This window comes from Haliotis rubra, unplaced genomic scaffold, assembly GCF_003918875.1.
Source record: "Haliotis rubra isolate DU_JTF1 unplaced genomic scaffold, ASM391887v1 Scf608, whole genome shotgun sequence".
In the NCBI taxonomy this organism is placed as follows: domain Eukaryota; kingdom Metazoa; phylum Mollusca; class Gastropoda; order Lepetellida; family Haliotidae; genus Haliotis; species Haliotis rubra.
Window position 1 is genome coordinate 444,043 of NW_025767311.1, and position 144,179 is coordinate 588,221.

Genomic DNA, 144,179 nt, shown 5'->3' on the forward strand with positions numbered 1-144,179 from the left:
TGTGTGGGAAAGCCGAAGTGAAAGCCATGATCATTGGGTACTGGCGTCAGCAGGGGACGCAACTGTGCTGCGAATTCAGTCGGCCATGGACGACTGGGTCCCCGTATTTCCCTAAGAGCTACAGGTGTTCGAGAGTTGATGGTCAAATGTTAAACGATTATGAGTCAGGACATATTAAAGTGTTCAATTATATTAATTAGTGAGTGAGTAATGGTTTACGCCGCTTTTAGCAATAGTCCGGCAATATCACTGTGGGGACTCCAGAAATGGGCTTCGGCCTGACGTGCGAACTCTTTAACCACCAAGCTTCCCTACAAAATATTAACATACATTAGTAAATGTACACCTATGGTACAGGTACTATGGAGCTAATGGTCTTGGTGCAGTCTCGAAGTGGTAATACTTATGCCACTTGTAAGTTGATCGAGTAAACTAAAGCGTTACTATTACAACAATAAACTGTCATTACCTTGTTAGATGCATTCAAAACAAAAACACGAGGACTAACGCGCTGAATCACGAAAAGTGTATTGGAATGCGGAAGCGGATGCTTCGTAGTTACGTAACTAAAGTAAGACCAGAAATGATTGGAAAATGCTTTTGGCTTCAATATCAATATGATGAATTTGACACGAGATAGAAGCGCATATATGATACATGTACGACTCTACCTAGTTGGATATTAAAGCTCAGATGAAAAAATGCACTTGAGGGGTGACTTCACAGGAGGAAATTTTGACGTTTTAACAACATTCGTAATATTCTAAGTACAAACTGTAGTTTTGAAATACAGACTATATATAGCCTCAACTAGTTAAATTACATAAATGATTGTAAAAGTTTTTTGTTTTTTTTAACATCTATGTGTGAAAAAGATGGAACTCTTGTAGTAGTTTATATTCAAAATAATTACGCAAAAAAGTCTTAATATAAATCGCATAGATAATCTTGTTGATCCATAGGAGTTTCACTTCGTGTATGAGCATTGAACTGGCAACATGCGACTTGATATCTCTGCAGAACAATTAATTTCAAATTTATACCAGTATTTCAGACTGGAGAAACAAAGGGGGAAACCTCTCGTCAGCTATGACAGGGTTTACTATAGAATGTGTAAAGCCCTTAATTTGACATATAGTCAGGTTTACAAACTTGTAAACAAATCAGTTACCTCAGGGGTCGTGTCAAAATCAAAACCAGGTAGGAAACACAAACTGGATAGCTTTCATAAGGGTGTCATACGCCGTGCAGTTTTTAAACTTTATGAACGCAAAATCCCACCGACGTGTGCTAAAATACAAGATGAGATCAAAGATACAATAAATGTCTAGAAAACAACACTTATTGTAGCTATGGTAGAAATGTTGTTCAGGTACACCAAAAGGGGAGATGGCAGAGCTGCATGTTTAGAGAAAAGTACTCAATCCTGTCCATGCGATCAGCTTATCTCAGAACAGTTGAAGAATACCGCAATTTGGGGTTTCAAATCATATACCTTGTAATAAAAATCACTCAACCGATCGGATGTGGCTTCCTTCAGATTGTTCTAAGGCACCAGTGTTACCATCAGGCAGGGATAATCTACAACCTCATATAGTCTCCCTGCATCAGGTAAAGGTAGACGCCTGATCATCTTGCATGCTGGTACCCGTAACAAGGGACTGATTGGGGGTTGTGACTTTGTTTTTGAGGCCAAGAAATCTGATGGTGATTACCATAGCGTAATGAATGGGCAGGTATTTTTGGATTGGTTCGAACTTCAGCTTTACCGCAGCTGGACGAACCAAGCGTTATCATTTTGGATAACGCCAGTTACCATAACCTGCGTGTCCCTGGTACCATCACACCCACCATGAGCAATCTCAAGGCTCAGTTGCATGATTTTCTCACTTCCTGTAACGCTCCTTACAGACAATCAGAAACAAAGCCCCAGCTCATGGAAAAAGTCCGGCAGCACAAAAAGCCAATCCAGTACATCACTGACGAACTAGCTGCAAAACAAGGCCTCGTAGTTCTGCGTACACCAGTACGGCACTGTGAGCTCAATCCCATCGAGCTGATCTGGGGTAACTGTAAGAATTTTATTGCTCGCAATGATACCACATTCAAGCTTTCAGACGTTAAAGAGCTTGTGTATGCTTCTTTGCGGGGATTACCCAGAAGTGTGGCAAAAGACTGAAGACAGTGTTCTCAAAATCGAGGACGAATACCGTCTGCGGGACGGAGTATACGTCAGCCGAGTTGCACCTGTTGTTATTCAGCTAGAGTCCTCGACACTTGATATTTTGAGACGGTCCCTGACATGTTCTGCCCGTGTGTTACATAACGCTGTCACCCTGTCTGCCTGCCAGGTGGGTCACAGTATAGTTTGTTTCTTTAAAGTGTTGCTCCCATGGAATTTTTTTAAAGTTTTTCGAAATTTTACGAGTAATCATTATGATAAGGGAATGATACATCGTGATTACTCATATGCCATATTAGGTCGAGTGATTATGAATGATTATATATGAGTTTTGAATCTGAAATATCAACCATTATCAAATAATTGCCATAAAGCATTTTCCAAGCATTTCTAGCCTTACTTTATAGTCTGTTTGCAGTGAAAACGTACCGATGAATTGCACTTTAAACAAAAAACTAAACCAAATAAAGTGAAATTAAGATTGCGAGTCCTCATAATTTTACCTTGCCAATTGGAAATTTAAGTCTCAGAATTTTATTTAACTTAGGATAAAAGTTGTTTAACAAACGATCATAGATTGAAATCGTTGTTATTGGTTTGTATTACAAGGGGGTGAGCGCAGTAGATGGAACAGTGAAACAAATGCACGTGCGGAACGTGATGAGCGTTAACTTAAACCAACACTACTTGTTCTCGGTGTTTCATATAAAGTGCCTACCCCCTTGTAATGCAAACCAATAATAGCGATTTGAAACTATGATCGTTTGTTAAACAACTTTTATCCTAAGTTGAATAAAATGCTGGGATTTGAATGTTCAATTGGCAAGGTAAAATTATGAGGATTCGCAATCTTAATTTCACTTTATTCGATTTACCTTTTTTGTTTAGAGTGAAATTCATCGGTACGTTTTCACTGCAAACAGACTATAGTTTAATTTGTAAAATAGCTGGATGAAAATTATTACTATTGCGACGTAACACAACGGGACTTTCACTTGAAGAGTTGGTCATATTAGTATTCATTTAATGCCAGCACAATTTCATTCATTAATATGCACGCATTTACTATATTACAAAATCGAAACGATGTTCATGAATTCTTTAAATTCAGTTTACAAAAGTATTAGTATTTACTGTCTATATGTTTTACTTTAATCGCTATTCAGAATAGTACAATGAATCAGTAATATTGATCTAAAGCCAGTCAGGATAACTTTTGTACACCGTTGCTATTTAATTTTTCAATGATATTCAAAACCTGTCCCTGTTAATTACTAAATGAGTACATTTTGCGATGTACATTGGTCTGTTGTAAAACTAAACAATAAATTGATAAAGTGAGTGAGTATGGCTTTAAGCCGCTTTTAGCGATATTCCAGCAATATCACAGCGGAGGATACCAGAAATGGGCTTCCCGCATTATACCCATGTGGGGAATCGAACCCGGGTATTCGGCGTGACGAGCGAACGCTTAACCACTAGGCTACCCTACTGCTCCTAAGATTAAGTGCATTTGATCAAAATGGTGCAACGTCAAGCGCAAAATCTGCTGTAAACTGGTCCCGCTTGATTAATTAGACAGGAGCCCAGTCAACATTTTGCGCGAAATTGTGCATGACACCACCTGATAAGTGACGTTATTGTGACGTCATTATATGAATGACGTAATAATCTATTAGGCCTGTCTTGAGAATAATCGCTGTTTGTATTCACGTAAACAAGAACAATCACCATGTCTTCGACCCCGACTGAAAAGGGAAAACGTGAGTACTGCAAGTAACAAATTGCAATATAAGGAAGGTCTGACGCTTGTAAACGATTAAGTATCCAACTTGCACTAACCTGATGGATGATAATGCCTGTCAGCGAGGATGAGATTTCGAGGCTATCATATGAATGACCGAAAGACCACCTCCATTGACAAGAGGATATATGATCACACGGCTGCCCCCAAAAGTCTAGGGTTTATACCCTGACAGTGTCACACCAAAAACGTTAATTTGGTAATGAGCGTGTTAATTGGTACGAACTCAGAAGGTTATCTTGTATTCTTTACGGCTTGAGGTAGGCAAGCACTAGCTAGGCTACTAAAACCATCATTTTGCCTATTCTTGGCAAGTGCACGCACGCATGCATGTACTGTACACACTCACATACGCACTAACACGTACTAACACACTGTCGCATTAAGAATCTTGAAAGCTTCGTAAACTCGATTAAATCAAAACGAATGTCATGGTATATATTGATGAAAATTGTTTCCCCACGATTACAGGAACGAGCCTTTTGACATGTATATTTTGAGACCCAAGCACTGTGCACAGCTGCCCCCTTTATATAGCTTTTACGATGTCTGTGTTATCTCAAACATTGTTCCGAGAAAATTTGTGATGCTGTGATGTTGGTTGACGACATTAATGCAGTTCAGTAGGGGAACGCACATTATTTTAAATTGACCCTTGGAACAGTAAATATTGAAACATATCACAGAGAATATGAAGATATATAGATGAGCAAATCGGAAATTGCAACGACATTGGCAGCGTTTGCAACTACCTGTTTTTAGTGACAAACATTTTGGCATTAATTTTTATTTGATACATTTATCTTCAAAAGTAAAGTTCAAGAAAGGACAGCAAAGAGTTTGGTCAAATCAACAATGGACATGGTGTACATTTAGTTTTAATACTCAAATAACATTTCAGAGAGAGACGCAAGACTACTGACATCTGTTGAATGATTCGAATGTGATCAGTTTGCCAATCTCATGAAAAGATATCATTGTTTGAAAACAATGATGTGAACTAAATACATGTTCTGTGTCATACATCTCTCACAGCTGCAAAGATCCCACGACCAATGAACGCCTTTATGATTTTTGCAAGAGAGTATCGCCCGAAGGTGAAGAAGGAACACCCGACAGAGGAGAATCATGTCATCAGCATCAGGTGAGTCAACGTCATCAGCATCAGGTGAGCTCTCATTAACAGCATCAGGTGAGTTATGGTTATGAGCATGGATAACCAGTGTTATTACATGCCAGTATCATTTCTACAGGGGAATCAGTTCCCTCAGTTTCAGATAAATAGTCATTTCCATAAGTTTCAAGTTAGTCTGTCTGTGTCCAACTGTTCGATGAATACATGCCACCAGAGGCCAGTGTCCTCCATGTCATGTGAGTCACCACAGGACACCCAGGGAGTCAGTGTCGATCGCTAATGCTACGTAGTGTGGTCAGTGTCTTCAGTATCAGGTGAAAAAATGACACCATTGTGACCACTGACCAACGAATCACTGTCTGGTCGTTTCAAGTCATTTGAGTCTGATACCTTCTAAAACTGTCCCAAAACTCAACCCAAATTCACAATGATAACCACAAACTGGTACAGTTTGCGATTACTAATCAGAATGAATGGTTTTAGCTTCTGAAAAATACATTTACCATGGAGAAAGACCTCCAAATAAGTCTTGTTATATTGACCTCTGCTTGATGTGTGCTTCAGACTGGGAAAGCTGTGGGCAGCTCTGGGGGAGGTGGAGAAGGATCACTACCAGGAACTGTCAAGAGAGGCTGTCAACGAGCACAGGAGGAAATACCCAGGTCAGGTACAGAAAGAGATATTCGATACCGTTTCACATGAAATACCATAGGATGACTATAGGATTTGAATCGATGAAGTAGATTCATTTTTTCAAGTGAGTAGTGCTATATAGCTGGAACTAAAATTGCAGAATTGTGAAGTTTTGGAGTAAATATATATACACGGTTACACACTTCCTATGACCATTTACGCACTCTGATAAACATTTGACTCGACTATCGGGAATATGCAAAGAGTGCGATTGTTATGTTTCAGACTACAGATATGAGCCAAAGCCAAAGATCAAGAAGAAACGTCGTTATGATCAGTATCTGTTAATGGACAGACTGCGGACGGCTGCAGCAGATGCTGCACGGGAACAGAAGGAGGAAGAGGAGGCAGCAAGAAACATCAAAATCTCAGCATCTGCTGCAACACCTTCACCTGCAGCAGCAACCTACACCTCTTCCCGGTCTCCGTGGGGCACACACCCTTCCCTCCCCTCGCATCTCCCGGCGACAGGACTCCCCCAGAACTATTACTATCCACAAGCCCCCAACATCACCCCTGCCCACTCACAGCCAACCAAGCCAGCCTACCTCACTGGTCACTACAACCAGGGGGCTCCTCTGCCCTATCAATACACCGGCCCCTACACCCCTGTGGTGTCCCCAGGGGATCTGGGACAGCCTCTAGACATGACAGTCTGCAGCAACATCAGACCAACATCTGAAGGCACTGGTAAGGTGTACTGTGAGCTGACCACACCGTCCCAGAGAAGAACAGGGGATGTGCCTGCTCACTGCATCTACAACTGGCCATCACAGGCCGCTACGGGCTACCACAGTCATTGGTCAGATGGTTACAGACTGGAGGCAGCTTCTCGAAGCCCCACAGAAGAACCTGGTCGAACAATGTCCTACATGGGGCCTGCTATGTACAGCGAGAGACCAGCTTCCACCAGCCACACTTCAGCTGCTGCCCCGGGAACCTCCTCCAAGCCTGGTGAGTGGACAGATATGAGTTTGTGGTGTATGTGTGTTCGATTAAACTGTCACAGTGAGTCTTTTTGAAATTTTGCTCAGATATAGTAATTAGTATAGTCCGGCATTGCTTTGAGACTGCCTCCTTAAATGCAAATCTGATTATGAAGCAAAAGAAGTACTAAGCTACCGCGGCTTCCAGAGTGAGTTAGACGGCTGACTTTATGTGCTGACAATTAGGTGTCTGACTATGATAGTGTGGGTTCGATTCCCAGATGGGACTCAACCACACTAAAGTACTAGAGGTGAGGTGAGGTGAAATTGGGTTTAACGTCGTGCTTGAGAATATTTCACTCATATGACGACGTGAATCCATGTGTATGTGTATGTGCGGCTGCTTGTACTAGCCCAGACTTAAGCTGGTTTTATAGTGCCAGCTCACTGAGATACCATGCCGCAGTGAAGCATGAATACCCCACTCAGACACATTATACTGACTCCGAGCCGACCAGTCCTTGTACCCATTAATGCCGAGCGCAAGGCAGGGACCAACAAGTACCATATTTTAACGTCTTTTGGTATGACGCGGTTGGGGATCGAACCCGCGACCTTCCGCTCTCCGGGCGGAACTAAAGTACTAGAATCTGTACTTTACTAAGAAAGTGTAATCCAAATATAACAGGTGTTACATCTGACCACTTTCTAAAATGTCATTTGTGTTCATAATATGTAATGGGTCATAAGAGGAATGCAATCTGAAATGACATTTATAGGTTTTAATGATGAACCCTCCCAAAGTCTGAAACCAAATCTCCAAATTCAGTAATATCATAATCAAATTTATAAAATAATATCACAAGCAGTGACCTTGAAAATGAACCTCATATGAGCGCCTGTCATATATTCATTAATTTCACTTACTGTATCAATTGCAATATGATGGATTTGGATGTCTTCATGCTCACTTACAATATCCGTCCACTAATCATTATTTCAGATACCAGTAAGCCAGATCTGGTGTGGATACCTTGTGAGCCTGAGTTTGCCCGCAAAATGGGATGGCCTGTTGATCCCAGCATGCAACATGGCACTCAAAGTCCCAGCAGTCAGTCCCAGAGATCGCACATACCCATGTGATGCCAGTGCTGGCTTTCATCTGCCCCCATACCCTCACTTGTAACGATTCCGACAAAGACATCGCTATACATTTAGTTATGAAAAGTCTGTTCGAAAAGAATTGTAAATTGTTTATCTTCCTTGAAAGGTGTTCTCAGGTCTTTGTTATTAATTTTTAACTATAATTATGTGCAACAACTAATTTCAATTAAAATCTTCTCTTTTTTCAAATGTGTATGTATACATGTTGAAGTTGAAAGCACGTAAGGACATGTTATATATTTATAATAACTGACCTGAAAAGTGGCTCACCATGTTGCCCTGCTAAGAAGGAAATACTCACTGCTTCATGAGTCGTATTCAGAACCTAATTACTTCACTTCTCAAAGATAATTGAAGCAGGGGTGGAAATAACTTTAAAATTGCTAGTGTACTCCGGTACAGTGGCACATGTAAAATCACTTGCCCTGATAATTTTTCCACTATACCGGCCGTTTTCTTGTTGATTTAAAAAAAAAAAACATAATTAATATTGGAAAGTCAACTGGACACCAGTACAGTGTGATATACAAATTTTCTTGCCCGACAAAAAAACACTGGACTCGGGCGTCGGGCAATGGGTTATTTCCACCCCTGACTGAAGTGAAGCTGTTATTCAGTTTGTTGCTTGAGTCTAGTGACAGTCCCATACAGATACCCTGAAAACACTGTATGACTGTTGGGACACCAGGAGTTTGTTGGTTGAGACTAGTGACAGTCGCATACAGATACCCTGAAAACATTATATGACTGTTGTGACACCAGGAGTTTGTTGCTTGAGACTAGTGACAGTCCCATACAGATACCCTGAAAACATTATATGACTGTTGTGACACCAGGAGTTTGTTGCTTGAGACTAGTGACAGTCCCATACAGATACCCTGAAAACATTGTATGACTGTTGTGACACCAGGAGTTTGTTGGTTGAGTCTAGTGACAGTCCCATACAGATACCCTGAAAACATTGTATGACTGTTGGGACACCAGGAGTTTATTGGTTGAGTCTAGTGACAGTCCCATACAGATACCCTGAAAACATTGTATGACTGTTGTGACACCAGGAGTTTGTTGCTTGAGACTAGTGACAGTCCCATACAGATACCCTGAAAACATTATATGACTGTTGTGACACCAGGAGTTTGTTGCTTGAGACTAGTGACAGTCCCATATAGATACCCTGAAAACATTATATGACTGTTGTGACACCAGGAGTTTGTTGGTACATCATCATGTCCTGACAGGCGATACACTTAGCCCATACAAAGACAAAACAAACAGTAACATTCTGATTTGTTTATTATACAATGAACATGAAAACATTAACAGGAACCACACAAGTGGACAACGTACTGCTGATGTGTCTCAATGATGTTACCAAAATGAAAATATCCTAATTACAATCAATGTGTCATTGTTTCCATCAAATCCGGTATTTGTAACATTTGGGGATGAGAATTTTCTTATTTTTGTTATGTCAAAGATCTCTTTTGACATACATGCCTGTTTTTCAATATATCTTTTCAAGAAAAAAAGAAATATCTGATACTTTCATAACCCCACCACTGAACCAAGATAAACTGGAACTGCTGTTTTCATTGCCAAGTATTGCAATTCATAGTGCAGGGAAATATCTCTTCACATTTCATGATGCAGCTAGAGATCTACTGGTGACTGAACAGCAGGGCAGGACACAACCTGTACGTGGACTAGACTCCCTGGTCACAGATAACCATTTACACAGCATCTCATTCTGAGATCTGAAGACTGTCTTCCATGACGTCAAGCATATCTTCAGTGATTGGAGACGTTGTTTGGCTTGTTGGTCTACTTGTATATACACAACGATAAAATCAAGAGTCAAAGTCCTTGCATGCTCCATAAAACTGAAACTGAGCAGGGTGACACCCACTGGTCACTGTTGGACGTGGTCAAGTTCCAGTCAGTCAGTAAGCCAAGATGTCCACTTATCAAAGTCAATTCACGCCTCTCAATGACCCCTCAGTGTTAGTCACCTCCCTGGCAGAAAAAATCAAAACAAGACTTTCAGTCTGACAACTTTGAAGAAGCTTCTCTTAAGAAAATCATTTTACATAACATTACCTGAATACTTTATTCTTAAAGATATAAGTCTGAATAAGCAATTCACACAAAAATAAAAGAACAGTAGTAATTTCTCAGGACAGGATTGTGGAGATATAATATATCCGGTCAATCAAGGTATTTTCACATTGCATCTTAGGACAATGGGTAAATGAAATAGATCAGTCTGTTGGCATTTAAACACATTTAATGACATATATTACCTACCTCCTTCCCTTTCCGTAGCTTCACCTCCAGCCTGGAACATCAACATCAGTATAGTAGAATATTTCACAGCCATTCAACAATTACAATCTCGTCTTTATTGTTTTAACTAAATGCCTATATGTTCACAATCCAATGCTACGTACCGCCATACATAAACATACATAATTAGGCCCATTTGCATACAGTAATAACTGAGATAACCAGATGTAATTCAACTCATTAAAATTTAGCACCAGGCAAGAACAACTAGTCAACCTTCGTTGACTAGAGATTCCCTACAAGGAAAGGGAGGTAACTCTGCGTAATCTGTCTGACTGCAGTTTTGGTACAGGTTATACTACACTAAATGAGAATCGCTTGCTCACTGAGCGAGATGCGTATGTAAACAAATGAAGAGATAAAGACGTGTGACAGCTGTGATTGGATGAAATAGTGTAAGATGTTTATGTTTTTTAAAAGCATATCCAACCAGTAATTAAAACTGACCACAATTTTAAGTATTCAGTGCTGTGATTTCCATCACCATGACTTATGCTTATTGTGTGTACAGATATTTTCCAGTAGGTGACATTTGGTGCGGATCTGGGGTTGATGTGTTCCGCTTCCTGTGCTCGCAAAACGAGCCGGACAAGTTGGCCAGATAGTGTGTTTTTATGGTAGTTTAAAGGCCAGAGTGTACCCATGTGCACATGGAATGGCTGTTGATAGCCTGGATTATTTTAAAAAAAATATAAGGCTACTATAGAAGTCTATGGGAAAACATTTGGTGTTGTGTAACCTGTAGGGTTCGAGCACTTTTCAGTAATTCATACTTTACATGATTTCCTGTGTTTATTTCACCATGGAAACATGTTAGCATTAATGTAGAGGCAAATTTAAAGGTACTGGGAGTAAAGATAGGGCTGTTTTGAGTGGAATAGATTGTTTTAGTGTCCAGAATATGAACGTTGCTTCGTTTTGTGGTCGAACAGTGGGAAAAGACCCTCACGGTGAGTCTTACCATCAAGTAGTGGTTCCCTGGCTTCTAAATTTGTTGGAACTGATGAATTTGACAACAAATTAGGTTAAAATCACCACTGCCACAACAATGTGAGTGTCTAAGATCATCTCCTGAGGGTCAATTTGAAGTCAAATGATAAGAATATCATGAAATTTGTTCACTGCTGACAGCAGAACATGTCACAAACCCTTGTTTTAAATGCAAACAGTGTAGCATATGATCAATTCTTTCTGCCTGTCCCCATTTGAATATGCAACGACCTAATTTTCTTTTCCTTTTTTAAAAATATACCCCTTTTTTCACTCATAGGACTTTCAAAATGAATTTCTGTTTTATTAACAACTGTCTCATTGCTGTTATAGATTTTATGATTTGACATTTAATGTAATCTCAACACTATTTTCAGCTTGTAGAATGCCTGTTGGTGAATGGGGAGGTGTATCTTCACAAATACAGCAGAAAGAAGCCTACACATCCAATGTGGTATTTCGACATGCGGCCGAGAAGTCTGTTGTTGGCAGTGTCTAATCAAGCATACTCCCTTTGCTTCGATATGCTTCACCGCCTTGTAGAAGTTGCAGTACTTGGACATGTAGGTACCTATAGTACATTTAAGTGTCCCAGTCCAGTTAAGGCACCAAAATGTCTCACTACCAAATTCCATCACTCGGTCATCCTCATACATCAGAAATTTCTGACAGTGTCCCCTTAATGCCTCAGTGTGTAGTATTTCAGCTTCCCAGACATGAAATAAGGGCTGTACATCAATCCCAGAAGCTGCTTAGATGTAAATAATAACAACTGACCCTTGTGGAATGTAATATTATGGGTCTGAATTCACATTTTATTGACATGAGAGTGTTCGATATCTTAAAATTATCTCCCCTGTTTACCCAAATACATTGTGTCTTTCTCTAACCCAGTAACCCATAAATTACTGCAGAGAAGCTCTGTTTTTAGCTGATATTGTCAAATACTGTTAATTGTAATTAAACATATTCAGTTTAGGGCAGGGTAACCAATAAATTTCCAAAGTTATGTGGATTTTTCACTTTGTTCCCTCTAAACTGGCTTATACATGAAATTGGCAAGTGTAACAGCCTCAAAACAATACACAGTCAATAGTTTTGAATTTCTGGAAGTATTTCAAAGTCTTAGCTTGATGAATCAATAGATTCAAATGTAAGTTCTTATCATGCTGTGGTCTAAAAGTGATTTCATCTGTTGAAAGGGTCATTTGCCTTGATCGACTAACAGGCGACAGGGTACTGTGGTCAGTGTTTCAGACTGCTAGGCATAATCCAACCCTCACTTATTACATTCTGGCAAAGTTCATCATCCAGCCTTACATATGTCAGGATGTTAAAGCTGCTTAATGTTAAACCTGTCCAATTTCTGGCCTGAATTCAATGATTTTTGTGGTTCAAAATATAGTTTGGATTGATATGATCAAAGGCAGTCCCAGTCATGCATGGAATTAACCCATGGCCCCCCTTTTTTGTGAAATAAGAGTAAACTCCCATGGTATATGTATGATTTAAAAACTTTCTCTATTAATGCAGAAGTGCATTTTGTATAGCTTTGGTGAAATAGACATGATATAACTCTTACAGCTCTGTCAGTGCAGCAAATCCATATATTCTTGTGCCATATAGATATGTTGGACAGGAAAAAGTATTGAAGCTTCATGCAGTTTTATATTTTTTCTGAGAAGTTGCATGTATACACAGTACATAAGTCACAGATTTGCCTAGGGCAAATGTTTCTAAATTTTCCTACAGGTTATACTACACTAAATGAGAATGCGCTTGCTCACTGAGCGAGATGCGTATGTAAACAAATGAAGAGATAAAGGCGTGTGACAGCTGTGATTGGATGAAATAGTGTAAGATGTTTATGTTTTTTAAAAGCATATCCAACCAGTAATTAAAACTGACCACAATTTTAAGTATTCAGTGCTGTGATTTCCATCACCATGACTTATGCTTATTGTGTGTACAGATATTTTCCAGTAGGTGACATTTGGTGCGGATCTGGGGTTGATGTGTTCCGCTTCCTGTGCTCGCAAAACGAGCCGGACAAGTTGGCCAGATAGTGTGTTTTTATGGTAGTTTAAAGGCCAGAGTGTACCCATGTGCACATGGAATGGCTGTTGATAGCCTGGATTATTTTAAAAAAAATATAAGGCTACTATAGAAGTCTATGGGAAAACATTTGGTGTTGTGTAACCTGTACTTACGTCATAGACAGATTACAATTGAAAATTAAAACAACAATGTCTTTATTGTTTTAACTAAATGCCTATATAGTGAGTAAGAGAAATGATAAAGCAATCTGCCATATTAACATGTCAAACATTTGTTAAACTCTCAAAAAAAACCCCAAAAACACACAATAGTACACCAGTATCTTTAAAATCTTAAAGAAAATATTAGGCTTACTCATGGTAACAAGAAAATGCTGAAATTCTGTAATTATGGTAGAAACACTGATATCAACCACTGAGTACCGACTCTGAAAAGTCTTTTGGTGTTCTGCTGTGTACATAATGTCCATAGAAAACAGACTCTGTTTTCCATCTCCCGACCTTCATGACAATTTTAGGATCCTGACAATTCTGAATCGCCAGTGTTGCTCCAGTTGGACGGAACGATTTTGCAGAAAACCCCTTGGAAGAGAGTCCGGCATCTTTTATGGATTGTTCTAGAATTGCTTGCACGCCTCTGTGGGGTGCATACAGAGACAAGAAAACACTACTAGTGTCCGTTCGGAGAGAGTCTGTCCGCTCTATGTAATCCTTCAAGGTCTTTACAGGGTCCAACTTGCTGCAATCTGCAGGCTGAACCAAAACCTCAAAACCAGTACGTGAAGTGCCATTTTTTATGCCAAAGAAGTTTATAGTCAGAGAACCATCTGCATGAAAAGACAATTGATTTGTGGTAAACTCGTTGCTCTTAGTCAAGCGGGTCTGGGCATCATAATGTACCGATTTTAGTGATATCTGATGGAAGCAACATAGCCACCAGAGCTAATAGAGTCACTGCCTTTGGCGGAGGAGCTGTTTTATTGACAATATTTTGTTATCTGGCCATCTCTGAAACAAATCATTCAATGCAGATACTGGCATCACCGTGGAGGCGCTGCATAGGAACCTCTGTACCAGACTTCACCAGAGCCTGTACTAATCTAGATACATCAGGAGTGTGCACAATGTTCTGAAGATTCATAGTTTCATACAGACAAGATATAGCGCGCGCATGCACTTTTCAGCTGAGATCTAGGTTTAGGCGATGAATCCGCAACCTTACACAGAAAGGTTGCTAACACAGAAATGTACTAGTAGGTGGAAAGACACACTTCTCTTCAACACAAAATCTCTAAACTTGTTAACAAAGGAATTGTACAAATGTAGAGTACTTGGCCAGAGCATGTGATATCTGATCAGCAGCTCGAAGTCGATCCACTCAGAGAGCAATTAACCGTTCCTCCATAGATCCTTCAAGCGAACAGTCTCCATTTTGGATTTGCCAGTGGTTCGGTTTTGCTAATAGTGGTAGGCAACAACGTCGTTGGCGAGGAAGCTTTAGAGGTGAGCAGACTGATAGTTTGAAGAAGGCGAAACCACGTCTGGGCTGGCCACCATGGTGCTATCACTGTGGCAAAGGACTTTGTGGACACAACTTTTGCAGAATGTCTGGTATCAATCTGAGCGGGCGTTGACAAAATTGTTGTGTATATGCCAATCGTTCTGAGCCAGCCCGTCGACTCCTTGAGTGTCATGCGGATCGCATGTTCGACTGTTGTATACTTGCAGCTGTGTGGTTTGATACGACGCCAAATCTGTCTACCGTGTGTGGTCCCACATGTAATCCAGCATATTGAAGACTGCGTGGGTGTAACCTCCACTGTACCGGTCGAATCGCGGGATAGCATGTCCGCCTCTACATTCTCCACGGGTAGATGGCTGAGCCACTAGCATAATGTCTCTGTCTAAGCAGAGCTCCATATTCTTGTTGCCAGCTCTGTTAACTCCTTGATGGGACCTCCCATGTGATTGAGGTAAGCCACTGTTGTCACATTGTCCGATAGCAATTGAATTTTTTCGCCTGTCAGGTGAATCGAAAATGACTTTAGAGCCATTAACACAGCAAGCATTTTCGAAAGTTTATTGACTGAAATGGAAGTGTCCACTGTCCATACACCCTGGCTGAAAGGCCTTTGAAAACTGCTCCCCAGCCGATGTTCGAGGCATCCGTTTCGAGCTGTCCGTCGAAGGTCCTCACAAGCATAGTGGTACCGTTCCAAGAATCGAAGGCTTATCCACCATTTCAGATCTGAAAGGCTATCATCAGTCAAACTAATGTTGATACCCCATGTGTGTTTGCTCGCAAGAAGCCTATACACTGACCTAAGCTTAAGTTTTCCTGGAAATATTGCTCTACAGACAGAGATACACTGGCCTGCAAGGGCTAAATGTCTAGCTCTAATGTAAAGGGACAGGTATCGGCTCTCCATTATGTCCTTCTTCAACTTTCTCACCTTGTGATTCGGGACCTTTAGAACAGGCACACCTTTAGGTCCGACCAGAATCCACCAAGAATCAAGAAATTCCTTTTAGTACTAGGGAGTGAGAGAAGATTTGTCATAATTTATTACCCATCGAGACTCTAACACAAATTACCTTGTTAGCATGGTCTGAAATAAGCTCCTTCTTAGCTGCAATGATAATATCGTCCATGTACACCAGGGTCTTATTCCTAATCCGCGAAGATGTCGAGCAACTGGTCTGAGAGTCTTACAAAGAAGTAAGGGCTTACTGATAACCCAAAGGAGCACATTCCACTGATAATACCATCCATGCCAATAAAACCCTAAGTATTTTCTATCATCACTGTGAATTGGTACATGGTGAAATCCATCCTTTAGATCCAGTGTAACCAAATAGTCATTTGGCTCAATAATAATGTGACAACATAGAGACATCTTCATATCTAAATTTTGGTACTGAACAAAAAGAGTTCACATATCGCAGATCGACAATTAAAGCGCGACTTGTGATTGCGTTTAGGAACAACACCTAGAGGATGCACACAATATGGTTTATCAGACACTCTTTGTATAGCTCCAGAAATTGTCAGTCTTGAAATCTCTTCATTAACAAAGTTAATCTGAGAACTTGTCAGCGATGATTGTCTTGAACACTTACAGAAGGAGAGCAATGGAAAGGTAAGTTAACACCATTCTGAATCAGGATAATATAAACTCTGGACATCAATACTTTGCCATTTCTGGTAACACCTAAGTAGAGCCATTACTGTTCCTGATCCACTTTCGAGGATTGTTATTGTGAAAAGTGGTCCGTCCGGTGACCGTAGGAGAATCTACCCCTGAACCGTGGTAACCTCGGACATACGCCCTCGGTTGAACCAGCTGTTCCGTGGTGGCCTGAATGCAGCGCAATGGTGGTGTAAAGCGCATTTAGGGTATTCAAGGATTCTTCATTAAATGAACATGTATTTCTCTGCAGTGTCCTGTATATCCTTGCAGTATTGCAGTCAAACTGGCCTTGAACTATCAGAGATGACTGTTCCTCCTGCAGATAGCGTATCTGTCGAGTTGAACTTGATATAGTTTAATCAATCGTCCTGTGTAATGTTTCTTGCATCAGCCACTTGAAACAAAAAGTTTCAATGTTGTTTCACTATAGCTTTAGCACACCTTGCTACAACTGCCGCATGTTGTTGATCCTCACGTTTAATACCCTGCTTAGAATCAGGCACTTTCAAGTCTGCAGGGAGTTTTACATTGGTTACAGTGTCGCATTATCGTTTGATACTCTCCCTGAACATCCAAAGCTGCGCCATTATAAAAGCGGCACCCTGGGCACTATCGTGCTGAAACCCCTTGGGATTGAAATTATTACTTGATATATCATCAGTTTGGCTAGCACTGTTGCTATGTCTATCTACGCATCACGCGGTAGGGTCAAAGTTCACTGAACCATGCGGTCCGACTGACTATCAACGCCCTCAAAGATATTAGACAAGCATCTAAGAGAACAAATATCATGGTCTAAACGATCTAACCTATGTCTTGTTTCACTATTCTGCACTTTCACCTCCTTCAAAGCTTCAAGTATATCATTAAACTTGCAATTTTCTTCATCAGCCTTTTCGGCCATGTCGGCGGACGTAGCACCAGACAAGAACAACTAGTCAACCTTCGTTGACTAGAGATTCCCTACAAGGAAAGGGAGGTAACTCTGCGTAATCTGTCTGACTACAGGCTGACTGACTACTTCATGTTATCTACCTGCCTAAAATTATACAATGAGGATTCATGGTCAGATTAGGTCTTGATCTGGGTCACAATATTCTCAACGTAGTTGCAGATGATTACAATGTATGACCTTAGTGTAATCATGTTATCATTGTTAAAGCTAACTTTCATTTGGAAGTGCAGTGCTTTCAGAGCTGTTTCAGGACTGTTTCTGAAACACTTGGACTCTTGTGTGAGTAGTTACTGTATACAGCACTTGTGTGTGCTATCCCTGTTACACACAGCACTGATACATACTACACCTGTGTTACCTGATACAGTTCTGATGCATGCTGCACCTGTTACCTGATACAGTTCTGATGCATGCTGCACCTGTGTTACCTGATACAGTTCTGATACATGCTACACCTGTGTTACCTGATGCAGTTCTGATGCATGCTACACCTGTGTTACCTGATACAGTTCTGGTGCAGGCTACACCTGTGTTACCTGATACAGTTCTGGTGCATGCTACACCTGTGTTACCTGATACAGTTCTGATGCATGCTGCACCTGTGTTACCTGATACAGTTCTGGTGCATGCTACACCTGTGTTACCTGATACAGTTCTGGTGCATGCTACACCTGTGTTACCTGATACAGTTCTGATGCATGCTACACCTGTGTTACCTGATACAGTTCTGATGCATGCTACACCTGTGTTACCTGATGCAGTTCTGATGCATGCTGCACCTGTGTTACCTGATACAGTTCTGATGCATGCTACACCTGTGTTACCTGATGCAGTTCTGATGCATGATACACCTGTGTTACCTGATACAGTTCTGATACATACTACACCTGTGTTACCTGATACAGTTCTGATGCATGCTACACCTGTGTTACCTGATGCAGTCCTGATACATGTTACACCTGTGTTACCTGATAGTGATACAGTTCTGATGCAGGCTACACCTGTGTTACCTGATACAATTCTGATGCATGTTACACCTGTGTTACCTGATACAGTTCTGATGCAGGCTACACCTGTGTTACCTGATACAGTTCTGATGCATGCTACACCTGTGTTACCTGATACAGTTATGATGCATGCTACACCTGTGTTACCTGATACAATTCTGATGCATGTTACACCTGTGTTACCTGATACAGTTCTGATGCAGGCTACACCTGTGTTACCTGCAGGCTACACCTGTGTTACCTGATGGGCAATTCAGATGCATGTTACACCTGTGTTACCTGATACAGTTCTGATGCAGGCTACACCTGTGTTACCTGATACAGTTCTGATGCATGCTACTTCTGATGCATGTTACACCTGTGTTACCTGATACAGTTCTGATGCAGGCTACACCTGTGTTACCTGATACAATTCTGATGCATGTTACACCTGTGTTACCTGATACAGTTCTGATGCATGGTACACCTGTGTTACCTGATACAGTTCTGATGCATGCTACACCTGTGTTACCTGATACAATTCTGATGCATGTTACACCTGTGTTACCTGATACAGTTCTGATGCAGGCTATGCTACAGTTCTCATGCATGCTACACCTGTGTTACATCACAGCACTGATCCATGTTACACCTGTGTTACCTCATACAGGACTAATGCATGATACAACTGTGCTACATCATACAGTACTGATACATGTTACACCTGTGTTACCTCATACAGGACTAATGCATGATACATCTGTGTAACATTATAAAGTATTGATGCATACTACATCTGTGTTACACCATACAATACTGATGCCGCTACACCCTAGTTACATCATACAATACTGAAATATGCTACACCTGTGTTACATCATACAGTACTGATGCCCGCTACACCTGAGTTATATCATACAATACTGAAATATGCTACACCTGTGTTACATCATACAGTACTGAAATATGCTACATCTGTGTTACATCATACAGTATTGTAAACCAAAAGTCACTGTGTTCTTTAATCTGATTGGTTGAAAAATGTGATCAAATGGTATTCAATTCCCGGAAATTCGCTGCGTATTAATACATGCAAACATCGCTCACACCATTGTATTGTTACGTCGTCAGCTGTGATGATGTCATTAAAATCATATTGTGTCGTAAAGTCTGAATGACGTCACAAATGAGCAGTTCCAGATGCTACCATGGGAAACAACCGAAACGGCGGGCTGATGACATTTTACTGCTGTACCGTACTCGATGTCAATGAGTGCAGACACAAAAACGTGTGTGGACCTTTAGGTTTACTTTGTGTTTACAATGTCGATAAACATCATGTGTTGGCCAATTTCCGGGTGTTATCGAGTATTTGAAGCACGGGAATATTTCATTTGAAACCTCCGGCTGACGCCGTCGGTTCCAAATAAATTCCCATGCTTCAAATACTCAATAACACCCGGAAATTGGCCAACACAAGATGTTTATCTCCTAACTGATGCCCGCTACACCTGAGTACTGATGCCCGCTACACCTGAGTTACATCATACAATACTGAAATATGCTACATCTGTGTTACATCATACAGTACTGATGCCCGCTACACCTGAGTTACATCATACAATACTGAAATATGCTACACCTGTGTTACATCATACAGTACTGAAATATGCTACATCTGTGTTACATCATACTCATACAGTACTGATGCCCGCTACACCTGAGTTACATCATACAATACTGAAATATGCTACATCTGTGTTAGATCATACAGTACTGATGCCCGCTACACCTGAGTTACATCATACAATACTGAAATATGCTACACGTGTTACATCATACAATACTGATGCCCGCTACACCTGAGTTACATCATACAATACTGAAATATGCTACATCCGTGTTACATCATACAGTACTGATGCCCGCTACACCTGAGTTACATCATACAATACTGAAATATGCTACATCTGTGTTACATCATACAGTACTGATGCCCGCTACACCTGAGTTACATCATACAATACTGAAATATGCTACATCTGTGTTACATCATACAGTACTGATGCCCGCTACACCCTAGTTACATCATACAATACTGAAATATGCTACACCTGTGTTACATCATACAGTACTGATGCCCGCTACACCTGAGTTACATCATACAATACTGAAATATGCTACATCTGTGTTACATCATACAGTACTGATGCCCGCTACACCTGAGTTACATCATGCAGTACTGATGCCCGCTAGACCTGAGTTACATCACGCAGTACTGATGCCCGCTAGACCTGAGTTACATCATGCAGTACTGAAATATGCTACATCTGTGTTACAACATGCATCACAGATACACCTGTTTCAACTCACCTGTGCCTGGCCTTGTTCTTGCTTTTCTTGTGTCTGACAGCGTTGGCCTTCAGCACCTTGCCGGAGTGGTTGGTCTGGGGAGGGATGTGGTTGCCATTACTGCTGGCATTACTGGACTGGCTGTTGCCATTGGCCGACGCAGAGGCCAAAGTGGAGTTAGGTGTGTTGGCGCTATTCTGATTGTTCTGGGAGTCAGGGCTGGGCGGTTCTCCTGAAATGTCACATCAGTTTCATTAAATGGCACTAGTCCCGTTGGAAAGATATTCAATACACGACTTAGTTCACCTGATAAGTTATTTAAACAAGATTACACACCTGAGGTAGTTTAGATAGGCACTAGCTCATATTTAAACTTAGTACCAAGTTAACCAAGAGTTAAAAAAACAACAACCCAAAACCATCAAACTTCATCATAATGCTAACAAGTTAATTATGACTCATGCAACCATTGACAGAACATGTTTGATATAAATTACAACACCAATTATACCTAATATATCAATTATAACTTTTATCAGTGTGTTCAGTATTAATTAAACTATTTTATGACAACAGCAGACTCTTTGCTTACGTTTCTCCTGCTGGTCAGCCACACCACTCACAGCCTGTAAAATGAAAGCTTGTCAGGTTAGAATATATTTACCTTAGACCTAGATGCAGCAGAATTACAAGTATTTTCCACTCAACAGCTAAAAGTGTTATCTGTAGCCCTGTATACAACGATTCCACTGCACATACACATCAACATGATCAACTCAGTAGCTTCCTGAGTTACAGGGGCACCTGGTCATCCGAGCTGCTGCAAGTCGACATGCAGAGTTGTGTCCCTTGGACACAACAGTAACTACTGGCAAACAAGGATAAGTTGTGCACCGACCTGACAATTGACCCATATTAGCATGTATGAGTGCTGCCCACTGGCACTTGCCATTGTCAGCGAAGGGGCCCCTGGTTGTCCGCGATCAAGTGTAGTGCGACTTGCTACACCGACGTGAGAGTCTTATGAGCAAGGCATGTGCAGCTACGCTCGCGGAATCAAGTTCATCGTCATGCAATGCATGTGCACTAGCCTCCTTCTGCTCAACCTTTCACAAACCAAATGGGTTTGCTCATTGCTGTGCACCGCCTACTTCTCGAAAACGCATTTTCTGCGCCGGTCCAACTTATCCTTGTTTGCCAGTATGACACTGGGTCCGAATTCCCCTTTGCCCTGATTTTGTTATAGAATTGTCAGCACCATACCCATACTCACAGGCTTCACTAAAGTGGTGAATGTCAAGACCTGTATCACTTTGGGCTTTCCTTCAACAATAAGCTGACATGACGACCGTCTCTGTGGTGTAGTGGTTAGAGCGTCCGCCCGGAGAGCGGAAGGTCGCAGGTTCGATCCCCGACCGCGTCATACCAAAAGACGTTAAAATAAGGTACTTGTTGGTCCCTGTCTGGCGCTTCGGCATTAATGGGTCCAACAAGGACTGGTCGGCTCGGAGTCAGTATAATGTTGTCTGAGTGGGGTATTCATGCTTCACTGCGGCATGGTATCTCAGTGGGCTAGCACTATAAAACCAGCTTAAGTCTGGGCTAGTACAAGCAGCAGCACATACACATACACACGCATGCACATCGTCATATGAGTGAAATATTCTCAAGCACGACGTTAAACCCAATTTCACCTCACCCCCATAAGCTGACATGATATAAGTGGAATATTCTTAAAAGCAGCTGTAAACCCAAATGCTGCCTGTCACACATGTCCTGCCCAAGGTCAATCTTACATGGAGTTCATCTGTCACATGATCGCAATGGTTAATTCCACTGTAGATACTATCAAAACAATCTTCAACATTCTATCTGTATTAAACACAAGGACTCACAGCTGCAGAAGTTACAGACGACTTAGAAAACAACCGATCTGCCTCCTTAAACTTGCGATTCCTCTTGTCTGCTTTGCTGTTAGTGTTGCGACTGAAACAAAATCATCAATTTCACTATTTCACAGCAGAAAACCAAGATCAAATGTTTTCTGAGGAGCCATAGTGTAGATGATATATTACTTGTAAAGAAACCAATACCTTAACAGTCAACAAACTTCACAAAGACCCTAAATTCAAAATGAAACAAGTGTTTGCCACTAACATGGCAATGTCCCCCGCTGCTAGTGAAGAATGAAATATAACATATTTTTTTATCTTTCGGTCACATAGAAGATTACCTTTTGTGTTATGTAGTTTTTAGTCATGCTCACTTCTCAGAGTTTTCTCCAGCTCTGAAGATATTTCAGGAATATAGTAGATTTGAATGTGTAGATGCAGATGCACTATCAGCATCCGTGTGTATTAGGGTTGGGATGGGTCCAAATGTTCTACCTGGGCACCGCACCCAGTATTACCCTACACTACCCTGATACCCTTTATGTTAAGTTCAGATGAGAAAAAACTGAAGGCAGCATATTTCCCAAAGCGACATCAGAGGTACAGATAACTTTTTGGACCATTGGGTTATGTACTCGCTTTATTCATCTCTATTGGGTATCCTAATTTTCCTTTGAGTAACCAAACATATTGTACTCACCTCACTGAAACTCATTTGGGTATTTTGCCATATTCCAATAATTTTAAAAATATATTAAAGCTTAAATGTTAGTGTTTGTTATTTAAATTTGATCTGTAATATGAGAAACGATAAGAAAGACTGCAAGTTGCCAAGTTTATGTCCTGAAATTGAACCCCATATATACTGCAGTTATTTATCTATCCACCTGTACACTTTTGTGTGTACGCGTGTAGGATCACTTTTATTGAGTATTTAAACAAATTCAAGCGTACCTGTACGCAATAGACTTAATAGGAATTGAGTTTTCACATAAATATTTGCGTAATTTACGCAGATACGCAGCTTATCTGTACCTCTGGACATTGAGGTCAAGCATCAAAGAACACACTTGACATCAGGTGTAACAGTTCATGGGATATCACATTAACAAGATTTTAAAAAGTGTCATGTGACTTTGAAGATATGGTCAAGGTCTACCTAAATCGACTGTTCTCTGTGTAATTCCCCAATGTAGGCTGTCACCAAATTTGAAGACATTGGGTACAACAGTGCATGAGATATCGCGTTAACAAGAATCAGGACAGGCGGACAGATGCTGTTGAATACATAGTCCCCAGTTCCACGTTGCGTTGCATTGCATTGGGTAAAAATAATGATAATAGCAACAACAACAGTATCATATTGCCAAAGCCTCAAAGCGATTGGTGATTTACCATTTTTAACAGTCCGCAGCAAAAAACATTAAGACACAAAAACACAAAAATGATACTCCCTCATGGAGTTGGAGAGGTATCTATGAGAAACAAGATTACATGAAATATTAAGACAGTATTCCTACTTGGTGTTGGAGAGGTATCTGTCCCAGCCGCGGATGATGTTGCCATACAACTGTGTGTCCTCCAGGTAACTTCCTTCAAATGCGTAGATCTGACGCTCTAGATTCGCCAGGGTATCCTGCAAACATTCAATATTCAGCATCAGTACAACATACAACAATCAGCAACAGAACATACAACAACAGCAACAGAACAACATACCACAACAGCAACAGCAACAGCAACAGCAACAGCACAACATTCAGCCAATGACATAACAGACATTCAAATCTTGACTATCAACCATAGCCTCAACCAACAGTGAAAAGTTGAGCAAATACTAGCAGTGTATGAAAAAAGCACGTCCGACCGGCCGAGATGGGCTAGATTTCTGACGGACGGTCTATATGGTGGTCTGGTAGAAATTTTAGATAACACGTTCCATACATCTGAGTAAATGCAACATATCTTGAAATCTATTCTTCAAATTGAGCGTTACATTTACACTTGACAATTACTGTTTGAACACTGAACTATCGTATCGCAAGCTCAAAGCACTGACTAACTAAGAATTGAGTTATTTTCTTTGGATTGTCTGGTCTGGTTAAATCCATTTTGGGCTGGTAACATTTTGAAGTTACCAGCCCTGATGTCTGGCTGGGTTTTTGGCTTATTTCATACACTGATAATAGCTTAAAGGTCACATGCAACCAAAAAATCAAACATAATTAAAACACAATTATCACTTCTTCATGACATATAATATGCATTGCTGCATATGAAAAAACAAATAAACAAAATTATAAGCGTATAGTCGCAAATCAAAAGCGCAATATTTTGTACTTGGGTTTTCCTCCCTCGAAACGAAGCAGCCGGGATACCGAACCCAGTCAGAGCGGGTGGGTGTGCACTCAAGTGTAACGGCTAGTTCATTTGCAGATGCCGCCTTCACGGCTCATTGTGTGTGTATATATAGAGATGTTGGGGTTTGTAAATACATACTCATTTTGTGTATAACATTTTGCAATCAACAGACATCATAACATGTCATGTGTTCAAGTATCACACCTGCCTGTCTGTGTAATTACATAATGTGACAGAGACCGAACTCGGGCCATAAATCAATGCATTTTGTTTATGGTGTATAGCCTGATTGGTGTTAAGTTCAAATTGCATGTGGTCAGTGATCGCGGTTGTGTATTGAATATTGTCATTAGCAGACAGGCAGGCAGACACACAGGTGTCAATAAAACAAGACATTGAGTTTTGTCTGTGACAACGACATATCTATATCACAGTTAGAAATTGTGTCAGCTAAATAATGACATTGCTTTTAAGTGTCGAACTGAGAAAGTGACTCGGTAAGAAGAGCGTGTGGTGAAATAGACAAATGAAATTATATAAACAGTTAATTTACTGTCATAACATATAAAAGCTTCGGCCTGTGAGATATCAACAAAACATTGGGAAAATAGCTCACACCAAAGCCTTCACCCGGTATTCACCAGACAGCCAGCTTCCAAGTTCGCGCGAACCTATTTCACTCTTGCGCATGCTATGAGCGCCAGCCCAGCTGTTGAAACCCGTTTTCCCCCGAAATTTTCGGGGGAAAATTAGTGAATCGTTTGAACTCCGATTTCGGGCGGTTTTTTTTATCGCGTTATTTTTCAACTTTATAACATGAATTTGCATTTTTGATGATTTGTTTCGGTACGTCCATACCGGAAGGTATCAGAATCTGCAAAGTTGTGTTTTACGTTGCATGTGACTTTGAAACTATAAACTATCCATGGTAACCATCCCATGTATTTTTGGCTCAGATTCAATAATTCTGGACTCTTGGAAACTTTGTGTTAGGCCATGCATCAGTAAAACTCTTGTATTGCAATATATTGATAAGCATGTTTGAATAAATGTCAACACTTGCATCACTTGACACTTTTCTCTCTGCTGATAAACTGTAATATGACAAGTTGTGTTCAATGAAGCTGTTAGGACGATCATACAAAATGTACTATATTAGTGCTAAAGACTGGGAAGAACAATATGTTGATCCAATTTTCAAAATACATAAGTAAATCTCAGTATGGTCATCAACACTATTTGAGCAGAGCTCCAGATAAGATTTAGCTCATGTGGGTACTGTACCCACTGTATTTTTTTTGGAGTGGGTATTATGAATGTTGAGTGGGCATTTCATTTTCCGTTACCTACTGATTGCAAATATGTGGGTATTTCAGTGATTTTACTCACCTAAATATATGTCATTGAGTAAGTTTACTAAGCAGGTATGTACTGCCTTGTCACACCTAATCAGAACCATTTTAAATATAATGGAAATGATTTCATAAAAAATAACTCATCCTCACTCATCCTGTACTGACAGTACAACTTGATACCAATCGATGTCTTTTTCATTACGCAAGTGATTTTTATAGATATATTCCGTACCCATATGTTTTAAACTTTGTGCCTATCTAACATTTTAAATGCGTAATTGGTACGCAACAATTATTTTTCAATGCGTTATTGGAAATTTTCTGTATGTATTTTACCCAAATACGCAGCTTATCTGGGCCTCTGATTTGAGTTCAGTTTCTCTCAAGCTGAAAATTTGGAAAACCTTTTCAGTTGCAGTAAATATAAAACATATTTTAATTAATCCTAGCTTGGACCCCATACAAGTATCACTTAGTTGTGTATTAAAACACACAACTTATTTATCATTGCTTATACCTGTGGCATTATGTGTGCTGTTCATGGTTTGAATGTAACTTAAATAATCTCCATCTGTTTCAGATGGAAACATGAATTTGAAACCACAGGAAATGATATAGTGGGTTATTTTTCATACAAGGAAAACGCAAGCTTGGGTTGATGAAGAAGGAAATATCATAATTGTTGAATCATAATTAGAAAGGTATTTCCAATAATCAGACAATTTAGGGTAAATACATAAAATGAATGAAACACCACAAAGAAATCACAAAAATGGTACCTTTACAACCTAAACATTTAACTTCGGAAATCAGTTACATAGTATGATAAGTAAATTGTCTGATTTATGTTACTGAAGTATTCAGCATAAATTTGAATGACTAATATACTCAACACATTGTTTTGTACACATTAGACTTAGATTAAATATAAGAGTCTTTTACCGTGAAAAACATTTCATTTCCCAACTCCACTACGAAAGTTATTGTCAATAAGTGAGCAATTATGACAACAGGAAAATGAGAAACTGATGCATACTTTTAACATGATGATATGAGTGTGCTCTGTCAATTACTCCTAGCATTGGAATTTAATGTTTACATGAACATTTGTCTAAAATTGTAACTTATTCCACATTATTCCCAGCGATCATAGCTGCCTTTTCATATCTTAGATCTTAATATTATCAGTCAATCAGCATCATGAACAGAATAACAACCTGCACTGTTATTAAGTTTCAATTGTTGTGCCAAAATTAACACACTTGACAATGTTGGTTAAACATACACAGATAACTGTAAATAACTGGCTATTCATGTTAAGTAGGGAAAGTTACTGTTTTCTTCAAATGGGATGCCTGACACTCTATTCATTTGTATGTGACAGGTGCATGATCAATCTTTGTCAATCAACTTAAGTTCAAATATAACATATATAGTATATATTTAGGATTACACTTTCTGAGTTACATTTTGATTCTATTACTTTTGGGGGTCCCATCCAGGGATCGATCCCACAGTCAGATATGTCAAGGGTTATCACCAAATCACCAGATCTGAACTCTAAAATGTCCTAAAATATGTCATTTAGTGAAAAAGTGTAATCCCAAATATATCAAGTTACATTTGATTTCTTTCTAAATGGCTTCATGCATTCAAGTATGGCTGAACAAGTTAGAGAAACACATTTGACCAAGTTTACTAATCTTTCTAGTTTCTTTGTCAGCCATCCACATATATGAATGACAATGTTCAAACTGACAAGATTCTGATGTTGATAATCATAAGAGATATATATGACTCAATGAAACTTAGGGAGTCGGTGTCCATACATGCGGCAAGAAGCGGGTTAACTTGTTCTGATGTCAGAATATATTTAATCATTTCGACAGGAACGTCCAAAAATATATGATATTGTTCATGTCCCATGATTATAACAGGTTGTTTCAAGTCGTTAATTACTAGTAGTTGAAATGCATATGGTTGATCTTAAGTCTATTGAAAGCCACTGTGCGACCAAATTATAACCGTTTTTCGTCAGGTTGTGAAGTGATGTTTTCTCTGTCAAAATCTGTCAATATAGTGTCAGAGGGATTTTGTTGACGACACATCTCCATCGGTAAATACTGATCAGTGAAGTCTGTACCGTGCACGTAAATAGAAACATTGCCCTAGACCACAACCCTTAAGTTCCTCACAGCAATTTCTGCTCGACGCCGCACTAACTCGACTAATTCCGCACGGGTATCTATTGGGTGAGTATTCTTCATGGCGGCCATTTTTAGACTAGTTTGACAAGAGAGCGCTCCCTACAGGGATAATATGGCTTCCTTGCTGATACCCAATGCGAACGACACGCGCTGAAGGGAGCTTGGTTCAAGCGCGCACTCGTCATCATTCGTTGCATGCCGGGGCGAGCCATTCGTCAGCACTCGCCCCTTTCCGTAACCTGGGTATTCGGCTTGTCCCGAGTTGGTCACGAAAGCGGCGGAAATGGGGATGAACCCATTCGTCAGCACTCGCCCCTTTCCGTAACCTGGGTATTCGGCTTGTCCCGAGTTGGTCACGAAAGCGGCGGAAATGGGGATGAACCCATTCGTCACCACTCGCCCCTTTCCGTAACCTGCAAGAAGAGGCTTGTCCCGGAATAACACGAGTTGGTCACAAATGGGGATGAACAGAATATACGCATGTTTGCAAGTTATATTTAGACATCTGGTTTTTCAAGCGAGTTGAACTGAAACTGTGAATCGAGGATCGATATTTCGCTCAGATTACAAATGGGAAAACTGTTGGGACTTTCAGTAGAAGCCTCGTTTAATCTCGACGGATATTATTGTTTATGGTGTGCAACAGAATCTAACAGAAAATGTTGGATTTTAAGATACACCTGTCCCACTTTTCTCCTAAACACCGCAATAAATATAAATAAATAGAAAACAACCCCCAAATCAAAGCAAATGTTCGACAGAAAATAAATTGCACGTCAGTACGTGGCATTTTATTGGTTAACGACACAAAATGTGGAATATACATTTGACTCTAACCTTGATGACATTTTAGGACATTATATTATGTTTTGTTAGTCTTTGTTTCTTCGAGCCAATAATATTACACTTCAGGAAAATATGTGACGTTACCCAGCGGGCACACAACGTTGAATCAACGTTGTATTTTGGTTGTTTGGTTGATCAACCTTTCATAAACGTTGATTCAACGTTTTTCATGCGACCAAAGAAAGTTGGTCGAGATTCGTTTAGTTGTCAACGTTGTTTCAACGTAAGGAACCAACAAAATGTCAACTAATTGTTTCCTTGGCAAATTTGATACATAATTCATATTGGTAATAGGTATCCAACTTAGCAACTATCATTTCGGAACATTAATTTCATAAAAGATCAAGATCGAGCTAGTGACACCAGAGACCATATAATAGTCTTATATATTGTTTGATTGTGCATCGATCAACGGACGGAAATATTACGTAAATCGCAATTGAAAATGAAAACATCAATGATTTTAGGTATAATGTCATCAGTTATCCGAATTGCATTACATTTGATATTTTCCCACAAAACTGTCAAAATTGTATAATTCCCGACAATTTGCTTTCAAACACATGCCAGATCGCCTGGTTTGGCCATCTCTGGACATGCGCACAATTATCGCGCGCGCAAAGGCAGCTGAACGTGTCAGTTTACTTTGGCGAAGTTCAACGCAATATCGTTCTATTTTCAACATCTTCACGGCATGCTGGTGTTTATTTGGTAAGTATGTCCTTCATGTATAATGAAAACGTAGGAATGTTGTTTAAATCTAGCAGGCAGAATGGCGAAAGGAAATCTTTCACAGATCATGCAACGGAAATTCATATCAAAATGTCTTGTGCAAGTCTTTGTTAAGGATGAAATTGCATATAATTTATTTGAACTTTTATTTATTTACAAAATGTGTAACTTCACTATTGATTCTTTGATGGGACAATTAACAAAACTGCACTCACAGACTTTCATTCTTACACTTGTTTGGAAGGGATGTGATGATTCATGTCTCTTAAAGGTTAAAATGTTACATACAAAAGAAGTAATTTAGTAAGGAACATTTAATTATGAAATAAGATATAATTTTAATGGAATTTGCAGAAATCTCATCTTCGAAGACTGGGTGGCATCAATTTTGTGGATCACATAAAAGGAGCAATGTTAATTAGGTAACAAGTTTTTAACATTTCACTTGTTTCCAGTATATCCACCACAAAGGTTGATCATGTAAGAGAATAATTTGACAATGATTTCTCCCTGAGATGTTTAGTTTAATGAGCACTCCCTTGCTTGGCGCCATATTGTTTTTCGCCGTAAAGAGCTGGTGCCGTTCCACTAACCGATCTTATCTAAGATCAATCTTAGCAAGTTACGCCAATTTTACGATCGCCTTAGCTAAAAGTTACACCCGTTCCACTAACCGATCTTAGGCCGATCGTAGCCGGTCCCGATCTTACGATCCGATCCAAGCTTAGATCGAGACTCTTTCGTGCGAGAGATAGAGGAATGCGAGGCGCGCGTTATCTCCGTTTGCATAGTCTAGCAAATGATAGAAAGTAGTTTACGAACCAACTGAGTGAGTGAGTGAGTTTAGATTTACGCCGCACTCAGCAATAGTCCAGCTATATGGCGGCGGTCTGTAAAATAATCTAGCTAAGATGCATAGCGTTCACTAACATGAGCGTTCATGTTAGTGAACGCTATGTATCTTGCTATAAATAATCGAGTCTGGACCAAACAATCCAGTGATCAACAGCATGCGCATCGATCTGCGCAGTTGGGAACCGATGACATGTAATCAACCAAGTCAGCAAGCCTGACCACCCGATCCGTTAGTGGCCTCTTACGACAGGCATGGGTTATTGAAGTTCAATATTCTAACACGGTCCTTCATGGGTATTTTTCCAACCAAGTGTAAACGTGGAGAAAAAACCGAGAGCAAAATATTTGGGTACTGAGCACCTTGGTTTCAGGTGCAAGTGCGTGAGAACGCTGGGTATCAAGCATAATATAATAATAATAATTGGATATTTATAGTGCGCCTATTCCACATCAGTGGGCATGCTCAAAGCGCTGTGTACAGATCTATAATTTACACGAGAATATTTACAGCCGAGATTATAAGTAATGTACTGAGAACAGGTTTTTTAGTCTGTCAATTGTGTCAGAGCTTTTAATATGTGCCTGAACCTTGTCAATCAGAATAAACAAGGCGTGACGAGGCTATAACGTATGTAGAATCTGTCAGTGGTCTTGAATAACACGCGGCCTGCCTTCCGAATTCCCCACCAAATATGCGCAGTGAAATCAAGCATATTTGTATCTTTTTGCTTCAGAACATTGTTCACTTCACGGCTGTCCCTATTCTTAACCATGACGTTGCAGTATTGTTGTACAAATGTGTCACACCGACTCGCTCGGTTGTGTTCCCATGACGACAGTGGTCAGACTGGCCTGACATTTGTAAGGCTTGTTCAGCGCAGTGTTTGTTTACATCACAGAAATATACAAATTCATTTCATGGGGGACTTTAGGGGACGCTCACGGTGAAATGCTCGCTCTTATTTTTCACATAGAATAGGAAAGCCACCATTTTGGTTTCTCTACGATTGATTTTACCTATCCTAAGTTGGTCATGAGCAACTTAGACTTTGAATCTTAACTTTACGATTGACTTAGGTAAGATTGGTTAGTGGAACGGTATGCCGATCGTAACGTCACACTAAGATTGGGATTTTAGGGGTTTACGATTGGCATAGGGCTAAGATCGGTTAGTGGAACGGCACCCTGGATGCGAGAAAGCACGCGAGAGGACAGAAGTCATAAATTTATAGAGATATATAGATGTTTATTGCTGGGAGACCACTCTTCAGGTATTTGGTCAGCTGTAGAATTTGAATATGATGTTTCTTTATTATTGTCAAAGTGTAGGTTTTTCATTATTTTGCATTTAAATGTGTGTGCAGTGAAACATACTGAGATTTGGAAGAGTCCATTATTTAGAGTACAGGTATTGTTAGATATCAGCATTTTATGTACATGTTCCCATGTCAAGATCATCAATCGAGTATATTAGAGAGAAGGTGTATATTTGTAGTGTTTTAAATCAGAGTTATTTTCAGTGTATGACCTACATTTCAATATGTTTTGGCCACCTGTCACCCCTTTGGCCAATTAGAGTAGGACTTCCATTTCTTGGAATATTGAGAGTCAGCGATACACTGTTTCCAAGAATTTGCGTGTGCCAGCGATGTTTGTTTACGAGTACATTTAAGTCTTTTTGAGTGTAAATTGGAGTTGTAAGAGATGTTATTCAGTGTCTTATTATTCAGGGTATGATAGATTATTTCTGGCAGTGTAGAGTTTAATCTCATTATTTTATTGTTCATGATTCAGAGAAGCATAGTTATGACATCGTAGATATTATAGGCACACATAATTCATTATATGAGAGATTTTCTAAGCGTTCCTATAAGAGATTAAGTGTAAACATTTCTGAATTATGAAGAAGTTATTTATCTGAGTTTTATGAGTGTACAAATGGCAAAGAGAGAAAGAGTAGATAATAGGGAATATATTGTATACTTATGAGAGCTCATTATTGTTTTCAGAACTCCATGATCCATACTTCCTTGTGTTTGGGAATAAATGGTGTTGGAAGACCTTCCACAATAGACTTGTTCTTTGACCTGTGAACCACCACCCATTTTGTTTTCTTATCATTTAATGTAAAATGGCTTTTGTTACAATTTATGACTCCTGTTAGCACAATTGCTACATCAGTACAACTCCTATTTAATTTGAAATAATCGTTTCCGAGAATCTCTAAAGAAAACTAAATCTGACAGAATAACAACAATCTTCAATTGTTTTGCAGGACACTGTCAAACAATTTGATGTCAAGAATGAATGTTGATGGGCAAAACGGCAAGTTTTCTTTTAGGAATACAAGGTTGTATTCAATCATCTCTGGTAATTTAATTTCCAAATGCAGCATTTTCATCATGACCATAGCAAATAATATATGACAGTAAAGCATCGTCTAATTCATCATAATTCTTAGTCTAATTGAATAATCAACTTGCAGTTGAGGATTTTCTTTGAAAATGTTTAAGAAAACGTCCATTCCTTTTGTTGAAAATATAAATTGTTTACGTTTTTCGTCACATTTTGTATTGATGCTGTTCATATGTTCACATGGCAAGTTACAGCAGTGAAATGAACCTTTCAAGTGATTGATTAAACAAATACTTGAATCATTTAAGACAATATATCTTCCATATAAAGTTATTCATGTATTTAAATATAAAATTTCAGAATGTGTCCTATCTCATGGGAATGAGATGGGAATGCATCCGAAGCAAATTTCAAGAAAGAGTTAGGAACGTTTCTGAAGTATCCAGCTGTATGTCAGTTTAATGCTATATGCAGATGATATTGTGTTATTATCACAACAGAGATCACCTACAGACTATGTCATGTGTGATGTTTTACATTATGCTTTAAACCATGTTTCTCTGTGTGCGTTTGTGTTCATAAAGATTTCATAAAAAGTGACTTGTTTTATGTGCTGTCTTCAGGTATAGTTCCTGTTCATCTTGGATCCCTTTCATGGTGAAAGTAATTGCATTGAGTTTATTCAGGGGTCTGTCTAATAGCTGAAATTCAGACAAAATGTCTTCTCGGGACAATTTCCACCTTTTCAAGATAACAATACAGCAGTAAGTAGTTTGTCTTAATTTGGAATACTCTTTTCTTCTTACTGGAATTATACGTCCAACTGACATAAAACTTAAATGAACATTATATTGAATGTGGAATTTTAACCAAGTATTTTATCAGGTTAATATTTTTACTGCAATTTTATGTTTGAACACTGTTTATTGCAGGTAGCTTTTTTGGGTATTTTAGCAGGATGCATGAGTTTGGTGCTACTTTAGTGTAGTTTAAAGATGAAGTGCGAGTCTATTTAGAGGAAAGCGTAATACCTCCAGACACAACCACGGAACAACCCATTTTCAACGTTAATAATATGTCAGACTTCAACATTGATTCCACGTCGGATATCTACGTCTAAAAAACTTTCATATACAACCTATTTTCAATCTAATTTCAACGTTGAGGACCAACCTATTCTCAACGTTGAAACAACGTTGATGTGCCTGCTGGGTAATTGTTATTTCAGTTTCTTCATCAACATAGAATTAATGCCATGTTTCCACGAACAAGTTTCGACTTCCAGCAAAATGTGACTTTTAAAACAAATTACTCTAGTCTGTTTGCAGTGAAAACGTACCAATGAATTTCACTATCAACAAAAAAGTAAATCGATTAAAGCGAAATTAAGATTGCGATTCCTCATAATTTTACCTTGCCAATTGAACATTCAAATCTCAGAATTTTATTCAACTTAGGATAACAGTTTTTTAACAAACGATCATAGTTTCAAATCGCTATTATTGGTTTGTATTACAGGGGGGTAAGCACATTAGATGAAACACCGAGAACAAGAAAGGCTGGTCTAAGTTAACGCTCATCACGTACGGCACGTGTATTTGTTTCACTGTTCCATCTACTGAGCTTACCCCCTTGTAGGTTCAAATCTCTTTATTCCTTTACTGAAGAGGCCACAGGCCTATAGTACAAAATATAAAAACAATAATGGCATACAATCACAATGTCTGCAAACGTTATTTTCTTTGTTCAAAAGCATGGTGGATATACATACCAAGTTTACGAATATAAGTTGTATTATTAGAGTTCATTATCAAATTAAATTTAAACATGGTAGGATGTGAATAGTAATATTGTGGTAGATATTTTGTCCTTAAATCAGCATAGTAAGGACATACCAGCAAAAAGTGGAATTCATCTTCAATTACATTTAGTGCACAAAATTTGCACAATCTGTTTTCTGTTGGAATATTATAATATCTGCCCTTCTCGATCATAAGATCATGTGAAGAGCATCTAAATCTGGATAATGAAACGTGGAATTTTCTAAGATTAATATCGTGTAGGTATTGCTCTGTATGGAAAAAGATTTAAAAGTACTGTAAAAAAGTGGATTTGGGCGACTGTATTAAAGATGAGTTCCAGGTCTGAATGTACATATATTTTAATCTTTGCGATAAAGCATTATAAAATGACTTTGGGCAGGTAATCTTTTGTAATACAAACCAATAATAGCGATTTGAATCTATGATCGTTTGTTAAACAACTTTTATCCAGAGTTGAATAAAATTCTGAGATTTAAATGTTCATTTGGCAAGGTAAAACTATGAGGATTCGCAATCTTAATTTCACTTAATTTGATTTACTTTTTTGTTTAAAGTGAAATTCATCGGTACGTTTTCACTGCAAACAGACTATACATGAAGCATGTTTCCGAATTTTCTGTTTCGTTTAAGGATACATAACCACATAATGGCACAAAGTTCTTTGAGCTGATGTGTCAGGATTAAATCACTCCCTTAAACTTGCACACCAGTATAATTCTGTCCTAGGCTAGAATCACTTCACCTTTTCCCAGAACTGATCACTCAAGAGTTAATTCAAATAGGTTAAAGTAACATTTCTAGAAATAATATATTAGAAGTATGAAGCATTTAGATTGTACGTATGACCAATATATAGGTTTGGAGTAGTAATTGATTTGGGTCGGACAGAACTTTTCGCCAAGTTTATGCAGTAAGTATTAGGAGTGCGCCTATCGTGGGCAGCGTTTTTATCTCACTAAGGGGACGGGTTATGATCATCAAATCATCCTGCAAATTGTTACGACTTATATAATGAAAGAAAATACACGAAACTTATCATGTTGAATGTCATGTCAAGTGAAAATATGTGCATTATTATACTTTATTCAAATCATTATTATATCCTCTTTTTTAAAATTCTTATATCTGTCTTGCGACATCGACTAGAGGCTAGCTTAAACCTCTTTTTCTGGGTTTGGTGTGATCTGTGTATAGAAGTATAGAAGACACTCCTAGATCGCCGCAGTCATTTCGCCACTCATGGTTGCTGCTATATTTCCGCAAAGAAAGAAACACAGAGTCTAAGGGTTTGCCCGGATCATGGCTAAGTATAGCATATCAAATCATTCATATTTAAAACACGCGTTTCAGTTCACAAGGGATTGACTGAGGAATGGGTGTGGGACGTGGGTGGTTGGGGATCAGACAGGGTCAAGTATGCTAATCGTTGCGTTGCTTGATTCCAAAAGGAGCCGTCTGTGTGGGGGGTTTCATATTATAATGGGTGTAAATCCGGAATTGACGTAACGCTAACTATAAATATGATTGACGCACAGTGTTTACGCAGTGGATTACTAAATTAATTTGTGAACGTGAAACGTGAAAAACGTGCTTAACTAAATGGTAAATAAACAACGTTCTTGCCACTCCGACCACCAAACAAAATATGATACTTTTGCCACTCCGACCACCAAACTAAATATGATACTTTTCTAAACTACATGAACTAAATAAGCTATCTGATAAGATACACAACTATAATTCTAAATTGTTAGTATCTATACTATGCCCGAATATGGCAAACTATTTGTATAATCTAACGACCAGAGTCTCACTGATCAAAATTGTCGACCATACACATTCGTCACCACTTGCCCCTTTCCGTAACCTGCAAGAAGACTCGTCCCCCCTCGATGCTTGTTATGTGCGAAAATACGACAAACCAATCAGAACGCGCGTAAATGACTGCGGTGCTTTGGTAAAAATAATCCTGAGTACTTAAATCGTTTATGGCATTATGTCATTGTTTAAAAAATCATGAAAAATGTATATCGTCATATTGAACGTACAAAGAACGTAGCTAACAGGATTTTGCTGCCTATTATGGTGTTTTTGATAAGAATCATGCGATTGACGGCGAGAGATTCAAAAACTAGTACACGCACGTGCGTTTGTTGACATAACAGCTCTCATGGGTCTAACTGAGAGTGTTTCTGACGATCTTGCGGGCTTGATATGGAGATTGTACGTGCGCTTCCAACAATTTTAGGAAATGCAACTATATATCGCTACGAGTTTCAAAACAATAATATTATATCTGTATGTAACTAATCAACTTTAATCTTTAACATTGGGCATATATTTCAATTCTCTGGGAATATTTTAGTCTGACCTTCTTGTGGTCATTCATATATTTTTCAGCGAATTCAATTAAAAGTCCACTTGTGGTATGACAGCAAGGTTACACGTATGTTCAGTTTGAGAAATATTATACAAGTCATTTTTTTAGTTTCTGCTTTGGGATTTAATGTAGCGGGTTTTTTTTACAAATTTTATTTGTATATTCAATAAAACAAATCCCATTTGTGATTATTAAACCCTTTTCAGAAATATAATTGGAAATATAAGGTGAATATCTGGTAATAATTACGTCAGAATATGTCTTTAACAAATATGGGTTTTTCTTTCTTTTAGTTGTACCAAGGAGGTTTAATTCTGTAGAATAAATAGCAAAAACAAAACCAGCAATACAATGTATGAGTTATCGTTCCTGTTTGAAGTAGTTCTGATGTTCCTACGCCAATATGAAATCCTTCCAGAGGGGCACGAGTCGCTATTCGGCTTGTTCATGGTTCTTGTAAAGATGTGTTTTGGCTATGTTTTTTCACCTATCAGATATCAAAACCAAAGAAACTAACTTTCTCTCCAGAACGTATCCCCCTTTGCTGACAAGACCCTGGTCTTTCACAGAGACATCTATTTACATCTAATTACACTAAATGTTGGGTAGACCTGTACTGAACTTGAAATGTACACGATGTTTGTCCTATTCTGGATTCCACTCCAGTGGGCAATTGAAGCTTAGTAACAGGTCTAGTCAACACCGATTTCCCCACTTGGACATCCACTACTCTGACATATCCATCTTTGCTTGGATATATCTTGGTGATTCTACCTAGCGGCCAGCTTCCTCGTGGAGATTCAGGACTAACAACAATGACAACGTCATTTATTTTTAAGTCCTTACGTGTAGCTTGCCATTTCTTGCGGACATTGAGAGTGGGTAACCACTCCTTCATCCACCTTTTCCATATATGCCTCAGCAACTCCTGCACACGCCCCCAACGTTTACGAGGATTGAAGTCTTGTAGGTCTTCCTCAGGTGCAAAGGGGCCACCACACTGATCATGTAGAAAATAGTTTTGTGTGAGAGGCACAACATCACTGGGATGTGCGCTCTGAAATGTCAGAGGTCGAGAGTTTAACAAAGCCTCTGCCCCTACAAAGGCGGTCATCAGTTCCTCGTCTGATATATCACCAGAACTAAGAACAGCATAGATTGCTCTTTTGGCTGATTTAATCCAAAGATTCGAAAGTTCCACCAAAATGGGGAGCATGTGGTGGATTAAACGTCCACACGACTTTTCTGCTCGCTAAAGAAGCTTTTAGATCGTCTCCATCAAGTTCCGAAATTAGCTGTCTAAGTTCCTTGACGGCTCCCACAAAGTTAGTGCCGTTATGTACGTATGTATGTATGTATGTATGTATGTATGTATGTATGTATGTATGTATGTATGTATGTATGTATGTATGTATGTATGTATGTATGTATGTATGTATGTATGTATGTATGTATGTATGTATGTATGCACATTATAATTGGCGTTAATGTTTCATACTCTAAAACTTGATCTCAACTACATAAGAGTTCCGAGGTACCGTCTTCATCATCATTTACAGAACATCCTTGAAATCAAACATACCACCATGTATGTCCTGCGCCATATCTCTTATACCCCTACTGGACTGTGGGGGTAGCCTTGTGGTTAAAGCGTTCGCTCGTCACGCCGAAGACCAGGGTTCGATTCCCCACAAGGGTACAATGTGTGAAGCCCATTTCTGGTGTCTCCCGGAATATTAATAAAAGCGGCATAAAACACACTCACTCACTATTTCTCCTAAATAAAGAATCTTTTCAGTAAGGATACTTGCTTGTGCTTCCGTAGTACATGTCTAATGGTTATATGCTGCCGCTGTTGCACTACATGTCTCTTGCCAAGTTGCTGCAGATAGGGATCGTTTTCCGGATGTTTTGTAGGAAAAATAAAAATCCGACCGTGACGAACACACAAACCTGTAGTGAAATATACGCTGAAAGCTAACACCCAGAATCAGGATGTGGTGATGAGAGGCTGGGTATGTCAATAGCTGCCAAGGGGGCCCCTGCTGGAAAGGTGCGGTGAGAGGATATAACTTGGTATTCGAACCACAACCAAAGCATCCTGACGCACCTAAGGGGCGAAACTGGACACTCCCCATGACCTACGTTGGAGTTTCTCCAGCAAGCAAAGATCCAGTTAACATATTGGTATAAATTATGAGACGTGTCAAGGTTCTGTTAGGTAAACGTTGCATGAAAAACACAACACCAAGCATGTGTCCAATGATTTTACTTGCAGAATAAATACGAAAATTAATATGTAACATTCTACATAATACACGACATAAACATGGCGAGTCTTGCAATCACACTATGTCAACTTACTCAAAGAACTAAAGAGTGAATGCACCTTGACCATGCATAAACACAGGTGAAAACACTAACTTACACGAGGACATGCATATACGCGCCACTGACTGCATTAGGAAATATATAACGGAACTAAAACGTTATCAGTAAGAGTAACGGCCTGTGAATCGGTCTCGCAGACGTCTGAATCGGCGTCGGAAGTTGTCCCAGGCCCTGCGCATGCGCTCCATAATACGTTCCCGCCTTGTGCGCTGGCATGTGTCTTTAGCGGTGATGGTCGGCGGCAGCTGATCCACGACGGAAACGCAAACCGAGTCGCCGATTTCGCTGACGTTGACCGCTAGTCCGTCTTCCTGCGGAGGAATAAGATATAAACTTAGAGGTGAGTAGAGGTCACATAAACTTAGTGACATTCAAGGTCACCTTTGAACTCCAACTACCAAAGCATGCCATGCCATCTTTGAAAGGAGAACGTTCGTAGTATCCAATATATGTTTAGTTTTTCTTTTCGTTTTTCTTTATCCTTTTTGGTTTACCGCTTGTCCCCAAACAGTCGCGCAACTTTCCAATGTACACCAACCCTTAGGCCTCCGGGTCTTTACTAGACTTTTATCCTGGGATATGTTTTCATGAATATTGTCCGTCGGGTGCACATTTACACTTTGTATATCTGTAGCCTATGATTAAAGATTTGGTGCCAAGGAGAGAGAGATAAGTGATCGTAACCTCAGCTTCAGGTTTATTATTTGCTCGATTATAGAGGACCTAGGGCAAGGCCAATTTGCAGACCTACAGAGTATGTATCAAGTTACCCCACAGACTGACGATTAGTCTCTGAATATATAATTTTGATAGTAACAAATAAACCCATTCAAATTGAAAAGGAGCCCCAGTCAAATAAGAAATTGATGGAATCTAGACTTGTTCATTTATAGGGTTTTAGCATTGCGGGTAGGGCTGGGCAGTAGGAAAATAATGTGATTCAGGTACTGTGAGAGAGACTATAATTACCCCACAGTACCCAATATTACTGAGTGCGGCACCAACAACAAGCAACGAACACCACAGTTCCCTTCTTTGTTTGTGTGCTAATGTACATCAATCTGCCATAAACGATTACCCTATGTACACAGTGTTTAAATGCATGCAGAATAGTCCCTATGCGGGGGATAAACGGAGGCCATAATGTCCACCGCAAACCCCACCGCCAACACCTCACCTGGCCGCTGAGTTTGTTAAGTATCACCATGATGCGCCGTCGGGTGTAATGGTCTTTGGCCACTCTGCGCATGATCTCTGCTCCCAGTACGCTTCCGGTGACGTCACCGCACTCACTGGTGAGGAATACCTTGAGCTTCTGTCTCAGACGGCGCACCTTGGGTAGTTGGGGCTGAAGGGGCGTCCCCCTCTCTAGATGGTGGAACGTGTGGTTCCACTTGTATGGTGGTTGGTCGACGCAAAGAGCATTCTCCAAAGACATATCAGAATCGGATAAGATAATTCGGCCGAGATCATAAGACAAATGTTCATCATTTTCCCGGGGCTCGAAGATTCCTTCAGGGTACGCTCTTGCCGGGAGCCCCTCTTCCCCAACCGCTGCTTCTGCTTGAACAAGGTCTTCTGCAGCCTCAACATCGGCTTGGCCGTCTCGCAACTGTACGCCATCATCGACCCCACCAGCAATATCAGCCACTACACCTTCAACAACAGCTCTTACATCCTCATATGCCCGCTGATCGTCACGTGATGGTGATGCCGACAGAGGGCGAGGTTGGACATCTTCCGGGAACTCTTCAAGGTCAACCACCTCGATGTCTGAAAGACGACCAGCCTGACTGTCCCTTTCACTTTCTGAACTCGAATCGTCATCACAGCTCTCGCTCTCATCACTGTGTGAAAGCAATTCATGCTCATCAGCCTCAAAATTGGGAGGAAAATCCGGTAGGTCTTGGGGAGGATCGGCGAGAAAAAAGATGTTGGGCCACAACTTCGATGTCCGGGAGATAGTCAGGTGCATATGCAATAGGTCCGAGATCGTTTGGATAGTTGGCGTTGTCGTTCAGATTTCCTTCATTATAGTTTGTCCCAGGCAGATGAACCAAGGGAATGGCGTCATCAGAATCTGCAGCTGCTTGAGGCGCGCGGAGCCCCAAAGTCGCCATCTGTTGAGATTCCTCAGTGTCGCCATTATGCATTATGTGGTACAGCTGGATGTCGCGGTGGCGGCGGTGGTTGTTCCGAGGCGGGGGTACACTGTTGAGCTGCATTTGTAAACAGAGAGTTCCATGTGACGTTTTATGGTATGTGGTCAAAAACTGAGAACAGACATGGAGTAACTCATTTGACACGAAATCGTATCGGGGAAAACTGGCCTTTCTTAAATAAATCTCAGCTCAAATGCAAACTAAAATACATAAAGAAAAAAATGTCCTCATCCGAGTTAGTTAGTGACAAACTGGAAAATTCGTATTTTCACATCAACTTGATTGAGAGACAACCTAACGGTGTTCTGTTATAGTAAAATAATGTTGATGTTTGCGATAAGATCACTTCCAAAGACGCCGGTTCCCCAAACATGTTCCACGATGGAATTAAGTCCGTACTTTGTGTACCCGTTTGTGATCTTGCAGCAGCGTAAGGCCAGGCTCACTCACTCACTTTTCACGATCAATCTTCTACAGGAAAGGGTCACAGGCGCCGCAATTCGCCTTTCGGAGTTGCGTCCCTTAGTTCTGCAGGGACCTCGGTTGCTTTACGCCGCACTCAGCAATATTCCAGCTATATGGCGGCGGTCTGTCAATATTCGAGTTTGGACCAGACAATCCAGTGATCAACAGCATGACCATCAATTTACGCGATTGGGATGCGATGACACGTGTCAACCAAGTCAGTGAGCTTGACCACCCGATCCCGTTAATCGCCTCTTACGACAAGCATGGGTTGCTGAAGACCAATTCTAACCCGGATCTTCACAGGTGCCCGAAATGATGTAATTGAATTACTGTTGAAGTGGCTATAATAAGATTCACCCACAATCTCTTAACATGACGATTATAATACAAAAGGGTCCAGGTACCTGTCCCAAGCTTCCAGATTCGTTCCGGAGACTTCCGAATCGACCATCCAGCCGCATCACCATACGCCGAGGGAAAGCAAATACTGCCAGGGGCCCGAACTGGAAGTCGCCATGTTGACTGTAACCACTGTCCAGGGGGCGATTTGCGATATCCTTCTTGTTGGTGAGGTTGCTCTTCCTGTGTTTGAGGATGCTGAGAGATTTTAGGATAGCCAGGGCCGGTTCCAAACACTGCAGCCAGATCGATGCAGGCAGCCCGTCAATAACCGGTTCATCTGTGAGCTCTTCACACGCCAACTTAATGAATCCTTGGTCGCCAAACATTTTGTCTCGATGTGACTCTGAGTAAGAACTGTACACAATCCTCTTATTGAAATGTCCCAGTTCAGAATTCTCGAACCCAAGACAGACATTGAGCACAGGGATTGATGCTCCCTTCGGAGCCACAGCTGCCGCACCCGCTAGCCATAGTGCCTGCTCCCAGTCGTCAAAGGGCGTGGGACATCTCTTGCTGAGACATCGTAGTTCGTGGAGCTCAATGAGAAGCTGGTGTTCCGGGTCAAGGAAGAGTCTCTCTTCGCTCTGCGAGTGCCGGACACAGAACGCACTCATCAGACGCCCCACCCACTTCCGGTGCCGACGATGATGTCGGGGCATTGTGGGAAGCTCTTCCGGTTTTCCGGAATGTGAGAGGCACCTCCTCTCAACTGAACTTTATTTGTCAGTCTGTAAGTGAAATATAATAGTGAAATATGCAAACGAAGACCTTAAAGGAACAGAAGACACATTATTGTAGCACCTACATTAATGACAACCATTTTGAGTGCAAATACTGGTGCAATAAAGAAACTTGTAACTTCTAACGGCCATTATATTCATACAATGTTTATGCAATGTGCTTAGTGGTTCCCACTAGCAAAATTGAGCGTGTGTGTGTGTGAGATGATTTTTATGGAGAAGCCTGTACAATGAGAATAAAGCCCCCCGACGTTTATGTACAAAGTAAGTGACCACTCACCCCTGCATGTCATGTACAAAATCACTGACAACACCCCTCGTACACCCAACCCAACACACACACCAGCCATAACTTGTGAATGGTACCTTAGCCTTTGACCCGTGAGAAGAGAAGTGCTACCATCCAATATCGATCATCTAGTAGACGTTCCTGAATGTTTTCCTCAGTTTTTATATTTTTTAACCAAGAACCCTTTCATTTTTTAAATATATAGTCGGGAATGGTAGCCGCCAGTTTGAAACTAGTGCCGTATAGCTCGAGAAAGTTGCTTGACTTATGTCAACTTGTTAGTCGTATTATTGGGCGGTCAGAACTTTGCTATGAGCTAGCGACAAAAATAGGTGTAATTTCTGAGACTGAAACGGCAAGCCTCGCACTTATGCAGTGCAGTTTATCTCAACTTTACCGTTATACAGGTAAAACAGTGGACCAGATGTTGAAAATATGGCTAAACTGGAACTGCTACCGCAACTGTTTTTAGACACTAATGGCGTACTATATGTATCCATCACGTACAAAATTCAATAAAACCATTAATGGCAAAGGATTTAACCTAACAAGAAGCACTTCCATACATCTGAAAAGAAACCGGTAAAATAGGTTTAGTGAGATAGTATAAAAAAATTCTCATTGTTTTCTTCATTATGACGCTTAGACATCATGTATCGTAAAAGGTTTTTCTCTTTATAAGGGGTGTAGGGTATAGTATGGTAGTTAGGATTCCTTACACAGGTACCGTTTGTAAAGCCCATATCTGTTGGTTAATGCTCAAATCAACGTAATCTCATACTCGCTCGCACATCTTTATAATTACCCTGTCTGTTATGGTAGTATCTACCATCGTTTCCATGTGTTAGTAATGCCTATGTTAGACAAGGTCTGTACGTGAATAAAACAAAACAACCTCTACTGTGGTTTCTTCAACACTTTCACTTATCAACTTAAAAACTACTGTAAAATCAGTGTCAAATTTAGAAATGTCCCCGCGTCTCTTCCAAAAATGAATAAATGTTCACACCATTGTGTAACTGCCACCATGGCGATTTTGTTAAAAGTAATCGATACAGTGATAAGAAAACATTTTCGATGACTCAGACTCACTCATGTCTGATTTTTTTTCTTAATTCCAAAAGTCTGATTAAACACACAAAGCATACTTTGACCTTCGGGGCTGCTCGCGTGTCTTCACTTCTTAGGGGCGCATGAAAAGTGAATTCGAGTAAAGAATACTTGTTTTCCCCTCCCCGCTCACGTATAATACCCGTATCTCTGTCTACGATGTCTTACCTGTGGCTAAATGATTATCTACATCCTCCGAATGTCAACGCTGGTGGCCCCTCGGTAACCTTTCAAGAAAGGTTGAAGTGACGTCATCAATCAGGTGACGTCATAGAGAAACGCGCTGCTTTGACCAATGATGTTTGTGTTGGAAACTATGTTTTGACGGGTGACTTTACAAAATGGTGAAGTGTGAAACCTAATTAGTTAATATGGGGCATTAACCATGGAAATAGTTAACTGAAAACAAATAAGAGAACTCAAAACAAAGCAAAGCAAAAAAGATCAAATCAGGAAAACGCTTCTCCATCCATGACAACTCTTGTTTTTAGCCTCCTGTGACGTCATCTCATTGTTCTGCAAGCGAGATAGTCTCATGGAGACAATTTCATACAATCAGATGTCTGTTATCATTTCCTTTGAATAAAGGGATTAAGAAAATGAAGGTTTCATGCTGATAATATTGCATGCTGGTTGTTGTCTAGCCCTGGTAGTTTGTATCACGTTCTGTATTTTTATTATCACTACACAGGATATGTGGATAGAGATATCAGCTAAGATACGATAATCCTTTAAGTGAATTTATACTGGGGAAGTACACGGCATGTCATAACAATTTACAAATAATATCCAGTCCTGTCGATCTTCGCGATCGGGTGGTCATGCCACCTATATATTTTGAGACATTTAATACGATACGTTTCTATGGTTATCAGGTATCAAACTCTTTTACATATCTCAACATAAACTTTATGAAAGAAAGACACTTATAAAAAAATTTTAAGCTTTTAATCAATAGATGAGGCATAGTCAACACACATGAAAAAGCACAAAATATCTTTGAGATGACCCATCGTGCCTGTAGGCAGCACATGCATTTCATGGGTGGAGTCTACTAATGCCTACAGTGAATAATGCCTACAGTGTTAAATAAACAACTTTACGCACCAGTGCTGCTGATTGCACCTGCCTTCAACCTTTCAATAAAGTGGCATGGTCCTATTTCAAAGTGCACTAATGCCTACAGTATATAGAAAACAGTAACTTTCTATGTTGAGAGACATTTTATTTGGTCATTCATATACATATGTACATTCATATACATATCTTTCACATTGTTGTCATATTTTTCTTAATTTTCTTAAACTTTATTCATATCTTTCACATAGTAGTTTGTTTTGAGATAAATAAATTTACATAAATAAACATAATCATTTATTTGGATTAAAATGTAATTAAAACTTAATTTGATTCATGATTATATATACATATATACATCTTTCACACAGTCAACTCCCCAGTCATTGTGGTAACCAAAAGTAATTTACATGTATACACACAGTTTCACACATTCATCAACATAGTCATTTGGTTTTCAAGCTAGCTTGATCAAATATCCTGCAGCAGTCAGGAATTCCAGGGGTGTCTATTCCAGGGCTATTATTCCCTGTAGGCATTATTCACTGTAGGCATTAGTAGACCTAACCATTTCATGCCAGGTGAGTCGACGGTCCGTCGTCATACCTGGCTGAGCGACCTAATTGCCATCTATAGTCTGATCTATTGTTTTCAGCAGCTATTCGTATTTTTTCTAAGTTTTGCCCGATTTTACGAATAAACATGCTTTTCTGGATATCCTATGACGCATCCCACTGAATGTCAAGTTAGGCCGAAGTGGGTTATTTCGACATATGCTATTTGCAGCTGTGTAAATTTTAGGGATACAGAGTAAGAGCCAAAAAACAGTTTTTTTCTATTTCCGACAGTACTGTAGTACTGGATCCCGTAGGCTTCTTTCAGGGATGACAAATATTTCCAAGAGTTATAAAATTATTACTGTCCGTGTGTGTGACAAAATATTTTGTTTTAATTATCACAAACTGAGAAATGCAAAATTATTTGAAAGATTCAAAGATCCATTTTGCCGCCTATTTACGTTTTTGATAGGGATTGCTGAGCACCCACTTCTATACAAGGGACAAACACCTCAAATCTTGCCAGGTTAGTGTAGAACATGGACCATATACATATACCATATAATTGGCTAAGCAGTAAGCTGCTGAAGCCAGTGAGTACACAAAGGATAGTGAATGGAAGCCAGAGATGTATTTACAATGAGATGTTTATACAATAGGTGCGATGTTTATACAATAGATTGGGCTTGGTGGAGGAGTGGATCATAAGCTGATGGAATGAAGTATCCTTGGTCACGGTTGATGGTGGGCTTATGGCGTTTGATGTGAATGGCTTTGGTGAGCTTGCGTTTAGTGAAGTCTGTTTAGTTGTTGGCGAGAATGGTGATGTCGGACCACTTTATTTGATGATTGGGGTTAGCTTTGATGTGGTCAGAGATAGCTGATTTGGTGTCGGAATTAGCAACAGAGGTGTGATGTTCTTTGACTAGGGTGTTGATGGGTCGGGATGTTTCACCTATGTAGCATCTCATCTCATTGTAACTACATCTCTGGCTTCCATTCACTATCCTTTGTGTACTCACTGGCTTCAGCAGCTTACTGCTTAGCCAATTATGTTGTTTCATTGTTATATACAGTATATATATGCAGCTCCTACACTTCATGTATCACTCTTGCTTGACAACGGTACAAGAATCTGTATCGACACGTCGCACTCATGAAATAAAGAAGTTGTTATCCATAAAACTTGTTCTATATTAAAATTATGAGGTTTTGCAATCTTAATATCACTTTATTTGATTTACTTTTTTGTTTAAAGTGAAGTTCATCAGTATGTTTTCACCGCAAACAGACTATAGGCCAAGAGCTACGCCAGTGAAAAGATACTAATCACATGCTACGTCCCTTGAGAATACAACACTACCCATGAACACTGATGATGTTTAATAATGCCTGTATTACGTCCCTTGAGAATACAACACTACCCATGAACACTGATGAAGATGTTTAATGATACCTGTATTACGTCCCTTGAGAATATAACACTACCCATGAACACTGATGATGATGTTTAATGATGCCTGTATTACTACGTCCTTGAGAATACAACACTACCCATGAACACTGATGAAGATGTTTAATGATGCCTGTATTAGCGTCCCTTGAGAATACAACACTACCCATGAACACTGATGATGTTTAATGATGCCTGTATTACACCCCTTGAGAATACAACACTACCCATGAACACTGATGAAGATGTTTAATGATGCCTGTATATACGTCCCTTGAGAATACAACACTACCCATGAACACTGATGAAGATGTTTAATGATGCCTGTATAACGTCCCTTGAGAATACAACACTACCCATGAACACTGATGATGATGTTTAATGATGCCTGTATTATCGTCCCTTGAGAATACAACACTACCCATGAACACTGATGAAGATGTTTAATGATGCCTGTATTACGTCCCTTGAGAATACAACACTACCCATGAACACTGATGATGATGTTTAATGACGCCTGTATTACGTCCCTTGAGAATACAACACTACCCATGAACACTGATGATGTTTAATGATGCCTATATATAGCTACGTCCCTTGAGAATACAACACTACCCATGAACACTGATGAAGATGTTTAATGATGCCTGTATATAGCTACGTCCCTTGAGAATACAACACTACCCATGAACACTGATGATGATGTTTAATGATGCCTGTATTACGTCCTTGAGAATACAACACTACCCATGAACACTGATGATGTTTAATGACGCCTGTATTACGTCCCTTGAGAATACAACACTACCCATGAACACTGATGAAGATGTTTAATGATGCCTGTATTACGTCCCTTGAGAATACAACACTACCCATGAACACTGATGAAGATGTTTAATGATGCCTGTATATACGCCCTTGAGAATACAACACTACCCATGAACACTGATGATGATGTTTAATGATGCCTATATATTTCGTCCCTTGAGAATACAACACTACCCATGAACACTGATGATGATGTTTAATGACGCCTGTATTACGTCCCTTGAGAATACAACACTACCCACGAACACTGATGATGTTTAATGACACCTATATATAGCTACGTCCCTTGAGAATACAACACTACCCATGAACAGTGATGATGTTTAATGACGCCTGTATTACGTCCCTTGAGAATACAACACTACCCACGAACACTGATGATGTTTAATGATGCCTGTATTATACGTCCCTTGAGAATACAACACTACCCATGAACAGTGATGATGTTTAATGATGCCTATATTACGTCCCCTTGAGAATATAACACTACCCATGAACACTGATGAAGATGTTTAATGTGCCTATGTATAGCTACGTCCCTTGAGAATACAACACTACCCATGAACACTGATGAAGATGTTTAATGATGCCTATATATACAATGTACAAGGGAAAGGTGTTCAATGTCACTATGTATTCTGTTTCCGAGCCAAGAGGTCTGTGATGTATGGGTTGTCCTTAGCTTCCAACTCCGCCTTCAGCTTCCCCACCTCCTTCAGGATCTCTGCATCACTTATGGTTGACACAGGAATGGCCTTGACCTTGCTGATGAAGTCCTGTATGAGTTGTTCTCCATCCTGCAACCAGAATCACAGAAATCATTGGTGGCTTCCATTAACTGAATATTATCTGCACTGTTGTACATAGCTTGACTTACAGCCTTACAACCATTCACAAAATACATCTGGTCGTTCTGTAACCTCCTTGCCTCCTTATGTTAATATGTTCTGTATCAAACTGACCTGTTTGGCACACTTGCGTTTCTTGACAGCTGGTTCTGAGTCCCCATCTAGGTCCGTGCCGGTGAGGCTGATAGACTGGTAGTCTTCAAGCTCGCTCGCCTTCGTCTTGGCAAACTGTTCAAACAGGACGTTATTGTGAGATCAAGGTCACGTGTCAAGGATAAATGTCTAAGCCTATCCACAGGATCTTGTTTTGCAATAGTTTCAAGAGATACTGATTTTGTTCTTATTATAACATGATGGTCCACGATTCTTGACAGTCGTGTAATCAAGATCATGTAAAAATTTAACAGGGGTTGCAATACATGTGACTTTGTCGCACTTCACCATTGTCTTCCGATAGTGCTTTGTATCACTGCAAAAATCTGTTGCTAGTTATAAAGTGTTGCTCGTTGACTACTTTTCACTAGTAGGGGCACCACAGGATATAGTTCATGGATATCTAGTTAGTTCTCTACAGCTAACATGGGTTGCAGCGAAAGAAAACATAGTTCACCAGATGTCAACATCATCAACTTCTATAAAATGTTCAATGAATTATCTACAGGGCACTATAGAAATTCTTTAAAAAGCATCTAGGAGAACTGACTAAGAAATGGGTGTGTAAAACTTCTGAGTGTTGAGTGGGATGATGCTGATCTGACAGTCCCAGCATTGTTTACGACTTCCCAGTGTCAACAGTTTCCCTGCTGGGAGTATGTTACCTCTATCACATGCTTGGGGAAGTGTGCCAACTCCGCCACGTGGATCCCGAAACTCTGGTCACACACACCTGCAGGATGAACATGTTAGATGCAGTTTACCAAAACTACGTCAACCTCATTTCATAACTTACTCTTTTAGTTTTAATATTGTGCAACACTGTTTTTCCTAACAAAATTGAAAAAAAATAAAATATGTAATTTTTAAAGTAAAATTGATATTTTATACTTATCCTGAGTCATGATCTTTTGCTTATCTCCCTTTCCCTTTGCGAATGGTAGTGAAACACTTGAATCCTTTGTAGTTCCGGAAGCGGATGTAAAAATACACTCACCCAAGAGTTACCTCCCTTTTCCTGCGCAAACAGTCATGTGACCAGCCTTACTTATCACGCCTATTATAGATTTACGGTTGTTATCGAATTATGTAATAGAAACTGTATCAACTATATTGTTACCATGGTAATGGTTGGTTTCGAATATATTTTCCATGCAGCACCCTCCATCATACACAATGTTGATATCCTAAAGCTACCCATTTCAGGCCCCCACAACAGTGTCTTGGATTAACACTGTTTTACTCACCAGACTTGACTCTGTACAGCAGTGTTAGGGTGTCATTAGTGGTGAGGGCAGTCACATGACGGTTGGTTACAGTTGGGACGACATCAGCCAGTGCAGTCAACTCATGGAAGTGAGTCGCAAATAAACAGAATGCCTTGATCTTTGTTGCAATGTTCCTGTAACCATGGAGACAAAATTACATGTGAAGTAGCACACACCACATAACACAAAAACACTTTCCAAAGTGGGTTTAACTGTAGGGTTTCTTGAAAGAAGGTGAAGTTTAAACAGTTTCAGCTTGATGTAGGAGAAAAGTCTGAAGTGTTTGAGGTCTACGATATTTACCACCCACCTGTGTGAAATTGATGGGAAAAGATACAAAATCCTAGAAACACAATACCCATTCCAAGGTTCAAACCACAATTAAATCTTAAAGCACAAAATGTCTCTTTGAGCTGTTGAAATCACATGCAAATGGACGACCCAATGGCGTTTTCAAACTTTTTTTTTTTTTTTTTTTTATTCATTCAAAATCAGTAGATACATGTATACAAAGCACATGATGCAACAACACTTGTACACCGTAGGAGAGAAATTCATATGGGTTGGCATTACACATATTGGGATCTTCATTAGGCTGGGAATGTGTGCAGTAGAGATGACCATTTTCTGTCAAATTGTAATATGTTTTGATTCTTACTGGCAATAAACTTTTCTGTCTTGAAGATATCACTCAATATTTTTACAAATGTATCCAGTGATAATTTATTTTTTTTAATACTTGATATATGGATATATTTTTTACTGGCAAGAAGTATGTGATTCATAAGGTCGTTATTATATCCATAATTAAGACTGTATATTTTGTCAGGGTAAAATTTTCTGATGATTTATCTTCAATATATTCTTTTCACTTTCAGCCAGAACGCTTTCCACACATTCACATTCCCAATAAACATGTATCAAATTTTCTGACATTAAATTACAAAATGAGCAAAGTTCATCATCTACTAATTTCATTCTCAATAATTCTTTCTTTGTGTAGACAATATTGTGGATAAATTTAAACTGGAAGTCAATCAATTTGGTATCTTTTGTACATCTTCTATATTTTCTAAAATATCTTGCCATGGAATTGCAATATCAAAGATATTTTGCCATTTCACATGTTGATGGTAGGTTTTCAGTAGTTATAAGTTTGTCATAGAAATATCTGGATCTCTTTGGTGCTGAAAGTAAATCTATCAGTGATGTGTTAAGATAATGATTATGAACAATCAATAAATTCTTTCTTATAGTTTCTTTCCATTTTTTGGGGTATATTTGAAAGAACCTGGTAATAGTCAAGAATTGTGCCTTTAATTTTGTAAGTTTTCTTAAGTTCACTAAATGGCAAAATACCTTGATCATTACACAAGTCTCTTATAGAGTGAATACCTTTGAGATGCCAATGTCTTATAATGAAATTACTATTTTGGAATTGGTGATTGAACCAAAGGGGTTGAGATAAGATTTGATCAATATCTGTAAAATCAGTTTGATGTGTTTTATAGAATATTCCCCATGCAGCCAATACATCTTTCCAATAGGGATTCATAATACTGACATAGTTTTCAATATTGGCTCCAAGCAGAAATATATCTTTAAATGGAAAGATACTAGGGCTAGAACTGCTATTATTTTGAAGATATTTATGTAAAACTGACAGTTTTAAAGAGTTTATGAATACCTGTACATTAACCATTCTGAGTCCCCCTCTTCATATTTTCTAATAAGTGTCGCTTGGCTTTATCTTATCCCGCTTATCATTCCAGATGAATTTATAAAATATATTGTTTAATTTGTCAATGAATTCCTTTGGAGGATTTGGGAGTGAGGTGAATATATGCACCAATGATGAAAGTGCTAAAGTTTTAATAACAGTTATTTTCCTATTAATGTCAACTTTCTTTCCTCAATTCCCTAGAGTTCTATTAATAATTTCTAGTCTTTTTCTTGTATTAATTACCCAAAGGTTATTTAAATTAGGATTAAGTCTTATTCCTAGAATATCAAAGTCCCCATTATGCCAATCAAGCTTAAGATCCTGGCATAAAATCATGCTACTACCTGCCATTGAGCCTATCCACACTGCTTTCGTTTTATCTATATTTATTCTTAAACCAGACATTTTGTAGAAATTATTGAGAGTGTCAGTTGCTGCCCTTAAACTTTCTTGGCCCATCGAGAAATAATTCAGTATCATCTGCATACTGTCCAATTTTATGTTCAGTGTTATTCAATGTAATTCCTTTTATTGCAGCGTTGTTACGGATCATTATTCCTAAAATTTCAGCCACTAAGATGAATATATAGGAGGAGACTGGGTCCCCTTTGTCTACAGCCCTTTCATTGTCAAAAAATTGTGATAAATGACCATTCTGTATAACACATGATGTAGCATTATTGATTAATATTTTTGATCCATTTTTCCATATTGGGTCCAAAGCCAAACTTTCCAATTGTTAAAATTATAAATTCTTTAGAGACAGTGTCAAAAGCTTTTTCAAAGTCAATAAGCAACAAGAGTCCCTTTTTATCTTGTACTTTTTGCTTCAAACATAATGTAGGTATAATAATCTAATGTTCTCGCTAATACACCTTCCAGGTATAAAACCTGTCTGAGTTTCATGAATAAGAGTATTCAATGTTGTTTTAATTCTATTGGCTATACATGTGCTGAGTATTTTATACAAAAGAATTCAGTAGGAAATTGGAAGCCAGTTTTTTAACAACTGTCTATTTTTGTTAGCTTTTGGGATACATGTGATGAGCCTCTGTTTATTGTTGGACTTAACATATTTTGCCTGAATGCTTCTGATATATATCTACAAACCCAAATATGAAGATCTTTCCAGAAAAATTTAAAAAATTCTATTGGGAAACCATCTACTCCTGGGCTTTTGTTATTTTTCATTGATTTAACGGCTCGTGTTATTTCATCTATAGTAATATCACCCTCAAGATTTTCAGCCTGTACAGTGTGCAGTTTGGGTGTAATAATATCATCAAATATATTGATATAATTATCTGTTATTTTACCACCTGATGAGTATAGATTTTCATAAAATTGCCTTTGTTCATTTAATATAGCCTTACCATCTGATATTACTTCCCCTTTGTCATTGAGAACACTATTCATAAGCTTACTGGTATAATTTCTATTTTCGAGATGACAGAAATAGTTGGTTGGTTTTCTCCTTCCTCGCACCACTGAACTCTATTTCTTATCTGTATACCTCTTATTTCATCTTCTTTTAATTTTTCAAACTCTAATTTACATTTGGATAGTTCAGAAAGTTTAGTTTCACATATGGTTTGGAAATTTTCTCTGATTTCTTCTTCCATTGCCAAAATTTTTCCTTCTAAATTTTTGCTTTTTTCAGCTTTTTTTTTTTTAAGTAGGAAGAGAATGATATTGTTTTCCCCTCACTTTCATTACAAATGTTTCTAAGAACAAAGTGTCGCTTATATTAAGTTGTAGTTTAGAATCTTCAATATCACCTAGTTCATCCTCAGTGCAGTTACAGTATTCTAATTTTGTTTCAAAAGCATATCCTTGACTGTGTTTACATATTCTTGGTTATAAAGTAATGATGTATTTAGTTTCCAGTATCCTCCACCTCGTTCCTTATTAAGTTGATTAGAAAAGACATGGTAATTGCTGAATGATCAGATTTATATCCTGGAAGTATTGAACAGTCAGTTGTCATGTTTGCTAAATCTTGAGAAACTAAAAAGAAATCAAGTCTGGACTGTTGTTTAGGGTTTTTTCCACCATGTGTATTTCTTTACATCATAATTTCTCTCCTCCAAATGTCTGTCAAATCATACTTTTCTATATTATCTAGCACTACTTTTCTTGCTTTTGGATTATTGATATTTTTATAATTTTCTAAGTCTATTGAAGGATTAAGAACTAAGTTCCAGTCTCCAGATATTATGAGAGATTCATTTTCAAATTCATCAATTTTATGAAATAATGCATTATAAAAATCAGGTTGATCTTGATTAGGACCATATATATTAGTCAATGTGATTCTTATTCCTTCTATAGTTACATCTGCTATTATATAGTTTCCACTGTTGTCAGTCATGAATTTGTGGATACTTACTTCCAAATTATTGCTAAATAAAATAGCGACCCCTCTTGCATTTGATTTATATGGTGCTATAATGCTTTGAAGACCCCATTCATTTCTCATAGTAGTTTCATCTTCCTCCAAAAAAAAGATAAACATTCATATCAGTAGGCATTTGAGTTATAATACCAGTACACACATTATGAAGCAATATGGGTGATAAGATAAGAATAGCTTCAGCCAATTGTAGAGGCCTGGCAGAAAAGAGAAAACGTAAAGAAATATTGAACCTTTGGCGTAAAAGAAAATTTTCAATTATATGCCTGCAAGATATTCATATTTCCAAAGCGTTTTCAAACTTTCTTGCTTGATGCCACTGCCAGAATGTCTCGGTTTGTGTCAGTTTTATGATAATGAGGTAAGTTATTTTTTAACTGTTCATTGGGAACAATATGACAGAGGTTTCCACTGAACCTCGGAAGAGAAGGGGAGAGTCAGGATAAGGAAACATATTCATGCATATGTGATTCAAATATACAGCCGAAAAGGAAAAATATATTTAACCTAGAGCTAACCAAGGTTGCTTCTTGCAATGGCTCTATAACATGTTTTGGCCCTTATGACAGGTTCGAATTAAAGTCCCTTCAACTTCAAGACTGTGTGAACCATTGGGTAGACGAAGAGAAAACACCTGGTGTGGATATAACACGTTGTGATTTATTTAAACAATATGCAACATCTTGATGATACAAACAGTGTCTAACATATTCCTTTTGACAACCTCAGTATGTCTAACATATCTGCCCAACCTCACAGTGTCTAACATATAGGCCCTACCTCACAGTGTCTAACATATAGGCCCTACCTCACAGTGTCTAACATAACTATATAGGCCCTACCTCACAGTGTCTAACATATCTAACATATAGGCCCTACCTCACAGTGTCTAACATATAGGCCCTACCTCACAGTGTCTAACATATAGGCCCTGCCCTAACATATAGGCCCTACCTCACAGTGTCTAACATATAGGCCCTACCTCACAGTGTGTCTAACATATAGGCCCTACCTCACAGTGTCTAACATATAGGCCCTACCTCACAGTGTCTAACATATAGGCCCTACCTCACAGTGTCTAACATATAGGCCCTACCTCACAGTGTCTAACATATAGGCCCTACCTCACAGTGACTAACATATAGGCCCTACCTCACAGTGTCTAACATATAGGCCCTACCTCACAGTGTCTAACATATAGGCCCTACCTCACAGTGTCTAACATATAGGCCCTACCTCACAGTGTCTAACATATAGGCCCTACCTCACAGTGTCTAACATATAGGCCCTGCCCCTACCTCACATAGGCCCACCTCCACAGTGTCTAACATATAGGCCCTACCTCACAGTGTCTAACATATAGGCCCTACCTCACAGTGTCTAACATATAGGCCCTACCTCACAGTGTCTAACATATAGGCCCTACCTCACAGTGTCTAACATATAGGCCCTACCTCACAGTGTCTAACATATAGGCCCTACCTCACAGTGTCTAACATATAGGCCCTACCTCACAGTGTCTAACATATAGGCCCTACCTCACAGTGTCTAACATATAGGCCCTACCTCACAGTGTCTAACATAGGCCCTACCTCACAGTGTCTAACATATAGGCCCTACCTCACAGTGTCTAACATATAGGCCCTACCTCACAGTGTCTAACATATAGGCCCCCACCTCACAGTGTCTAACATATAGGCCCTACCTCACAGTGTCTAACATATAGGCCCTACCTCACAGTGTCTAACATATAGCACACAGTGTCTAACATATAGGCCCTACCTCACAGTGACTAACATATAGGCCCTACCTCACAGTGTCTAACATATAGGCCCTACCTCACAGTGTCTAACATATGGGCCCTACCTCACAGTGTCTAACATATAGGCCCTACCTCACAGTGACTAACATATAGGCCCTACCTCACAGTGTCTAACATATAGGCCCTACCTCACAGTGTCTAACATATAGGCCCTACCTCACGGTGTGACTAACATATAGGCCCTACCTCACAGTGTCTAACATATAGGCCCTACCTCACAGTGTCTAACATATAGGCCCTACCTCACAGTGTCTAACATATAGGCCCTACCTCACAGTGTCTCTAACATATAGGCCCCATATACCTCACAGTGTCTAACATATAGGCCCTACCTCACAGTGTCTAACATATAGGCCCTACCTCACAGTGTCTAACATATAGGCCCTACCTCACAGTGTCTAACATATAGGCCCTACCTCACAGTGACTAACATATGGGCCCTACCTCACAGTGTCTAACATATAGGCCCTACCTCACAGTGTCTAACATATAGGCCCACCTCACAGTGTCTAACATATAGGCCCTACCTCACAGTGTCTAACATATAGGCCCTACCTCACAGTGTCTAACATATAGGCCCTACCTCACAGTGTCTAACATATAGGCCCTACCTCACAGTGTCTAACATATAGGCCCTACCTCACAGTGTCTAACATATAGGCCCTACCTCACAGTGTCTAACATATAGGCCCTGCCTCACAGTGTCTAACATATAGGCCCTACCTCACGTGTGTCTAACATATAGGCCCTACCTCACAGTGTCTAACATATAGGCCCTACCTCACAGTGTCTAACATATAGGCCCTACCTCACGGTGTCTAACATATAGGCCCTGCCTCCACGGTGTCTAACATATAGGCCCTCACCTCACAGTGTTCTAACATATAGGCCCTACCTCACAGTGTCTAACATATAGGCCCTACCTCACAGTGTCTAACATATGGGCCCTACCTCACAGTGACTAACATATAGGCCCTACCTCACAGTGTCTAACATATAGGCCCTACCTCACAGTGTCTAACATATGGGCCCTACCTCACAGTGTTTCTTATATAGGCCCTACCTCACAGTGACTAACATATAGGCCCTACCTCACAGTGACTAACATATAGGCCCTACCTCACAGTGTCTAACATATAGGCCCTACCTCACAGTGTCTAACATATAGGCCCTACCTCACGGTGTCTAACATATAGGCCCTACCTCACAGTGTGACTAACATATAGGCCCACCTCACAGTGTCTAACATATAGGCCCTACCTCACAGTGTCTAACATATAGGCCCTACCTCACAGTGTCTAACATATGGGCCCTACCTCACAGTGTCTAACATATAGGCCCTACCTCACAGTGTCTAACATATAGGCCCTACCTCACAGTGACTAACATATAGGCCCTACCTCACAGTGACTAACATATAGGCCCTGCCTCACGGTGACTTACATATAGGCCCTACCTCACGGTGACTAACATATAGGCCCTACCTCACAGTGACTAACATATAGGCCCTACCTCACAGTGTCTAACATATAGGCCCTACCTCACAGTGTCTAACATATAGGCCCTACCTCACAGTGTCTAACATATGGGCCCTACCCTCACAGTGTCTAACATATAGGCCCTACCTCACTCCTCACAGTGTCTAACATATAGGCCCTACCTCACAGTGTCTAACATATAGGCCCTACCTCACAGTGTCTAACATATAGGCCCTACCTCACAGTGTCTAACATATAGGCCCTACCTCACAGTGTCTAACATATAGGCCCTACCTCACAGTGTCTAACATATAGGCCCTACCTCACAGTGTCTAACATATAAGGCCCTACCTCACAGTGTCTAACATATAGGCCCTACCTCACAGTGTCTAACATATAGGCCCTACCTCACAGTGTCTAACATATAGGCCCTACCTCACAGTGTCTAACATATAGGCCCTGCCTCACAGTGTCTAACATATAGGCCCTACCTCACAGTGTCTAACATATAGGCCCTACCTCACAGTGTCTAACATATAGGCCCTACCTCACAGTGTCTAACATATAGGCCCTACCTCACAGTGTCTAACATATAGGCCCTACCTCACAGTGTCTAACATATAGGCCCTACCTCACAGTGTCTAACACAAAGGTCCTTTACTTACTCTGAGATTGCCCATGCCAGACCGAAGCCATCATATGTCGACGTACCACGTCCCAGTTCATCGATGATTATTAGTGAGTTCTCAGATGCTGACTGCAACATAATCAGTATCAGGCTAATCCGACTGGCAGAGATCATTCTGACATCCCTATTCTGGTTTCATGCATTCAATTCACATCAATGTACAAGATGTTCCATGATCTAGTAATATGAATATACACAATATGTAATTTTTAAAGTAAAATTGATATTTTATACTTATCCTGACTCATGATCTTTTGCTTATCTCCCTTTTCCTTGCGAATGGTAGTGGAACACTTGAATCCCTTGTAGTTCCCGAAGCGGACGTAAAAATACACTCACCCACAAGTTACCTCCCTTATGTCCCACGCGCAAACAGTCATGTGACCAGCCTTACTTGTCACTCTCTCCTGAATTTTCTGCTCATGCACCTGGATCTACTGTGAAATCCGAAGTGTTTCCAGCGGGGACGTTGGGAGGGCTTCTCCTCATGAGTCAGGATAAGTATAAAATATCAATTTTACTTTAAAAATTACATATTTTTCCTTATCCTGACTCATGATCTTTTGCTTATAGAATCCGACGGATTGGTGGTGGGTCAAGCCACTTCCTGGATTCATCAGCTGTCCATAGATACGTCCTGTATTCCCCCCATGGGAACTGCTTAACGACATTTCCTAGATCCTATTCTTCCACCTTCTGTTATAACTCGGGGGGACCACCATCTTGTCTTACTTCCCTCTCAGACAAGTGAATCTTCTAGATTCATGTGGCTTAAGATATACTAGTATCTTCTTTTTACTAGTTATCTATAACAACCCATAGATTATGATAAGATCTTTATCATAAATGAGTTGCGACCCCTTTACGTACAGGTAAGATCTTTACCCGTACAAAGTCTTAATCACTCATGCTACCCTAGTCTAGACTGTGCACATGGACTTTCAAACTAGAACTTTTTCCATAGTAAAAGTTATCAACCAGTCAACGTGATAAAGGGTGTGATTTCAACTCAGAGCCTTTGAGGAACCGTTAGTTGTTGTGCTTCAACAAGAGGCTCAAACTGGTGAATGCCAGAGACGTCTTCGGTGGCAATGTCTCAGAGGTAGTGGTTGGCAAACACCGTATCCGACTTCCAGAAGCAGCCCTCCATAATTGTTGATATAGAGCAATTTCCATGCAGAGCTAGTGTTGACGCCAGTGCTCTGACTTCGTGTGGGTTGGAAGCTCTTGGAGGTTCTAATCCTGCTGCTTTGTAGGCTCTTAGTATAACGGTTCTCATCCAAAATGATATTGTCATTCTTGAGACTTCCACTGATGTCTCTGTCGACAAGGGGATGAATAGGCGCTTGAATTTCCTTCTCCTTGTTTTAGTCTTTTGAAGATATATCTTCAAGGCTCTGACAGGACACAAGGATAAGTCCTGGGTGTCCTCTGATCCTAGGATCTTAGACAGCGCTGGTACATGGAACTCTCTATCTGCTTGACCAGGTAGTTGATTCTTTGCAATAAAGTCCCATCTAAGTCCTAGATGTACTGCAGCACGGTGCCCAGTGTCAAATCTAGTTCGTCCAAAGTCCAGTGCATGTATCTCAGACATTCAAGCTGCCATGGCTAGGGCAAGCAGGAACAGAGTTTTCTGTGTGAGTAGCTCGAAGGTAGTCTGTTCTAGAGGTTCGTAGTCATCACTCATGAGATGTTGCAGAATTACATTCAGATCCCAGGCTGGTGTTCTGAATTTATTTTGCTTGTCCTCCAGTTTAAAGATCTCAGCAGAGCTAGTAATTCTGGTACTTTCGTCAGTTTGATGCCTGACTTCATAGTGACGACTGTACTGATGGTCTGCCAGATATGTGGATAATGTCGAACCTTTCAGATGTCTTGTATATCTAAGTTTACATAGATATTCCGCCACTTGAGGATGAGAAGCTATCATAGCTGTGAAGCCCTTCCGCCTTGCATATTGCTCAAATTTCTGCCATTTGTCGTCATACAAATTGCGAGTGAGTGAGTGAGTTAAAATTTAACGTCACATCGGCAATATTTCAGCCATATTGTGACGAGAACATTTGACATTGAAATAGAATACATATAGATATTATAAAAACCTGCCGACGAAGGACAGTAAAAATACTAGATAATCACAGATATGAATTTAAAACTAGCGAACAAAGCTAAAATATTCCAATTAAAGAAGACAGTATAATGTAAAAATGGGCTATAGATCGCCAACAACTGGAGGTAGATCACCATACTAAGGCCCATGGGGACTTACATTACCTTTGCTACCTGCATGGACCCTAGCTGGATTTACACCATCCCTTAAGCCATTGGCGTTTATACCAATAATTAGCCATACATTAAAATGACAAAAATACTACGATTAAAACACCTGGTATACTTAAATGTACTTAAAATGTTTTGGGACTTACATACCCTCTCAGGAGGACAATAATTTTACAATACTTCAACCCCCTTTGAGGGTACAGCCACTAACAATTCAAGTTACTAATCAAATCTACCAATAATTAAAATACAGACATGTACAGAACATATTTATCAAAATTCATTAATTAAATCAATTTCTTTTAAAAAAGCAAGAATTAAATGAACATGAACAGTACTAAAAAGATCCTTAACAGTTTTAACATTAAAATATTTATCCCTTATGATGGAGAATTCAACACAGTCAAGCAGGACATGCTTGACCGTGGTTCTCTCATCACAGGGATACAAAGCGGAGGATCCTCACCTTTCAATAGATGCAGCATGAGTGTATCTAGTGTATTATCCGACATCGTCGCATGATTACCTCCTCAAATCTGGACTGACAACCCAAGTAAGTGTAACCGATACAGGGTTTTATTTCATGTAATTTATTGATAATTTCTTGGGTGTCCCACTTCTTCTGCATCAGATCACGGATGTAGGTTCTAATGCAAGCTTTGTAATCAGAGTATGGAATAAGAAGTGGTGTCACAGATTTGTTGAGTGCTGCCTTAGCAGCAAGATCGGCCATTGCATTCCCAGAAATGCCAACGTGGCTGGGTAACCAACAGAAGACGATGTCGCATTGGCCAGTGGCAAGATCATTATATAATTCGATTATTTCAATTAAAAGTGGATGTTTGCAAGAGATTTTTAATAGCCTGAAGGCAAGAAAGAGAGTCAGAAAATATTATATATTGTTTATGTTTGGGATGTCTTTGAATATATTTAAGAGCTGTTAAGATGGCGTTTGCTTCTGCTGTAAAAATGGAGCTGTTATCTGGTATTCTAGAAGATATTGTTCTGGATCCAATGACAGTGGCACATCACAAATTGCGAGTAGATCTGAATAACGCTAGGGTTACTGCTTTCGCTGCTCTGGCGGAGTATCCTCTTTTCTTCAGACAGGTTTTGATACGGTCCACAAGTGTAGCTGGAACAGTGTTGGGTTCCTGTGGACTTGCTTGGTGTGCAGATGTCTGAGTAGGTTCGGCCATTCTGGTAGTTTGAGGGTTGGACTTCCGAGATCTTCTATTAGGTCTCGGAACCAGACTCTCGCTGGCAAATAGGGCGCGACCAAAGTCAGTTGTAGCGCTTGTGTCTGTTTGATCTTCAACAGTACTTTCGGTAGTAAGATCGGAGGTGGAAATGCGTAGGCGTTTAGTCCTTCCCATGATATGCTCAGTGCATCTGTTGCCCAGGCTTGGGGGTCTGGTACTGGTGAAACAAACGTCTGTAGTTGTTTGTTGAACCTCATGGCGAACAGGTCTATGCATGGGGATCCTATTTCCCTTATAATGAGCTGGAACGCTTCACGATGGAGCATCCATTTCGTGGGTGACGGATGAAGTGGTCGGGAAAGAGCGTCTGCTAGTACCTGCTTGGCTCCCGGTATGTGACACGCCTTTATCCAGATGTTTGCCTTCTCTGTGATGTTGAACAACTGGAATGTGAGCTGCAATAGCAGTGTATGAAATAAGGCCTGTCTGACCGCCCAAGACGGGCTAGATTTCTGATGGACAGTCTAGATTTACACCTAGCCAGCCTGATGATCTGGTAAAAATTTAGATGCTCCATACATATGAGTAAATTCAGCATATCTTGCTTGGTGACTGGTCTGGTTAAATCCAATTTTGGCTGGTAACATTTTCAAGTTACCAGCCCTCATCGTCTAGCTGGGTTTTTGGCTTATTTCATACACTGGCAATAGGCTTGGCGATCTTGTTGATCCTTGCCGATTATGGAGAATGCCACTGTAGAGTTGTCCATGTGGATCATCAGCATTCTGTTGCTCAGCGAACTTGACCATAGTTGTACGGCGTTGATCACAGCTTTCATTTCTAGCAGATTGATGTGAAGATGCTGTTCTGCATTTGACCACTTCCCTGATGGAACTTGGTTGTTGAGATGTGCACCCCGTAACAGACGACTGCCCCTGCAATGTACTCAACATAGCACCAGAATCATGTATTTCTGCAGTAGCAAACAACCTACGGTTACCGGCTTGATCTCCAGGTTTATCAACCGTGACTTGTGATGACTTCCTCACCTGATCCACGGTACGTCTATAGATGTACAATAAATGTTGATTAAATTCAAAATCTGATAAATTAATACAGTATCTGTAACGCAAGCTGGAAGAACATGGATTAATGCATGACGGGCATTGGAGGTGAGGATCAGTCACTGATAGCCGGTACCTGTAACACTGCAAGATTCATCAAATGTAAACAAACTACATTATGATGAATAAAAGTCACAACATATGAATAATTTATAAAAAGTTTGACACACGATGAAAACTAAACATAACCAAAAAACTATACACAGTTTAAAGTGGATAAAGGATCTAAATATTTAAGGATATGATTCGCTTGGGCAAGAAGGGAGAGAGTGACAAGTAAGGCCGGTCACATGACTGTTTGCGCACGGAAAATAAGGGAGGTAACTCGTGGGTGAGTGTATTTTTGCGTCCGCTTCGGGAACTACAAGGGATTCAAGTGTTCCACTACCATTTGCAAGGAAAAGGGAGATAAGCAAAAGATCATGAGTCAGGATAAGGAAAAAATACTTCTAATTATCATCTAAACAAGCATTGGTAACTTGGGATCTCTTAGTCGATACTTCCCATCATGCTACTGGCCACCATTCCATCTAGACAATCCAGGCATATTATCTCACCCTCAGTATGGAGGCAGTTTCCAGCATCTCTGCCATGAAGGTGGACACACCCTTTAGCTGACTGTCCCCCGCCCCCACACGGGCCAGGATACTGTCCACCACTGAAATCTCTGCCTCCTCACATGGGACGAAGCAGCCCAACTGGGCCATCAACACAATGACACCTATCTGAAACATAAAGGCAAATCATTCACACCAGTTTAGACTAAGTGCTGCCTTCAAACTAAAATCTACAAGTATGGATCTTAATATCTTTTTCTGGGACACAAAGAATATATAGTACACTATTCAAACGCATTCAAAGGATCCCCAATTTCTTCACATGACTACACTTAATGTCATGCCATCATGAAAGTTACAGTTCTCTTAATGTCTTTTGAATGGAATACATTTTATTCATATAATTCATCTGAAATGAAAGCCGCCATATAGCTGGGATATTGGAGTAAAAGTAAACTCTAACTACAACTGAAATGAAAAACATTTTAGACCTTGTCCAAAGGCATTATTGAAAAAGAATTCAAACGAACACAGGCTCTTTCATTTCATTTCTTTTTCTAGTAGCAAATATGGTGGTCATTTGATAAACAGTAAACAGTATGATCAGGGGTGGAAATAACCCATTGGCCGACGTCCGAGTCCAGTGTTTTTTTCTGTTGGGCAAGCAAATTCGTATATCACACTGTACCGGCGTCCAGTTGACTTTCCAATGTTAATTATGCTGTTTATTTAAAAAATTCCACAAGAAAACGGCCGGTATAGTGGAAAAAATTTCAGGGCAAGTGATTTCACAAGTGCCACTGTACCGGAATACACAAGCAATTGTAAAGTTATTTCCACCCCTGATGATATCTGTATGATCTCACCGATCTGATATACGTGGACTTGCCCCCCATATTCGGACCTGTGATGATGTGAAACATTTCCTTGTCTGCAAAACAACAGATCTGTTATTCAAACCATAAACCATTGACATGCCGTCATGCTATTGTTGTTGTAGTTGATTCTGGGCAAGAAATTTACTTAGGATTCTGAATGTGCATTTTGTGCAAGTAAAACAGACGTCACTATTTTGCAAAACCATACATCAAACGGAACATGGTTACATCTGAGAAATCACACTAGTTTGTTGATTCCAGAACTGGCTGAAATGAATAAAATCCAGATTCAATGGCAGAATAGGTATTTCACAGAAGAACAAAAGAATCTCTTGGTTATGGAACTAGAATCAACTTCAGGATTTGTTGATTCTGGAATTTTAGATTATTCTAATGAGGTCTCCATTACATAAGAAAATCTGAAGAAACCAACAAGGTGTTACAGCCTACAGCGACAGAGGAAAAAAGCTTCAAGGAAACCCAATCCATTTGTCACAAGCACATACACATAACGTCATTGTGATCCCCAACTGAAAAACTAACAGGAACTGAAGGCAAGGCCCTATCTGGGCAGTGAAGCTGGATCCATTATCATACGAGAAAGGAATTTTTGTGTCCTTTCTGTTTCTACTGAACATGTCAGTAATTCCTCCTCAAACTGGGAATTTTGTGATCTTGGTTGGTTGGTTGGTTGGTTGGTTATTTAATGCCAAACTCAGCAATGTTCCAGCTATATGGTGGTGGTCTGTAAATAATTTCAGTTGCATCAGATTCTTATGTGGGAAGAAGTCTGAAGTAATGCAGGTAGCAGATATTTTCCAACTTCGTGCAACACACAAGCATGGGTGTGGTCCAGACAAACCTAAGAGTCTGGTGAATCTGAGATTTGAACCCACATCCTGGTATTACTTAGTGATGATGCTGTAAGAGCTGACAGTGGGTACACATTGGTTACCTCTAACGAAGGAGACATCATTGGGGATATACGACACATCATCCTGCATCTCTAGACACGGGTGTCGTGCCTCCATCAGCCGCAGTGCAGCTCCACCTGGTGGACAAAACATACATGTAAACCATTCTTGTATTGCAAGTCTACTGGACAAGCAATGTCATGTGACATCTTACATTTATAAAATCTGTACACACGAGAAAACAACAGTGTGACTATATTTGCTTATTAAGAGATGTTCACAAGGACAGCAACTGTTATACTCCTGATCATAAGTTGATGAAGTGAACAGAAACGAGAGTCATCAGGATATGACATATACCCCAGATAGCATTCGGACGTTGGCCCAACGTTGGCAATGTTGGCAAAACCATTGCCAATGTTGGGCCAACGTCTGAATGCTATCTTGGACCCTCCTGTCTGGTTAAAGTCCGACACGGAGATAAGCTTCTTGTACCTTTCTTTTCAGCTCATTGCCGTTGTGTACTTTCAATTCCATGAAGAAAATAAAGCCCATCAGTATTTTCAAAAATCCCAAATTATCAAAAGGCACCAGTTTACCACTTGAATGGTTTAAGTTTCATCTAGCAATACTCCACAGTTTGGGAGCCCTGCTCCGGAAACTGAAAATGTACAAATGGACTGACACGATGATCACTATACTGTTCTTCAAATCTGGAATAAAAACTCGTTAGAGTGCTATAGCTGGCAACCAGTCAGTTTCAATTGATTGTGTAAACCTGGAATGACAACTTTTCCCCTTTGAAATCTACCGATACAAAATAACAACACTATCCATACACAGATGAAGCACTTAGCTCAAGGCTGTCCTACCTTTCGCATGAATAGTTGGTCTGACGTAAGGGATAGGGGCACTGCAGGCGACGTGTGCAAAGCTGACGAGGACGTCCAGCTGTGCGATGTTGTCGTTGATCAGCAGCATGGGATCTAACGTAGCCAGCTGAAGGGTAAAGGATACAGGCTGTTAACATGCGATATGTTATCTTCAGGGAGACGAGAGAGATTCAGTTCCTTAAACTTTGCCACACATGAAAATCTGCAAATGCAAAATGAGTTTCTCACACCATTAAAATTCTACTTCTGTACAACTGGGGATACACACTCCGCATATACTAACAACGCACTGCTTTGACCCAACTGCTGTACCTGCGATGTTAATGATCTCTGTGACAACGCTCTTCTGTTGTTCCGTGTATTCCTCCTTTGCTTGCAGGTATTCCTCATTCAATTGACGTACTGCGGTGTTGTGAAAGCGAACACCATTCTTGTTGGTGTCGATAGTGCGGTAGTTCTTGTTGTTACGCAGCGACTTCTCATCTTTCCTTGTCACTCGGAAGAAGTAGCCCAGCTGAGAGTTGCTCTCCAGTTTCAGAGTCTTGTTAGCTTCCAGACCCAGATCTCTGGCCACCTGCAACATGGCCACCAGTTTTATGAGTGAGAGGATTGGCTGGTTTAACAAAACCTTAAACAGTATGGCATAACAAGATGTCAGCTTGATGTTGGAGGATATCACCAAGTGATACAGATGGTGGTAGTGAAAACAAATAGTATAAGTACAGAGCTGACAAACCAAGAATCCAAATCAAGACACAAGCATAGGATTGTCACATCCAAGGGATGCAACTCTGGCCACTACACCTATAGTGCTTTGGCTCAAAAGCGGACCCGATGAATTGCAATCTAACTAAAAAACTAATAAACATATAATACTCAATGAAACGCTGATCATAATCAAAATATTAGACCAACTCTGTGATTTGTTTGCAGAATTTATGTCCTAAAATTAAAAAAGTTGTTTAACAAACTATCATTAAAATATTGACACAGTTCAATATTTGTTACGAGGGAGGAGTGTAGAAAAGGGAAAGCCAGGTGTTAGAGAAGAACGTGCACAAGTGCCAACAAAGTTATTGATTCATTAACCTGCGCTGTGCCGTCTCCATTCTTTCTCGCACACCCAGCTGTCCCTTTCTCTGCACTCCTCCCTTGTAACAAATAGTGAACTGTGTCGATATTTTAATGATAGTTTGTTAAACAACTTTTTTATTTTTAGGACATAAATTGTGCAAACACCTCTCAGAGTTGGTCTGACGTTTTCATTATGATCAGTGTTTCATTGAGTATTTTACGCTTATAAGTTTTCAAGTTAGATTGCAATTCATCGGTCCGCTTTTGAGCCAAACGGACTATAGGATAACTGGTCCATCAATGTACTTTAACTTCATCTCCTTTGACTCACTACATGGCTGATGTCAGGATGGTTTGATGTTGTTTTATCTGACATCCTTTCGGCAACAAGAGCAGGCTTCACTTATACCAATGTGGGCAAACGCTATATGACCAGGGATCATTTGCAACCATGCAAGTCATCACTGAGATAACTGAACTCCCATACATCATGATGGGTTTACTTCAGTTGTAGCCCTCAGATCATTTTAAAGTACAGTACAGTATTTTATTCCACTCAACAAACTTTGAACTAATTTTCCATGGTGCATAGCAGCAATGGGAGTGACAACCATTTGATGAGTATAATGGACAAGAAATGAATAGAGAGTGACTTCTCAAAAACGACACTTAATATTAATACAGATATATGACAGTGTTCATCCAAGTCAGGAACAGTGTTCATCCAAGTCAGGAACAGTGGTCAGTGATTGAGAACATCAAGACAAAACTCAATGACAGTGTGTGTACATTATGATTTGTTTAAAAGTTTAATCTGATTAGAACCTGTAAAATCTTTTGGACTATTAACTTTTAAAGAAGTAAAAAAATTTCAATTCAAAATTTTAAACTGACGCATTGAGCTTGGCAAAATCAACACCAGATAAATAATTATCAATATCTATCAGATTTAGTTGTTTTTTCGAAGGAACTGGGTTACCAAGTAGGTTCAGTTGTCAAAGTAGCATATGACATCTACTTCATTGTGATAGCTCATTCCACGGTTTGTTATATATGGGAGATAACTCTTACCCTATTCATCTGTCCCTTGATCTGACCCTCCAAGTCATCAATCTTCTCGGGGAGAGCTGCAAGAGGGGAGGGAGACATGAGGTGGGGTAGACATGTGACTGACACAGACTTGGAAATTGTAACTATAAATTGTATATTTATATACTTTTCCTATCTCACGGTATGCACCTCTCTCTTCGTCTTCGACCCATATGTGGAAACGTGCTGTAGGCTAAGTTGAATTAAAACCTCTTGGCCTCTGTACCACCTGGCCCTGCCCCCACTTCGATAGCATGACCTGTCAATCTATAAGAGTGCAGTGCGCTCAGATGATCATGTGATGTCCCCTAGCTGTCATTCTCCTCTTTGAGCTTCCAGTAATCTGTGATGTGGGGCAGGTCGGATGGGTATCCATCGCATGAGATAGGATAAGTATATAAATATACAATTTATAGTTAAAATTGCCAAAGTTTTAAACTTATCCTATCTCACGGTATGCATTATCCCACAGTTGGCTGGTGGGCCTGCAGATGACCCTGTGTCAACTGTACAGCCGTGGGGTCGCATAACACAAGGAGGCCAGGAGAAAGCACCAACTCCTGATACGCTAACTCGAACTTGTGATGGGTTGCTTCTGATAACCCCTTAGCTTACACAGCACAAAAATTCTAGGGAGTGGGCGGTCCCGAATTAATGTGGTTTTCAGCCGAAACTTTTGACAAGCGAAAGGTCGCAGTTAGGCAAGTAGACCTCGCCTCCTGCGATTTATCAAGTGACCCCAGTGAATTAAAGTCGAGGACCTTAATCTGGCCAGTCCCTGCTTCGAAACTACCCCCCACAGACACATGCTGGAAGGCGGTGAAAGAGGGAACAGCCCAGTTGCTCAGCTTGTTTAAAGTTCAGTACCAATCCCCCTAACTTACCAAAGGTGAAAAAGCAAGTAATCGAAAATCAACACTTCACTGACATAACTGCTCAGAGTAGAGGTCAGTAAGCGGAGTGTCGACCACCTCTGCATGTAGCACAAGACTGGCCTCTCAGTCTATGGAGTCATGGGTATGACAGTGCAATCATGCCCTATAATACTGTCGGAAATAGAAAAAAACTGTTTTTAGGCTGTTACTCTGTATCCCTAAAATTCACACAATTGCAAATATCATATGTCGAAAAAACCCACTTCGGCCTAACTGGGAGTTCAGTGGGATGCATAATACGATATCCAGAAAAGCATGTTTACTCGTAAAATCGGGCAAAACTTAGAAAAAATACGAATAGCTGCTGAAAACCATAGATCAGACTATAGATGGCAATTAGGTCGCTCAGCCAGGTATGACAACGGACCGTCGACTCACCTGGCATGAAATGCACGTGCTGCCTACAGGCACAAGGGGTCATCTCAAAGATATTTTGTGCTTTTTCATGTGTGTTGACTATGTCTCATCTACTGATTAACATCTTACTTGGCTTTCTTTCATAAAGTTTATGTTGAGGTATGTTGAGAGTATGATACCCGAAAACCATAGAAACGCATCGTAGTATATAGGTGGCATGACCACCCGAAGATCGACAGGACTGGATATTACTTGTAAATTGTTATGACGTGCTGTGTACCTCCCCAGTATAATTGCCCTAAAGGATTATCTTATCTTAGCTGATATCTCCTCGACCCCTCCTATCTGTTTCTTTTTATAGTGACAGTGAGACTGCATGGTAGCTAGATCCTTAATAGTTTCGGCATAAAAGTTATTATTTTTTTACGTCAGCTATCGTTTATAATGAATCTACGTCTAATTTCAAATTGGGCATTTAAAAAGTGTCCTTTGTAATACAATATCATCGCACACTAATTTGCATAAAGCCATGGTCTGTTCCAAATAAGTCTTTTTGGACTTAAAAAGTACCGCATTGCTCATTTTTGCACTAATTTCCCCTCAGTAAAGTCCTTTTTCTCCGTTTCCTAATTCTCTACCACTGAGACAGTAGTTAGGCCGAACTTAGTTTAACAGATATTTCACACTTTCACATATCAACTACATAAATTGTAGAGATAAATGAGAAAATACAGTTTTTTTCTATTTCCGACAGTACTATAGTTCCCTAGGTGAGGTGGTTTATGCCCAGATATAATCCATACCAATAAAAAACATAGGATCTATATCTTTCATTGATGTAGAGAATGCAAGACCGACATGAAGGTAGGAACTGCATCTTATCTGCATTTGCGAGCGTCTGCGTCTGCTGCGCCAGAACCAATGGACCCAGTTGGTGAAGACCTCCACGTCAGTGACAGACAGTCCCGGAGGTAGGGTGAGACGAAGACCGTGTCCAATCTCCAAAAACAACCCTCCATGATGCTGTGAAGGGAACAGTTCTATGTAGCGCCATCGTAGAGGTCAAAGCTCTTGTCTCATGAGGGTTGGCCGTAGTAGGAGGAGGAAGGTCAGCGTAGGCGTAGGCATGAAGGATGGTAGATCACATCCAGAAGGTCAGTGTGGTACGAGAGACCTCTGTAGATGAGGCAGATGACAGAGAAACATAGTCTCTTGCATAACCTACGATGGTCCTTGGAGGCAGATAAATAGACCCGTAAAGTCCGGACAGGACATAGGGAGAGATCCTCGGTGTCGTCAGGGCCAAGAATAGTAGACAGTGGCGGAAAGGTGAATAGTCTGTCCGGCTGTCCAGGCAACTGGTTTCAGCGACGAGATCCCACCTCAAACCAGGGAGGACTTTGGCATGTCTGGTCCTCTCGAAGTGCAACCGGGTGACATCCAGTGCGAGATGCTGGCAGCAGTCGCAAGAGCCAGGAGGGAAAAAAGTCTTAAACGTGACATACTTGAAATCTTCTCTGCCAGAGGTTCGTACTCCTCTGATGTGAGATGGTTAAGAACCACGGAAAGGTCACAGGCTGGTGGCCAGAAGTTCCGGGATTGATCAGCAACTTGTAAGATCAGAGGAGAGACTGGAGCTCAGGGACAGTTGACACCTTTGCACCCGTAGCCCGGTGCAATAACTGTGTTAAGCACGGCCAGGTATGTAGCCACTGGTGGAAACGCATACGCGTTCAAGTCGTCCCAGGGGATGGCTAGAGCGTCATGTTCACAGACCAAAGGATCCGGGATCGTGGACACGAACATTGGAAGCTGGTGATGGAAGCGGGTAGCAAACAGATCCACTGTCGGGTTCAATATTGGAAGGCACAAAGTCTGGAACACCTGCGGATGCAGTTTCCACTCCATCGGGTATGGTTGAACCGGACGGGACAGAGAATCTGCAATGACGTACTTCACCCCTGGGATGTGATTGGCCTGGACCGTGATGTTGAGAGAGTCCACTAAGTGGAAAAACTGTTGTGTCCACTGAAGAAGCTGAGGAGATCCCGTGGATCCCATTCTATGATGTGCCACACAACTGCAGCATAGTCCGATCGAATCAAAAGCTTGGTTGATTGTAACAGGTGTTGCCAATGAGTGATCACAAGACAAGAGCTCCAAAACGTTGATGTGACATGCAAGGTCTGCAGGAGACCACAGCCCTGCCACCTGCTGATCAAGAAAGTGAGCTCCCCACCCGTGTAGAGAGGTCTCTACGTATAGGTGATGTACTGGAGCAAACAGCCTTAAAGAGGTTGCGAAAGCGCTAGGAGTACCACAGAAACTCCAGCGCAGACATTCAGTTCGTCGAGCCACCACTGGACAAAGCGGTTCTGTTAGAAGCATAAATTCCTTATGCTATCAGGCCTCGAGATACGGGCATAGAAATCGCTGTATCGGCCGAAGTAGGAGATGGCCTCTGTATGTTGGGGCTTGAGCTGATGTCAGAAGGCCTAGCAACTATTGCCACTGAAGAAGGAATCTTTCCTGAGATACATTCGATTAGTCAAGCCAGCATGACAGTACTGAAGAAGTGCTGAATATAGTAGGTTTGTGGCATGGAGATTGTCAGTCAATCTACAGGAACGTTCACATTGTACATGTAGTGATACAGGTCGTATAATCAGTGATCGCAGGAACGTATGGTTCGCCAAATGAAGAGTTGGTCCGCCAATAGAGTGAAAAAGTTAGTAAGAGGCATGGGATCGTCAATCTACCAGAACATTCGTAGGAGGACATTTCGGTGGAGGTAAAAGGACCAGTGACCCCAGGAATTGTAAGGGAAATGAAGGTAGTAAAATCGATGCCTGTGGACAGTCCAGACATAGCTGCAGTGACCTCAGAACTGGGGGCTTAAGCTAAGAACCGAGTAACCCTAGCCAAGTGAAAGCGAGCTCGGCGATTCTGTCTGACACCTTTGGTAAACTGTTTCTCTCGGATGACTGATAAAACTCGACATAATCACTCTTACCGGGAACGGCACCGTTCATCATCACTGGCAATTAAAGGCTGGGATAGGCATCCGCTTCGTGGGACCAAGACAAGTCTGTCAGAGTACTTCATAGTCACTGTATCATCAAAAGTCTCCGGTAAACATACAGTAGTCCGCCATTGCAAATGCTACCCACAATGCAATAATGACCAAAAAACCGGACAACACGGTCGTCGATTAACCAGGCGAGTCCCAACCCATAAAATCCGGGTAAAGTGACGCTAGCTACATGACCAAACATCACTGCTGGTACCACACAAAGAAACTGTGCATTACTAGACCAGCTTGATATATTTAGGAATATTGTACGACGCTTCACTGAGTCTTGTTACTACAGACTACTCGTAGCAGCTTTGTGGTGTATCGCTGGGTGTAATCGTGGTCTGTTTCATCAACCTCAGCACTCTTCCTTTTACATCATCTTGTAGAGCAAGGGCTCTTTTAACGAAGCAACCTTTACTAAGGTTAACCATAACTCCCATTCTTTAACACTGCACTACGGTTACCTTAGTCACTTACGATCACCCTGAAGGCCCTGATATCTACGTCGAAGGGTAGGTTCATTGAATCGAATCATTCATCAAAGGTGAATATCGGAGGGTAGATGACAAAGGAATCTTAAAAATCCGGGATCATCAATCACTGCCGTAATGTAGAGGCCTACGCTACTGACATAACTACTACTTCTGTACAACCAGCCAAAACGATGCATTAACTGGAAGCGTCGTACTGGATGGAAACGATGATACAGAAGAGAGCGGCTCACTGGATGGAAACGATGATACAGAAGAAAGCGGCACACTGGATGGAAACGATGATACAGAAGGGAGCAGCGCACTGGAGTAAACCGGCACACTGGATGGAAACGATGATACAGAAGAGAGCGGCACACTGGATGGAAAAGATGATACAGAAGAGAGCAGCACACTGGATGGAAACGATGATACAGAAGAGAGCGGCTCACTGGATGGAAACGATGATACAGAAGAGAGCAGCACACTGGATGGAAACGATGATACAGAAGGATGCACACTGGATGGAAACGATGATACAGAAGAGAGCAGCACACTGGATGGAAGCGATGATACAGAAGAGGCGGCACAAGAGAGCTGCTCACTGGAGTAAAACAGAAGGCTGCGCACTGGATGGAAACGATGATACAGAAGAGAGCGGCTCACTGGATGGAAACAATGATACAGAAGAGAGCGGCACACTGGATGGAAACGATGATACAGAAGAGAGCAGCGCACTGGATGGAAACGATGATACAGAAGAGAGCGGCTCACTGGATGGAAACGATGATACAGAAGAGAGCGGCACACTGGATGGAAACGATGATACAGAAGAGAGCGGCTCACTGGATGGAAACAATGATACAGAAGAGAGCGGCACACTGGATGGAAACGATGATACAGAAGAGAGCAGCGCACTGGCGTAAACCGGCGCTCTGGATGGAAACGATGAACCAAACAGAAGCGTACTGCAGCAGATCCGCTCTGGAGGCGTCGAATTGTGTAAGAGCTTCGCCCTGGAGTACACACTTTCGACCCAGACATAATCGGGCGCACTAGAGCATAACACCGAATGGAAGCGGTGCACTAGACGGAAATGCCGAACTAACAGGGATTGTTGAACTTGATATCATCACTGGACTTGGAGGGATCGCCGTAGACAAACTCACACTACAATAAATCATTGTAGGTAAGTTAAATGCCAATCCAGAAAATTAGAGACACATTGCCAGTAGGCTGACAATGCCTATAAGGTGTTTGAGAAAAGTCACTAGAACTGTCAATCGAGACTGTGACGGCGAAGTATGAAATTACAATGCCCGAGTTGGAGTCATCCTGTCCCAATACTGGACTTGAAGTCTGGGGTCGGAGAAAAACAAAGCGTATTTCTGGCTGAGGTAGGAATCCGATGCTGCATCGAAATCTTCGTCTGGTGATGGTGATAAACGGCGAGCTGTTTAGTATGGACGATCTCACCGAATGTTGAGATGAGGATGGACCCTCGGAAAGGTTCCGGCGATCCCTGTCTGCCACTTGTCTTGTGCCCCTTCCACGATAACAGAGAATGCTTCATTGATATATTTAGGAATATTGTACGACGCTTCACTGAGTCTTGTTACTACAGACTACTCGTAGCAGCTTTGTGGTGTATCGCTGGGTGTAATCGTGGTCTGTTTCATCAACCTCAGCACTCTTCCTTTTACATCATCTTGTAGAGCAAGGGCTCTTTTAACGAAGCAACCTTTACTAAGGTTAACCATAACTCCCATTCTTTAACACTGCACTACGGTTACCTTAGTCACTTACGATCACCCTGAAGGTCCTGATATCTACGTCGAAGGGTAGGTTCATTGAATCGAATCATTCATCAAAGGTGAATATCGGAGGGTAGATGACAAAGGAATCTTAAAAATCCGGGATCATCAATCACTGCCGTAATGTAGAGGCCTACGCTACTGACATAACTACTACTTCTGTACAACCAGCCAAAACGATGCATTAACTGGAAGCGTCGTACTGGATGGAAACGATGATACAGAAGAGAGCGGCTCACTGGATGGAAACGATGATACAGAAGAAAGCGGCACACTGGATGGAAACGATGATACAGAAGGGAGCAGCGCACTGGCGTAAACCGGCGCTCTGGATGGAAACGATGATACAGAAGAGAGCGGCACACTGGATGGAAACGATGATACAGAAGAGAGCGGCACACTGGATGGAAAAGATGATACAGAATAGAGCAGCACACTGGATGGAAACGATGATACAGAAGAGAGCGGCACACTGGATGGAAACGATGATACAGAAGAGAGCAGCACACTGGATGGAAACGATGATACAGAAGATGGAAAACGATGCTCACTGGAGTAAAGAGAGCGCTCTGGATGGAAACGATGATACAGAAGAGAGCGGCTCACTGGATGGAAACAATGATACAGAAGAGAGCGGCACACTGGATGGAAAGCGATGATACAGAAGAGAGCAGCGCACTGGATGGAAACGATGATACAGAAGCGGCTCACTGGATGGAAACGATGATACAGAAGAGAGCGGCACACTGGATGGAAACGATGATACAGAAGAGAGCGGCTCACTGGATGGAAACAATGATACAGAAGAGAGCGGCACACTGGATGGAAACGATGATACAGAAGAGAGCGGCTCACTGGATGGAAACGATGATACAGAAGAGAGCGGCACACTGGATGGAAACGATGATACAGAAGAGAGCGGCACACTGGATGGAAAAGATGATACAGAAGAGAGCAGCACACTGGATGGAAACGATGATACAGAAGAGAGCGGCACACTGGATGGAAACGATGATACAGAAGAGAGCAGCACACTGGATGGAAACGATGATACAGAAGAGAGCGGCACACTGGATGGAAACGATGATACAGAAGAGAGCAGCGCACTGGATGGAAACGATGATACAGAAGAGAGCGGCTCACTGGAGTAAACCGGCGCTCTGGATGGAAACGATGATACAGAAGAGAGCGGCTCACTGGATGGAAACAATGATACAGAAGAGAGCGGCACACTGGATGGAAACGATGATACAGAAGAGAGCAGCGCACTGGATGGAAACGATGATACAGAAGAGAGCGGCTCACTGGATGGAAACGATGATACAGAAGAGAGCGGCACACTGGATGGAAACGATGATACAGAAGAGAGCGGCTCACTGGATGGAAACAATGATACAGAAGAGAGCGGCACACTGGATGGAAACGATGATACAGAAGAGAGCAGCGCACTGGCGTAAACCGGCGCTCTGGATGGAAACGATGAACCAAACAGAAGCGTACTGCAGTAGATCCGCTCTGGAGCGTCGAATTGTGTAAGAGCTACGCCCTGGAGTACACTCGACCCAGACATAATCGGCGCACTAGAGCATAACACCGAATGGAAGCGGTGCACTAGACGGAAATGCCGAACTAACAGGGATTGTTGAACTTGATATCATCACTGGACTTGGAGGGATCGCCGTAGACAAACTCACACTACAATAAATCATTGTAGGTAAGTTAAATGCCAATCCAGAAAATTAGAGACACATTGCCAGTAGGCGCTGACAATGCCTATAAGGTGTTTGAGAAAAGTCACTAGAACTGTCAATCGAGACTGTGACGGCGAAGTATGAAATTACAATGCCCGAGTTGGAGTCATCCTGTCCCAATACTGGACTTGAAGTCTGGGGTCGGAAAAACAAACGTATTTCTCGCTGAGGTAGGAATCCGATGCTGCATCGAGAAATCTTCGTCTGGTGATGGTGATAAACGGCGAGCTGTTTAGTATGGACGATCTCACTTCGAATGTTGAGATGAGGATGGACCCTCGGAAAGGTTCCGACGATCCCTGTCTGCCACTTGTCTTGTGCCCCTTCCACGATAACAGAGAATGCTTCATTGATATATTTAGGAATATTGTACGACGCTTCACTGAGTCTTGTTACTACAGACTACTCGTAGCAGCTTTGTGGTGTATCGCTGGGTGTAATCGTGGTCTGTTTCATCAACCTCAGCACTCTTCCTTTTACATCATCTTGTAGAGCAAGGGCTCTTTTAACGAAGCAACCTTTACTAAGGTTAACCATAACTCCCATTCTTTAACACTGCACTACGGTTACCTTAGTCACTTACGATCACCCTGAAGGTCCTGATATCTACGTCGAAGGGTAGGTTCATTGAATCGAATCATTCATCAAAGGTGAATATCGGAGGGTAGATGACAAAGGAATCTTAAAAATCCGGGATCATCAATCACTGCCGTAATGTAGAGGCCTACGCTACTGACATAACTACTACTTCTGTACAACCAGCCAAAACGATGCATTAACTGGAAGCGTCGTACTGGATGGAAACGATGATACAGAAGAGAGCGGCTCACTGGATGGAAACAATGATACAGAAGAGAGCGGCACACTGGATGGAAACGATGATACAGAAGAGAGCAGCGCACTGGCGTAAACCGGCGCTCTGGATGGAAACGATGAACCAAACAGAAGCGTACTGCAGTAGATCCGCTCTGGAGCGTCGAATTGTGTAAGAGCTACGCCCTGGAGTACACTCGACCCAGACATAATCGGCGCACTAGAGCATAACACCGAATGGAAGCGGTGCACTAGACGGAAATGCCGAACTAACAGGGATTGTTGAACTTGATATCATCACTGGACTTGGAGGGATCGCCGTAGACAAACTCACACTACAATAAATCATTGTAGGTAAGTTAAATGCCAATCCAGAAAATTAGAGACACATTGCCAGTAGGCGCTGACAATGCCTATAAGGTGTTTGAGAAAAGTCACTAGAACTGTCAATCGAGACTGTGACGGCGAAGTATGAAATTACAATGCCCGAGTTGGAGTCATCCTGTCCCAATACTGGACTTGAAGTCTGGGGTCGGAAAAACAAACGTATTTCTCGCTGAGGTAGGAATCCGATGCTGCATCGAGAAATCTTCGTCTGGTGATGGTGATAAACGGCGAGCTGTTTAGTATGGACGATCTCACTTCGAATGTTGAGATGAGGATGGACCCTCGGAAAGGTTCCGACGATCCCTGTCTGCCACTTGTCTTGTGCCCCTTCCACGATAACAGAGAATGCTTCATCGTCCAAATTGGCACAATAAGAGCAACGGTGAAGCCCATCATACCATCTGATACAATCAACGCACAGTGTGTGAGGATAAGCGGCAGGAAAAAATACTTCTGTAATTGTCACAATGTTATCTCTTCCGGGAAGATCAGTTACTTCCTCATGATAAACAGTAGAGACGAGTGGCAAACAGAGCATAACACACGTCCACACCAGTGGGCAACAAGAAAGAGAATGACAGCTAGGGGACGTCACATGATCATCTGAGCGCACTGCACACTTATAGAGATGATTAACAGGTCATGCTATCGGAGTGGGGGCAGGGGTCAGGTGGTACAGAGGCCAGGAAGTTTTGATTCAACTTAGCCTACAGCACATTTCCACATATGGGTCGAAGACGAAGAGAGAGGTGCATACGGTGAGATAGGATAAGTTTAAAATTTATACAAACCTGTAGAGGTAATGAATTCTTTGAAGAAAGTCCTCCTTGGGGTACATATAAGCATTAAAATGTCCATTTTAAAAGCCTACGACAGTAAAATATTTTACCAAACAAAAAACTTGTTAAGTCTGGTGAGACCACCCCTACAGGGCCCCGCAGAGGGCCCCCTACAGCCAAGAGCAGGTAACTCTGGCTGTGTACCTCATACCTCACTTTTCATGCTGAACGTGTCAGACAGAATGAGGGGAGGTGGGTGGCCGTACCCCAAGGAGGACTTTCTTCAAAGAATTCATAACCTCTACAGGTTTGTATAATTCTTTTTCAGAAGAAGTCCTCCTTGGGGTACATATAAGCATAAGACAGACTCCCAGCGATGTTGAGTCGGGCCGTATTCTGTCTGCCTAACATACCCCTAGTTCAGTCGAAGGCACAGCCCGAGAAGCGACAGAGAGAAAGTACACTCACCTAGTCACCTGACCGCCAATGTCAATCAGGAGGCGTGGCAAGGCGGGGAAAAGAGCCTAGCCGATAGGCTATTGGTGGAATTTGTAAAGGCGGACATAAGTCCCACCCCGACCATCAAAATGGGAGGGAATGTATGGACGAGTCCAATATATATCCCTCAGAAACCCAAACCAGAGGGCGTGGTGCAGGGATGAAAACAGTGACTATAGCGGTGATAACGCTATATGCGGTAAAACCACCACCAATGTGATACCACCACCGATAAAAATTGAGGAATTTTATAACACCTACACCATGAGAAAAGCAAACGTGATTTCTAAGGCTCATTCGGCTAGAGAATCACAACACTGCCCACTGGTGAGAACTGTCTGGCCAAACCGAACGCGGCCCCGTGAGTGTTTGTCCAGCTGATAATGGCGGATGAACGCGTTCGATTCGGCTCCAGATAGCCGCTGAGCAGATCTCCTCAATGGGCAGTGCCGCGGCGTATGCCTTCGATGTCGCCACTGCCCTAATCGAATGAGCCTTTAACCCCTGAGGGATAGTTAACCCTTTGTAAGAGTAACTCAAACAAATGGCAGAGACAAGCCACCTAGATATGGTCTGCTTGTTCGCCGGAAGACCAGCCTTACCACCGCCATAACAACAGAACAGCTGCTTATCTTTCCTGATAGCAGCCGTTCGTTTGATATAAGCCTTGAGAGTCTTACGGACATCTAAGATGTGAGACTGCGCCCGAAGAGGTACCGGACGATGGAGGCTGAGTGAAAGCTGGCAGTTCAATAGGCTGTTACATGAAAGAAAGCCTCGCGACCTTAGGACGGTAAGAGTCTGGCAACCCGAATACTGACTCTGTCTTTGTGAAAGACAGTCAGAACAGGATCGCTGACATCGCATGGATATCGCCTACCGCCTACCAGGCGTTACCGCCACAAGAAAGGCAGCCTTCCAACTTAACAGCTGGAGTGAAAGAGCGATAGATCGTGAAAGAGAGGACCGGACATCCAATCAAGAACGATTGACAAGTCCCACGGAGGACTAATCCGCCGGACAGTCGGACGGATTCTGTCCACGCCTGCTAAAAAGCGCTGCACTAGAGGGTGCTGCCCCAAGAGAGCACCGTCGGCAGGGATATGGAAGGCAGAGATTGCCGTGGAGTAGCCCCGGATTGTAGACGCAGCTAAGCCGGCTTCTAACCGAGACTGTAAGAACTCCAGTACTTCAATTACAGTTGAATAAAAGGGATCAAGAATCCCTCTGCCGACACACCAGCGCGTATAACAGGCCCATCTATCCTCAAACTGAACGTTTGTCGAATCCCTCCGCGAAGCCAGAATTGTGTCTGCAACTGGTGCAGGAATTCCGCTCGCGTGGAGGCGATTCCGGACAGAGGCCAGGCCACCCACTGAATCCTGGGATTCGGGTACGGCGCTCTGTTCTGGGATAGTAAGTCCGGTCGAAAGGGTAATAGTACAGGAGGCAGAGCCAGAAACCCGAGTAGTACCGGAAACCAGCTTTGAGCCGGCCAAAGGGGTGCAAGGAGCACAAGAAGTCGAGCTGGTTGGGTGGCAAGCTGTGAGAGGACTTTGGGAATCAGGGGTAGTGGCGGGAACGCCCACAGAACCCTGTCCGTCCAATTGAGCTGGAAAGCGTCCTGGGCGATGGCTCTCGGATCCGGTATCCGAGAGCAAAACACCGGAATCCGGTTCGTCCCCCCAGAGGCAAACAGATCCACCTGGAACGATCCGAACAACTGGGAGATAGCCCCGAATATCTCCCGATGGAGCATCCACTCGTGCGGGGCCAGGATACGTCGAGAGAGTGCATCTGCTCGAACGTTGTCCGCCCCAGGGAGATAAACAGGCATTACCCGTATGTCGAACCGGTCGCACCAGAGCAGAAACTGCCACACCTCCTGCAGAAGAGACGGGGAGACCGTACCGCCCTGCTTCAGGATATAGGTCATCGCCGTCTGGTTGTCCATCTCGAGACGGACCACACGCCTTGAACCTGCTCGAAGTCGATTCGAACACCAACCTGACTGCTCTCAATTCTAGCACATTGATGTGCAGTTGCGCCTAAAGCTCTGTGACCACAGGCCTGAGACCGACAGGAGCCCAGCACACCCCCCCACCCTGTGAGTGAAGCGTCTGTCTGAATTGAGAGATTTGGCGATGGGATGTCCAAAGGGAGCCCCCTGGATAAATTCCCTGCCAGCGTCCACCACCGTAAATGAGGAATTAGCCACCCTGGAGTGTGGAGAATCAACTCGTAACCCCGGGTGTGGACCCACATTCGAGCTAGAGCCTGCTGAATGGGTCGCATCCTCAACCGCGCTCGCCAAACGATGTCCACCGCTGCCGCCATGTTGCCTAGCAACTGGAGCCAAGTCCAAGCTGAGGCCCTGGGGGACTCGAGAAATTGTAACACAACTCTCTGGACTTTGGTGACGCGGTCCGGAGACAGGGAGACTATCCCTCGCGCTGTCTCGAATCTCGCTCCCAAGAACACCAGATCCTGGGTGGAACCAGTTCTGACTTCTTGAGGTTGATAATCCAGCCCAACTTGGTGAGTATACTCATCACAGAAAGTGTAAGCTTCGACTCAGAGTGAGTGGCAAGCGCCTGCGAAGGCCAATCGTCTAGTAATGGGTGACAGCACCTGCCCTGTGACCTGGCTACCTGGCGCTGGAATTAGCATGAGTTTGGTGAACACCAGTGGCACTGTGGAGATGCGAGGGGAGTACCCGAAACTGATAGCACCTCCCGTCGAAGGAAAACCTTAGGTATTTCCTGAACTCGGGGTGCATAGGGACATGGAAGTACGCGTCTTTGAGGTCGATTGACGTGAGCCAATCTCCCTTCTCCACAGACGAAATCACCGAACGCAGTGTTTCCATCTTGAAGGACGGTACCTCTAACATGTCGTTCAGACCTTTGAGGTTTAGAATAGGTCTGAACCCTCCGTCCTTTTTGGTGACAAGGAAATAAGTTGAGTAATAACCCACCATTTCTTGTCCCACAGGAACCACCTCTATGGCTGCCTTGTCCCGGAGAAGGGGGGTGGGTCTCGCTTCCACTGTGGCATGTGGCCTTCCCTGAGCGTGGACAGGACCCAGGGATTGGAAGTGACTTTTTCCCATTCCGATAGGAAGAGGGAAAGTCGACCACCCACAGGGATATGTGGCATGAGACATTGAATACCGGACTTTGGCAGTACTCTGACTGCTTGGTCTGGTACCAACAAGGGCTCCGGAGGAACTATAGCTGGGAAGCCGGGGCTGACTTCCCCTTCCTCTGAAAAGGCTGGTGGGGCGCCGTGGCCTTGCCCTTGCCCCTGCCTCTGCCCTTACCCCTCCGCGACTGCAAGGGCTGAGCCCATTTAACAGATTCCTTTGCCGCAGCAGAAGGATATGCGGAGGTGAGAACCGGGGGCCGCGAGCGAGACATGTGAGGCTGTTCCAGCAAGGGCTTAGAGTCCTTGAAGGTTGAGACAGCCTCCGGGGCCTCCCGGACTACTGTAGCTGCCCCGGGGAACAGGGTAGAACCCATCCGGAATGGCAGCGCCAGCAGAGCCTGTTGCGTGGCAGGCGAATACCTCGACGACGGATACAGGCGACGGAGGCCCATCACCGCCGACATCATTTGGCAAGCCGACGACCTGATAGAATCGCGCGCCAGATGTGACTGTACCTCCGTTAATTGCTTAGCCAAGGTGGAGGGAGAAGAATCTTCCTCCACCCCACCCACATTCAGTAGTTGCCTCTGCAACACCGAGATGTAGGCGGAATGGATCGTAACCTTGAGGCACTGAACCGCATTGCAGTATTGCTCTTCAAAGGAACGATAGGCGGATTTAAGCGCCGTGGCGTTAGTCGTGAACGGCGGAAGCCGACGACCTTGCTTGGCTGAAGCCATAGAATTACCCGACGAACCCCCCAGGGCGACGGATGCATAAACACAATCGTCAACCACTGGGGGATTATAAAGGCAAGCCTCCCCATGAGGTACCGACGGTCCAGTTCTGGCAAATCGAACCTTGACCTGGTACCACAGAGGAGGGGGTTGATAACCTCAGACAAAACTGAGGGTAATATACGCAGCCTTGTGTCCCCCACCTTGGTGGGAGCAAAAGCCTCCCCTGGGAGGTGAAACTCCTGAGGGTCGGGTGCGCCAGTACTGACCACTACCTGGGGCAGGACAGAGGCAAGACGCTCCCGTACCTGCCTCAGGGACGCACTGAGTGAAACCAAAGGCGTACCCAACTCCCCCCGACCCTCATCCTCCTCCATAGCCTCCTCGAATCGATCCTCAATGAGTGAGGTCTCTGTAACCAGAGAGAGCTCTGAGGGATCATCCGAGGGGTCTACAGAGAGGGACAAAGGCTCGAGCAGAACCGAGTTGCCCGGCACACCCGACCCAAGACTCGAAACTGAGTCTTGGAGGCGTGACGAGGAAGAGCCCGTGCTGGGATACCCCAATGGCAAACAAAATGATCCCGCCGAATGGCCCGGCAAAGCCGGCGCAAGCGCGGGGACCAAATGCGATGTAGCGGAAACTACAGGGACTGAGCCTGCAAAACCGGCCCGAACTACTGACCCAGTCCCAAAGCCAAGGCTTGGGCTGGTGGTAGTTACTACAGCGGAGGGGTGGCCAGCAACCGAGACGAGACCCCCGACAGAAACCCCACACCAGAGCCTAAGCTAAGGTTGGGAGTACTGCCCGCTATAGATCCGGAACACCCCCCCGTACCTGGCCGGACGCCAATCTCCTGACGGAGACCAGCCATCGCGTCAGACACGAGAGAGTGGACCGAATCCATTTGCCTCTGCAATAAATCAGATATTAATTCCAATGTTAACGGGTTAGAAACCGGGACATGCGGGGGGGAAGGTGTCTGTGATGTGGAGGGGATGGAAGGTGAAGGAGCCGAAGGCCCCGCACCCTTCGCCCGTTTAGGAGCAGTATCCCCCAAAAGAGAGGAAGCAGAAGCCTTCTTTTTCTTTGTTTTTTTATCTTTGTCTTTAGGAGGCTCCTGACCCCAAATGTCCTCCCCGCCTGAAGTAAGGACGTGTAGAACATGAAATCTGCACGTCTGGACTTGATGGTGCGTGGGGAGAAAGCCTGACACATAGAACAGCCTTGTTCGTCATGGGCTTCCTCCGCCAAACAACGTAAGCAAACCAGGTGACGATCCTGAGGCGACAAACTGCCGCTACAGGTAACACACCCCTTGGGCTGCAAAAAACAGAACCACGCTATGACTAATAGCAAGGACTGTTCGATATAATATAATATGCACACAACAAAACAGAACAAAATACAACGCACGGGCGATATTTTAACTGCTACAGCAAAGCTATTAAATACTAGCACAAAGCCACAATAGCGAAGCGTAATTGTGTACATAGGTGACAAAGAGCAACATATGTGAGCGACAACGTGACAAACAAGCAGCCACAAAATCACTCAAGCAAAACTTACCTAAAGCCGCTGAAAAAGGAGGAATTTAGGCAAGTATAATCTACATAATGAAATATCAGTACTCTTACGACCGACTACAAGGCTTTTTGAAGCCAGCAGAAGGAAGCAAAAGGGACCCCGCGGTCCGCCATCTTGCCTGCCACATGCCTGGAGATAGCGAACTGCGCCCGGTAAGGTTACAACAAATCATGAATGAAAAAGGTCATACAAAGATTCCAGCTAGCGCCCGTGCGAAAAGAAGGAACCATACATACAGGATTTGACTCTTTCTCACTCATCTTAAGCGTAGAACTTCGCGAAGACGTGTCTTCTGGACCATGCACGACCTACACGGTCAACGACAGCATGAAAAGTGAGGTACGAGGTACACAGCCAGAGTTACCTGCTCTTGGCTGTAGGGGGCCCTCTGCCGGGCCCAGTAGGGGTGGTCTCACCAGACTTAACGTGTTTTTTGTTTGGTAAAATATTTTATTGAAATATTGTTACAACTGTCGTAGGCTTTTAAAATGGACATTTTAATGCTTATATGTACCCCAAGGAGGACTTCTTCTGAAAAAAGAACTGGTCTATATAGCACAAGTGAGTGAATGAGGGGCGGTGGTGTAGTCTAGTGGTTAAAGCATTCGTTCGTCAAGACCCGGGTTTGATTCCCCACATGGGCACGTGAAGAACCCATTTCTGGTGTCCCCTGCTGTGATATTGCTGGAATATTGCTAAAAGTGGCTTAAAACTAAACTCTCCCTCACTCTGATGTAAGAGAGTGACTGACCTGTGAGGTTCTCGTCGAAGTCAGGTTTGATGAGATACTCATGATGCTCTACTTGCTGCAGGTCCAGTGTTGTCTCCACCATCTCCTGGAACTTGGAGAAGTCCATCAGCAGCTCCTGATACATAAAAAAGGGGAGATAACCACAAGGATAAACATGAAAAATAGAAAGAAGGGTCAACACTGGAAAAACAATGTTGACAAACAACAAATATGAATACACAATGTCATTTAGAAAGTCGTCAAATGCAACATATGTTAGATTTGGGATTACACATTGTCAGTGGAAGCAGCAGTAGCTGAGTGGGTTATATTGCTGACTTTGTATGCTAGCGATTGCGGACACTGTAATTATGGGTTCGAATCCAGTATGAGATTCAACCTAACAAAAGAACTAGAATTGGTACATTACTGACAAAGCGTAATCCCAAACATAAACAGCAGATAAACTAATTGAAAAACTACTGTAGAAAAACAGGTGATCAACACAAGGTATTAACATATGATTCTGACCTTGAGTGGGTTAGTGAAGAGTTCCATGAGGAGTGGCTGATGAGTGCCGGAGTGGCGCTCCAACGTCTCCAGCAACTGCGGCATCTTGTCAATCGCCTGGTACACTCGGTAGCAGTCCTACAGCAACACAGAATGTTTGACTTGTGATAAGTTGAACATTCACGGAATACAGTCATCATATCAGTGTGTAAACTGAAGGTTTGTTTTTTATCAACATCAGAGTTATTTTATCAAAGTGTTCAACTTGAGTCTCAACTAGAATTCCACTTTCCAACATTATTATGTCTGTGTTTGATCCAATACAAAAAGATAAACAAATAATTGCAGTGAATTAACATGGTATGACCTTCAACCTGACCACGAAGAATGTCAACTCAGTGGACCTAACACCAGCCACACATGATTTATGTACCAGTGAAGTGTGACATGTTGTAGCACGAGAAGAACTGTAGGCATGTGATGTTGTCTACCTGTAGTGTTGCCTTCTGGCGTTGGAACTTCTTGGCCAAACGCTGAAAGTCTGGCATGCGACGGAGCTGATCTTCCTGCAGCGTCTGCCGCAGCTCCGCATCCTCAACTACAGCCTCCACGACATTGAGACGTTCCTCTGTAAGTTGACAACATCAGGGTCCAGATTAAATATATACACCCAGTCCCACGGATTTCACTGTACTGTCACTTTAGTCATTCTCAAATGTGATTGGCTATGAAACATGATGTCATGCAGATGCCATGAACATGATAAAAACATACTGAGTTATTTTCATTTTACAGACATTTGATATTGCTGACATTTTGTCAATTTTCTTACTTAAAACTATTTGATAACCTCCCCTTCACTTCAGTATAAATCCAAGCCCAGTTTATCTGGACAATACTGTTGCCTCTGAATTGCCCATTTCAACTTTTTTTCGAATCATATATAATCAGCAATAATGTTCAGATGTCAACATTTGTCAGCAGGAATGCAGATTTTCCAGATTAACGTGATCTGCACAAACAGGGAGTAACTCTATTACCTATTCTGTTGACGTCCATGAGGGGCTGCTTGACCCACTGACCCAAGAGACGCTGACCCTGGGCTGTCCGGCACTTATTGAGCAGACCCAGTACACTCTGGTTCTTGTTGCCTCCTGCAAGGTCAAGGTCATCACATGAGAAAAACAGCCTGCATGTAAATACTCCCACAGTATTAGAGTAATGATGGCAGTCTCAACCAAAGACCTTTTGGACGTCTGCTCATGTGGCTGTGAGTCTCACCTTCACTGGGACTGGGCATCAGGTTGAGGGCCCTGACGGCTGCAGAGTCCAGTCTCATGTACTGACCCAACTCAAAACTACCCACAGTGTACTGGCCAAAGTTGCCCTCGTCAGACAGAAGCTGAAACAAAATGATAGAGGGAAATATATAACAAGTTTAGTGGACATGAGACATGTCAACATAATTTTCTGATGTCCACAATTAGAATCTCCTCTCTAACCGTCACTGTATCTCCAAATTCAAATCTGTACATGGCTCTAACTCACAAATGTGACTGGACTATTTCATTTCAAATTAATAAAATACAGAATTCATAGAACTGTGCTGTGAACTGTGTTTAAACAAACCCTGTGTGGAGTAAGGTGATTTAACTGACCTCGAGGTACCGTATGACGGCAGAAAGAGCTGCAGTACCGTGTGTCTTGTCAAGCTCATCTGCATAGCAAATACAAACAGTTTCAGAATCCTAACATCAACAATTGTTTTCAAGCATTCCATACAAAACAGTTCATAAATTTATTCATATTAAACAGGATTATGGAATTTGTATTGTAACATTTCCTTACTGATGATAAGATCAGAGATAATAAAAGGAATTGTTAGAGGGGTGGAAATAACCCATTGCCCGACGCCCGAGTCCAGTGTTTTTTTCTGTCGGGCAAGCAAATTTGTATATCTACTCTAAGCTAAATAATTGTATCTGCCTAAATGTCACTTACTGAGAGTTGAGCTGTTTGGCTGTTCTCCCTTCTTCACCTTCAGGAGTCGGTTCAGGTCTTGTACAATGTCCTTGCTTGAGAAGTCAGCTGGAGCCAAAGTTCAAGGTCAACAGTCATGTATCCACTTGTCACAACTCATCAAACCACACAACTAAATGATTGGCCAATCACCTTCCAATAGGCTACTTCGTCATCATGATGTCAGAGTGGTATGACTTTGATGATGACCCTTGAAGTGTGGGTTTTTCAGCTAATCAGCTGTCTACTTTCCAAATTGATTTGGCTATATCTTTAAACATTTTGATTTGGAAAATTCATATGTACAAATAATAACCCACACAGAACCCAAGCATTCCTTTGATGATACTCCCACTGGGTGTATATGGCTAGGTACTCCAACAGGCTGTATGGACTATCCACACCAATATAATTGTTACATAGAGGAACATTATCCTCCTTATTTGGCTGTCCAGAACAACATCACACTTTAACAAGTGGTGCATTCACATTATCGTTTTCAGTGTTTTTTAATTACTTTAAATCCTTCTGTCCAGCAATGGAGTCCCTTTATGATTTTCTTTCTGAAATTGTTGTTTTCATACAGACAACAGAGAAGCTACCGTATATGACCGTCTATAAGCTGAATTTTGAGGACCAAAAAAAGCAGTCTGTAGAAGGGGGTCGTCTTATCCATGGGTTACGCTTTCGTCAAACTTTTTCCAGGGGTAAGAAAACAACATCGTATCACTTCGCGTGAACAAACAACAGAAGACGACCTTGTCAGTAGAGACGTCAAATTTGCAATTAAACATCACTAGACAAGATTATTTACCTTTTGAGTTATAAGTTGTTTTTGCTGGGCATTGTATTATTTGCAGGGATAAAGATTACCGTATGTATTTGTCTCTCATACACAAAGCCGAAATAGCAATCAGCTGCGCACACGCTTCGCTAACAAGTTCAAACATGCACAAAAAATATAACGGGACCAATTCTGACACAGTCATCAGTAAAATATAATACAGAATACCATTATTTAACCCAAAGAAATATATCCTAGCATTGTGTAATTTTAGTTACAGTTTTGCTCTATAAATTAATTAAGATTACCGTGTGTATTTGAGCCGAAATAGCAATCAGCTGTGCACACGCTTCCGCCAACAAGTTCAAACATGCACAATAATATAATCGGGATGAATTCTGGCGCGAGTCGCCAGTAAAATATAATACAGAATACCATTATTTAACCCAAAGAAATATATCCTAGCATCGTGTAATTTTATTTACAGTTTTTATGTAAAATATATATAATCAACACTAAGGTTATACGGACCCTCATGAACATGGTAAGCACATGGAATGGGGTAAAATACGGAAGCCATTTAAATTCACACATTTTTACCGATGTTACTGTAAACTAGCAGTCAATGGAAAACGAGGCGATAATCAGTTCGTGATTGTTGAATGGGGTAAAATAAGGAAGCCAGTTTGTTGCTACAATAAATATGATATTTAGAGAAGCAAAATATATTATGCATTTTCTGTCAACTACACTTCGTTTCGATCCGTGAGTAGACACAATATATATGACAGTGAATTCTTTGAATAATGTGGACCAAAGTTATAATTATTGGTAACTGCCAGTTGTCTGTGGTCTGTGTTTGTCGCGATTAGGACCCCATCGCAGGGGATCGACTTATGCACGAAACATACCATTTTGACACTGATTTTAAGGGTCAAGTTTGGGGGTCGTCTTATCCATGGGGTCGTCTTATAGACGGTCATATACGGTAGTTGTTTTGCTCACTTATACAAATGTTTTGACCCTGATTGGATTCTCCCACGTGAGTGTACTGAGATCCTGAATGGTATCATAACAGAGTAAATGGTGTAATTTGAATGGGATTGGGACCCCAAATGGGATCTCATCAAAACATACAGCCTGGTCTAGCCCCATCCTACTAAGATATCTATACCCCCTCACTAGCATCTCTCCTGCACCACACTCACCTCTCTTTCTCTCTGTGAGAAGTAACCCACTTCTCTCAAGCACCTGTCTCAGTCGACCTCCCTCTCCAGTTGTCTCCCCTGCCATCACCACACACTCCTTGGGGCCCAGTTGAACAATCAGTGCCTACATTACAATAAAAGCCGTTCAGTTGGCACGGTTCCACGGAGCCAGTAATATACTGTAAACGTATTATATATAGCGCAGGTTTTATTTTTGTGCAAAATATTGTACCGCGAAAATTTATACACAGCGAATAAACCTTTCATTCATTCACTCTACCCAGGCTCGCCTCTGAGTTGTTACCATAACACATCAAGTTTGAAGACAGAAATCTACGGGAATCTTAAAATGATGACTAATAGTAGCATAAAGAATCATACTTAACTGTCGCTGTAATGGATTTCCCAAATCATGTCCCGAAAATAAATAATGAGCCAAATCCTATTGCCGAATTAGCGAAAACAGCAATGTGTGTTGTGGCCGCCATTGAAATTGGTCACATGTTCTATTTTGACCAATCGCAGTGATAGATGGTTTGACACAAAACGGATTACCTTGAAACGACTCGGAAAGAAATAATACAGCAGTATTTTATTTATTCATTAAGATTTTATTTATATTTATTCCGGCATATCACGAAATGAAATCACAAAAAGCTTCATATACGGTAGAATTTCATTGCCTTGATTGTCAATTAACTCTGGTTGTTTTCATTGCTATTAGCGGCGGCCTAAGAGACAGCTGGCAGTTCTGGCAATTACTGATTGCGCGAATAATTAACCGCGGGATGTAGTCTAAAGTGTCAATTCCGCAAAATTTACACTAAGCGAAAAAAAGTATGTTTACAGTATGTGACTGTTGAAGAGTCATTATATCTTAAGTACTCATGGGAGTCTTTGACTTTTACATTAATCATTAAGAAAGTCAAATGTTAAATATGCAAACATAAACAGAAAACATAAACACACGTACAAGCTGACAGGGCAATATTTTGAATTTTCAAGGATTTTATTCACTTTCATGTTGTTTTCAAAAGGATTCTGGTTTTATAAAGAACCATCATTTGCAATGTATTACACAAATTCATTGTCAGAACATACACTGTCGTAAACACGTTATCACGATATCATGTGAACAACTACAGTACTGGTAAAGTAATGTCTCCTGAATATTAAGAAAGGAGCTCATTCTAAACACATCCACATACTTAACTTATTTCGTATTCATTAAATGAGGTTTTAGATGTGTAAGACTTCATTGGGTGACAAACAAACTCCTAGGCTGTTCTAGGGGTGGGTATTGCAGAGAATTTTCATATTGCGATATATTGCGATGCGGAAGCATATATTGCGATATGTATTGCAATATATTGCAAGGATTTTTTTTTTAACAAAAACTACTTATAATCGAGTTAATGCTTGATTATAAAGCAAAAACACAACAAAATCACTATGATTGATTAACCTTTTATAAAAACTTTTAATCATGACAAAATAAAAATGTACGTAACATTTGGCACTAATGAAACAGGGAAAAGAACAATTAAAAAAACGGAAATATCCGAAGATTTCCGACTGTTACGAAGTTTTCCGAATGCATGTCAAAATACCGGTTTTCGATCAGCGTATCGCAATACGTATTGTTTTCATGTCTGAACCGGTAAATACCGGTAAACCGGTTAATACCGGTAAACCGGTTATATTGCGCAGCCCTACTCTGTTCCATAAAATGATCTCAGTGCTAAGATATTACTCCCATAATCTAACACAGTTTTATAACAAGTGTTTGCCACTGATGTGGCAATGTCCCCCGCCGCTAAAGAATGGAATATCTATATTTACTACTTTATATTTTTGGGTCACATACAAGATGCCTGAAATGACTGGTGTCTGCATAATCACCCAATGTAGGCTGTCAACATACTTGAAAACATTGGGTGCAATATTTTATGAGATATCGCCTTTAAAAAGCGGTCAAAGTATCGTGGTGACTTTGACGATAAGGTCAAGGTCACCCAAATAAACTGGTGTCTGTGTAATACCCCAATGTAGGCTGTCACCAAATTTCAAGACATTGGGTGCAACAGTTCATGAGAAATCGCGTTAACAAGAGTTAAAAGTGTGAAAAGTGTTGTGGTGACCTTGAAAATAACTCTGACTGACTGACTGAGTTTAGTTTTACGCCGCTTTTAGCAATATTCCAGCAATATCACGGCAGGGGACACCAGAAATGGGCTTAACACATTATGCCCATGTGGGGAATCGAACCCGGGTCTTCGGCGTGACGAGCCAACACTTTAACCACTAGGCTACCCCACCCCTTGAAAATAAGGTCAAGGTCAAGGTCACCTAAATAAACTGGTGTCTGCGTAATCCCCCAATCTAGGCTGTCACCAAATTTGAAGACACTTGGTACAACAGTGCATGAGATATCACGTTAACAAGAGTTTGAAAAGTGGTCAAAAAGTGTCGTGGTGACCTTGAAAATAAGGTCAAGGTCACCCAATTCGACTGGTGTCTGCATAATCCCCCAATGTAGCCTGTCACCAAATTTGAAGACATTGGGTGCAATAGTTCATGAGATATCGCGTTAACAAGAATCGGGATGTACGTACGTACGTACGGACGGACGCCGCTGAATACATAGTCCCCCGTTCCGCGTTGCGGCGGGGGACAACAATAGCAGTGTTTAGACTTCTTTGTTGAACATGCCTCTGGTGCATACCAACTGAATTACTCACCTCAAGATTTGAAAACTGGTCATTGTCAGAAAACTCACTGACTGTGAACTTCCTCTGAGTGACATCTGTGAAGCCAACGCCCACAACCTGTGAAGTGGTAACAGTTTGACCTGTTCAATCATCATCTCAAACAGATGTAGGATAAATTTTAACATTATTCTAGCCTAAACTATGGTGGGGGTCGTCATCAAAGCAAATTTCAAACCACTGCCAAGCAACAAAAGTAATTAACATTTAACAGCAAGTTATAACACAGCCGACCATATTTACCCAACAAATGAAACTGCCCATCTCAATCCTATATATCTAACAGAAATACCAAGCTTCATCTGTGTCAGAAGGACTACAGGGGCCTGTTACATATGGGTTACTGACTGTTGTCTGAGGTTACACCAAGTGAATATTAGTGCGGAAGATGCAGAATTCTGATGACAGGTACCAACTGTGATTGTTCTGTCAGTAACAATTGTTCTACTGGATTATGAGAATGATTTTGAATTACTTACGAATAGAAAATTTCACGCCTGCATTAATGCTACTGTGCAGAACACTTCATGTTAAGAAACATAAGACTGGGGAATAAAATATATATCATCTGAGATGTCTGAACTTGATCTGATAATATTCAATGCAAAAGTTCATCCTAGTATCAACGTCATTTCCAAAGAAAAAATGTCCTTATTGTTGTGGGATGATGATGAACGGATGGACAGACGCAGCATCAACCTGTATTCCCCGACCAGGTGGGGGCAGCAGGAAACATTCCATTGGCTAACTCAGTATTGGTTTGTTTGTTGTTTAACGCCACACTCAGCAATATTCCAGCTATATGGCATTGGTCTGTAAATAATCGAGTATGGACCAGACAATCCAGTGATCAACAGCATGAGCATCAATCTATGCAACTGAGATACAATGACACGTGTCAACCAAGTCAGCGAGCCTGACCACCCGGTCCTGTTAGTCGCCTCTTACGACAAACATTGGGTTGCTGAAGACCAATTCTAACTCGGATCTTCACGGCTCTATCTCAGAACTGAGTAGGGTCATCTCACCCGCTGCCCATTGTCTGTACCCAGCTTCACGCCCACGGCACCAGAGGAAGCTGACATTTCATTGTTGCCAAACAAGATGTCCTCAAACTGTGTCAGGTTACCTGGAGACGCCTGCAACATAAACACTCAGTCAGTTTCACTGGATATTCATGGACTACAGATGTCAAACTGGGCTGAAAATATGCCTCCAGTGAATTTAGAACTGTCTTTGTTATGTATTCTGGTTGATCCACAGGTTCAATTCCATAACATAATTCCATTAAACAATTCCACATTGATAACAAACAGACTTCTTTACTTCAGGGTTTAATCCAGAAGTGAAACTGCAAGTGACGTCACGATCACATACATGACGTCATACATAAACTGGCGTGTAGCTGCACACAGGCAAACCCCATTATTGAACAGGATATAACACTTCCCTCTCTTATGAAATAGCGATAGCTATGAATTCAAACTTGCAATATCAAACATCATTACAGCAAAAATTGCTTGGTCTGGCTGTACAGAGAAAAATTTAACTGTTAAATGCCTTGCCCTAGCAATTTACAGATTCAGTCTCTCAGGTGGTTTTAAAATCCTCGTAGAGCGGCGCAATGTGTTTGGAACACTGGACACCACCCCATCAGGCACAGGAAGACTGCAGTTCCCTGAAGTAGAATTAGAGTCCTGAATATGAGGTTGTACATCACTGTGACCGGGCTGACTGGAGCTTGATACCGGGCAGTCACCTTTATCGGTCATGGGGACATCAGCGTTTGGTTGAGTGTTCAGTTCACAAACTGGTTTAACTTCATCAGCCCTTCTCTGATCTGGTCAATATGTCATCTGATGATTTGATGACTCGGTTCGATGATATGTCTAAAACCATCCTCCGAATGCACTGTGCCGAACACCCATCTTTCTCCATTGTCAGAATAGTTCCTGGTCCATACCTTCTGACCTATGTTTAATGTTCTTGTTGTGTCACTTGCTTTGTTCCCATGTGAATCTGTTACTTTCTTTTGCAGATCTGGTTTCAGCAAGTCAAGCCGAGTCCTGAGTTCCCTACCAAGGAACAACTTTGCTGGTGTTTCCCCTGTAGTGCAGTGTGGAGAAGATCTGTACATCAAAAGAAATTGTTCACACTTTTTCTCAACTGTGTGTGAATCCGCATTTGCTGCATTCATAGCTCTCTTGAAAGGTTGAACAACTCTCTCTGCTTTTTCGTTTGTAGACGGATGGTATGGAGCTGAAAATATGTGTTTCACCCCATTTTCTTTCAGAAATTGCTCGAAAACTGCACCTGTAAACTGTGGTCCATTATCTGTAACACTTGTTGAAGGTAGTCCATAGCATGAAAGCCCTTCCGCGGGGCTTTAACTGTATGTTCTCCAGTTGTCAAGTTCATTTTCACGACTTCCGGCCACTTTGAATATTCGTCAACGACTATCAGGAACATGTGATTTAAGTAAGGTCCAGCAAAATTCAGATGAAATGCTTTTCCAAGGAGCCGACGGCCAAATCCAGGGGTGTGTAGATGCATCTTTAGACATGTTCTGTACTTGTTGACAAGAGTTGCATGTACGTACTATATTTTCAATGGCGCGGTCAATTCTGGGCCACCAGACATAACTTCTAGCAATTGACTTCATCTTGACGATGCCCATGTGCCCAGAATGAAGTTCATGTAGAATTGTAACGCACAGCCTAGATGGAATGACCATTCTTATTCACCATAGGATGCACCCTTGGTGAATCGTGAGTTCCTGTCGCCCTTTAAGCAAAAGGCTGCAAACTCTCAGTTGTCACATGTTCACTGTCGCAACCATTCATAATGGCATCGTACATTACTGATAGTGTTGGGTCTTTTCTTGTTGCTTCTCGAATATTGGCTCAAGTTACTGGTAAAGTTTCAAAATGACTTGCATGAAATAAATCAGTGATATCTACTGTCTCCTGGTTACCTTTGTAACATTCTTCAATGGAAGTCTTGAAAGTCCATCTGCATTTGAATGTTCTCTTGATGCTTTGTATTCAATCTTGTATGTGTAAGCACTAAGGATCAGTGCCCATCTCTGTAACCTCGCAGCTGCAAGTGTGGGGACTGGTCTGTCAGCAGCAATAGAGCTGTGAGCGGCTTGAGGTCCGTGACAAGAGTAAACTGTTGGCCATATAGGTACTGATGAAATCGTTTCACTCCAAATAAGATTCCTTAAGCCTCTTTGTCAATCTGTGAATATTTGTGTTCAGTCATGTTGAGTGTTCTTGATGCAAATCAAATGGGTCTTTCAGTGCCGTCCGGTATAACATGTGAAATGACCGCTCCCAAACCGTAGGAAGATGCGTCACATGCTAGTCTCGGTGGTAGGTGTGTGTTGTAGTGTGTTAGCACGTCGGCGCCAATGAGCAGCTGCTTGCATTTCTCGAAAGCGGACTCGCACTGTTCAGTCCAAACCCATTTCATTCCTTTTCACCAATGTGTTCAATGGATGCACAACTGTTGAGAGATTTGGAAGGAATTTGCATAGTATTGAATCAGTTCCAAGAAAGAGCGTAGTTCGGCAACATCCTCAGGTCGCGAGCGTTTCTTTCTGATAACTTGTACTTTGTCATCCCATGTATGCAATCCCATCCTCGTCGCCCACTGTTATGTATTCTGGTTCATCAACAGGTTCGATTCCATAACATGATTCACCGCCCCCGTGGTGTAGTGGTTAGAGCGTCCGCCCGGAGAGCGGAAGGTCGCGGGTTCGATCCCCGACCGCGTCATACCAAAAGACGTTAAAATATGGTACTTGTTGGTCCCTGCCTGGCGCTCGGCTTTAATGGGTACAACAAGGACTGGTCGGCTCGGAGTCAGTATAATGTGTCTGAGTGAGGTATCCATGCTTCACTGCGGCATGGTATCTCAGTGGGCTAGCACTATAAAACCAGCTTCAGTCTGGGCTAGTACAAGCAGCCGCACCTACACATACACACGCATGCACGTCGTCATATGAGCGAAATATTCTCAAGCACGACGTTAAACCCAATTTCACCTCACCTCATAACATGATTCGATTAAACGATTCCACATTGATAACAGACTTCTTTACTTCAACGTTTGATCCAGAAGTGAAACTGCAAGTGACGTCACATACAAAACGTCATACATAAACAATTATTGAACAGGATATAACAGTCTTTTTCATAAATTTTATGTCAGCCCAAAGTTTTCAAGTCATGGGATATTTCTGGCATGTTAAATCTACAGTATTACATCCAACTTCACAGTTTTTGTCTTCATAAAACACTTTCCTCACAAACAACCACATATTCACAATTTTCTAGAGCAAGCTTATACAGATTTCTTTCTGATGGGAGAATGAACATGTATGTGTAACAGCCTCTGACTGCAATCTTTCAATTGTACTGCATACAATTTTTGACATGTATCTTATACCATAATTCAGTCACCTGGAAGCCACCTCCATTTTTAACCTGGGACCCCAATAACAAAAATGACTGCCAAGTACACCTCCACTAGACAATGAGTCTCACCTCAAAGGCCAGGGACCAGTCGTTGTTCTAGGGGGCTCCCTTATTGCAGTACATCTCCACTAGACAATGAGTCTCACCTTAAAGGCCAGGGACCAGTCATTGTTTTTGGAGGCTCCCTTGTTGCAGTACATCTCCAAAAGACAAAGAATCTCACCTTAAAAGCCAGGGACCAGTCATTGTTCTTGGAGGCTCCCTTATTGCAGTACACCTCCAGAAGACAAAGAATCTCACCTTAATGGCCAGGGACCAGTCATTGTTCTTGGGGGCTCCCTTATTGCAGTACACCTCCAGAAGACAAAGAATCTCACCTTAAAGGCCAGGGACCAGTCATTGTTCTTGGAGGCTCCCTTATTGCAGTACACCTCCACAAGACAAAGAATCTCACCTTAAAGGCCAGGGACCAGTCATTGTTCTTGGAGGCTCCCTTATTGCAGTACACCTCCACAAGACAAAGAATCTCACCTTAATGGCCAGGGACCAGTCATTGTTCTTGGAGGCTCCCTTGTTGCAGTACACCTCCAGATGACAAAGAATCTCACCTTAAAGACCAGGGACCAGTCATTGTTCTTGGAGGCTCCCTTATTGCAGTACACTTCCACTCTGTATTGCCGGACCAACAGCAGGTCACGAACCAATGACTCAAAGTTCATCTTGCTCAGGACCACAGACTCCACCTTGTTTGATCCTGAAAACATGTTAAGGGTGATTATGTCATTCCAATCTCTACATGGACAGCGATCACGGCAGAATATAGTTGAAACATCAAACAAAGACTAACCTCAGTTATTAAGTCGGATAGTGTGGGAGGATAAATATTAAATACGGAAGCTCCAAATTTAGGATGGTTCTGTTCTTTTTCATCAGTTGCTTTTTCACCAGCAGTGAGTGTATCATACTTTGTTTCTTCTAGTGTGTCCTGAAAAGGTGTCAGTTTTTACTGTTGGTATAATGACCTCACTGACCTGAACCCAGGTGCTTAACGACCCCGGTGGTCTTGTACACATCCTTGGCAACGAACACTGCATCCTGGCCATGAACGGTGTAATATTCCTGCAATATACAGAAGTTGGAAAGTCAGGCTTGTCTGATAGCATTTGGCTAGACAATGACTGTGGTATCTGTATCAGTGTGTTTCTACCTGTAACAGATTCTGATATGACTTGTTGCTGTGAAGATATGACAAGTGACAGAAATCATAATGGGCATAAATCATGCATTTCAAATAAGTATGTTGAAAGTCATCAACACCTGGATGTGATGCAGAGCCAAGATAAGATGATAAATAGACAAAACATTTACATCTTTGAAGGATAGAAATTAAATCCACAATTATTGGTATCTTAATGTATTAAAATAGATATGATTGAAATTGATATTAGCAATACAGAAAGATATTCCAATATGGCCTTGGACACTACAGGGCTTTATCTTGGGAGACCGAACTGAGTGGCTATTGGTAGTCACTTTGGGGAAAGAGACTTAATTTTGTTCACAAGTTAAAGTTGCCTAATAGTTCTGATTTTTTTATTACTGAGGCTATTATTGAGGCTACTACGATAAAATCGTAGAGGTTGGCATCTCTGGACGGTCCTGTCTCTACAATTTCTCAACAAAAAACATTGTACTTACTGTCCTGTCAAATACACGCAATGTGGTACTGGATTTCTGGAAATGGAATAAGGTTTCTTTTGAAACAAGACATGAACACGAAGAATACTCTATGAGATAAGTTTGAATTATGTAAATCATTATAATCCAATCACTGCCAAAAGTATTGAACTTTGCCATGATGCTGAAGCTCACCTGGGTATGTAGTCAGCAGTTTAATACATACAGTATATCAGAAAACATTGCTGTTGGTTAATCTCAAAGTATTTCAGCAAAAATACCAAAGATAAAGGTACAAACAAATATGTAACAAAGATCACTACTAAGTCATCTATATATACCACCTACTGTCTGATTAAGTGTGAACTAGTGACAGTGAGGTTTTACACCGCTTTTACCAATATTCCTGCAATATCACAGTAGGGGACACCAGAAATGGGCTTCACACATTGTACCCATGTTGGGAATCAAACCCAGGTTTGATAAGAAGTTTTCAAAAAAATTTCCCCCATGTATTTCCTTGTCTCCCATTATATATGATATAGATGCTAAAAGTCAAATAAGCATAAAGCAAGTTACACATTGTCACACTCCCATCTTCCTTTCCTCACATATTTTCTACACACATAGAATTCTAAAGATTAGATATTTATACCATAGTACATTGTTTCCTAAAGGGTATTCATCTGAACAACACTCACGTCTGACACATTGCCCTGTGGCAAGTGGGTAACATGACATGTGACCTACCTCTGGCAGTTTTCTGAAGAAAGACAGGAATCCCTGCTCTTGGGCTGTGTCTGGAACAAGAGAATGCATGGTTCAGAGAATCATATATTTCAGAATACTTCTGATTTTAAGAAATGCATGCTTGTGATTTTACCACAAAAGTTTCAAGCCCAATATCCTGTACAAATATGTGTGTAGTGCAACATGTCGCCATGGTGACACAACCAAAATGTTTGGAATTACAGCGTTGTAGTGTTCTATGGGTTCTTCACTGCATGACTTGTTGTTCCCAGGAAGAGAGAAGACACAACTAAGTGTTTACGATAAGCCTTTTACTTCCCGAGTGGTATGCCACGCACATGCGCACTACATCACATTACATCACATGATGTATAATATTACTTCGCTACATTCCTCCCATGTTTAATCATTCACACGTTGGTTCTGATCATTCTCTCAACAACTGTAAAATGTTAATATGAAAATATATTATAACATTTGTAGAGCTTACCAATAAATGATGTATTAATATATATATTTGTTTACTCTTACTAGATACCTGATACAGTGAACATACTTTCATTCAATTCACCAGTGACAAGATATTTACGAAATAATGCAATATCAAATAACACCAAACATTCAATTCACCAATGACAAGATATTTACGAAATAATGCAATATTAAAAACATTTGATTCACCAATGACAAGATATTTACGAAATATGTTATATCAAATAACACCAGCCCAATATCACAGAATTGATTTTCTGATATATTATATACATATATTACAGAAAGTTTAAGAATAAACTTGTTCTTAAATCTTTCAGTCATTCAGTTATATTCGATGACAGTTCAAAGTTCATTTCAAGACATAGTCCTGAAATCCTTCAGGTTGTTTTCTGATTCTCTGTGAACGTCGTGGTTCTCTAACCTGAAGGTCGTTCGATATTGGTACGTCTGGACCAACATCTGAATGTTCTGTCTCACCAAGTCCAGTGTCAACAGGTTTAGGTTGCTCTGGAGCAGGTAGTGTCACATGTATATTTGGAGCTCGAGGCACCAGTTCCTGGATGGTTTCTTCTAATATCTCTGAATAACCTTCCATACATGGGACGGGTCTAAGATATTTCACATTTCTGACAGTGATCACTCCAGTATTGCAATTAACAATCTGGAAACAGTCTCTCTGTTTCTTATGCAAGATAATATGTCTCACATTGTTGAATGTCAGTTCTAACTTTCCACGCACAATGTTTGCTGCGTACACAATCAGCGTTTTGATGTTTACACTCGCTCGCAAGCCTGAGGCGAGTAAAAAGTTAGTCGGGCGAATGGAAACAAACTTGCACTAGTCCAGAAGACTACTAGTTTTTTTCAATGATTATTCATCAAATACTCAATTGAGATCATCCATTTTCAACTCTCACCACCAGACTAGTGAATCCGACATTGCAGAACTCCAAGATAACATCTAGGTACATCCTGTCACTTTATTGAAAACATGTTAGTGGTCCCTCTCTATACCTCCCGTTTTAGGTTGGAAAGACCGTGCAAAACTGACAATTTAAGATATCCATTTAAACACCCTCTGTCCATTACAACTAGCCCCGATAGAACATATATCAGATAAATTATTGCCTCGCACCAAATGCCTCATTACTTCATTACTTGATCTTTTTACGATCTGGGTTATTTTCGTAGAAATGGCTGTTTATTTGGCTGCAAACCAATCATAATTTCGATGTACAGTGTGTTGAAACCGACCATGTCCAGTGAACAAATATAAATCTACTCATGCAGTACTTGTGTCAAGTAAGAAAGAGATCTATCTACCTATGATTTACTCAAAAGTCTATAAGCTTAACTATTCGATGGCTACCAATCAGTGGAAACCAGGATTTACACATTTAGACATGCTTAGCAATAAAAATATTCGATTGACATTGTCACATAAACTAATATTTCACCTACCTAACTGTAACTCCTGTTTCGGTAGCAAAGCCATGTTGACATGCGCGGGAAATCTCGCGCGAAATGGTGTCAATTAAAATCCGGGAAACTATAAGTTACTGCCTCACAAATACATTACGTTTTACATAACTCTAGCCTTGTGATAGGCTGAAGACCGAAGATAAAAGTATGTCATGCAAAAGATCATTTTGACACAAAGTTTTAATACATGTTACATTTTAAACCCCGTATGAAGAATGGTATTGGTTTGGTCCGGTAATGTGTTACAAAATTACCTCCCTTTCGTCATTTGGACATTCTGATTGTATTTTCTTTATCTCGAAACACATTGTCACGTGACATTTCGGACAGCATTCAGACAACATGGCGGATGAAAAAGAAATGGATATGTTGAACAAATTAGAAAAACTGAAAGAATTAAGGTTTGTTATGAGGAATGTATGACCGTTAACTTATGCATTGTGCCTGGTCACAGCACGCTATCTCAGATGTCTTTATAAGTTAATATAGTTATTTTTCTTGTTGAATCGCTAATAATGGCAAAGGACAGTAGAGAAACAAACGACTCGGATTCGTGTCTATCTACAAATCAATTCTAATTTCCTACAGCAGAACAAAGAATATTACACAACTACATATGATCGCATTAACCGGTTGCAGCACCAACAGGTTAAGCAGATAACTGGGATTGAGCAAAGCGCGTTTTGGGATCAAATACTCCTTGTGTTGAAACCTTGACCATGTTGACGAGCTGTCTACCTTTCCAATCGCTAGCAGGGTTAGTTGCGAGTCAGTCTAAGTGTAACTGTTTCGGGAAAGATGTCCCCCCGTAAACCCCGTTATTTTTATCGGGAGTACTGCACTTTACCGGGCGCACTTTTTCAGATTAATTAGCGCTGCTGGGGTTCCCCAACCCTAACCCCTAACCCTAAGGATCGGAAAGGGTGCCTAGCCCTAAACCTAAGGATCGTAAAGGGTGCCATACCCTAACCCTAAGGATCGTAAAGGGAGCAGCGAGGGCTGCGCCCGGTAAAGTGCATTATATGCCTAGGAATAGATGGGTTTTAAATTTTTTTTATAGAATGCTAACCCTAAAGCTAAACCTTACACCTAAACCCTAACCCCTAGAAATAATCATAATAAATAGGATACATTTCAAGCAGGGGTTATGGGCGGAACTCTTACCATGCCTCGTGTGCCATCCACCATTAGTATCTGAGATACGAACTTATATCCTTTCAGATGGATATCACAGCTATGGAATGCTTCACTAGAACCACATACCCAGAATTACTTTCAACACTCTGCTAGAAACACCAAAACAACTCCAATAAATACTTAAACAATAACCCCCATCTTGGGGATTTAGTGCATTTTACTGGGTGCAGTTATTCAGATTTCAATAAACACCAGATGGACTAGTATGATGTGGGAATGAAATAGCACTAAGCAAATAAATTAATACAATTAATATAGGACCATCATGGCCACGGGTACAGTCACAAATGTAAAGAAGTTGTTGACAAATTGATCAGCACCATGTTTACTTGTTAACCTGATTGGATTTCCTCAAATTTATTTGGGGACGATGGGGTAGCCCAGTGGTTAAAGCGTTTGCTCATCACGCCAAAGATTCAGGTTCGATTCCCCACATGGGTACAATGTGTGAAGTCCATTCCTGATGCCACCTGCCATAATATTGCTGGAATATTGCTAAAAGCAGCGTAAAGCTAAACTAACTCACTCACTCAAATTTATTTCGGCTATTTTGTTGAATTAGATTGCTAACACATACCCTACATCACAACTAAGCCTCAACATGCTAAAGATCATAAAAGAGTGCCCAATACTTCAGGCCTACCAAAGAAAACTTTCCCACTGGGCAGAAAAACGCAGAAAAGTCCACATTAATCATGGAAATAGCAACATAAATATACATTACCTCCCTACTGAAACAGTAAAAATGGCAACGAAAGACTATGAAACTACAACATTTTTACATCAGCGAACTTTGACCTATAAACATTCTGTACGTCCTTTGCATAAACATCTCTTTGAACTCTGTTCATCTCATCTAAACACATCACTTAATCTCTGTACATCTCAATCTGTAATACTATCTCACTGGCTTCTTGTACATACTATATATTTTGCTTGTATCATATTCTGTCATTCAACTGATGAACGGGCAAGAAGTAGCCCAGAAACGTCGTGTTGTAAATATTAAAGAAGTGGTAAATCCATACCATACGTTGTTGTGTTACCTCCCAACTTCTAAAGGCCCTTCAAGCATCTGTTCAATTAACAGTTCGTTAACAGTTATGGTACAATTAACTACTAATTAGGAATCAATCAATAGGAAGTACTACTCACCTGAGCTCTTACTTGGACTGAGATAAGTTTGCCTGCCTCTGCTGTGTGTGTGGGTATTTGCCTGGCACTCTGTCTCCTGTGGACTTGGTCTTGGCAACAGTTGCCTTACGTAAGTCAAAGTAGTCTTCATGAGTCATCTCTGTGCCACAAACCCTGTGTGTCCATGACTGACATTGATCACACTCTAAGGCATGCTGGTTCCTTCTTACACTATGATTGTCACAGCCAGCAATGTAGCCATGATTAGTTCTATAAGCTGTACCCGTTTAACTGCAGTGTTGGACGCCCAAACTTGCCTCCTTTAATCATTTACACAGCTTTAGTGTTATTCTGTGGACTCTATCAATGGAACATACTAGACTGAACAGAACATTGCTTGACTTGGGCTCCAGACCAGTGTCTAAGATCAGTCTGTGAGAGATTTACTGGTTGTTAATACAACCCCTGGTTGTTTATTAGAGTTATGAATGTAAAACACAAAATGTGCTGCGTTTATTGACACTGCAATTCTGTTAGCAATACAGCCACAGCAATGTAGAAAGTTAGTATTTTATTAGATGAACTGTTATTTATTTTAATGATAATACAGCACTGACATTGCCAAGTGCAGATGAGTTCAGATTATGGCAAAAATTCTGCAACAACAGAAATTGATCCTGGTTATCAGGAATGTGTTTCGTTAACATGATAGGTGTTCTTGTTGCTGATAATATTTTTCTCTGGAAATATGCCTAAATGAACAAAATTATGTTTCTTATTGTCTTTAGCTAACATGTTCAAATATTTTCTTGTTTTTATGTTTCATGACATGATAAGTCATGATGACAAATGAACTTGGCAACTTGAAATTCTTAAGTATAAAATTTTTAAACTTATTCTATCTCACGGTATGCACCTCTCTTCTTCTTCTACGACCATGTGTGGAAACATGCTGTAGGCTAAGTTGAATCAAAACTTCCCGGCTCTGACCACCTGACCTCTTCCCTCACTCCGATAACAGACCTGTCAATCATCTCAAGCTTGCCGATCGCTCAGATGATTACCGTGACGTTCTGTGCCTATCATTCTCTTTCTTGTCACTACACCGTGTGTAAGTGTGTTGTTCTCTCAGTAAGACATTATTTGATTGTTAATATGTGAAATAAATCGAATCGAAGTTCTTCTAAGAAGCGCAAACTTTGTTGTGGTCAGTGCAACAGAAACTTCTCCCAGCTGATCCACGCTTTGTGTGTGGATTGTATAGGCTTTTGTAGTTGGTCACATCGGTGTTTTGTTTGTTCACACTTGAATGATGATGTTTTTTTTCTGAATATCGACGGGTTGCATCTAGACGTAGATCGGACAGAGATTGGCGTACAACTGCTGAAGGTCCTTACTTCTAAGTGTGCTAAATCAGAACGCCGTTTGATGAGAGTAGTTTGTCGATCTAATCACCGTCCTCGGACGAAGATTATTTTTTTTTAGAGGTGGCCTCAGACTCCTACTTGAGCGAGTATCTCCGTCGTCTCGTTCGTCTTCAATGTCTAGTCCCGTGTCCAGACAAGTTTTACTCCTCCGTGAGTGGTAGTGCTAACAACCTCTGTAGCACAGTCTCGGCCTTCTACCTTGGCAGGTGGTTGTTTCCAGTGCATCGCTTTGGTTGAGTGCTCCACCCGCCTCTGCTATGGTGGGTGCGCTTGGTGAAATCGTTCACTCTCATGTGGCGAGTGCAGTCAGTTTGGCGCTTTCAACCACAGGGATCAGTTCAGCGCTTCAACCTATGCGCCGCTTGCTTTTAATGCAGCGCTTTGTTCCAGTGTGGCGCTCTCATATCTTTCTGAGGTGACATCAGGCGTGACGGTAGTATCCAGTGCGGCGCTTTCAACACCTTTCCCGTACCTTGCACACCTGTCTCTGAACCACCGCCTAGTTCCAGTACGCCGCTTGCTGTCCAGTCATCACTTTGTACCAATGCGTCACTCTCACAAGGGAAGAAGAAACCAGTGCATCATTTCACTTCAGGTCACAGCTCTCGTTCGGTCCAACTCATTAGCCCTGTGCGGCGCATTCGATTGGATCAACGCTTCAGACCAGTGTTCTGTTTTCGATTGAAACAACGATTCAACTTAGTGAACTGTTTTTTGATTGGAACACCTTTCAGTCCAGTACACCATTACTGTTTGGTACGACGTTTGATACGAATGCACCGGTCCCGATTGACTCAGCGCTCTAAAACCAGATCACTTGACCAAACCGGATCACAGTACCGAACCAGATCACCTAATCGATCCTGATCGCCGCACCATACTAGATCGCCACTCCAACAATATTCGCCAATCCAACAGTGTTTGCTGAACTGTCAGCTTTCACCGAATCATCTGGTTACCTCTATGCGCATACTGTCATCATGGCTTGTTTACTAGTTCGCACACTCCGGTACCTACAGCGACTTTGTCTACTGCAGTTCTACTTCAACATTTTTTTCCAACTTCGGCGTTGATACCTCATTTCTACAGTTTTACCGGTGCTCAGGACTTTGGGGTTACGCTTCCTGCTTCTAAGGTGTTTATAAACAGACAGAGCGTTCACTCCAATGCACCGCTTTCATTCAGTTCGGCGCTGCAGAGCGCACCTTGGGTTTTGATTAGCTCAACTCTACACACCAATGATTTCAGTCCAGTGCGCCGCTTTTTCCCAATGCGCCGCTTTCATTCACTTCCTGGTTATCTACTAGTGCGCCGATCGTATTCAGAGTGCCGCTTTGCTCCAGTATGCCGCTCTCTTATGTATCAACGCTTCCATCCAGTGCGACACTTTCTTATGTATCAACGCTTCCATCCAGAGTGCCGCTTTACTCCAGTGCGCCGCTCTCTTCTGTATCATCGTGTCCATCCAGTGCGCCGCGCTCTTCTGTATCAACGCTTTCATCCAGTACGGCGCTTCCAGTTAGTGCATCGTTTCGGCGGGTTGTACAGAGGTAGTAGTTATGTCAGCAGCGCAGGCCTCTACATTATGGCGGTGATTGCTGGTCCCAGATTTTTAAGATTCCTCCGTCATCTACCATCCGATCTTCACCTTTGATGAATGATTCGATTCACTGAATCTACCCTTCGACATAGATATAAGCTTTACAACAACCTGGTTTGACATTTTTGTCCAGAAACTTGACTATGATGTGAAACGAAGGGTGCTGAGGTTGACGAAACAGACCACGATTACACCCAGCGATACACCACAAAGCTGCTACGAGTAGTCTGTATACAGTAACAAGAAGCGCCGTACAATATTCCTAAATATCAAGCTGGTCTGTTTATGCACAGTTTCTGCGTGTGGTACCAGCAGTGATGTTTGGTCAAGAAGCTAGCGTCACTTTACCCAGATTCTATGGCTTGGGTCTCGCCTGGTTGATTGACAATCCCAGTTGACTAGTTGAATGTCTCCTATCTCTGGAGAGATTTCTTCTTCAGTGGCAGTAGTTACTAGGCCTTTTGATATCAGCTCAAGCCTCAACGTACAGAGGCCTTCTCCTACTTCAGCGATTTCTACGCCCATATCTCGAGGCTGTCAATTGAACCTGAAGGAATTGAGTCGCTTTCCAGAACCGCTTCGTCCAGTCCTTCAGTGGTGGCTCGACGAACTGAATGTCTGCGCTGGAGTTTTTATGGTACCCCTAGCGCTTTCACAACCCAAGGTTCTTCATCAGTTACAGACCTTTTTCTGTTGACGTCAGGTCAAGTTGTGACTCTGAGGGGATAGCTTCAACTACGGCCTCTCCAATATTTTCTGTGTCCACACATCAGGATCGGCGACGCTCACGCATTGATCTCTCTTTGTTCAGTGTTCCATCCCCATCCCCAGTGGTGTTTGAACGTGTTGAATGTTTGCGGTGAAGTCTCTTTAAGACCGTTTGCTCCAGTACATCACCTGTACGTAGACGCTTCTCTACACGGGTAGGGAGCATACTTTCTCGATCAGCAGGTGGCAGGGCTGTGGTTTCCCGCAGATTGCATATGTCACATCAACGTTTTGGAGCTCAGGGCAGTGATTCTTGCGATCACTCATTGGCAACACCTGTTACAATCAACCAAGCTTTTGATTTGATTGGACTATGCTGCAGTCGTGTGGCACATCAATCGAATGGGATCCACGGGGTCTCCTCAGCTTCTTCAGTGGACACAACTTTTTTTCCAATTAGTGGACTCTCTCAACATCACGGTCCGAGCCAATCACATCCCAGGGATGACTTGAACGCGTATGCGTTTCCCCCAGTGGCACTACTTCCACGCATACTGCGCAAGTTACGCACGACGCAGCGGATGATACTGATTCCAGTACCACTTCCCGATCAAGCCAATCTTCTGGTTCATCTTCACTCCGATCAGCTGCATTGGGCTCCGCTCGCACTGGTGCATTTACATGAATCGCTAACTGCAAAGGGATATTCCAAGCAAGTCACTACGGCGATTACCACGGCGCCCCGAACTTCTACCAGGCCACTCTGTGATGACTCTGGAAGAATTTTGAAGCGTACTGCAAGACGATGGGTATTGTATCTCCCAGTACAGCATCGCCTCAGATGGACACCTCCAGCATCCTAGAACTTCCAAGGAATTGAAGGGTCCTACTTTGTCTACATACCTGGCCATGCGTAACACAGTTATTGCGTCGGCTACGGGTGCAAAGGTGTCAACTGTCCCTGAGCTCCACTCTCTCCCTCAGATCTTACAAAGCTGCTGATCAATCCCAGAAGTCCGTCCGTCAGCCTGTGAGCTTTCCGTGGTTTTAATCATCTCACGTCAGAGGAGTATGAACCTCTGGCAGAGAAGGATTTCAAGCATGTCATGTTTAACACTTTCTTTCTCCTGGCTTTTGAGCCTGCTGCCTGCATTTCCGAGCTGAAATCTAGAGGTCACCAGGTTGCGCTTCGAGAGGACCAGACATGCCAAAGGCCACCCTGGTTTGAGGTGGGATCTCGTCGCTGAAACCAGTTGCCTGGACAGCCGGACAGACTATTCGCCTTCCTGCCGCTGTCTACTATTCTGGGCCCTGACGACACCAAGGATCTCTCCCTATATCCTGTCCGGACTTTACAGGTCTTTTAACTGCCTCCAACTGTACCACATTGACCTTCTGGATGTGATCTACCATCCTTCGTGCCTACACCTATGCTGAACTTCCTCCTCCTACTACGGCCAACCCTCTTGAGACAAGAACCTTGACCTCTACGATGGCGTTACACAGAACTGTTCCCTTCACGGCATCATGGAGGGTTGTTTTTGGAGTTTGGACACGGTTTTCGTCTCACCCTACCTCCGGGATCTGTCTGTCACTGGCGTGGAAGGTCTTCACCAACTGGGTCCATTGGTTCTGGCACAGCAGTTGTCGTCTGCAGTTCCTATCTCCGCCCACTCCCCTAGAGTTTTTGTGCTGTGTAAGCTAAGGGGTTATCAGGAGCAACACATCACAAGTTTGGAGGTAGCATATCGGGAGTTAGTGCTTTCTCCTGGTCTCCTTGTGTTATGCGACCTCACGGTTGTAGAGTTGACACAGGGTAATCTGCGGCCTACCAGCCAACCTAGGGATAATGCATACCGTGAGATAGGATAAGTTTAAAAATTTGGAAATTTTACTATAAATTGTATATTTATATACTTATCCTATCTCACGCGTTGGATACCCACCTGACCTGCCCCACATTACACATTACTGGACGTTCCAAGACGAGAATGACAGGCACAGAATGTCAGATGATCATCTGCACGATCGGCACACTTATTGAGGTGATTGACAGGTCTGCTATCTGAGTGGGGGCAGAGATCAGGTGGGCCGGTGGGGTAGCCTAGTGGTTAAAGCGTTGGCTCGTCACCGCGAAGGCCCGGGTTCGATTCCCCACATGGGCACAATGTGTTAAGCCCATTTCTGGTGTCCCCCGCCGTGATATTGCTGGAATATTGCTAAAAGCGGCGTAAAACTAAACTCAGTCAGTCAGTCAGAGATCAGGTGGTCAGAGGCTAGGAAGTTTTGATTCAACTTAGCCTACAGCACATTTCCACACATGGTCGTAGAAGAAGAGAGGTGCTTACCGTGAGATAGGATAAGTATACAAATATACAATTTATAGTAAAATTTCCAATTCTCCGTCTCCATTACATTTAGTGTTGACAGTCTGCCAGTCCGACAAAAGTAATATTCAGGAAGCACTGTGATTGAGGCTCTTTTACAGTATTAGGCAGATTGCAACTCTGCAGCCGATCGTTTTTGCAGACTGGTAAAAATACATATTAATTTCGAACCCATTACACATGGTACAAACATGACAAGATAATCTGTGCCATATTGAATTCTTTGGAAGTACAATACCTATCCTACTTTTGTTTTTGTCTTATCAGAAGTCGCACTCTACAATTTGAGAAAGTGAAAAACCGTTTGCGACAGGAAGTGGAGATAACGGAGAGCGAGGAGAACTTCCTGTGCGAATATCGTCAGGAGATGGAGCTGCTGCTGCAGGAGAAGATGGCGCATGTGGAGGAGCTTCGTCTCATACATGCTGACATCAACATGGTGAGTGATTGATGTGGTATATAGACAGTACCTACTTGTACTGTAGGCTTTGTCATTTCTGTTTATCATTATATTCAATCATGACTGTGTCCTTAGTATTATTTTTCATGGTATTTACTTTCAGCCTAGAAATTAGCATGTTCCACATGCATCAATGTCAGTGGTTCATGGAACTTGTCTGAAGTCAGAGTCTAGTACAGTTCGGATTTATCTTGTCAGCTCCGATGGTAATAGTCCACACAATATCACAGTGTGTTTATCTGTTGACAGATGGAGACAACAATCAAGCAGGCGGAAGAGGAGAGAAACCGGGCACTTGAATCTGCCAAGAAGATGTATGAAGAATACCGGCCTCTCAAAGAAGATGTTGACTCCATCAGATCCAACATCGGTCTGTCAAAGCTTCCTGACATCCATGAAGATGATGACAAGCTAAAGCCAGAGTGAGTAGTAATTCCCATTGTCAGAGATTGTACATGTGATTCACTGAAGAAAGTAAGTCAGAGATTGTGCTTGTGTTTCAACAAATGTTATTTGTCTCCGAGCTACTTGTGTTTAATTGAACTGTTTGTCGGAGATTGTTTTGGTGATTCAGTGAATGTGATTCTTCTGTGATTGTACAGGTGATTCACTGAAGAAAGTAAATCGGAGATTGTGCTTGTGTTTCAACAAATGTTATTTGTCTCAGAGCTACTTGTGTTTAATTGAACTGTTTGTCAGAGATTGTTTTGGTGATTCAGTGAATGTGATTCTTCTGTGATTGTACAGGTGATTCACTGAACATAGTTAGTTATGTACCATGACTGTTGTAGATTTTTTGAGAAGTCCAACCTCGATTGGCAGAGTGAACCCTCAGAGCCTCCTCTGCCACAGTCACTGGCCGTTGCTGCTGCTGCTGCACAACAGATACAGGTCCCACGAGCCAAGACAACAGACAGGCAGGCATTCAGACAACAGCCACCACCAATGAAGGTATGTATGATCGTCCTGCAGTTGTGGATTTCCAATAGTTAGCTCCCAGACTGGAACCAACAGACACAGAATCCCATCTGAAGATGCTAACTGTCCTATTTGTCATCCCACTAGTGCTCTTAGCTGAAGTAACACTTGTAGGTTAAAGTATATGAGCTTAGATCACTCTGTCTAACAGGGATCTCTTGTTCAACACAGCATGGAATATATGTGGTGTTTTCATTCGTAAGTAGGGTCAAATATAAGTAAAGTACTTTGTTACAGTCCAAACTGATGAGTATAATTGTTTATCATTAATTTCTTATGTGTACATATTCATCTTCATACATTTCACTGAACGACTAATCGCTACATCCTGGTTGTTCTGTTTCCTTTTAGGCTTGTCTGTCGTGCCACCAACAGATTCACCGCAATGCTCCAATATGTCCGCTCTGCAAAGCTAAAAGTCGATCCAGAAACCCAAAGAAGCCAAAACGCAAACTTGACGAATGATACATCTATGTGTGTCTGTGTGTTGTCTGTTTGTTGTCTGTGTGTGTAGTGAATGTCTGGAGGATGCGAGAGATGGGACAGGTGCCTCGTAATATCTAGACACTTACCGGTAGCATTCCACTATGGCCCACATACATGGCAACCCTGTAGTTCTATCCAAAGATTGTCTTGAAACTCCATTCACAGCAGTGGTAGTGTTACTTAATGAATGGCATTGGGACCCTAAGTTATATGTTGCAAGGAAATGTCCCTTACTCTCCCAGGACAACTGAAGGACAAGAATGTTTTGTCATGATTTATACTTAGCATAACTTAGTTATCTGAAGTGTGAGACTGTTCTCTGTCAGAAGTATCCTAATTTAGCAACCTGTAGCAATGTTTAGTCGATGATTGTGTTCACTGACGTCAGTGATGGTGAAAACGGTGAGAACATATGTCCAGGGATGCAACAAAGCACTTGCCCACTAGCTGGAATTATTTTGTCTGATGTTAAAAGATATTGTGGACTGGTAAAATATCATTTGGGGTGTCTAGACTTGACATGGAAAATGAGTCTCACTACATCAGTGATTCTCTAGTTCCGGGCATTCTGTGGCCTCACACAACCACACGGTTTCCATTTTGTTATGGACTGATTATTTTAAGAAACATTTCCACAGTGGTAAATTTTGAGAAGCAAACTTGAGTAGTGTGTCTTCATGAACTGTGCATTCAAGACCAGTTTAACATTGCACACATGGCAGCCTATCCCCATTCACATGTTTGAAGAACAGGGAACTTACATGTGATGTGGCATGTTTGTTTATCGTTTCCTCCCAGACTATGTCAATAACAAATCTGTAGACCAGTATATTGAGGGAAGAAGTATTTGATCTCTCTTAGTGGTTGTGTTTTGTGTCACCCTGAGTTGCAATGAGTCTGTTCTGTCTTGTACTGAGTGTCTTAGCTGCAACCAAATTGTTAGTTTCCATGGAAATAGGACAGTTTTCTATCTTGCCTCTGTTGTTGAAACTTTATTTTACATGAGTTTTATGTATATTTTGCAATCTCATTTACCATGTATATTTTGATAAATCATCATTATTTTAATAAAACCTTAATATTTCACATGACAATGGTGCGTCTTTTAGTGTTTGGCACAGTGTTCTTCTAACTGTGATATGAGGGACAAAAGATACGGCAAATTGACGTGAAGGGTTGTCTCCCTTAGTCCATTAGGACGTGAGAGGCTTCAACACTCTCCTACCCAGAGCTCCGTGCGGCAAGCCAGCTTAGTACCTCTGCCACAGGCGAGAAAAATGTGACGATTCGTCACACCTTGCATTGTCCATTCAATATAATGTACAGATTTCTTTTACTCTTTAATTTTTGACGAGTCTACACATCTAACCAAACGTCTTTAATAGAATGGTTTAGTTGAAACTGAGAAAATATCCAAAACATGTAACACTATTTCGTAGCGATTCTTTGTTTACATAGGTTGTACGGCTCCACGTGCTGTCATCGAAGCTGATGGAGAGCAAACGATGCAGCCAGTTTGATATCTAAATACGTACTGTCATAGACCTTACTGTCGCAGTTGTGGTAGAATATATATGTAACAATGTAAAACAATATGAAGAGAGCGCCGAAAAGCTCTCGTGAGTCCAGTCTCCTCTTATTATGAATATGCGTTTGTTTACAAACAAGAGAAAAGTCCGGTCACGTGATATGCAAATTAGCCTGTGGCAGTGATGTTATGTTAGTCATCGCTGTGCCAGAGTGTGAGGCTTCAAGTCTAAAATTCACTCACACAATCATTCCTGATTTAAAGCGCAATATCACTGTTATTTGAGATGAACCAAAGTGGCGAAAAGCCTTGTACATGTATGCATTCATGCGTCACTTTTAAAGAATTGCCCAAAGTCACTTTATCCCATTCAGTTGGACCAGCCTTGAATACAATATTCACCACACTATTGTGTAAGTATCAATGTCGCCAGTAGCCTGTGCACGGGCGGATCCAGGAATTTTGAAAGGGGGTTCAGGGGGTTTGTCAAAAGATCGAGTGACAATATACCGGGAGAAAAGAAAATATCGTCTTTGCAGTGAGCAAACAATGTTCAACAAGCTTGGCGCGCTGTCATACCCAGCAACATGCGAGGGAAAATCGTAGAATTCATTGCCCCACCTTGAAATTCGATCAGAATCAATTACTCAGAACCACATGTAGTTATCATAATCACATTAATGTCCCACAAAATCAAACACGACTTCCCCCAAGTACCCCATCCGCTTGTACGTCGTGGGTGGGAGAGTGGCCAACTGTTTCCACTATTTCCTGTGAGGTTTTGACTCCTGATCAAAACGACGGACACAGGACCACACACTTGGTGTAATGTTTCCTCGACACGTGCATGCATGTCGCAGTATGAGTAAAATATATTCATCTTAAAAACGCGACGTTAAATCCGTTTCACTGCACTTCAGTGAGTGAGTGAGTTTAGTTTTAGCAACATTCCAGCAATATCACGGCAGGGACACCAGGGGCTCCTTTCACGAAGCAACCTTTACTAAGATTCACCTTAACTCCCATTCTTTAACATTATAAGGTTACCTTAGTGACTTACGATCACCTTAGTGCTTTGTGTTGTGAAAGGAGGCCCTGGGCTTCACATACTGTAACCATGTGGGGAATCGCACCCGTGACGAGCGAACACTTTAACCACTAGGCTACCCCACCGCCCTTTTCACTCTTAAGAAGTTGATTTAGTTATTGAGATAAGACTTTTCTCTGTTCTTGGAGATACGTTGTAATACTCCTAACAATACATGACCAACACGGAAGCCATATATAAAACTATGATCAATATCCCATGATACTCTTTCTGCCTGATTTGATAGGTAGGAAGTAGTCTGTGCTTTGGGAAAAAACAGATATTGATTGTGGGGAGTAATGTAAACGGGATCGAAATCCGACAATATACGAGCTTATTTATTTTACCTGAAGCTCCCGCACGTCAACTCAAGCGTTCTGTTTGTGTTTTCGGATCTCGTTTCATTAACACCACAGAGAAGGTTAACTCGTGTGACTTACTTTAAGTAAACTGAAAATTGCTAATGATATCAATGACGTTCACTCAACAACACACAGCGAAAATTAGAAACCACACCCTTCAGCTTCTTGCACTTCGCAGTGGGTGAGTAGATGCTGTTTTCCGACGTAATGCAGTAATGCGGTTATATCACATCAAACTGTAGACTAACGCTTAGTCTCTGAATATATGATTTTGATTGTACCAAATAAACTCCACGGGCGAGCGAGTTTAAATTTAGAGTTTTCGAAAAACATTATTTTCATTTTTTCATCCTTAACATATATATTCATGACAACTGCATGTTGAAATTTGTCAAATACTTTGTCAGAAAGTGGCCACAGTGCGGAGAGTTTCTGGACTTTTTGGTTTCCAGAATTCAATTGTGACGCGTTCCCATATAAATTGAAAAGGAGCCCCAGGGAGACCACAGATTCAGACCTGGGGAAATGTAGACTTGCTTCGTTTAGGGCTTTAGCATTGCAGGGAGGGATAGGCAGTAGTGAAAATAATGTGGTTCAGGGACTGTGAGACAGACTAATGAGATTGCAAATTAAGTCCTAAGTGACCACCCAATCCTCATTCGTCATCTATGTAGGGTACTTCTGGTCTAGAATCCTTATTTGGACCTTTGACAAGTAAATCTGTGGATAATATAACCTGTAAATCATCTTTGCATCACTGTTTCACATTTTAGGGGCAGCGGGGTAGCCTAGTGGTTAAAGCGTTCGCTCGTCACGCCGAAGACCCGGGTTCGATTCCCCACATAGGTACAATGTGTGAAGCCCATTTCTGGTGTCTCCCATCGTGATATTGCTGGAACAATGCTAAAAGCGGCGTAAAGTAAACTCACTCTCTCACTTTCACATTTTACTTATGCCCCGAACTATTGTAAGACAAATCTATTTCCAGAACATTTTCCTTCACAGAGGAATCTCTGCTCACAACGTCAATCACATAACGTCAATCTCACAACTTCAATCTCACAACGTCAATCTCACAACGTCAATCTCACAACGTCAATCACACAACGTCAATCACACGTCAATCCCACAACGTCAATCTCACAACGTCAATCACGTCAGTCTCACAACGTCAATCTCACAACGTCAGTCACACCTCAATCACACGTCAATCTCACAACGTCTATCACACAACGTCAGTCTCACAACGTCAATCTCACAACGTCAGTCACACCTCAATCACACGTCAATCTCACAACGTCAATCACACAACCTCAATAACACAACGTCAATCACACAACATCAATCACACAACGTCAATCACACAACGCTACACAACACTCCTCATTCACACATAACAACTGAATGTTCTGTTCCAGTGATCACTTGATTATCTGGTTTGTTTACAGGTCGCTGTCGTCTAGATACTTACCATTTTGCAAATGTTATGAATGGCGGGTGTTACCTGTAGGACACAACACACTTATCCTTTTCATTACACCTGATGTCATCTCTGATTTCCAGTAATCCATTCACATAATTTTTAATTTTTTAAATTTACCCCATTTCACCCAATGGAATCTGTATCTTTGGAGAGTCGAAACTGGGTGTTCTTTTGCGCTTGCGTTTTGTGTTTCTATGTATGTTTAGAACTATTTACAAATGATATTGGTATGATTTTGATAAAGGACACCGCTGATGCATTTTGGGAAGTTGGTACAATGACACTGTACATACACTAGTCGTGACTGAGTGGGTAGTCAAAGACTATTGCCGTGGGACACTTGCAAAATATATCATTATATAATTATTGATTCCGGTTTTCGTATTTCATTATGTCACTAAGTCAAAAAAGAATATGTGCGTTTTGTTGCAATAAAAAACCGTTACGAATTTAATAATGCACGTTTGACGTGGACATGGCGTGTAAAAAAGTCCTCCACTTCTTACATCATCACCGCTTGGTGCCAATAGGTGGAGCGGGATATAGGTTTAGGCTCCGTCCATACGTCCATGTTGTTCCCATATGTACACATATAAGCTCTCCGCTTCCAAGCTTGTAATTCACCTGATGAAGGAGTACGGATATACACCAAGAAGTCGCGTTCATTATTATATAATATTGAATGTGACATCCACAATCCCACACCCAGAAAAAAGGAAACCATAAAACACATCGAAAATGCACAAAAAACGAACACCACAAAACAGCACGAAGCACACGCACACATTACACACTCACGCACAAACGTACAGTCTACACACAAACGTACAGTCTACACACAAACTGCATGCATCTCTCTCTCTCTCTCTCTCTCTCTCTCTCTCTCTCTCTCTCTCTCATCTCTCTCTCTCTCTCTCTCTCTCTCTCTCTCTCTCTCTCTCTCAGGTCTTTCACACACACACTGTCTGCACAGAGGTGATTCTACGGAGGTGTTTTCACTGTATTCTGTCCACATTTGATTTACGGAACTCCTTTGCTGAACAATTTGCTAAACCTTTTACCGGAGTCTGTCGCCCAAATTATATGTTTGCCATGACAAGTGGGTTTCGATTTCCAATCAATCGGAAGTGATGACGATAAGAGGAAGAGATCCGTAATTAACTCCATTTGTTCGTTAAACATAGTGTGTTTTTTCTACCTGGGTTTCTCTATTTCTGGTCCAGGGACCTCTCGATAGTTCTACGATAGAACAGTTGGGGTCTCATGCATGATGATAGTAGGGGTCTCAAGTATGATAATACGTGTCTCAGCTATAATAATACTGGTCTCACCTATGATAGTTGAGGTCTAAGTTGTGATAGTTGATGTCTCGGGTATGATAATATGGGTCTCAGCTGTGATAGTTCAAGTGTCAGATATGATAATATGGGCCTAATATATGATAATATCGGTCTCAGCTATGGTAGTAGCTATTGCAGTTATGACAATGTGGGCCTCAGCTATGATAAGGGTCTCAGCTGTGATAGTTTAAGTGTCAGATATGATAATATGGGCCTCATGTATGATAAAACGGGTCTCAAATATGATAATATGGGTCTCAGCTAGGGTAGTTGGGGTCTCAGATATGATAATATCGGTCTCAGCTATGGTAGTAGCTATTGCAGTTATGATAATATGGGCCTCAGCTATGATAATATCGGTCTCAGCTATGGTAGTAGCTATTGCAGTTATGATAATGTGAGCCTCAGCTAAGATAATATCGGCCTCAGCTATGGTAGTAGCTATTGCAGTTATGATAATGTGAGCCTCAGCTATGATAATATCGGTCTCAGCTATGGTAGTAGCTATTGCTGTTATGACAATGTGGGCCTCAGCTATGATAATATCGGTCTCAGCTATGGTAGTAGCTATTGCAGTTATGACAATGTGGGCCTCAGCTATGGTAGTACCTATTGCAGTTATGATACTATGGGCCTCAGCTATGATAATATCGGTCTCAGCTATGGTAGTAGCTATTGCAGTTATGATACTATGAGCCTCAGATATGATAATATCGGTCTCAGCTATGGTAGTAACTATTGCAGTTATGATAATATGGGCCTCAGCTATGATAATATGGGCCTCAGCTATGGTAGTAGCTATTGCAGTTATGATACTATGGGCCTCAGCTATGATAATATCGGTCTCAGCTATGGTAGTAGCCATTGCAGTAATGATACTATAGGCCTCAGATATGATAATATCGGTCTCAGCTATGGTAGTAGCCATTGCAGTTATGATACTATAGGCCTCAGCTATGATAATATGGGTCTCAGCTATGGTAGTAGCTATTGCAGTTATGATAATATGGGCCTCAGCTATGATAATATCGGCCTCAGCTATGGTAGTAGCTATTGCAGTTATGATACTATGGGCCTCAGCTATGATAATATCGGTCTCAGCTATGGTAGTAGCCATTGCAGTTATGATACTATAGGCCTCAGCTATGATAATATGGGTCTCAGCTATGGTAGTAGCTATTGCAGTTATGATACTATGGGCCTCAGCTATGATAATATCGGTCTCAGCTATGGTAGTAGCCATTGCAGTTATGATACTATAGGCCTCAGCTATGATAATATCGGCCTCAGCTATGATAATATCGGTCTCAGCTATGGTAGTAGCTATTGCAGTTATGATACTATGAGCCTCAGATATGATAATATCGGACTCAGCTATGGTAGTAGCTATTGCAGTTATTATACTATAGGCCTCAGCTATGATAATATCGGACTCAGCTATGGTAGTAGCTATTGCTGTTATGACAATGTGGGCCTCAGCTATGATAATATGGGTCTCAGCTATGGTAGTAGCTATTGCTGTTATGACAATGTGGGCCTCAGCTATGATAATATGGGTCTCAGCTATGGTAGTAGCTATTGCTGTTATGACAATGTGGGCCTCAGCTATGATAATATGGGTCTCAGCTATGGTAGTAGCTATTGCAGTTATGACAATGTGGGCCTCAGCTATGATAATATCGGTCTCAGCTATGGTAGTAGCTATTGCAGTTATGACAATGTGGGCCTCAGCTATGATAATATCGGTCTCAGCTATGGTAGTAGCTATTGCAGTTATGACAATGTGGGCCTCAGCTATGATAATATCGGTCTCAGCTATGGTAGTAGCTATTGCTGTTATGACAATGTGGGCCTCAGCTATGATAATATCGGTCTCAGCTATGGTAGTAGCTATTGCAGTTATGACAATGTGGGCCTCAGCTAAGATAATATCGGTCTCAGCTATGGTAGTAGCTATTGCTGTTATGACAATGTGGGCCTCAGCTATGATAATATGGGTCTCAGCTATGGTTGTAGCTATTGCAGTTATGATACTATGGGCCTCAGCTATGATAATATCGGCCTCAGCTATGGTAGTTATGACAATGTGGGCCTCAGCTATGATAATATCGGCCTCAGCTATGGCAGTTATGACAATGTGGGCCTCAGCTATGATAATATGGGTCTCAGCTATGGTTGTAGCTATTGCAGTTATGATACTATGGGCCTCAGCTATGATAATATCGGCCTCAGCTATGGTAGTTATGATAATATGGGCCTCAGCTATGATAATATCGGCCTCAGCTATGGCAGTTATGACAATGTGGGCCTCAGCTATGATAATATCGGTCTCAGCTATGGTAGTAGCTATTGCAGTTATGACAATGTGGGCCTCAGCTATGATAATATCGGACTCAGCTATGGTAGTAGCTATTGCAGTTATGATAATATGGGCCTCAGCTATGATAATATGGGTCTCAGCTATGGTAGTAGCTATTGCAGTTATGATAATATGGGCCTCAGCTATGATAATATCGGCCTCAGCTATGGTAGTAGCTATTGCAGTTATGATACTATGGGCCTCAGCTATGATAATATCGGTCTCAGCTATGGTAGTAGCCATTGCAGTTATGATACTATAGGCCTCAGCTATGATAATATGGGTCTCAGCTATGGTAGTAGCTATTGCAGTTATGATACTATGGGCCTCAGCTATGATAATATCGGTCTCAGCTATGGTAGTAGCTATTGCAGTTATGATACTATGGGCCTCAGCTATGATAATATCGGTCTCAGCTATGATAATATCGGTCTCAGCTATGGTAGTAGCTATTGCAGTTATGATACTATGAGCCTCAGATATGATAATATCGGACTCAGCTATGGTAGTAGCTATTGCAGTTATTATACTATAGGCCTCAGCTATGATAATATCGGACTCAGCTATGGTAGTAGCTATTGCTGTTATGACAATGTGGGCCTCAGCTATGATAATATGGGTCTCAGCTATGGTAGTAGCTATTGCTGTTATGACAATGTGGGCCTCAGCTATGATAATATGGGTCTCAGCTATGGTAGTAGCTATTGCAGTTATGACAATGTGGGCCTCAGCTATGATAATATCGGTCTCAGCTATGGTAGTAGCTATTGCAGTTATGACAATGTGGCCTCAGCTATGATAATATCGGTCTCAGCTATGGTAGTAGCTATTGCAGTTATGACAATGTGGGCCTCAGCTATGATAATATCGGTCTCAGCTATGGTAGTAGCTATTGCTGTTATGACAATGTGGGCCTCAGCTATGATAATATGGGTCTCAGCTATGGTTGTAGCTATTGCAGTTATGATACTATGGGCCTCAGCTATGATAATATCGGCCTCAGCTATGGTAGTTATGACAATGTGGGCCTCAGCTATGATAATATCGGCCTCAGCTATGGCAGTTATGACAATGTGGGCCTCAGCTATGATAATATCGGTCTCAGCTATGGTAGTAGCTATTGCAGTTATGACAATGTGGGCCTCAGCTATGATAATATCGGTCTCAGCTATGGTAGTAGCTATTGCAGTTATGATAATATGGGCCTCAGCTATGATAATATGGGTCTCAGCTATGATAATATGGGTCTCAGCTATGGTAGTAGCTATTGCAGTTATGATACTATAGGCCTCAGATATGATAATATGGGCCTCAGCTATGATAATATGGGTCTCAGCTATGATAATATCGGTCTCAGCTATGGTAGTAGCTATTGCAGTTATGACAATGTGGGCCTCAGCTATGATAATATCGGTCTCAGCTATGGTAGTAGCTATTGCAGTTATGATAATATGGGCCTCAGCTATGATAATATGGGCCTCAGCTATGATAATATGGGTCTCAGCTATGGTAGTAGCTATTGCAGTTATGACAATGTGGGCCTCAGCTATGATAATATCGGTCTCAGCTATGGTAGTAGCTATTGCAGTTATGACAATGTGGGCCTCAGCTATGATAATATCGGTCTCAGCTATGGTAGTAGCTATTGCAGTTATGACAATGTGGGCCTCAGCTATGATAATATCGGTCTCAGCTATGGTAGTAGCTATTGCTGTTATGACAATGTGGGCCTCAGCTATGATAATATCGGTCTCAGCTATGGTAGTAGCTATTGCAGTTATGACAATGTGGGCCTCAGCTAAGATAATATCGGTCTCAGCTATGGTAGTAGCTATTGCTGTTATGACAATGTGGGCCTCAGCTATGATAATATGGGTCTCAGCTATGGTTGTAGCTATTGCAGTTATGATACTATGGGCCTCAGCTATGATAATATCGGCCTCAGCTATGGTAGTTATGACAATGTGGGCCTCAGCTATGATAATATCGGCCTCAGCTATGGCAGTTATGACAATGTGGGCCTCAGCTATGATAATATGGGTCTCAGCTATGGTTGTAGCTATTGCAGTTATGATACTATGGGCCTCAGCTATGATAATATCGGCCTCAGCTATGGTAGTTATGATAATATGGGCCTCAGCTATGATAATATCGGCCTCAGCTATGGCAGTTATGACAATGTGGGCCTCAGCTATGATAATATCGGCCTCAGCTATGGTAGTAGCTACTGCAGTTATGATACTATAGGCCTCAGATATAACATGCGTGCCAAGAACAAATCGGATATGAAGTATTCCTTACACTTACAATTTTAGACCGAAACGAAATAAATCGATTGAATAGAAATAGTTGGAACTAAATCCTTTACTATGAATTATGATGCGCAGGAATGCAATATCTTACGTCCGGCCAAACATGTTAAGCGTATATCAAAATACCCAGTGTCTGGCGTGGGGTTGGGCGTTGAACGGGGTGGGGATTGAGGTGAAGTACTGAGATCTTAATCCTGGGATCGTAACAGACGTTATAAACATTACCCAACATGTGCAAACGTTAAACTCAAAACAGTGCAGAACAGCTTTATTCATTATTGCACGCTGCACTTTATTTCATCAATATACGTGAACAGTGTCCTCCGACCGGGAGGAAAGTAATTACGTCTAATTGTTTATTAACCAGAGAAAGCTTTTATGTCAGAGGAGGCTGTTACCGGGGAGAGGTCGTCTTGATGTAGTACATGCTGTCGGGGGCGTTACGTACATGCCAGAGGACAGGTGGGGAACCACCAGGACAGGAGTACTGCAACAACACGTCACGACATCAACTATCTGTGCTAATGGGCAACACGTGAGAGGAAGAAGGCTGCAGTATGGTTGTGTGAAAGTTCAGAGACATTTTCGGATCAGCTTACAGGGTAAGTCAAACAGTAAGGCCTCAGAATCCTGGTTCTCAGATCTACCTTAGATCACCCTAAACTTTCTGCCATCATTACAATGGTGGATGTCATGTGGTGAATCACTCGTTGTCGTGTGGTGAATCACTCGTTGTCATGTTGTGAATCACTCGTTGTCATGTCGTGAATCACTCGCTGTCATGTCGTGAATCACTCGTTGTCATGTTGTGAATCACTCGTTGTCATGTTGTGAATCACTCGTTGTCATGTTGTGAATCACTTGCTGTCATGTTGTGAACCACTCGTTGTCATGAGGTGAATGACTCGTTGTCATGTTGTGAATCACTCGCTATCATGCTGTGAATCACTCGCTGTCATGTGGTGAATGACTCATCATGTGGTGAATCATTCGTTGTCATGTTGTGAATCACTCGCTGTCATATTGCAAATCACTCAAGGGCGGGTGACAAATTCTGTTGACATTGTTAACTAAATGATGGAAATGCATTACTAGAAACATCTCAATCCGAAGACGTCCGATGGACTGTGGATCTACTTTCAGTAGCTGTACTAAAGGGGGCAACGGGAGGGTTCATTAGGTATGGTTCAAGAATCTATCAATACTTTATTATCCCAAATGAAATGTGTTTTACATCGTAAATCTCCCATCAGCAATGTTGATAATGGACAGGAAAGAAACAAAAGAATTGATGATTTACGTAAGAGACATGGAAAGACCCAGCAACATAGAGACGTAAATCGGAGTTTGAAAAACAGCACTCGACAATTGGGGATTTATTTCAGTGGATGACTTCAGGTACTACTAAAGTCTGCTTGCGGAAAATCAGTAAATTTTGCTGCTGTAATGACAGGATCCTTTCCATATTCTGTGAAAACAGCTGTCTGTATCGTAAAAGACAAATCCTACATATTTAGGACAGAGCAAGCAGGATAACACAGCCTTGTGAAGTCCCGCTGCCTGAATAAGGAAGTGGCGAATGGATATCATTATATACGACTAACTTTGTCTGGAAGTAAGTTTAAATCCATAACTTAAAAAACCTTTGCTTTAGAACGTGGGGCTACACTGATAGCTTTGCCTCAGATTGTTGGTCTACGTTTAATGTCTTAATTCAGATGAGGTGCATTAAGGTATTACCTCATGTCCAACATTATTGCATTTGTACTAGCACGGACAGATACAGATTATAATGCGCTCGATCACTGAGATCCGTGTTTCAGCTGACAAGGACACCGCATTCACACAGTATACTGGCTGTCAGCCTACCAGGCACCAAGTACATTCTTTTAACGTTTAAGCATGCCGGCAAAGGATTCTTACATCAGAGACAGGCGGGTTGAGGGTGTAAACACTGAAACTTGTCATACGGGACATGGTGTCTTAACTTAACATCTTGCGGGTTGAGGGTGTAAACACTGAAACTTGTCATACGGGACATGGTGTCATAAGTTAACATCTTGCGGGTTGAGGGTGTAAACATTGAAACTTGTCATACGGGACATGGTGTCATAACTTAACATCTTGCGGGTTGAGGGTGTAAACACTGAAACTTGTCATACGGGACATGGTGTCATAACTTAACATCTTGCGAGTTGAGGGTGTAAACACTGAAACTTGTCATACGGGACATGGTGTCTTAACTTAACATCTTGCGGGTTGAGGGTGTAAACACTGAAACTTGTCATACGGGACATGGTGTCATAACGTAACATCTTGCGGGTTGAGGGTGTAAACACTGAAACTTGTCATACGGGACATGGTGTCATAACTTAACATCTTGCGGGCTGAGGGTGTAAACACTGAAACTTGTCATACGGGACATGGTGTCTTAACTTAACATTTGCGGGTTGAGGGTGTAAACACTGAAACTTGTCATACGGGACATGGTGTCATAACTTCACATCTTACGGGTTGAGGGTGTAAACACTGAAACTTGTCATACGGGACATGGTGTCATACGTTAACATCTTGCGGGTTGAGGGTGTAAACGCTGAAACTTGTCATACGGGACATGGTGTCATAACTTAACATCTTGCGGGCTGAGGGTGTAAACACTGAAACTTGTCATACGGGACATGGTGTCATAACTTAACATCTTGCGGGTTGAGGGTGTAAACACTGAAACTTGTCATACGGGACATGGTGTCATAACTTAACATCTTGCGGGTTGAGGGTGTAAACACTGAAACTTGTCATACGGGACATGGTGTCATAACTTAACATCTTGCGGGTTGAGGGTGTAAACACTGAAACTTGTCATACGGGACATGGTGCCTTAACTTAAAATCTTTTATTCAAGGTCAGCATGGGTTGTGGAACGTCTCTGAAGAAAACAGCAACATCTCCTAATGAACGTTACATCACTGGGCAACAACGCATGTTGGTACAAAGGACATGGCGTTATCTGGCGGGAGATATGACAGGGATTGGCAGTAAGGTCTTCATCCGCATCTTTGAGCTGTACCCTAACGCGAAGCAGCTGTTTCCATGTCGCCACAAGGAAGGCAAGGAGTTGCTACAGGATCCAAATTTCAAAGGACACGCGTCACGTTTCATGCAGGCCGTTGGTGCTGTCGTTGACAACATGGATGACCTTGACACGTCACTGTCTCCCCTGTTGGTTGGCTTGGGGCGCCAGCATATCAATTTCAATGGTTTTATTCCGGAAAACTTCGACGCATTTACCAAATCAATGACCTTGACCTGGGAGGAAGAGCTGAAGGGACATTTCACGGAAGAGGTGAAGGACGCGTGGAAGGCTGTGTTCAACTTTATAATGATCAAATTAAAGGAAGGTTTTGCTTTGGCCAGTGAAGAGCGGGATAGTCTTGTTCCATATGACAAACATTGAAACTTAATATATACTCAAAGGCAAAACATATTGTGACACATACACACAGAGAATCAGTGTGAAGCTTTTACTGTCGCTAATGAAATGTTATTACATATGAAGACAAATGTTTCCAGGTGTGGTAACGAAGAACAATCCATAAGAAAAGCGCACCTGGCATATGCAAATGAGCCTTAACACTAGAGGGGCTTCACAAGCATGTGTACACGATCAGTAGTGTGTGTGTCCACCTTGTGCATTCATGCAGACCTGGCACCTTCGCCGTTGTAAACGTCGCTCCATTAGATCCCAAAATTGGCCGTCGGGCATGGCGTTTTGCGGTGGTCACAAGAGACAAATGTACCCATGTTATGTGGTGAACACAAAAGTGAATGTACCAAGGTGATTTGGTGAACACAAACGTGTATGTACCAAGGTAATATGGTGAACACAAGTGACAAATGTACCAAGGAAGTATGGCAAACACAAATGACGAATGTACCAAGGTACTATGGCGAACACAAATGAAGAGTATACGTGATATGGCGAACACAAATGAAGAGTATACGTAATATGGCGAACACAAATGAAGAGTGTACCAAGGTAATATGGCGAACACAAATGACGAATGTACCAAGGTATTATGCTGAACACAAATGACGAATGTACCAAGGTATTATGCTGAACACAAATGACGAATGCGCCAATGTTATTTTAAGAACACTGAAGACGAATGAGCCAATGAAATATTGAGAACACAATAGACGAATGCACAAAGGTAATAGGGTGAACACAGAAGACACGTATATAAATGTTGTGAATGTAATATGTAACACAAAACACAAATGGGCAAACGTTATTCGGTGGTCACAAGAGACAAGTCCATGGTAGAAGTCAGCATTGTACAGACTGTAAACAACTCGGGACTACAAAAACCTGGAACCAAATGCAGTACCTGGATAAACAATCCGGCACGATGACTATGAATTGGGTCCATATGCTGACTCGGGTCACAAGAATACTTAACCTATTGAAATATACTACCCATCAAAAGTTTAGACTCACTAGTGTAAATGTAGCCACTTACTTGTCCACTGTTCTAAAGTAGCTTTTTGCAAAATATTCCATACTGTTTAAAGGTACTGTTTAGTTATGAACTGGTGTATTGTAAAACATATTCGTAACATTGAAAAGATTATTGTCATGAGTTCAGTAAATGATTAAAATCTGTGAAAATTGGCGAATTCTTAACAAAACTTTACACCAAAACGCATCTGTTCACATGCACGACATTTGCTCATGCCTTTCGCAATTTGAAGCATCATCCTTGTGCAATTCATCTGCATAAGGTTTTCAGTTGGTTCCCCCAAGTTGGTGGAGAAATTCATCTTCGATGTAACCACATACATATACATAACATATAGTGAGTGCTTTAAGTGAGTCTAAACTTTTGATGGGTAGTATAGTAAAGCGTTCCCGAATTCAAAGCAAACGATTGTGTGAAGCTGTGTTGACCTGAAACGCCCGGTGCCAATGTCAAATCTGAATCTGGAAAATGTCATTACACCCTAACTAATGCGTAGATATAGGTACCTTGTGTTAGCCCACCTGAACATCGTCATTTGTCAGCTTTCATACTCTCAGTCGCAACACCAGATAAAGCTCAAATTGTTCAAGTATGAGTACAGTATTTCTAAAACATTTAGTTTTTCTAAAATCTCAGATGTCTATTGATTACCCAGCTATGGCCGGACATTCTCACATACCCGTGAATCCTGTTTAACAGCATTTCCCACAAACCCTGAACCCAAGAGGCCTACGAAGCATACATGTTATGAATATGATCACAGCTATGTATCTAGAAAGTGTTCACATAATTCCAAATTAAACATGGCCGCCGCGGCAGCCATATTGTCAATGTATTTTTTCCTCATTACACCGCCATGCCTGTACGTATCATTAACAAATGGCATTTACAGTACGTACGTGCTTTACCCAATAATACATTATATATGTTGCTGTGTATTGTGATATTTGATACTGGGACCACACCCCAGTCTAATCAACTCAACCTCATACTTCTATATGAGCTTCTCATCCTTCATTAACTACATCATCACTTGACAACAGTGTTGGAACCTACACGGAAACGCCGCTCCTAACTGTACTAAATGAGTTATTTGCCCATATTTCTTCTCACTTCCTACTCCAAGAAGTGGTTCCAATACAGCGGCTTACATTCAAGTTTAGGCCATATATAAAACTATTTTAGGTGTCCTTACCTGTGTTTTGCCTGTATAATGAAATATATTAATGTCACCTGAACAGCAGAGTTTAGTCGGGCTATAGTTTATCAATGTCAGACAATCGTGGAAGGGTGAATTGGCTAATACATATTGATTCCACTGACAAACCCAGTCTTGTATGAATGATTCAGACCTGTGGAGACAGTAATTTGTTCCGAGAATATCGTCTCAGTATTCTCCACCTCTCCACTCCATGTACAGAAGACCTGTCTTGCTGCTTCTATAGAGATAAAATACATACGAAGTAGGCTCTATGAATCAGGCCTCATTGCTGGTAAAAACATAACAAATAGAAAAGAGAAACTCAATAATTTATTTACAAAAACCTAAACCTATCCTAACCTAACAACCTAACCTAACCCCAAACCCTAACGAGACATGGCTCTGATTTCTGAGCCTATGTACAAAACAAATAAATATCTTAATTTCTTATGTAACCCAAAAACCCTATATACTTGGTCTGGATTACCAGGACTCAAGCAACTGAAATAAATGTCCTCACCCCTGGTGAACCAGTGGACTAAAGACAAGGAGTGCTGTGAAGCTACTCCCTTTATAGGGCTAGAGGCAGGCAGTGCATGTGCTGCACATGCCAGGCACAACCTGCCAGGTGTGTTGTGGCTATGCATATCAGCATAGCTGAGAACACACTAATAACCCATGTTATATTAACCCAACCCCAAATAGAACTTGAACTTTACCCGAAATATCCTAAACTACCACATGAGTATAAACAGAGTAATAAAATTGTTGCCAGAATTTGTATTTGTTTGTGTATAAGTGTGGAGACAGTAATTTATTCCGAGAATGTCTTCTCAGTATTCTCCACTTCTTCACTCCATGTACAGAAGACCCGTCTTGCTGCTTCTATGGAGATAAAATACATACGGTCATCAACATCTATTTCTGTAAATGTTCTAGTAACCATGGCAACTAAAGACATTGTGTACACTGTAATGGACACTGTCTTCATTTACGACAAGGCTCATTATTGATTGACCCAACAGAAAAATATTTACTCTAATGGTGTCTGGTCACTGATCTTTGAAGTATTGGGGTTCGAGGGTGGCTATGTGGCCTGACCCTGTCCAGGAATTTCAACAGGTCATGGTGCAGCTACAAGAAAAGCAAGCCAAGTGATCAGTTCACATTTTTATTATATATTTGTATATATACAGTCCGTACTCGTATCTATAAAGAACCGATAGTAAAAAACAATATATGCATATATACTGGAAGTATAATACTGGGGGTTTTCAAGTTGAATAACAACCTTATTTTCATCAGTGAAAAACAAAAGGAATACAACTTTTCAATTGTTAAGTGACGTCATGGCTATGAACATGACGCCATTGGATACTAGTAATAGGTTTCATTGCCTAGATACAGTTGATTTGGAGAAATCTGCACCAAATAATATTATTATTATGGGATATTTATATAGCGCACATATCCAGGCAACTAGTGCATGCTCAAGGCGCTGGTATTTTTTTTCCCTCAATCATTGGATGTCAATCTCAAGGGCACATCGTGTTAGCAGTCTCAACTCCTTGGGGAGTATACAACTCTTGCAGCCACTAGGTGCACCGAGCTATTGTGGCTTTCTCATCCTAACGAGGTACCCATTCACAGCCGGGTGGACAGGGACACATAGTCACAGTACTTTGTCCAAGTTCACTGCACTTTTCTGTACCCGCAACTAGGTGTTTGAATGTATTCATGTGGCCACCATCTGGTCATATACCAACGGATTCGTGGGTTCTATTAAGTGCACAGGGTTGTGTACTGTACACTAGGGGTTGTGACAACACTGAAAGAGTCTGCACACAAAGATGACTCCAAGGTTTTTACACCCGGTCACAGGTGGGCTTGATCCAGACACCTCAACCTCGCTGGATCACTTGCCTGGCGCTTTAGCCAGCTCGCCCATGGCACCCCAACGTCCAAGGTTTTAATGAAGAATGAAATATACTGGTATCCTATCCTGAGGTTTGACAAAGCCTTTACAACCAGCGGCTGCGTCTATGCCCCATCTATGTCAGATACAACATTGTTACTTAAGGAAACACACAACATTTGCGATTTGATGAAACGGACAATACAACACTTGTGATTAGATGAACCAGTTAAAACAACACTTACGATAAGATGAACGAGATAATATTACACTTTTAATTATGTGAAATAGACAATAATGTTTGGCTGGATAAACAGACACTATAACACTTCTGATTACACAAAACAGACTGTACAACACTAGTGATAAGATGAATGAGATAATATAACATTTGACAAGATGAAAAATATTTGGCTGGATAAACAGATAATATAACTCTTTTGACAAATTGATATAGACAATACAGCGCCTGTGATAAATTGAACCAGATAATATAACACGTTTGACAAGATGAAATAGACAATAATAGTTGGCTGTATAAACAAACATTATAACACTTGTGATAAGATGAAACAGACAATACATATCTGTTTGGATCAAACATACCATACACAACGTAGAATATACTTACTCCTGAATTCACCTGATGAAGGAGTAAGACAGCCATGAGTTCAGGTGAATTCACCTGATGAAGGAGTAAGACAGCCATGAGTTCAGGTGAATTCAATCGATGAAGGAGTAAGACAGCCATGAGTTCAGGTGAATTCACCTGATGAAGGAGTAAGACAGCCATGAGTTCAGGTGAATTCACCTGATGAAGGAGTAAGACAGCCATGAGTTCAGGTGAATTCACCTGATGAAGGAGTAAGACAGCCATGAGTTCAGGTGAATTCACCTGATGAAGAGGAGAGTAAGACAGCCATGAGTTCAGGTGAATTCACCTGATGAAGGAGTAAGACAGCCATGAGTTCAGGTGAATTCACCTGATGAAGGAGTAAGACAGCCATTTCAGGTGAATTCACCTGATGAAGGAGTAAGACAGCCATGAGTTCAGGTGAATTCACCTGATGAAGGAGAGTAAGACAGCCATGAGTTCAGGTGAATTCACCTGATGAAGGAGTAAGACAGCCATGAGTTCAGGTGAATTCAATCGATGAAGGAGTAAGACAGCCATGAGATCAGGCGAATTCACCTGATGAAGGAGTAAGACAGCCATGAGTTCAGGTGAATTCACCCGATGAAGGAGTAAGACAGCCATGAGTTCAGGTGAATTCACCTGATGAAGGAGTAAGACAGCCATGAGTTCAGGTGAATTCACCTGACGGAGGAGTAAGACAGCCATGAGTTCAGGTGAATTCACCTGATGAAGGAGTAAGACAGCCATGAGTTCAGGTGAATTCACCTGATGAAGGAGTAAGACAGCCATTTCAGGTGAATTCACCTGATGAAGGAGTAAGACAGCCATGAGTTCAGGTGAATTCACCTGATGAAGGAGTAAGACAGCCATGAGTTCAGGCGAATTCACCTGATGAAGGAGTAAGACAGCCATGAGTTCAGGTGAATTCACCTGATGAAGGAGTAAGACAGCCATGAGTTCAGGTGAATTCAATCGATGAAGGAGTAAGACAGCCATGAGATCAGGCGAATTCACCTGATGAAGGAGTAAGACAGCCATGAGTTCAGGTGAATTCACCTGATGAAGGAGTAAGACAGCCATGAGTTCAGGCGAATTCACCTGATGAAGGAGTAAGACAGCCATGAGTTCAGGTGAATTCACCTGATGAAGGAGTAAGACAGCCATGAGTTCAGGTGAATTCACCTGATGAAGGAGTAAGACAGCCATGAGTTCAGGTGAATTCACCTGATGAAGGAGTAAGACAGCCATGAGTTCAGGTGAATTCACCTGATGAAGGAGTAAGACAGCCATGAGTTCAGGTGAATTCACCTGATGAAGGAGTAAGACAGCCATGAGTTCAGGTGAATTCACCTGATGAAGGAGTAAGACAGCCATGAGTTCAGGCTGAATTCACCTGATGAAGGAGTAAGACAGCCATGAGTTCAGGTGAATTCACCTGATGAAGGAGTAAAGAGAGCCATGAGTTCAGGTGAAATTCACCTGATGAAGGAAATTCACCTGGAAGAAGGAGCCAGACAGTTTCAGGTGAATTCACCTGATGAAGGAGTAAGACAGCCATGAGTTCAGGTGAATTCACCTGATGAAGGAAATAAGACAACCATGAGTTCAGGTGAATTCACCTGATGAAGGAGTAAGACAGCCATGAGTTCAGGTGAATTCACCTGATGAAGGAGTAAGACAGCCATGAGTTCAGGCGAATTCACCTGATGAAGGAGTAAGACAGCCATGAGTTCAGGTGAATTCACCTGATGAAGGAGATAAGACAGCCATGAGTTCAGGTGAATTCACCTGATGAAGGAGTAAGACAGCCATGAGTTCAGGTGAATTCACCTGATGAAGGAGTAAGACAGCCATGAGTTCAGGTGAATTCACCTGATGAAGGAGTAAGACAGCCATGAGTTCAGGTGAATTCACCTGATGAAGGAGTAAGACAGCCATGAGTTCAGGTGAATTCACCTGATGAAGGAGTAAGACAGCCATGAGTTCAGGTGAATTCACCTGATGAAGGAGTAAGACAGCCATGAGTTCAGGTGAATTCACCTGATGAAGGAATAAGACAGCCATGAGTTCAGGTGAATTCACCTGATGAAGGAGTAAGACAGCCATGAGTTCAGGTGAATTCACCTGATGAAGGAGTAAGACAGCCATTTCAGGTGAATTCACCTGATGAAGGAGTAAGACAGCCATGAGTTCAGGTGAATTCACCTGATGAAGGAGTAAGAGAGCCATAAGTTCAGGTGAATTCACCTGATGAAGAAGAGTAAGACAGCCATGAGTTCAGGTGAATTCACCCGATGAAGGAGTAAGACAGAATTCACCTGATGAAGGAGTAAAATGAGTTCAGGTGAATTCACCTGATGAAGGAGTAAGACAGCCATGAGTTCAGGTGAATTCACCTGATGAAGGAGTAAGACAGCCATGAGTTCAGGTGAATTCACCTGACGGAGGAGTAAGACAGCCAAGAGTTCAGGTGAATTCACCTGATGAAGGAGTAAGACAGCCATGAGTTCAGGTGAATTCACCTGATGAAGGAGTAAGACAGCCATGAGTTCAGGTGAATTCACCTGATGAAGGAGTAAGACAGCCATGAGTTCAGGTGAATTCACCTGATGAAGGAGTAAGACAGCCATGAGTTCAGGTGAATTCACCTGATGAAGGAGTAAGACAGCCATGAGTTCAGGTGAATTCACCTGATGAAGGAGTAAGACAGCCATGAGTTCAGGTGAATTCACCTGACGGAGGAGTAAGACAGCCAAGAGTTCAGGTGAATTCACCTGATGAAGGAGTAAGAAGACAGCCATGAGTTCAGGTGAATTCACCTGATGAAGGAGTAAGACAGCCATGAGTTCGGGTGAATTCACCCGATGAAGGAGTAAGACAGCCATGAGTTCAGGTGAATTCACCTGATGAAGGAGTAAGACAGCCATGAGTTCAGGTGAATTCACCTGATGAAGGAGTAAGACAGCCATGAGTTCAGGTGAATTTACCTGATGAAGGAGTAAGACAGCCATGAGTTCAGGTGAATTCACCTGATGAAGGAGTAAGACAGCCAAGAGTTCAGGTGAATTCACCTGATGAAGGAGTAAGACAGCCATGAGTTCAGGTGAATTCACCTGATGGAGGAGTAAGACAGCCATGAGTTCAGGTGAATTCACCTGATGAAGGAGTAAGACAGCCATGAGTTCAGGTGAATTCACCCGATGAAGGAGTAAGACAGCCATGAGTTCAGGTGAATTCACCTGATGAAGGAGTAAGACAGCCATGAGTTCAGGTGAATTCACCTGATGAAGGAGTAAGATAGCCATGAGTTCAGGTGAATTCACCTGATGAAGGAGTAAGACAGCCATGAGTTCAGGTGAATTCACCTGATGAAGGAGTAAGACAGCCATGAGTTCAGTTCAGGTGAATTCACCTGATGAAGGAGTAAGACAGCCATGAGTTCAGGTGAATTCACCTGATGAAGGAGTAAGACAGCCATGAGTTCAGGTGAATTCACCTGATGAAGGAGTAAGACAGCCATGAGTTCAGGTGAATTCACCTGATGAAGGAGTAAGACAGCCATGAGTTCAGGTGAATTCACCTGATGAAGGAGTAAGACAGCCGTGAGTTCAGGTGAATTCACCTGATGAAGGAGTAAGACAGCCATGAGTTCAGGTGAATTCACCTGATGAAGGAGTAAGACAGCCATAAGTTCAGGTGAATTCACCTGATGAAGGAGTAAGACAAGCCATGAGTTCGGGTGAATTCACCTGACGGAGGAGTAAGATAGCCATGAGTTGAGGTGAATTCACCTGATGAAGGAGATAAGACAAGCCCATGAGTTCAGGTGAATTCACCCGATGAAGGAGTAAGACAGCCATGAGTTCAGGTGAATTCACCTGATGAAGGAGTAAGACAGCCATGAGTTCAGGTGAATTCACCTGATGAAGGAGTAAAGACAAGACAGCCATGAGTTCAGGTGAATTCACCTGATGAAGGAGTAAGATAGCCATGAGTTCAGGTGAATTCACCTGATGAAGGAGTAAGACAGCCATGAGTTCAGGTGAATTCACCTGATGAAGGAGTAAGACAGCCATGAGTTCAGGTGAATTCACCTGATGAAGGAGTAAAGACAGCCATGAGTTCAGGTGAATTCACCTGATGAAGGAGTAAGACAGCCATGAGTTCAGGTGAATTCACCTGATGAAGGAGTAAGACAGCCATGAGTTCAGGTGAATTCACCTGATGAAGGAGTAAGACAGCCATGAGTTCAGGTGAATTCACCTGATGAAGGAGTAAGACAGCCATGAGTTCAGGTGAATTCACCTGATGAAGGAGTAAGACAGCCATGAGTTCAGGTGAATTCACCTGATGAAGGAGTAAGACAGCCATGAGTTCAGGTGAATTCACCTGATGAAGGAGTAAGACAGCCATGAGTTCAGGTGAATTCACCTGATGAAGGAGTAAGATAGCCATAAGTTCAGGTGAATTCACCTGATGAAGGAGTGAGTATATTCTCCTTAACGTGTTCCTCGTAATAAAGAAGTTGACATCCATAAAGTTCTCTTCCTTATGTGTATCACTTCTAAATGCCATTCAAAGACCTTACCAAAATATACACAAAGAACTTAGTTAAGCACCCCTGACATATCTCACAACTGAATGCGTCCCGATCTTAACCCTTTGGAGCATATCTGGGACATGATTGGTCGTCATGTGCAACAAAGGGATCTCCTGTACAGAACCTGGCCCAATTGGAAGCTGCTTTATACGAGGAATGGCGTAGACTTCCCCTTCAGAGGATCAAGAGGCTGACAGGTGTATGAGGAGGAGAGTGCTGGCTGTCATACAGTCACAAGGAGGTTACACTCGGTATTGACCTTGAATCGTGTAAGACACACAAAATGACATTTTGAATGTTCACATTCACCAATAAATTCAACATTAAACATTCCAGGGCCATACTTGTACAGACATAGTTTTGTATGAAAATCAGTGTTTTCTTAAAAATGACCAATTATCATCATAAAATCAACACAGATTCCAATCATTATGTCGTTTTTTATGAGTCAAAGGATCATAAGCGCAAAAAACCTCCTTCGTGGTCACCACCACAAGTTTTATAGCATTGCAAAAATACAGGGGTGCTTAATTAAGTTCTTTGTGTATATATTTCAAAGCGTAGTCATGAATAAATGTCACCAATTTAAAGTGCCATATATCTAAAGAAAACTGTTTTCTGATGGTGACTTCTTGTCTGTCATTTCATTAGTCAGCCTAATTTGGTGAAAAATTGTTCTGAGTTGACCATTAACAGGATGTCCTCAGATTAATATTTTACATGAGCAAGAACTAACATCTGAGTTGAATGAGACTGCAATGCCCACTGGGTGTTCTAGCTAGAGGTTTGCTGTGCCTCCTGCATGCTGTTAGACTAATGCTTAGTCTCTGAATATATATAATTTTGATAGTAACAAACAAGCCCATTCATATTGAAAAGGAGCCCTAGAAGGACCAGACATTCAGAGACTAAGAACATCTGCATTGGGGCTACACGTGCTGGGGTCATTACCAATTAGAAGTCATATCATACAACCATCAGATAACGGTATAAGTGACAGGCATATTTATTGGCCATCGTGTTAAGCCCTGTCCTATCTCCAACATTTTACAGTTTGGAAACTTTCAGCCCACAATGTCACTTGGAGACTAGATGACCAAGGTGCAAGATCTATCTGGAACACCAACAAAATTATTTATGAATTTGAACTTATGTCTAAATTCAAAAGTTTCCATTTGTATAATATGCAAAGAGGATATTTTTGAAACAATCTGTTCAATAGAAGTGAAAAGACCTGCATCTGTCTTATACTTGAAGATGAGGAAATCTAGACTTGCTTCATTTAGCGCTTTAGCACTGCAGAGAGGGCTTGGCAGTAGGGAAAATAATGTGGTTCAGGGACTGTGAGACAGACTAGCATGTTGTATATAGAGCACATGGCTGCCACGTCACACAATCAGTCTTATTGAGAGCTTCTACTGACCACGTTCTGTAGAGTGGAGTTCATGGAAAACAGTCATCCATAACATCCCTTAGTACAACACAAATCTATTTCAACAACAGAATCATATATCACTTTGACACAAAGCACCTCCATACACCTACTAACACAGTAACTGCTTAATTGGGCACAGAAATATAATCATGTACTATATCATGGGTTCTAACTAAGCCTAACAATCAGTTTAAAATAAGGTTCCCGCCTTCCTAACGTCAGTGGTGTTCTTCTTGCTGACAACGTTTACTTCTTGTGCATAGTACCATGAACTTGGGGAATCCCCAAAGAAGGCACACACCATACTAAAAAACATGAGAACATACAGCAAGATACAGCTTAGAATTTACAATTACATCAATACAGATACCAAATATTGCTAAATATTTCTTTGAACACAAATATGCATTTATTTCATTCTTTCTTTCAAAAAAGTTGGACCCACATACATGTAATAAGAAGTAACAAAGGCTAATGGTTGTTTGATCGGTAGTCTACAAGTTGTTGAGTCAATGATAAAGCATATGATATGGATAACAACTTCTTGTTTATTGCATAGAGCCATGTTTCAGTGTAGATTCTTACACCATCTTCAATTATAGCTTGAAAATGGTGTAAGAATCTACACTGAAACATCTCTCTATGCCATAAACAAGAAGTTGTTATCCATAAAATTGTATGCTTTATTAAAGGCTAATGGGCCTTCAACATAGTCAAAAGATTAGATTGATTCCACAATCAGTATTTTCAAGTTTGCCCCACATTTGATATGTACTGTCACACAATCACCTATCATTATATCTGATATCACTCAATACAAAATAATATATTGCTACAGAATACTGCCCATGACTCCAGTTTCCGATGCAGCGAGTCACATTTAGTTAACTAAATGCCAAGATACAACACCCTGAACAACTTATACTCAGAATCCTTAAACATTGTACAGCTCATGTCCTCCACATTGTACACCTCAGATCTTGACAAAACCATGTCCTGAATATATTCTCGCATCTTGTACAGCTCATGACCTCCACATTGTACACCTCAGATCCTCAGATCTTGACAAAACCATGTCCTGAATATATTCTCACATTTTGTACAGCTCATGACCTCCACATTGTACACCTCAGATCCTCAGATCTTGTCAAAACCATGTCCTGAATATATTCTCACATTTTGTACAGCTCAAGACCTCAATATAATCATGTCTTGTACAGCTCCTGTTGTAAGTATTCTCACATCTTGCACAGCTCATGACCTCAATATAATCATGTCTTGTACAGCTCCTGTTGTAAGTATTCTCACATCTTGCACAGCTCATGACCTCAATATAATCATGTCTTGTACAGCTCCTGTTGTAAGTATTCTCACATCTTGAATGGCTTGTGTTCTCAATAATTTTATGTGTAGTGCAGAACAAACACAGTCACACATCCCAGGGTTCTGTGTCAGATCTGTCAAACTAATACTAACAGCCACACATGCCGCAGATTTTTATAACCCACTTGTCACCCCAACACTGTCAAACCCCCTAGAGCTGGGTCTAACCCACTTGTCACACCAACACTTATAGCCCCACCCTTAGAGCTGTGTATAACCCACTTGTCACCCCAACACTTACAGCCACACCCCCTAGGGCTGTCTATTACCCACTTGCCACACCAACACGTACAGCCACACACCCTTGAGATGTGTATAACCCACTTGTCACCCCAACACTTATAGCCCCACCCCTAGAGCTGTGTATAACCCACTTATCTCAATAACACTTACAGCCACACACCCCAGGACTGTCACACCAACACTTACAGCCACACACCCTAGAGCTGTGTATAACCCACTTGTCACACCAACACTTACAGCCACACACCCTAGAGCTGTGTATAACCCACTTGTCACACCAACACTTACAGCCACACACCCTAGAGCTGTGTATAACCCACTTGTCACCCCAACACTTACAACCACACACCCTAGAGCTGTGTATTACCCACTTGTCACATTAACACTTACAGCCACACACCCTTGAGATGTGTATAACCCACTTGTCACACTAACACTTACAGCCACACCCCTAGAGCTGTGTATAACCCACTTGTCACACCAACACTTACAGCCACACCCCCAAGAGCTGTGTATAACCCACTTGTCACTACAACACTTACAGCCACACACCCCAGGACTGTCACACCAACACTTACAGCCACACACCCTAGAGCTGTGTATAACCCACTTGTCACACCAACACTTACAGCCACACACCCTAGAGCTGTGTATTACCCACTTGTCACACCAACACTTACAGCCACACCCCCTAGAGCTGTGTATAACCCACTTGTCACCCCAACACTTACAACCACACACCCTAGAGCTGTGTATTACCCACTTGTCACATTAACACTTACAGCCACACACCCTTGAGATGTGTATAACCCACTTGTCACACTAACACTTACAGCCCCACCCCTAGAGCTGTGTATAACCCACTTGTCACACCAACACTTACAGCCACACCCCCAAGAGCTGTGTATAACCCACTTGTCACTACAACACTTACAGCCACACACCCCAGGACTGTCACACCAACACTTACAGCCACACACCCTAGAGCTGTGTATAACCCACTTGTCACCCCAACACTTACAGCCACACACCCTAGAGCTGTGTATTACCCACTTGTCACACCAACACTTACAGCCACACCCCCTAGAGCTGTGTATAACCCACTTGTCAAATTAACACTTACAGCCACACCCCTTTGAGATGTGTATAACCCACTTGTCACACCAACACTTACAGCCACACCCCCTAGAGCTGTGTACTACCCACTTGTCACACCAACACTTTTACATCCACCCCCCCCTAGAGCTGTGTATAACCCACTTGTCAAATTAACACTTACAGCCACACCCCCTTGAGATGTGTATAACCCACTTGTCACACCAACACTTACAGCCCCAACCCTAGAGCTGTGTATAACCCACTTATCTCAAAAACACTTACATCCACACCCCCTAGAGCTGTGTATTACCCACTTGTCACCCCAACACTTACAGCCACCCCACCTAGAGCTGTGTATTACCCACTTACACACCAACACTTACAACCACACACCCTAGAGCTGTGTATAACCCACTTGTCACACCAACACTTACATCCACACCCCTTAGAGCAGTCACACCGACACTCACACATTCCTTTTCAATGTATCATTCATCACGCCAACACCTCCGTACTCCCCAGCAGTGGAGCATCATCGGATCGTTGTGAAGCTGCTACGGCAACATCCACATTCAAATGTTCACTTGAATGTCCAGCTAGGCTTTGTCCGGCCTGGATTTGACCCCTTGACTCTTCTGGATGGGACTGACTCCGCTTCAGCAGTGACTGGAAACAGAATACAACATATCTATAGGGGTGAAACAGTATGCTCTTACCACGGTACGGTACGTATTGCGGTACAAGGCCTTTGGTCCATTTCAGTTTGGTATATGATAAGTTACTTCCAGAAAAATTGTGTCCGTCTAGCAAAGAAATGCATAGATTTTGAGAAAATGATTCCATTTCTAGACATTTTAGAAAAGGTTTAAAAAGGTTAATATAATGATGGTACAAAAACTGATAATACCGAATACATGAAGAGGCGAGGTGAAATGGGGTTTAATGTTGTACGTAAGAATATTCCGCTCATATGACGACGTGCATGGGTGTATATGTGTGGCTGCCTGTACTAGCCCAGAATTAATAGTTTTATACTTCTAGCTCACTGAGATACCATGCTGCAGTCATGCATGAATACTCCACTCAGACACACTGTACCCATTAATGCTGAGCGCCAGGCAGGGTCCAACAAGTACCATATTTTAACAGATCGAAACCTGCAACCTTTCGCTCTCCGGGCGGACACTCTAATCACTACACCATGTAGGTGGTCAAATACATGAATAATGATAGCAACATAGTTACATGAAATACCTCAGAAGATAACCATGGTCACAGCTTTGGGTGCCCTGTTATTCATCTACAAAACTTTATGAAAGGAGATTCAATCTAAGCCTGAGGGACCATTGTGAAAAGATTGGTAAGTTCTTGATGCCAAAACTGTGTCATGTGTAGGTATATACACTTAACAGGCATAATGTCTGCAGGTTCCCAAGTACCCAGTTTGGTACAATACCTTTTTGTGCGCCATTGCTTTAGCCAGCTGTATCCGTTGACGGATCTGTGTTTCGTCCGTCTCATCCATGATCTCTTCCTGCAAGAGCTCCTCTAGAACATCCTCTAGCGTGATGATCCCCACCACCTGCAGGGAGGACATAACAGGTCTATATCTCCACGGCTAGTATTATGGTAAACCTACACTACCCTCCAGGTCCATTCCCATGATTCTTGTGATCACAAATTTACTATCTTTGATATTTATTAATAGCTAATGATCAAACACTGACATGAGGGAAAGGTAAGGAAAGGGAGGTAACTCTTATCATATTGAAATCAAATGGACAAGAAGCGACCTTTCCATCAAAATGATTCTTGAATGCTTTCTGTTATTATGTCAAGTTTTCAATCATGAATTTCTTACAATCTAGTTCAGGATTGGTGTGACTAGATGCCATGTTCTTGTTATTGCCAACCCAGCATTGAGGCTGGTTTGTAACTTGCATTCTGATTGATATGTTAAGCCTAGAGGTATAGACAACCAAACTGGCAAATGGAAATCAAGGGTGGGTAAAACCATAGGAATGGATCCAGGGGTAGGATAAATTAGCCAAAATGAAAGCCGTACAGACATAGAGGATGCAACAACCCTTTATCAAACCATATATCTAACATAAACCTGATATTACCCCAACCTGTGAAGATCCGGGTTAGAATATTGATCTTCAGTAATCCATGCAACTAACGGGATCGGGTAGTCAGGATCGCTGACTTGGTTGACACATGTCATCGGTTCCCAGTTGCACAGATTGATGCTCATACTTTTGATCACTGGATTGTCAGGTCCAAACTTGATTATTTACAGACCGCCGCCATATAGCTGGAATATTGCTGAGAGTGGCGTAAAACTAAACTCACTGACTGACTCACTCACTGATATTACCCCATGCTTTTTTCCCTATAATGACGTGCCACTATGGGGACTTGGGGGGCACAATATATTTCTCAAACAACCTCTGCTGCTTGCTTGGTGACAGAAAACACCAGGACAATGGGTGAGGTGAGATGAAATAGGCTTTAACATTGTACTTGAGAATATTTCGCTCATAAATCAACGTGCATGCATGTGTATAAGTGGTTTTATAGTGCTAGCTCACTGAGATACCATGTCGCAGTTAAGCATGAATACACCACTCAGACACATTATACTGACTCCGAGCCGACCAGTCCTTGTTGTACCCATTAATGCCGAGGACCATTTAGGGACCAACAAGTACCATATTTTAACATATTTTGGTATGACGTGGCCTGGGTTCAAACCTGTGACCTTCAAAAATAATTACCATCATTTGTGTTTGTTATGTTAACATGTGTGTAAATCTAGATAGACGACATAGGGATAAGGAGGACATGGGGATCAGGAGGACATAGGGACAAGGAGGACATAGGGATAAGGAGGACACAGGGATAAAAAGGACATGGGGACAAGGAGGACATAGGGATAAGGAAGCAAGGCGATCAGGAGGACATAGGGATAAGAAGGACATAGGGATAAGGAGGACATAGGGATAAGTAGGACATGGGGATAAGGAGGACATAGGGATAAGGAGGACATGGGGATAAGGAGGACACAAGGGTCAGGAGGACATATGGATAAGAAGGACATAGGGATAAGGAGGACATAGGGATGAGTAGGACATGGGGATAAGGAGGACATAGGGATAAGGAGGACACAAGGGTCAAGAGGACATATGGATCAGGAGGACATATGGATAAGGAGGACATATGGATCAGAAGGACATATGGATCAGGACATGTGGATCAGGAGGACAGGAATCAGGAGGACATATGGATTAGGAGGACAGGGATCAGGAGGACATAAGGATAAGGAGGACATGGGGACAAGGGGACATAGGGACAAGGAGGACATAAGGGTCAGGAGGACATAGGGATAAGGAGGACATAGGGATAAGGAGGACATGGGGACAAGGAGGACATAGGGATAAGGAGGACATGTGGATAAGGAGGACATATGGATCAGAAGGACATGTGGATCAGGATGACAGGAATCAGGAGGACATATGGATTAGGAGGACAGGGATCAGGAGGACATGGGACAAGGAGGACATGGGGACAAGG

General features: G+C 41.7%; 8 protein-coding genes and 1 long non-coding RNA gene across 13 annotated transcripts in view; 4 read left to right on the top strand and 5 right to left on the bottom strand.

Moving 5' to 3' along the window:
* The first annotated feature begins 3,856 nt into the window (after positions 1–3,856).
* LOC124255746 (transcription factor Sox-2-like) lies at positions 3,857–8,101 on the top strand. Its single transcript, XM_046689651.1, has 5 exons — positions 3,857–3,945; positions 5,022–5,130; positions 5,686–5,783; positions 6,040–6,768; positions 7,744–8,101. Exons 1-5 carry the CDS (start codon positions 3,915–3,917, stop codon positions 7,881–7,883), a joined length of 1,107 nt encoding a protein of 368 aa, XP_046545607.1. The 5' UTR covers positions 3,857–3,914; the 3' UTR covers positions 7,884–8,101.
* Positions 8,102–9,179: 1,078 nt separating this feature from the next.
* Positions 9,180–28,737, bottom strand: LOC124255741 (chromatin modification-related protein MEAF6-like). 2 transcript variants are annotated; one of them, XM_046689646.1, is made up of 7 exons: positions 28,582–28,737; positions 24,191–24,306; positions 22,674–22,764; positions 21,371–21,404; positions 20,800–21,010; positions 10,209–10,239; positions 9,180–9,917 (listed from the first exon to the last, which is right to left on the bottom strand). In XM_046689646.1, exons 1-7 carry the CDS (start codon positions 28,660–28,662, stop codon positions 9,906–9,908), a joined length of 576 nt encoding a protein of 191 aa, XP_046545602.1. In that variant the 5' UTR covers positions 28,663–28,737; the 3' UTR covers positions 9,180–9,905. The 2 variants fall into 2 exon arrangements, with proteins under 2 accessions (XP_046545602.1, XP_046545603.1); XM_046689647.1 differs by lacking the exon at positions 28,582–28,737 and adding an exon at positions 28,530–28,565.
* LOC124255742 lies at positions 10,216–17,575 on the top strand. Its single transcript, XR_006892745.1, has 3 exons — positions 10,216–10,298; positions 10,881–10,883; positions 17,494–17,575. It is a non-coding gene; the product is annotated as an uncharacterized LOC124255742 (long non-coding RNA).
* LOC124255740 (uncharacterized transmembrane protein DDB_G0289901-like) lies at positions 17,728–19,480 on the bottom strand. The gene is made up of 3 exons (XM_046689645.1): positions 18,851–19,480; positions 17,977–18,630; positions 17,728–17,798 (listed from the first exon to the last, which is right to left on the bottom strand). Exons 1-3 carry the CDS (start codon positions 19,035–19,037, stop codon positions 17,728–17,730), a joined length of 912 nt encoding a protein of 303 aa, XP_046545601.1. The 5' UTR covers positions 19,038–19,480.
* An 11,101-nt stretch (positions 28,738–39,838) lies between the features above and the next one.
* Positions 39,839–42,034, bottom strand: LOC124255739. Its single transcript, XM_046689644.1, has 2 exons — positions 41,153–42,034; positions 39,839–40,286 (listed from the first exon to the last, which is right to left on the bottom strand). The coding sequence occupies exons 1-2, from the start codon at positions 41,948–41,950 to the stop codon at positions 40,077–40,079; spliced, it is 1,008 nt and encodes a 335-aa protein (XP_046545600.1). The 5' UTR covers positions 41,951–42,034; the 3' UTR covers positions 39,839–40,076.
* A 7,592-nt stretch (positions 42,035–49,626) lies between these two features.
* Positions 49,627–102,808, bottom strand: LOC124255738 (DNA mismatch repair protein Msh2-like). Its single transcript, XM_046689643.1, is given in 27 exon segments — positions 49,627–49,858; positions 50,024–50,137; positions 50,728–50,795; positions 51,310–51,464; positions 59,432–59,523; positions 64,621–64,788; positions 65,487–65,551; positions 66,454–66,549; positions 67,285–67,399; positions 67,401–67,411; positions 67,618–67,879; positions 69,451–69,506; positions 86,571–86,685; positions 87,081–87,197; positions 87,551–87,687; positions 88,100–88,213; positions 88,341–88,461; positions 88,718–88,776; positions 89,061–89,147; positions 91,071–91,194; positions 93,812–93,898; positions 94,867–94,977; positions 98,928–99,073; positions 99,351–99,438; positions 100,018–100,053; positions 100,747–100,796; positions 102,703–102,808. Coding segments are annotated over 27 exon segments (2,796 nt in total). The 5' UTR covers positions 102,737–102,808; the 3' UTR covers positions 49,627–49,690.
* Positions 102,809–103,020: 212 nt separating this feature from the next.
* Positions 103,021–114,194, top strand: LOC124255743 (zinc finger C4H2 domain-containing protein-like). Its single transcript, XM_046689648.1, has 5 exons — positions 103,021–103,124; positions 111,444–111,615; positions 111,886–112,058; positions 112,428–112,587; positions 112,966–114,194. Exons 1-5 carry the CDS (start codon positions 103,066–103,068, stop codon positions 113,077–113,079), a joined length of 678 nt encoding a protein of 225 aa, XP_046545604.1. The 5' UTR covers positions 103,021–103,065; the 3' UTR covers positions 113,080–114,194.
* Positions 114,195–123,952: 9,758 nt separating this feature from the next.
* Positions 123,953–127,547, top strand: LOC124255747 (neuroglobin-like). The gene is made up of 2 exons (XM_046689652.1): positions 123,953–124,173; positions 126,474–127,547. Exon 2 carries the CDS (start codon positions 126,480–126,482, stop codon positions 127,023–127,025), a length of 546 nt encoding a protein of 181 aa, XP_046545608.1. The 5' UTR covers positions 123,953–124,173; positions 126,474–126,479; the 3' UTR covers positions 127,026–127,547.
* Positions 127,548–137,390: 9,843 nt separating this feature from the next.
* Positions 137,391–144,179, bottom strand: part of LOC124255745 (DUF21 domain-containing protein At4g33700-like) — a 15,343-nt gene continuing 8,554 nt past the window's right edge. Inside the window, exons 8-10 of one of the 4 annotated variants that reach the window (XR_006892746.1) lie at positions 142,060–142,185; positions 140,997–141,269; positions 137,408–139,615 (exon numbers count right to left, since the gene is read on the bottom strand). Coding sequence is in view for 1 of the 4 variants with exons in the window: in XM_046689650.1 (XP_046545606.1) it covers positions 141,099–141,269; positions 142,060–142,185 (297 nt within the window). In the remaining 3 variants the exon portion in view is untranslated. Of the gene's footprint in view, positions 139,616–139,701; positions 140,730–140,812; positions 141,270–142,059; positions 142,186–144,179 lie in introns of those variants that run through there. The other 3 variants (XR_006892748.1, XR_006892747.1, XM_046689650.1) reach the window with 3 other exon arrangements.

Excerpts from the sequence above, each read along its gene's own strand:
- LOC124255746 (XM_046689651.1), top strand. The coding sequence starts at position 3,915 with ATGTCTTCGACCCCGACTGAAAAGGGAAAAC. Across the intron at positions 5,784-6,039 it reads GCACAGGAGGAAATACCCAG|ACTACAGATATGAGCCAAAG; the intron begins GTCAGGTACAGA and ends GTTATGTTTCAG. Across the intron at positions 6,769-7,743 it reads GGGAACCTCCTCCAAGCCTG|ATACCAGTAAGCCAGATCTG; the intron begins GTGAGTGGACAG and ends TCATTATTTCAG.
- LOC124255740 (XM_046689645.1), bottom strand. The coding sequence starts at position 19,037 with ATGCATGAGAACTGTAGCATAGCCTGCATCAGAACTGTATCAGGTAAC. Across the intron at positions 18,631-18,850 it reads ATGCATCAGAATTGTATCAG|GTAACACAGGTGTAACATGC; the intron begins GTAACACAGGTG and ends GAACTGTATCAG. Across the intron at positions 17,799-17,976 it reads ATGCACCAGAACTGTATCAG|GTAACACAGGTGTAGTATGT; the intron begins GTAACACAGGTG and ends GAACTGTATCAG.
- LOC124255741 (XM_046689646.1), bottom strand. The coding sequence starts at position 28,662 with ATGGCCGCCATGAAGAATACTCACCCAATAGATACCCGTGCGGAATTA. Across the intron at positions 21,405-22,673 it reads CGTCTGTAACTTCTGCAGCT|GCTGTGAGTGGTGTGGCTGA; the intron begins GTGAGTCCTTGT and ends TTCATTTTACAG. Across the intron at positions 10,240-20,799 it reads AAGAACAAGGCCAGGCACAG|GCTGGAGGTGAAGCTACGGA; the intron begins GTGAGTTGAAAC and ends TTGATGTTCCAG.
- LOC124255739 (XM_046689644.1), bottom strand. The coding sequence starts at position 41,950 with ATGCACCTGACTATCTCCCGGACATCGAAGTTGTGGCCCAACATCTTT. Across the intron at positions 40,287-41,152 it reads TTAACAAACTCAGCGGCCAG|GAAGACGGACTAGCGGTCAA; the intron begins GTGAGGTGTTGG and ends ATTCCTCCGCAG.
- LOC124255743 (XM_046689648.1), top strand. The coding sequence starts at position 103,066 with ATGGCGGATGAAAAAGAAATGGATATGTTGAACAAATTAGAAAAACTG. Across the intron at positions 112,059-112,427 it reads GATGACAAGCTAAAGCCAGA|ATTTTTTGAGAAGTCCAACC; the intron begins GTGAGTAGTAAT and ends TGACTGTTGTAG. Across the intron at positions 112,588-112,965 it reads AACAGCCACCACCAATGAAG|GCTTGTCTGTCGTGCCACCA; the intron begins GTATGTATGATC and ends GTTTCCTTTTAG.
- LOC124255747 (XM_046689652.1), top strand. The coding sequence starts at position 126,480 with ATGGGTTGTGGAACGTCTCTGAAGAAAACAGCAACATCTCCTAATGAA.